General features: G+C 38.1%; 6 protein-coding genes and 1 long non-coding RNA gene across 10 annotated transcripts; 5 read left to right on the forward strand and 2 right to left on the reverse strand.

The window, feature by feature from the left end:
* The first annotated feature begins 12,799 nt into the window (after positions 1-12,799).
* Positions 12,800-36,547, forward strand: n4bp1 (nedd4 binding protein 1). The gene is made up of 12 exons (XM_028041495.1): positions 12,800-13,469; positions 20,818-21,045; positions 21,133-21,306; positions 22,062-22,567; positions 23,204-23,579; positions 24,408-24,740; positions 25,335-25,570; positions 30,887-31,017; positions 32,135-32,231; positions 32,847-32,954; positions 34,139-34,240; positions 34,323-36,547. The coding sequence occupies exons 1-12, from the start codon at positions 13,158-13,160 to the stop codon at positions 34,657-34,659; spliced, it is 2,940 nt and encodes a 979-aa protein (XP_027897296.1). The 5' UTR covers positions 12,800-13,157; the 3' UTR covers positions 34,660-36,547.
* A 4,017-nt stretch (positions 36,548-40,564) lies between these two features.
* On the forward strand, positions 40,565-62,000 carry tango6 (transport and golgi organization 6 homolog (Drosophila)). Of its 2 annotated transcripts, none has more exons than XM_028001321.1 (19): positions 40,565-40,756; positions 42,424-42,853; positions 43,534-43,738; positions 44,641-44,757; positions 46,041-46,185; positions 46,457-46,563; positions 47,078-47,240; positions 47,807-47,874; positions 49,219-49,331; positions 49,415-49,591; positions 49,674-49,800; positions 49,914-50,117; positions 50,235-50,378; positions 51,471-51,905; positions 53,009-53,066; positions 53,354-53,512; positions 56,037-56,188; positions 57,903-58,016; positions 61,779-62,000. In XM_028001321.1, the coding sequence occupies exons 1-19, from the start codon at positions 40,705-40,707 to the stop codon at positions 61,953-61,955; spliced, it is 3,147 nt and encodes a 1,048-aa protein (XP_027857122.1). In that variant the 5' UTR covers positions 40,565-40,704; the 3' UTR covers positions 61,956-62,000. The 2 variants fall into 2 exon arrangements, with proteins under 2 accessions (XP_027857122.1, XP_027857132.1); XM_028001331.1 differs by having other exon boundaries at positions 40,566-40,756; positions 42,430-42,853.
* A 3,996-nt stretch (positions 62,001-65,996) lies between these two features.
* Positions 65,997-80,277, forward strand: has3 (hyaluronan synthase 3). The gene is made up of 5 exons (XM_028030008.1): positions 65,997-66,755; positions 73,268-73,361; positions 73,922-74,472; positions 77,332-77,433; positions 78,311-80,277. The coding sequence occupies exons 2-5, from the start codon at positions 73,268-73,270 to the stop codon at positions 79,238-79,240; spliced, it is 1,677 nt and encodes a 558-aa protein (XP_027885809.1). The 5' UTR covers positions 65,997-66,755; the 3' UTR covers positions 79,241-80,277.
* A 5,703-nt stretch (positions 80,278-85,980) lies between these two features.
* Positions 85,981-88,273, reverse strand: chtf8 (CTF8, chromosome transmission fidelity factor 8 homolog (S. cerevisiae)). The gene is made up of 3 exons (XM_028030357.1): positions 88,137-88,273; positions 87,004-87,127; positions 85,981-86,381 (listed from the first exon to the last, which is right to left on the reverse strand). Exons 1-3 carry the CDS (start codon positions 88,154-88,156, stop codon positions 86,124-86,126), a joined length of 402 nt encoding a protein of 133 aa, XP_027886158.1. The 5' UTR covers positions 88,157-88,273; the 3' UTR covers positions 85,981-86,123.
* On the forward strand, positions 88,273-99,641 carry utp4 (UTP4 small subunit processome component). Of its 2 annotated transcripts, XM_028030339.1 has the most exons (18): positions 88,273-88,384; positions 89,194-89,358; positions 89,444-89,632; positions 90,336-90,420; positions 90,790-90,879; positions 90,971-91,182; positions 92,390-92,561; positions 92,724-92,815; positions 93,541-93,637; positions 94,108-94,128; positions 94,488-94,552; positions 95,314-95,436; positions 96,193-96,349; positions 97,543-97,649; positions 97,730-97,825; positions 97,898-98,083; positions 98,510-98,620; positions 99,446-99,638. In XM_028030339.1, exons 2-18 carry the CDS (start codon positions 89,200-89,202, stop codon positions 99,560-99,562), a joined length of 2,079 nt encoding a protein of 692 aa, XP_027886140.1. In that variant the 5' UTR covers positions 88,273-88,384; positions 89,194-89,199; the 3' UTR covers positions 99,563-99,638. The 2 variants fall into 2 exon arrangements, with proteins under 2 accessions (XP_027886140.1, XP_027886146.1); XM_028030345.1 differs by lacking the exons at positions 88,273-88,384; positions 94,108-94,128 and having other exon boundaries at positions 99,446-99,641.
* Positions 99,642-100,059: 418 nt separating this feature from the next.
* cmip (c-Maf inducing protein) lies at positions 100,060-140,127 on the reverse strand. 2 transcript variants are annotated; one of them, XM_028030330.1, is made up of 21 exons: positions 139,285-140,127; positions 122,761-122,886; positions 118,761-118,811; positions 117,591-117,752; positions 116,701-116,742; positions 116,437-116,499; positions 116,261-116,341; positions 115,318-115,421; positions 115,129-115,233; positions 112,107-112,547; positions 109,609-109,674; positions 107,555-107,581; positions 107,423-107,471; positions 107,237-107,344; positions 106,393-106,509; positions 105,944-106,084; positions 105,669-105,716; positions 105,435-105,581; positions 105,244-105,349; positions 105,098-105,168; positions 100,060-104,740 (listed from the first exon to the last, which is right to left on the reverse strand). In XM_028030330.1, the coding sequence occupies exons 1-21, from the start codon at positions 139,603-139,605 to the stop codon at positions 104,687-104,689; spliced, it is 2,430 nt and encodes an 809-aa protein (XP_027886131.1). In that variant the 5' UTR covers positions 139,606-140,127; the 3' UTR covers positions 100,060-104,686. The 2 variants fall into 2 exon arrangements, with proteins under 2 accessions (XP_027886131.1, XP_027886138.1); XM_028030337.1 differs by lacking the exon at positions 139,285-140,127 and adding an exon at positions 123,058-123,161.
* Positions 124,353-127,683, forward strand: LOC114152466 (uncharacterized). The gene is made up of 2 exons (XR_003597120.1): positions 124,353-126,997; positions 127,131-127,683. It is a non-coding gene; the product is annotated as an uncharacterized LOC114152466 (long non-coding RNA).
* Positions 140,128-143,185: the final 3,058 nt, after the last annotated feature.

The following is a 143,185-nucleotide window of genomic DNA, read 5'->3' on the forward strand; positions in this document are numbered from 1 at the left end:
ACACACTCCTTCTTCACGAATGGAAACAAAACCGGAGTGGCGTCAGATTTTAGTGGTTAGAGGATTTCTCTTGTCTTTGGTGAAAGACTACGAGCCAATCAGCTCAGTTTGATTATTTTACAATCAAACTGAGTCTACCAGACTACCAGGTGTAAAAATTATTTTTATAAATTTTTCTCAAAAAAATTCCTTCTGTGCATCTAGTTTCTTCCTTCTTGTTAAATATGATGCCAAAGCTTTAATTTTACAGTCTGCAGATACATTTTGCTTTTAAACTACATACAAAACACCTTATAATTCCCCCGAATCCCTCTGCTAAGCAATTTGGAGGTATGTGCGCTTCCTTACAACTTGAAACCCAGCTAAACACACGTTCTGTGAGCAAGGCTATTTGCTTTTTGTGAGAAAAGTACTACGGTAGTTTTCTGTCTGAAAAGGTTAAACAAACAGATTCTTTTTTTCTGAAGATAAGATGAAGTTTAAGGGATATTTTCACCACCCTGCCCCTCTGCTTGGTGCTATAAGCACCAAATTCATCAGCTTCTGTAGATTGCTCCTTGCAAGCCATAAAGATATCAACAATCTGCTGCAGCGGTAGCAGGTGCAGATTGCCAGAGTCTGCTGCGTAAATAAGACTATCCGAAGTGCAGCGATCTCTGTCCCTTTAAGTCATGAATAACGGCCCATAATCTCAGTGATCACACACCCGGTTTTTTCTTCTTGGTTTTCTTTTTTGTTGTTGTTTTCCATCGGCATCGTCGCTGAGCATGTGCCGTAGGTGTTTCCGTGACGTGACGCTCATAACGGTGCTAACAGGAGGAAACGCCGGCTCAGGTAAGTGAGGTGGTTCGTCTCTGTCAGCTTAGCTGCTCACCTGCTGCCGGACACGTGCGCGACACCGACGTGCACGCTCACTGGCGGACAAACGGCAAGAGCCTTCAATGCAGAGCAAAGGAGAAATGAGCAAACAGTTTTCTGAAGGACTCTGCAGCAGTTTGGACATTAAACACACAAAGTTTTAGTCTTTTCACTTATTTGTTGAAAATGAAATTTCTGTTTGTTTAGTTCTGTTCTGTTACAGATGCATCTTAAGAGTTTATTTAATAAAGACAGTCAATGTGAAGTTTCTAGTAGCAGTGTGGCGTTTAGTTCCTGACTGTTAAATATTTGTAAACATTAAAACTAAGTAAGCCAGAGGGGGGACGAGCAGCACCACATGAAATTGTGATTGACGGTGTTAAGACCCGCCTCCTGGCTCTGATTGGTTGTTTCTGTGTAGGAGAATCTAAATTTTTTCACAGATTCTCTGTTTCTTAGCAACCTGTCACGACATAATGATAATTTAAACAAATAGATAGACAAATATTTTTCATAAAAGTTAAGTACTGCAGCTTTAAGAAGCCGCTAGTCTGGAGGAGCTTTGTGGGGAAGGCAACACTTTCTGAGACCAAGCGTTTAGGCATCCCAAAATGGTTGCCATGGAGATTAAAGGATTTTTCAGACATACATGAAAGAATCAAAGCAACCCTCCAGGAATGGTTTTAATGAGGGAATAACATGATAACATGGTGTAATGTTAAAACACTCCAGTAACAAATCCGCCTGAAGACGTCTGGGTGGATTGAACCACAATAAATTCAAATTTCTGCGCACGATTTTCCAGTTGTGTTGGTTCAGTTTTACTTTTCAGTCCTCTTTGAATTTTACTTTGATGCAAACCGGCACCAAACAGCAACAAAAACGGTAACAAACCTCTCAAGACATTAGCATCTTCTGATCCTTAATCTGTTAATCTGAACGCTGCTCTAAAAATCATATCTGCTGTGTTTTTCTCCCACAACGTTTTATGTTGTTAATTAATCAAATATTCATAGAGTTTATCTCCTTTTTCTCCCACAGATGCTATTTATTTGCATGTCCTTTGGCAGCTCTGTATCTGATCCTACATGTCATAAATTGTTCATCTGAAGGAGAACCAAACACTTTGAGTTCACACTGAGGCGCCACAAAGCTTTGCTTGATGAGCCTCTTCCTCCCGCCGCGACGGCGAGGAAAACGGACCAATCAGAGAGCAGATGAGGGAAGCCATGGCAGAAATGAAAGAGGTTGGAGATAAACTGATGTTTTCAACATGTTTCTTAGTGACGGTCTTCGGTTTGTGAGAAAATAAAACCTTGATTTTCTGGATTTTAGCAGGACATAGTCACCACTTTTCCTCACTCTGCTACTTTTTTTCTCTCCACTGTCGCCACATGCATGTTGAGTATGAGGGATTGCTGTAAAGTAAACGACAAAATGCAAGCGACGGCCTGCCGTCGCTACATTCAGGAGGAGTTAACGCTGCAAGTTAATGACTCTATGCAATCTGCTGGCTTTCCTTAGAAACTTTTAGGCTAATTTGATTAATATACTGAATTTAATGAACTATTTGATCGCCATGATCAATTGTGATTGAATTGAAATTAAATTTTTTGTAAAATGATGTGAATTGGTGCTACATATATCAACTGAATTCACTGACACTAAACTATATTTCGTCTAGTGTCTAGTACAAAAATCTTTGCACACTTGAAATCCGACAAAACTAACTTATAAGTAACTTTTTAGCGAGAAATATGAGTCAATAATTCCATCATATTGATAAAAAATTATTTGTTATGAGCAAAATAATTTGCCATTGGAAAAGTAATAGTTTCAATGGCTGATTATTTCACTTATAATAAGATATTTTTCCCATGTTATTAGTGAAATGATCTGCCAGAGGAATTATTGACTTAAATCTTGCTGAAAAGTTACTTGTACATTAGTTTTGTCTTATTTCAAGTGTACTGAGATATCTGCACCAGAAACTAGACAAAATACTTGGTAAGAGTTTGTGTTGTTGCTTTGTTGAACTGAATGGACTGGATGGAAACACGTCAGAACCCATCCGTCATCCAGCATAATGTTTGCTAAGCTAACAAATCAACATAAATCAGATGATTTAGATGTTTAATTTGAAGAAAAAGTGTCTGTTTTTTTGCACTGAAATGTATTATTTTGATATCCTACAGTTTTTTTTAAAAAAAAATATTAGTAATTGTACAGCTTTTCTTGAAGGTTTTCCACTTTTCTTACATTTTAAATCTGAATTTTCAAGCAGGTTAAACACATACACACAGATCCTGGTTTATCTCAAAGAGGAATTTGACGTGTCAGTAAACGTGAATTTCAGTGGCACATTCTCCTCGTTTTAATTTCCTGATGTCCCGGTTTAACACTCGGCTCTGCTGAGCATCTTTCCCCCCTCATCTTCTGCTTTCTGTTTCCTCCTTGTCCACTAAGAAGCAGACAAATACAAAGAGACACACCCAGGACCCCCCTGGTCCCATGTGCCGGCCCCGACTACAGCTCCAATTACCAGACGGCTGCAGCAGAGGGGCCCTAAATGGGCTGCAGCACCGGACAGGCATGTCTGCAAAGGATTGTCAGTGGGAGGCAAGGAGGAAGACGAGGAGGAGGACAAGGAGGAGAAAACAAAAGGGGGGCTTCAGTAGAGGAGGGATGGATGAAAAGTGGGAGTAAAGAGTAGAAATGAGCCACAAAGGGAGAAAACAGAGAAATATTTCCATTTTTTCTGACATTTGATGAGATTTGAAAGCCCTAACCTTGGTGTAATATTGCTGCCTTACATGCAGGTTACATGGTACAACTAATTCCTCTTTTCTCCTGCTGTCGTTCTTCATCGTGTGAGGAGGAGAAGGATAAGACGAGAGGAGAGAGGAAAAGGCGAGCCAGCAGAAAGAAGTGGGCGAAAATGAAAGGAGGCTGTCATTTCTTACAGAGCTTAAGAAATGATCTCACTCAGCGTAACGACAAATACAATCCATGTGCTGTTTGGATTTGGACAACAAAAACCAGAAAACCTGCATCTAATCTGAGGTTGAGGTAAAACTAGGTCTGTCGCCATAAATCAATTAATCACGTTAATTTAAAATGATTTAAATCATTTCCATTTGCATTATTTATAGGTTTTTTCTTTTCTCTACCAAAAACTGTTAGACAAAAGTTCAGTCTGCTTTGAAGGTCGATTTTGTTTACAGAGACTTCATAGTACAGATTATTTGTTGTTTCTGTTGTTTTGTTTATTTATTTTGGATATTTAAAATGTCTTCCAGTTCCAGTGTTAAATGTCCATTAGAATTTAAAGTTTGTTGTTCTTTCAAACTGCATTATTATACCATTACCATTATATTGCTTGGAAATGGTTTCAAAACAACAATATTGTCGTTTATCGCGATAACGTACGGGACAATTTAGCATCCAGCCAACATGAACAATCTGTTCCTGCAGCTTCATAATAATGACCACATGAACAAAATAAACGTAACTTACCTCCGAAGTTCTCTGTGTGCTAAGCTAGCTGCTACGTTACAAGGACACTTCCGGTTGTGAATATCAAATAAAAGTATTTCCTGTTCCATTCATTCAGAGGTTTAGCGGTCGTTAATTTACTTGATACAGACATTACATTCTTACGGCGGAGTATTAGGGCCAAATTATGAGAATAAAGTTATAACGGTGAAGGAATATGAGAATAAAGTCGCAATTTATTCTTGTATTTGGAGAAAGTCAATATTTGGAGAACATTGTCATAATATGCTGAGAAAAAGAGTCGTAGTATGAGCTGATTCTCGTAATACTGCGACTTATTTTTGTACTTGTAATATTATGACTTCATTCTTGTAATTAAATTTTTTCTTAGTATGGCCCTAATATTCATTCTGGGCAAAGATAATCAAAACACACTTGCTAGTCTGGCACTGGAGAAATGGCTAATGGTCTTTTACCAACGATAAAAGAGAAATCCTACAATCCACTCCATTTTTTGTTTATATTTCATGAAGAAGGAAGTTGCACTCAGTGTTTTCTTCAGAAGTTTTCGTGTCGTTTCCTTCAGTGGTTCTTGGTGCAGCGCCCCCACAGGCGAGAAGGGGAACAGGTTTTTCAATTAGTTTGGATCGTTTGATTCACTGCAGTGTGAAAGAATCTCAGCAGCTAAAAATGTAACAAATGTTGCTATTTTGGTCCAAATCGAACTGAATCTACAGTAATATTAGAAATGAAAACATACTGAAAGTAGTTTGAGATGGTAGCTCTTAAGAATTAGAGAATTGTTTAAAGTTTTTGAAAGGCACCTCGTCATTATAGCAAAATCGTAAAGCTTCTTTATTCTTTATTAAACTTTAATTAAAAGTGCAGGTGTGTGTCTGTGTTGATGAAGTTTTTGTTAAAAATATGTTTTTCATTCAGTGGGTAGAAAACAGAAATTTTACTCAAGTAAGAGTAGAAATACTTCCTGATAAAACTACTCAAGTAAAAGTAAAAAAGTAAATACTCCTAAAAGTAAAGTTACTCAAGTGAATGTAACGAGCTGATACCCAATTGGATCAAAAATAAAGAAGAGATCCAGAGTGATTGTGTTTATTTCCAGCAGATCCATATTTTCAGCTTCTTTTAGCACATGTTGGTGTGTGTGTGTGTGTGTGTGTGTGTGTGTGTGTGTGCATCCAGCGCCAGTCCCACATTCTGCATCACCATTCGTCTCAATTTAACGGCGCTCGATGTGCGACTCCCCGCCCGCCCCTGAGTGCGACTGTGTCCGACCATCAGATGTATAAATCATCGGTGGAGATTACGGCTGTTTTATTATTCATGATGCAGGCCTTTTATTGCCTGCGATATTTATCTCCTCGATATCTCCCATGACCTGCAAGGGAAAGAGGGATGATGGAGGAGAAGAAAGAAGAAAGAAGGGGGGAGAAAAGTCAGCGTGATTGGAGGAGGTGGGAGGCTGGAGCTGAGCTCTACATAAATAAATTTGTTAAGTGGGCGGGTGTGTGTGTGTGTGTGTGAGTGTGTGTGTGTGAGTGTGTGTGTGTTTGCTCAAAGTGTTATCTCCGAGTCTCTCTACATAAGGCCCACGTAGCACTTTTCCCTCCATTTTCCTCAGTTATGCATCTCTTCTTCTTCATTGAAAATAACAATCTCAAATGACAAATTTTGGAAAAATTCAACCTTTAATTTGAGTGAATTAATTAGGTGCCTAAAAATTCACACATTAAGAAGAAATACGTTTGACTTGCAAAAAAAGAAAATGGCGGTACAATTAAATTAAGCTAACCAGGGTTTTTGAGGAACGTTTAATTATTTATACTCTGATAAATTTAGATAGTCTAAAAATAAAACAGGATTTTCTTTTTTTTAACTGATATATTCTATTTTTCCTCTTTTTAAACACGAGCTGCAGTATGTTTATTCTACATATCTGCTGTTTTTTTTTTTTTTACATATTTATTGCTTTTTTTTTCTTTTGAGTGGGTGGGGGTACATATTTGTCGTGACTTTAAGACAGATAATCTGTGAAAAAAACAGATCTCCACCACTTCCCAGTGCTCCCAGTTCATTCTAGAAGCAACAAATCCGAGCGAGGAGGCGGGTCTTAGTGCTGTCAATCACCCACCTTCATCTGCGGCTAGCAGAGCCTGTTTCAACTGCTAAGGCTAGTTAGCATTCGGCAGATAAACAGTTTTTCTGTAACCGTAAGTTGTTTCGCCACCATTAGCACATGTCGCAGCAGATGCATGAGGGTGATTGACAGCGCTAAGACCCTCCTCCTGGCTCTGATTGGTTGTTTTTGTTTGGGAGCGGCGCACTTCTTCAGATTAGATCAATCTTTTCACAGATTATCTCTCATAAACTCTAACAATGTGGTGACAGTTTCTTTAAATATGTTTTTAAAAATCTGATGTTTTCTCTTTTTTTAATAAAGTGACTGCAATTTTAAATGAATCAGATATTTGAATTAATTCTTTTATCGGACAAAGATAACTTGAATGAATACAAGTGGTATTTTTCAAATGTTGATTTCTCCTTCCTTCTTTCTTTCCTTGACCATTCCTTTCTTCCTTCCTTACCTTCTTTAAACCTTCCTTTCTTTCTTTGTTCTTTCCTTCCTGCTTCCCTTTCTTAATCCTTATTTCTTTACTTCATTTTCTTCCTTTTCCCCTCCTATCTTCATTCCTTCCAACTTTCCTTCATTCCTTCCTTAACCCTTTCTTCCTTCTTTCCTTAATCATTCCTTCCTCCTTTTTCTTCCTTCCTTCATCCCTTTGTTCCTTTCTTAACACTTACTTCCTTCCTTCTTTCTTTCCTGCCATCTTCCTTCTTTCCTTCCTTCCTTCATTGGGACCTACCTACCAATCTTTGTACCTAAACTATAAAAACTAAAATATGTTACGTTCTTTTTAACAGACCCATAATGGCGCCGCGTCTGGCCGCCATTTTCATTCAGCGGCGCTTTAATCTTCGTCTCTCGGGTCATATTTGCTTTTTGATTCATATTTAAGTGGAACCGCTGTTCACTAATTAAACAGCCTTTAGCCTGGATTCCTCCCGTCTGGATTTCCGCTGGAAAATTCATCCGGCCAGGGGCTTTTTCCTTCTAACGAGGGGAAACTTCACCGTGCGGCCGCTTCCGCTTCCGGTTTTCTTTTTTTGTTTGGGAGTTTATTATTTTGGTTTTTTCTTTTTTTTTTTTTTTTGTCATGCCGAGAGGAACTAAAGAGGAGCAGGTCCTCCCTTTCGCCCCGCAGGTGGCAACACAGCTGTTCAGGCTCGCACACACGCACATACACACACGCGCGCGCGCGCGCGCACGCATATACGCACACACATATTTCTGACATGTGGCGCCCCCTGCCGGAGAATTGTTTTTCTCTTCAGACGTTTTCCTATTAAATTTTAATGTTTCTATTGAAGCTGTAAAAGGTTTTTTAATCCCTTTGGACAATTTTCAATATTTTGTTTAAAACAATCCACTGGATTCTTATAGTATCTGGACAGAACTTTGGAGAAATATGAAAAAAAGAGAACAAAAGTTGGAAAATATTTGAGTTTCCAACTTCATGTTATATTCCTTTATTCACATACTGAGTCCTATCCTTGTGACCTACCTTTCTTCCTTTTGTCTCCTTCCTTCTTTCCTCCTCTTCATTTTTTTCTACCCTTCTTTTCTTTTATCCTTTCAAGTCTTGTTTATTGTGTTTTTCCTTCCTTAGTTTGTTCCTTTCTTCTTTCCTCTCTCCGTCCCTCCTTCCTTCCTTCCTAACTGTGAATTCTGGAGTTTTTAGTTTGGAAATGTGTTTAATTTATACAAAGAAACCCAGTTTTTACTATTTTAAACAGCTGGAGATACAGCAGATTATTATTATTATTATTATTATTATTATTATTATTATTATTATTATTATTATTATATGGTATTCTGCAGACTTCTGACCAACAGCATCAGATTGAGGCAGAGTTTGAACAATAGAGACAGCAGCTAGTCTGTTTCTCTGCGGCTAAAATAACACTATGAACTTTAATGAAGACAATATTCTTTTGCCGTGTGCGTTTGGACCTCAAATAATGAAAAATATTGATTTGAAGCATCCTTAAGTCGATATTACACTCTGTCAGCGGGAGAAGCGAAAATGGGAATCATAGCCATAATGAAGCTTACATCGCCATCTAGTGGTGACGTTGGGAAAATCTGTGATTTTCAGATTAATAAAACCATCCATCCATTTTTTGTTCACCCTTGTTCACTAATGCGGTCGGGAGGGTCGCCGGTGCCTCTCCAGCTACGTTCCGGGCGAGAAGCGGGATACAGGTCGCCAGTCTGTCGCAGGGCAACACAGAGACCAATTTACTTGACAGTCATGTTTTTTTGGAATCGAACCCAGGACCTTCTTGCTGCAAGGCAACAGTGCTACCAACTGCACCACTGTGCAGCCCCTGAATAAAAACAAAATCTGCTATTTTAAGTTGGTCTAAAATGTCAAAATAAAAATTAAAAATCACTGTTTATATGATGTTGATTAAACTAAACTGAAAATAATTGTTTTTAAAACAGTGCTCCTAAACATCAGCTATATCCACAATATGTAAAATCATATGTTACTAACATTTGTAAAATATATTTTTTAAATAAAAAAAGCTAAAAAAAAAGTAAAATAATAAGAAAATAAATGAATAAAATATGTTTTTTTCCCTAAATACAATAAACAAAACAAATCATCGGAACAATTAAACAATAAAGACAGTCAGAATGGCTTCCTCTGGTGGAGGGAAAGTTTAAAAAAAATTTAAATAAAATAAAATGTATTGTTGTAATCTGTTCCATGAAAACATCTACATTTTCTGTAGTTTCACTCCACCTCCATCCGTTTCCTTTCAACCGATACTACAGGCGAAACTTTAAAGGAAAGTTACGCAACATTCCTGAAATGAGAAGTTTGAACATGTTTCCTGTCTTCAGCACATGAGAAGGTCCTGCTGATAAAACTCTGAGGTCATCAGGAGCTTCAGTGGAAAAAAACATAGAAATTATCAGCAGCTTCTGAATGAGAATAGAAACCATTTTTTAAAATTTACTTTACATTAAAATCATGTTAAAATGGTGAAATATTAATGCATTAGAAACATCTTCTGCGAAATCATGAATAAAAACTCCAGGGGATCCAGGGAACAGACTTTAATATGTTGAAATACGATGTCATAAAAGTGTTTTTTTTATTATTATTACTATCCTCAAAGATTTATCCTGTTTTTAAAAATGTTTTAGATCACTGAAGTTATTTTAATATCAATATAAGTCAATCGTTTGTGACTTTAAGGTTAAGTGGATTTGAGATGAACAGCAGGACATTGTATTTGTGTCACACAAGCGCTTCTGAATACCTCACAAAACAAAATAAACGTTTTTAAATCAGCCTAGTCAAAGTCTGGGCTTAACATCCTGACTATAAATAGGCTTTTCATGCCCCAAAACATTCCAACTTTGCTGAATTGATCAAATAAAACAAGGGCTACAATTAATCTACATCAAAATAAATCAGTAATTTTTAACATTTTATGGCAGTTGTCACCAAGAATGGAACAATATTGTATATTTTCCCACAAAAGCATTGTGGGTAATATCTTGGATAATAAGATTTTAGCTGTTTTAGGGCCTCTGTCACATTAAATCCAAATAAGCTGCTGTTGGCCACGCCCCAAACTCAACGTTTACATTCACACATGAAAATGGCTTCAAACAGATGTATAATTATACAACCATACATCTTTGAAAAGCAGAAGTAGAGCCTCCTACACGACCAGGAAGAATGAAGCAAGTTGTTGTTGGATGGTAACTCAACAGCAAAACAATTATGTTTTCCAGCAGCCATTGTACAGTGCACACAGCTGTAAGACCATCTGACCAAATGTTCTGGAACTCTGCCTGGGTTGCTAGGTGATGGGCTTGGATTGGGTTGCTCATTAACAGCGCAAAACAATCGGGAAGTTTTTTCCAAACACCAAAGAAACACAAACTTATTGCCCAAAAATGGCTGGGTGTTATTTTTCTAAAGCATTCGGTCTATTTTTAGACGTTATTCAGACCCAAATGAAAGTACAAAAATGCAAAACATGAATTTTCTGCAATAGGTCCACTTTAAAGTGGATTAAGAAAGGGACGTCACATGACTGACTACTTTCTTCAAAATGATTTTTTTTACTTCATGACAGAAATCTCAATCCAACATGTTAAAACTAAACTTCAAACTGTTATTCTGAGGACATTGTATTCTTCTTTATCCCAACATTCATATAGACAGAATCATAAAAGGTTTATAATTTATGTTAGGTATAAATTAAACTCCTGTTATGTCGTCGCCAGCATTCAGCAACCATAAAACATGTTTCTGTGTTTGTGTGCAGCCCTTGTGAGGTTTGTGTTCCTCTGTTTCAATATTTCTCTCTAAACGGCTCCGTTTTAATCTCCATTCCAGCAGCGAGTTGCTGCACTGGGGTAATATCAGGTGATCAGGGGAGAACATTTGTTTCCTGAAGCTGGCTATCGACTGTGGTCAGTAAAGTACAACAATCAGGCCTCTAAAGGGACTCTTTGGGCTATTCTCAACTCACACCAAAGCACTTTTAAAAAGAGTATATTAATCTGCTCTGAGCACCCTCACAGGATTTCTAAACAACTCAGCGGTTTGGTTTAAAAGCACAACATTTATACTCTGCAGGAAGATTAGTTTAAATGAGGCAAACTGCTTCTGTACATTTTAAATTAAGATTTTATAGGAAAATATTTGCCCATCTGGAGTATGCCATTGTACAAAAATACGCACAATGCTGCAGGCAGTTATAAACAAAATTAGTAATTTAGATTAAAATTAAAAGTCGGGGCAATGACTGATTATCAGGAAGTAACAGCCAAATAGTTCTCAGTCTCTGTTGCTTAGGGAATAAAATAACAATAGATGAAGGGATAAGTCACACCCAACTAAATTAAGTGAAAATAAAAGAGTAGAAACTAATACCAAAAGTAAAACTGTAAAAACATGCAAATATAAACTGAACAATAACCAATAAAAATTATGCAGTGATGAAGATTTTTTTTTAAATCATTTTAAGAGAGTATTGTTTAATTAAATAGCTTGTTGAATTAAAAATCAATAACTGTTAAGACAATTGATTCTTAATCTATTGCTTATTCACAGCAGTAAATGATTTAATTTAGTATTTTGGGATAACAAGATGGTGGATTTAGAGCATGTCGCGCCTCACAAGATGGCGGCTTAAATGGGCATAGAAAGCTAATGTTTTGCTGTTTTAAACAACGTATATTAAGTTCGACATACACTAAAATGTATCTAAAAGCAAAGCCGCGCCACAGAGCAAATTGGGCAAAATGTGACATAGACAAACCAAACTGTACCATCGTACAGCTGCACAGCCACTGTTCATCCGAGGAGGGCAGCACTGAGATGCAAAATTAAACAAATTTACACAAAAATGCCAACATTTTCACAGAAACATAAAGATTAATCTTTTTGTACCCAAGCAGCTTGAAGAATTAAATCCTGCAAAACACAATAAAACACAGTGAAATTTAATCAAAAGTAATATTTAAATTATTTATGCTAAGATAAGTAATATCTTTCCTGGCACACCTCTAACCTTAGTCATCCTTAGGAACCAGTGAGTCTATTATGAATGAAGATGTCAAATGTAGATGTGAAAGTTGTGAGTGTCTTCAGTCAGAGACTTCTTCAAAGTCGCTGTATAACAGGCTGCTGCAGGAGATCCTTCCTGCCCACAGCCATCAGTCTACAAAAACTCTTTAAAGAACCTTACATAATAGGAGTTACGACATTTAGTTACCGTTTGGGATTAAAACTGTAGTAAGAGTCATACTTTTAAAAAGAATATGCTTTTTACATTTTGTTAAAATGTCGTAACAGTTTGTTGTGAGACAGATAATCTGTGAAAGAAATTGATCTCTACCTCCTCATCGAGTTATTTTGCTGTCTGAAGAAATCCAGCCCTAAAGAGGAGTGTCTTCGCGTTGTCAATCATTCTCACTTACTGCTAAATGTGCTACTGACTGAGAAACAGCTTACCGTTACAGAAAAACAGTTTATCCCTCACTGTCATGCTATCTAGCCTGAACATTCACCATAGGATCTTCTGACGGGGAAAAGCTTGGTAGCAGAAATCAAGGCAGAGGAGCTCAATTTTTCCCCCAGATTGTTTGTCTTATACCAATCTGGCACGACAAATATGTAAAAAAAAAAAAAAAAAACAACATTATGAACGTTACATACTGCAGCTTTATTAAAGTATTTTATCAATCGCAAGCTAGTATCACTTGCTCACCACTAGAGGGCAGAGCGGTGGTTTTACCCCGATGTGAAACCTATTTTTGTTTGTTTCATTATCACATTTTAAATAATCTGTGTTCTTATTTAATTATCAGGATGGCGTCAGAAATTTGGTTAGTTTGAGTGGAGTTTTTATTTTCTTAACTGTCGGGCAGATAATGATCTTAGGACACAACACTGTGCCGGGCTGTCGTGCTCTGATGAGGCCATCACTGGGACTTTCCGGATACGTCAGACCGAGCTTCCGACTTGTTAACGCTAGCTGCCGCCGCCGCGTTCATGTCGTTAGAGGCGGTTAACGTTACGTCGCAGCTCTGTAACAAACGCAGACAAGAGGCCATGAAAACTCCCAGAAGCCGCCAGCAGCGCCCGGAGGTCTGAATATAGAGGCGCGGTGGTCAGAAGCGACAGGGCGGGATGTCAACAACTCGGCCTCTGCTCGGAATGAGACGAATCACCGAGCTAGCGTGCCCGGAGCAGCCGGGCAACAGGCTCCCTGCGTCGGCCGGGAGGCAGCAAGCGGAGGCCCCCACAGTGGACGAGTTTACGGTCCTGGAGGACAAAGAAGAGGAGCTGAAATGTGCCAGACCCCGAATGGAGCAAGTTTTTAAAGTGACGTTTACAATTATTGGTCTGTTGGACCACACAGGACAGCCGCACGGCAGCAAAACATCCCGGCAGATATGGCTGCAGCTCCGGGGCAACAGAGACGACGTGTCCAAGGCGAAGGTGGGTTTCAACCGGCCTTTCTGTACGCAAACCAACGCTGTCACGTCGGTTTCTTTACATTAACCAACAGTTCATTGTGACATGTTGCCGTTTTTAGTCAGAAATAAGAGAACCTAAAGTGCATATCGACAGTACCACTCCCTGGTGAACAGGTGTGTGTCAATGGCATGAACCTCAACTTTTCTGACCAACAGCTTCTCTGCCTCACTTCAGTGTCTTAAAAACCTTAAATCAAACAATTCACTTTATTATCTCACTTACTATTAGGTTTAAAATCTTAATACAACCATTATTTCTTTGTATTTTCCTCTTCTGTCTTATTTTAGTGTTTAAAAATCTCAAATCAACTGTTAAACTTTCTTGTCATCTCCCAAAATCTTGTTAACAGTTTTCCAGGGTTTTAATGGTTTTTTTGGACTTTGAAGTATTGATGCACCAATCAGTACGAGAATAATCTAATCTTCCTGTTTTCAGCAGGTGAAGAAAGCTCTTAATGAAATAAAAACTGAAAACAAGTCAATATCTCAACAGTTTCCAGCTCAAGAGGATAAAAAAAGGGTATTTCCAGAGCAAACTGTCTCATTTTGATTACATAAACAATAACTAAACTTTAAAAGCCTGGTTTGGACACTTTCTCTCAACGTAAAACTGATCATTTTTTAGTTATCTGAGCAGAAATCTTCAGAACACACTGTCAAAACCAGTTGCTTCGATGCTTAATAAGACATCTAGGATAATTTGAACTGCTATGTTTTTAAAATTTTCAAAGCATTTTGATGTAAAAACGAAATGGTCAACTGTCAGAGCTTTTAAATATTACTGACTGCGTATAAATAAAGACAGAAAAACTGATAGTCCCTCAGTTTACATTGATATCTGGGAAAAGAGACAGAAAATCACAAATGTTAGCAAAACAAAACAAAAACCCACAAAAGTTCAACCCATGATCTTTGGTGAATGGAGAGTTGTCAGGATAAATGTTGGTTAGTGGATCACTAATAAGGACAAAAAAAGTTAGTTTATTACTGTAGAATGGGATTTCCTAACTAAAAACAGTGATGATGCATATTCCAAATAAAGAGCTTTTATTGTTTTTAAGCTAAAGGGTTTGATGAAAATCTGACCCTTTACATATTTTTAGAAAAGCTTGATCAGTTAGCAGTTTAGTTGTTATCAGGGCTGCTCTATATTCTGGGTATTTTGTTCTGTAACTGCAAATTCCTGAAACTACAACCTGGCCTAACAAATAACAAACCATTAATAATTCAGTGCAGCTAAAAGCTTAATCCCAAATTAAGCAATTGGAGCACAAAAAGCAGCCCGCACTGTGACTGTACCAGACTGACTACAAGGATTATTTATATTTTGGTTACAGACTTGTTGAGTTGTACAAGACTTTCATATTATATACAAAATTGTGTTTTGGGCTGAAAATCGACTGTTTTTTGGTTTAAAGCTACTCAAAATTGCTTTCTACCAAAAAGCATTTACCTACTGCTCCTTATTTCTGTCCTAATTTGGAAAGCAAGCTTTGATTGGAAAGGTTGTGTAGCTCCAAATACACGACTACTATTATTATTGTTAGCATGTATTATTTTCCCCTTGGTTTTGGAGCAGTTTTCTGAGATTCCACCGAAAGTTAGCGTAATACCAGTGGTCTGGCAGGAGGTGGTAACAATGGTGACTTTACCCACATCCAAATTAAAAGAAGTGAATCCTGATCATGGCAAAACAATTGCAGCTCGCATTTTCTTTGGCATTGTTTACTATTTCCTCTTAGCCATCAACTTCTTCCAGCTTGGATTGTTTAGTTGAAACAAAGAACAAAGTGAGACAGATGTGGAAAACCCCATTAAAGGAGATTTACTGTTAATGGCACAGAAAGCAAGAGTGGACAATGATGATGCAGAAAACTAAGTCATTCTTTTTAAAAGCTTTTGCATCTCTTGTTTTCATGTCTACTCATGAAGTAATGTGTAAATGCTTTACTTTGGTAAAACAAACTCAATAAAAACAGAAACTTAGTTTTTTATGTGAATGGATAAGTCTTAAGGAGATAATTACTCGACCTTTAGAAGATAAACATCAATGTACAAGATTGTACATATATATAGATATATAGGTATCATTTTTATTAAAACAGAATCAAAATTATGATTTTTAAATGTCTGAGATGCTGGAAATGAGATTTTGTTTTAAGTAAAAGCATTTTTCATGAGTTGAATAGTAACGTCTCCTGTGTAGTCGGCTTTATTTGACCTGTTTATGTTTTCAGTAATGAATCACAACAATAGGTGAGGAGTTTTTATATATGAGGGTAAAGTCTGTGTCATGTTAACAGTTAACATCCTTCAAATGAGTCGGCTTCAGAGTAATCTTTCACACTCATGCCCAACAATAAAAGGTTTTTTACTAAACCTTCATTTAACTCTGCAGGACACATTATGAACCGTTTCTCATAAACATCACCTGGAAAAAGGAAATAGGAAATGATTTATTCAGTAAAATGTGTCACAGTGACTGCAGAAAACAATGAATTATGTTCAAGTTAAGTTATATTTAACTTTCAACAAGTTTAATCAGCTGTCATTTTTAATGCTGAGTAAACATAAGTATAATTAACATAAAATTTATTGATCTTTAGTATTTTTACAGAAAATGTATTTTGGGTAATTAAATTTTGACACACTTGAAACTAGGATGGCACGGATAAATTGGCTGGCCAGTAAATCCTTAATTTTTGTTTTTTATTCATTGTCTGTCATCAGCCAATAATCGCATCATAAACTGGTCTTATCTGCTATTGCAAAACTCTGAAAAGCAGCAACTTGTTCTCTTTAGCTGTTGCTAATTTGTTGTTTGCAACTTTTCAGACAAAAAAAAATTGGCACCAGCCAAAATCGGAGTCAATGATCGGCCAGAAAACTAGAAAACTGCAATTGGTGCATTCCTACTTGAAAGTAGAGATTATACCCGTCACTATAATAAATTTTGCTGGATGATAAATTTTCCCAGAAGTTACTGCAATAAACAATAATAATGTTGTTTTGAGATCATTTTCAAGTAATGTAATGCTAATGGCAAAGTAATGCAAGAACACATTCTCAAAGAACAATAAACTTTACATTCTAATGACCATTTAGCACTAGAAATGGCTTTAAATATTCCAAATAAATAAACAAAACAACTGAAACAACAAATACAATGAATTAAACAATGAAGGTTGTAAACAAAATTGGTCTTTAAAAAAATGACTAGTAGAGACTAAAACACCAAACTGAAAACCTTCTCAGTTCAGTTTTTGAAAGAAGAAAAGGAGAAAAACAATAAATCATGCAAATGGGAATTATTGAGCTTGTTGTAATTTATCATGCAATTAATTGATTGATTTGTTGCGACATTCCTAGTAGAGAATGTCCAACAGTATTTTTATTTAAAATACTGCTGGAGAATTAAATGTCATTGTTTTGTTTTTTTCATTTTTTTTGCTGTAACCACAAAGAATCACAGAAGTCAGTAAAGTATCTCTTAACAAGTTGCATAAGTTAAACAATGTGATGATTAGACAAAATAACAATTTTCTCCACAAAAAAATCCATTTAGTTTGAAATGAATGTTTTACAGTGACTATAAAGCCTGATTCCAGCTCTGTATTCAGGTTGGTTGACAGTGAAATGTTGGTTGTTTTGTTGTAAAGTTATGTTGCAGATTTTTTAAAATATTTTTTTGCTTTGGAGCTGCTGATGCAGTTTAACACATTTTCCACAACATTAATGCTAACTAAACATTTCTGACCATAGCTGCAGTTTCAGAGCGTATTTTAACCAGGGGATCTCCACATAGGAAGTCTCTGTTCTGGTTTTCTTTACCTGCCGTTTACATGAACACACCTGAGGTAATAATAATAATAATAATATTGGGCTTGAAGTTGGTCTCAAATCCTCTTTTTTGTTGGTTTGTGAATGGATTCTTTTGATTCACTGCATAATTTAAGTCATGTGAGCTGCAGCTCTGTTCAGACATAATGCTGTTGGCTGACTGGAAAAAAAGCATTTAGATCAAAAGTTAGCCACACATTATGGGTGTAATTTCCCACAGAAGAGACTCTTTCACACTTCTGCATCATGTGTCACGAGTCTTGGTCGTGTTTTAGCAGCTGCTTTGAGCTCTGCCAGTCAAGCAAAACCAAAACGTTTCAGTGGAGATTTCATCAGCCTCCAATGATGAGCAGCAGTCGGTTTTAGCTTCCTACTACCAGAAAGCTTAGCATCAGTGTTTCTGTTTATCCGGACTCTCTAAAGTCAGTTTTTGTGTCCAAAAATTTTAAAACGGCTTCAGCTTCATTTAGGAAACGTCATTTATCTGATGTTAACTTAGCTGTAATGGCTGATAACTGATATTTACCGATGCTACATGTATTTTTCTTCGAAACATTGAGAAAGCGACCACAACGCCTACATTGCTTCTCTGCTTCAAACATGTTACAGTCCTGCACTGCATCACTATTCATCACTATCACATGACTAAACAAATGTCACATGACCAATCTCCTCTTGAAACACGAACGGCAACAAAATGCAAACAAACATCAGTCGTTAATATTGGCCCAGTTCTGCTTATCTTACCGATACGATATGTAAATAAGACTAAAATTGTCAGACAACGATGGTAAAGCTGATATATCAGGTATTTTTACTGCAAATTCATCAGCGATATCAAAATTATCATAAAAAATGCAACGATATGAAAATCAGGGCCGAAATCAAAATGTGATGTTATTGACAGATCTAGCTAGCTAGCTAAAATCAGTGAAGGCTAATTATTTTATTTATTCTATATTTAATGTTATCATATTTTTATTTAAATTTGAATGGGGTCTTTTTCAGCTTTTATCGAGCTATATTTTTATTTTATTAACTTGTAATACATTTTTTGTTTAGTTTTAGATTTTTAGTAAAGGCTTATTTTTTTTAATCAATTTTATATTTTCTAAAAATTTTATGAGAACTAATTTTTTATTTAGTTAACCTGTAATGCATTCTTTTATTCAGTTTTAGATTTTCGCTAAAAGGTTTTATTTGTTTTATTCTTTTCAACTTGATATATTTTTTTTAATTTTCAACTTTTATAAAAATATATTTTATTAACTTGTAATAGATTTATTTCAGGTTTAGATTTTCAGTAAACGTCATTTATTGTTTTATTTATTCTTTATAAAATTTTGATTTTTTTTTTTTTTATCAAAGTTTTGTGGAAAAAATACTATTTCCAAGCACTGTTCAGGTGAAATCACTCAATCAGGTTTATTCATATATTGTGCACAATACAGAGAGCTGGTAGGACAATCAGTAATGAAGCAGGTCTGGGTGAAAAGCTGTCAGGCACATGAGTTTTATACCAAGGATAAAGATCTAACAACAAGGGGAGAGACAGTCTGGTTCTGATGCAGCTGTAGAAAACAACTTCCAACCTTCTACATGTAACCCAAATAGTTCTTTTGGTGAGAGTTCACAACCATTTCATATACTAGCAGATGTGACCTTATTGTAATTTTTCCATCACATTTCCCCCCTTTTGATTATAAATAAATATGTTAATATTTAATATTAATCAACACACATTTCCCTCCTCAGTTATAAGACATAACACAACACTATCCTGGAGGACGTAACAAAAGAAACATATACCAAGATACAAAAAACCTACCGGCAGTCCGCTAGTCTACCCTGCAATAATATCACTGTGTTTGGTAGGAAAAGTTACCTTGCAACCCAAATAGTTTTTTTGGTGAAAGTTCACAACCATTTCATATAACATGACTAGCAGATGTGACCTTATTGTAATGTTTCCATCACACAAAGTCATGATTTTTTTTGTCATTGTTTTAAAAAACGGACAATTTAAACCCAAAAAAAAAAAAAAACTTATTGCATGTCCATAAAATACATATATATATTTTTTCCGGTTTAAATTTTTAGTACAGGCCATTTATGCTTATGCTTGTATTTTTTGTCAACTTGATGGGTTTTTTTTAATATTCAACTTTTATAAAATTGTTTATTTTATTGTAAAGTATTTAGTTGGAGTAAATGCAGTTTATTATCTTTTACGTTTATGAACTTGATGATTTTTAAAAATGATTTCCAGCTCCTATAAAAGTTTATTTTTATTTTATTAACTTTTAAACAGTCCTAGATTTTCAGTAAAAGCTGAATCAGGCAGCCTCGCCGTGTTTCTCTTGATGAACGCAGACCTGAGCTCCTCTCCTGGGGTCATTGTTGACTCATTTCCCTCGTGCCGAGTGTTTCATTAAGGCTAAACGGGCGTGTCACATTATCAGTCAGAAAGCTGCTGATTCACCCAAACGTCTCCCTCAGTCAGGAGAGTATCTGAATCTGATTCATTGCAAATTGTTCGGTTTCGCCCTCACGTGACGGGAATTAATACCAATACCCACCAACTTTACTTTCATTTTCCGTTTTTTTATTTTTCTCTCTTTGTATTTGCTTAAAATGAAGAATTTTGTGATTGTGAAATCCATTTTTTTAGGGATGAAACAATTAATTGTGACTTATTGTTTATTAAAATAATCATCAAGTAATTTAGTAATTGTTAACTGGAATATAAAGACTCAAAAAGAGGCCATTTGCTGAAAGAATGATAAAGTCAGAGCAGTAATGAAGCGAAAGCTGTAAAAAATATATATACCTTTTGTATTTAATTTTAAAAAAGCTTTGTAAATATGGTTTACCCGAAACTCATCAAGTGTCACTGTTTTAGCTTCAAATTCTGTGAAGAATATCTCTTATTAAATACCTTTTTCTCTTCAAATATTAAATGATTAATCAGATTAATCGTAATTAATTGATTATTGAAATAATCATCAACTAATTTAGTAACTGATTAATCGTCACCTGGAGTATGCACATTAATAAAAAAGGCCATTTGCTGAAAGGACACAATATAGCAACGTAAAGCTGCAAAAAAAAAATACACATGCATTTTGTATTTAAGAGAAAAGTACAACTTTGTAATAATTATGTCCCCCTTTAAGAACCTTTTGCTATTCAGCTAATAATCGGTTAATCAGAAAAAAAGGTTATTGTTATAGCTTTTCTCATGTTATTGTTAGTATTTTTTAGCTGCAGATGCATCCTTTACTACAAATCGTCAAAGGAATTATATATTGTTGCACTTTAGGCAATAAAATGTAAATTTTCTAATTTAAAAAAGGGATTGAATGAGTTATCTTTTCTAATATATTATTTTATCAGATGAGTCGCCAGAATACTTCAATGCTAAAATAGCCGTAAGCTGCAGCATTAATGTTCTTGTTTTTTCTCTGAAGGAGTATATTCGAGGGCTCTGCGACCCGGAGCTGCAGAAAGAGGAGCACTATCCCACGGACATGCACTGCATCTTCGCCGGGGCCCGGGGCCTCTTCCTGGACAGGCTCATACGGGACACCAGCGCCGAGGTTCTGGTGCCGGAGCCGGGCCGTCTGTGGCTGGTGGGCCGTGCTGAGCCTGTTGTGATGGCGCAAAGCCGAGTTCAGCAGTTTGTTGCTCTCTTCCAAGTAGGACTGGTGAAATTACGCTAATGAAAGTTGCTAAGTTGGCAGTTATTAGTGTTTTTTCTTCATTTGTTTGTGTTTTCTGTGCAGGAGAAGAAGAGTCTGCCAAGTGACAGAGAATCGGCCGTGAAGCGAGCATTCAAGTCCTTCGTGGAGGAAAGAGATGATAAATACACCATGGAGCTCCTGCTGCTGCCCAGTGCCCTGAAGGAGGAGTTACTGGGACTGGTTCACAGCCCCACCAGCACAAACACAACGGCACTAGTTGGTTCAATCCATATGATCTATGATTTTTGCTTCTAGGGAAAAAATGCATGTTTGTATTTACAGAATAAATAAGAAAATCATCAAAAGGTCCATTTATTTCTGCAGTTGAGTCAGGCCTGGACGACATGGCTAAAAAACCTATTACGATACAAACGTTTCATATCTGTTGATAATTATTAATCTTTTTTTGTTTTGTTTTATATATCTGAAATAATACCAAACTGTTGGCATAACCTCCTGTTTTATCCACAGTTTTCACAACATTTTTATTTTTAAGCAGTCATGAGAATACAAGAAACTGCTGCTGTGCAAGTTACTGTGCAGGTTGTTGCTAGGCAACCAAATTTGGAGGGAACTTGAAAGTTCTTATTACCCAGCAAGTTGTTGCTAGGTAACCAAAGAGTGAGTGAGTGAGTTGATGGGCCACCAACCCAGCTTAGTCAGCTGTGAGGTTGAGTGTCTAAAGCTCTTCCTCTCGATACATTTTCTGTTTACTCTATTCATTGATTAATGAATTACTGAATTAGTTGATGAATATTTTAATAATCAATTAATCACGATTAATCATTTCAGTTTTTGCTCCATGGCTCAAATTAGCTGCATTTGTACTCAAAAGTGAGCCCTGAGTTTGAATGTTGGTCTAGTTTCTAGTGCAAATATCTTAGTACACTTGAGATAAGACAAAACTGGACCAAAAATACTTGGTAGTATATATATTCTTTTCAGTGTATAATTTTTATTCCCACTATCAGGTCAACCAGGCGCTGCTTCCCAGCATGGCGGAGGTTGACCAGGACCGCTCACAGAGCAGCACTCCGGTGACGGAGCTCTCCAACCGCATCCTGGACACCAGCTTTGAGGAGAAAGGCGGTCCGGTGGCGGCGTCCGTCTGCGCAGGCGTGAAAGCGGGTTTGGGTCCAGAGGCGGTCCAGCTCAACGGCACCCGACCCTCACACAAGCGGCGCTCGTCCGAGAGCGAGACTCGGGACACAAAAAGACAATACTCCCTGGAACGGAAGGAGGAGTCGCCAGAGAGGACGGCGAGAGAGCGACCTCGGGACAGGGAGGTCCGGGGCGCCGGCAGCAGCTGCAGGTCCAAAACCCCGTCTGCTTCCTCCACGCTCTCCTCCTCCTGCTACACAGGGAAATCAAACACAGTGGCCGGTCCGATCACACAGGAGTCCTGCGAGGCCGTACCAGACGACGGCGAGGCCGTCAGCCCGGAAACCAACCTCCGCTGCCTGGTGAACTTTTTCAGGTAAACCTTGAAAGGGGAATTCACACCTTTCACATTTTTGTTTTTCCATTTGGGTTTCAGCTGCTTTTAAAAACAAAAACACCCAGCCATTTTTTGGCAACAAGTTAATGTTTTTTGGTGTCAAAGACCTTTTAAAAGTAGGAACGGCCCCTCGCCTGCTAAACCCAACACAGCGCAGCCCGTTACCTAGCAACCCCAGCAGAGTTCCGCCCATTACCTAGCAACCCAAGCTGAGCTCCAGCGCTTTCAGTCAACTGGAAGAGATGTTGTATTTTATATCTGTTTTTGTAACTTGCCAAGGGACTCTAGATTTAAATTAATTTATTAATTAATTTGAATTAATATGAGTTACAACATTTAATTTTCCTTTGGGATCAATAAGGTGTTTTTGAATTTGAATTAGCTTATGCTGGTATAATCTTGTACAGTGCACCAAATTTGTTCTCTGTATAAGGTGAGAGAGACATTTCAAAACATAAAGTTTTAGTTAACTTTGTCCCTGCTGTAAAATGTAGCACACTACCACAAAACATAATTAATAACAGTAACAAATTATGTAATTTAAGTGCTTGAATTTTACTGTGGGCGCCATTCAAAAGTTGTAGCTACCTTGTGAGATTTACTTTTCCTTTCCAGAACCATGGGCTACCAGCAGGAAGTGGTGGAGCGCGTCGTCAAGGCAACGGGGCAGACGGAGGACACCTTTCTAATCCTGGAGAAAATAGTTGAAGAAACCAAACGTTGTGAGCAGGACTGCAAAGTAGGGGACAGAGAGAGACAAATGAACTCCTTGCGTCCCGCTGACACCCTCTGCTCCTCTTCCTCCTCCTCGTCCTCTTCCTCCTCGTCTTCGTTGGCCTCGTCAATGACGTCCCGTTTCAGGGAAAAGGAGCGGGAGCTGGGAGACTCTGGGAGATCGAAGGAGAACATAAAGCCGAGCCAGCGAGGAGGAAGCAGCAACGGGTTGGGACACCGGCGGAAGTGCAGTGGCAGTGAGACGAGCACTCAGCAGGTAATCTCACATCAAACCACAAATAATCCCATAATCCTCGTTTCAGGCCATTACAGCACAATCCATACATTTTAAAGCTTCCATTAATCTGTCAATTTCCTGTTGATACCAATAAATTTTGTTATTAAGGGACAAATAAAGCATCACTCTAGACTAGAATAAATGTTGTCAAACCAAGGACGAATCTTGAATGGGGCTGCAACCAATGATTATTTTATTCGGGTATAACAGATCTACAGACTAGGCGTGCACCGATTGCAGTGTTTTTGGCCAATTTCCTATTACCAATTTTTAAAAAGTCTGACCTGCCAATTCCGATTTTGGCCGATACTGAATTTTTTTAATCTGAAACCTCGCAGAATATAGCAAGAAAGTTGCTGAGTTGTCAACAGTGGGGCGACTGCAAACGTGCAGACATGACCTGGTGGGCCGGTCTGTCAGTCAAACCTCTCACTGCAGAGCAGAAGAGGACAGTGGTTGATTTCTAGACCTTTGTTGAGGTAGATAAGATCGGTGGATGACATCGGCTTCACATTTAAGTATCAATGGATCACAGATCTCCCAAAATTAACAAAATCATCACCAATAAATCAGCTTGCTAATGAATTGGTGCACCCCATTAAACAAATGGGGGTTTTAGCCTTGATTTAAAGGAATTCAGTGTTTCAGCAGCTTTGCAGAGAAAAATAAAAATTTTGTGCTGCTTCCAGACTTTAATCTCCACACTTAAACTTTATAGTAACAATATTTTGTTTTGGAGATTACTTTGATTGAATCTGTTTAAATAAATAAACATGTATTAATTTCTGTGTATTACATCTTTTTTAGGCCATCACAATCAAGAGAAGCTCCAGTGCTCAGGGCGGAGCGGGGAACTACGAGGTGATTACGATCGACGATGACGACAACATCATCCCCACCAGCACCAAAACAGCAGACGGTCGAATGTCCCGGATAATGACGATGCCGCACCCTGACCCCACGCAGTCCGGATCCCGAACAGACTACCTGGCGCGAGGAGGGGGCGGAGTCACGCAGCGGGACTACCTGTCTCGATGCGGGACTCAAACTTTGGGCGGACCAGTGAAGGTGGAGAGCGTTACGGCGCTGCGCAGCACGCCGCAGTGGCTGAGCAACGCCTCTCTGGCCTCAACTCCCAGCGTGAGTTTCTGTTTGCATTTGTTGAAATATGTGTTAATTTCTCCATCCAGTTCAGGCTCAGGCACTGCAAAATCATAATATCTTACCAAGTATTTTTGGTGTAGTTTGTAGTGCAAATATCTATGTACGCTTTAATACAAAACTAACTCATAGGTAACTTTTCAGCAAGAAATAGAAGCTTGTTTTAGGTAAATAATTCCTTAATATTGATGATAAAGGTCTTATTTCCTTTTCAGAGTATTTCACTGATAACAGGGGATAAATGTCTTGTTATGTAACCAAAGATTGGGTACATAAAGACAATACATTAAAAATGACTTGTAATAAGATATTGTTTATATAATTACCTTAAGTAGAACTAAGCTGAACCTAGACTAGTTGAGTTTTTTTTTTTTTTAATTCTGTAGTTTTACACGAGTCCAGCCTTGGCAATTACTCTGTTTTTTGTGGATCTTTTATTAGTTTTTTAAAAATGTTTTGTGGTGTTACTTTCTAATATCACACCCAGATTTGACTTAACAAAGCTGAGAATGAGCTGCTGCTCCTGAGTTCCCACCCCTAATTGTGTGTTTCTGCTTCCTGCGTCCTTCCCAGTCGGCTCAGCCCATCAACCGGACCGCAGCCTCTGCCTACCAGACCATCAGCCACGTGAACTTCCAGGGCGGCGTGGCCCGGACCCCGCCTACCAACGACCCGCCAGCCCCCCCGGTCACGGGCCTGGCTCGGTTCCACCAGTCGCTGCGGACCCAGTTCACCTTGAACCTGCCGAACGAGCGGGGGAACCCGGACCTCAGGCACATCATTATAGACGGCAGTAATGTGGCGATGGCGTGAGTCTGCACACAGCTTCTCACTTCTTGGTCACTTTCAGTCCTTTAAGGGTTGAGTCGTCACAAACCTCTGGAGATGATGAACAGGAAGTGTTAGAGTAGGAGGAGAAATGTAGGCTCCATTTCCTGCCAGATAAAATCTCATATGATTCACAGTAAACAAAGAATACTGACACGTGTGTATTGAAAATAAACCATTACAGTAGGCATGAAACCTACAGTTATTTTAGTTGTCAATTAATCAATTATTCTAACGATTAATCGGGGGGAAAATCCCAGATTCTGCACATTTTTCCTTTAACCATTTCAGTCTTTTTTATACAATATTAGAAATACATTGAAAGATAAAAATAAACAAATTATTATTTTGAAATAAGAAAAAACATTTAATTGACTAATACTTTATTCTTTGGTGTATGTTTGATCATTTATAGCATCTGCAGCTATTAAATACTTCTAACATCAACATGTGAAAATCTTAGTCCTTTCTGTTCAACGTAACATCAATACAGTGTATTATTGATTCTTTTAAGAAATGATTAATCGGCTTAATCGTGATTAATCAGTTATTGAAATAATCGTCAACCAGTGTAGTGATCAATCAATCGTTAACTAGAGTATACAGACTCAAAAAAGGCCTTTAATTGAAAGAATAATACAGTCAAAGTAGTACTTAGTGCAACGTAGTACAATAAAAATTGTACTACGTTGCACTAAGCCTCAACTGTTACTAACAACAGTTGAGGCTGTTGTTAGTAACAGCCTCAACTTTACCAGCAAAACTAAGAATTTGTTGTGACAGAATCTCGATCTGATTACACTTTAAGAAAAATCATGACTAACATTTTGATAAGAATTGTTCACCTCCCTCATTTCTCACCTTTGGGGTGATAAATGTGATACCGCTGTGGTGCAGGTGTAAACAGGAGTTACTGGCACACCGTAAGCGATCAGTCATTGGCTTTTTTTTTTTGGCTGAAATTGAGATTTTCTTTAAGCGCCGCTTGAGTCAATCCTCGTTTTCTGAGATAATACAAAAACAAAGAAGGGAGTAAATGTTGGTAATAAGTGCCAGTCATAACCGGCTCATGTTGATATTTAATCAGAATCCGTTTTAGTTTGATTTTTTTTATTTTTAATTTAAGAATCTGTGTGAAGCTGCAACTCATCCGATGACAAATCGAATCTGTGTTAAGTTGGTGTCACGTCCCACACCGCGTACTACATGTTCTCCTTTTGACTCGTGAAGCCGCCACCCTTCCCATCAGCAACATCGCCGCTTCATGCACGCGCCACACAAAACCATGCGTGGTGCTACAACCCCGGCGTCGTTGGCGCGCCCACGCCTTCACATGTTGTTGTGACTCATCATGTTTGGGTATGACTGTGAGCAGGCCTCGGAGCAGCTGTAGCACCATGTCGAAGCGAGGGCGGCTCGTTACGGAGGTGTTTCTCAGAACAATATACCTTTTCTAGTAACAAAAAGAAAATCAGCGATTTCAATCTCTGATTGATCCAGAAGTTGTTTGTCACGGACTTAATGTGCAGATGAAGATAAAAGGAGTTTTTGCTTTCACTTTGATTTATGGGTTCGGTCTTCATCCTGTATGACCTTATCCTGACTCTTCACTTGTGCAACTATTTCCTTTCACGTTCTGGTTTCTTCCTTCCTGCTTTACCCGAACTGTGCCCATCATGCACCTCTGACTCAGCCGAATGTTTCACCATAACCAGCAGTTCGGTTGTGCCTGTTTTTCTTACATCACTAAAGTGTTTCATTGGGATTTTATGTGACAAATTAATAGCAGAAAGTATATCATCCATTTATTGTCAACCCCATTTACTCTTGACAACCCTCGTTACGCTGCAAAAACACCAAGTATTACCAAGTACTTTGGTGCAAATATCTTAGTACACTTGAAATAAATCAAAACTAACTTAGAAGTAGCTTTTCAGCTAGATATAAGAGCTTGTTTTAAGTTAATTATTCTTTAATATTGATGGAAAGGTACTAGTTTAACAGAGTATATCATTTTAAAATAGCAAAGTCCAGATGTGATTTATGTAAACAATTTCTTCCAGCACAAAGTCAAAAGGTCAGTCTTAATATTTACTTCCACAGTTGTTCTCTCCATGTATGAAGGTATTAAGTTATTTTATCAATTATTTTGGTGATTAATCGGATAAAAACAATTAATTACTGCTTTGAGTGTGGTGTTCAGAGAAGGTTCTTTTTTAATCTTAAATGAAAAATTTATTTTTAGTACAGTTTTTGCTTAATTACTTCTTTGAGTGTGTAGGTTTTTTTAGCAAGTGGCTTGTTTTGAATCCTTATACTCCAGTTAACGATTAGTTGACAATTATGTCAATCGATTAATCATGATTATTTTGATTAATCGTTTCACCCCTAGTTATAAATAACCTCTTCAATGATCAAATCTGTCAGAAATTGTTTTATAAAATCTGAATTATTGAGAGTTTATCACTAAATAATAATTTAAAAAGTTTTTATTTTGTTTAAAAAAACGCCCCAGTGAAGGCTTAGAGACCAGGACATGCCCTGATCCTAAAAAAAAATATATTTTCCCTTCTTGGGTTGTGTTACCGCAGAGTTTGGTGATTATTACACAACTTACCCCCACTTTCATGTCATTCATCACTTTCTCTCTCAGCAGCTCTGGGAACTTCCCTGCTCTTTGCATATGTTGACCCCTGGCTGAAAATGATCCGCCTCTGAATGTACCGTGTTTATACTCTGACATGTTTGTACAGAGTTGCAAACACCAAGAAAGTGAAACGGGTCTGTAATGTTTCCCCCTGATCACTATCACCAGTCTCAGCAGCAACTTCGTCAGATTTCAAGTTGGAATTTTTTATCTCTTTAGTTTATGATTACAGCATCTGCCATGTTTTAGTGCCTGTTTCTGCTGCAGCTTTATAACTCATTGCATCACCGTTTGAACCAAAAGTCCCAATAATCTTCCTTCATGGTTGCTGTTTTGGCCGCGTAACGTCAGCTTGGAAGGAAAGCTGCTAAATATTGTTTGTGGCATCACTAACCTGTTCAGGCTGCTTGCATGTGTCTCTGAGAAACCACAGCTCACGTGAGTCCAGATCTGTAAACCCGATAGTAACCTGAGCAGAAAGGGAAAGAACCAGCGCAGACGGGAGAGATATTCTCATGACGAGGAGGAATTTTAATTCAAAAATTTTAACTTCTGTGAGTATGTTACAGACAAAACTCCGAGTTGCATAGTTTAAGATTCACTTGAATCTAAAAAAAATCTGCTTTTGCTATCCAATTATTAATTGGTTAATGCAAAAAGAATATTCAGATTTGATCAGATTACTAAATTAGTTGATGATTAATCACAGCTAATCTCATTAATTATTTTTTAAAATAATCAACAGATCAGCTCTACACTCTATGCATAATCAGAAAAGGCCGAGATTTTTACCTTTTATTGTTAGAAACATTTTTTAGCTGCAGATTCATCTTTTGCTACAAAAGCTCAAGCGTTCATTGAATGAAAGCTGGCACCGCATTTTAAAAAAGTTTTCTTATTTAGAAAAGGAATTGAATCATTTACTTGTTTGCATCTTTTTATGTTTGTTATATGAAGAAAAAAACTCTTAATTGGTTAAATGAAAAATTCGCGGAATGTGGCCATCTATTTTATCCAATTATGAATAGTCGATTAGTAAAATAATCGTTAATTGCAATTGTTAGTTGCATCCATATCGTCCAGCAAAATTTGTTATCGTGACAGGCCTACGTCTCCCTCCACAGCTAAAAATAGCACCTGGCATACTTGCGTCAACGGTGTAGGCGTTAGCAGAAGCGACATCGATGTTGTGCAACATAAATAACCTTCCAGCCAGACCACACTGCGCTGAATAGCTTAACAGTATTTATTATTATTACAAAATAGTTAATGAATATTTGAGGCAGGTAATTTGCCTCCAGGATTTTTTTGAAATCCTTGTACCTGAAATATCCATCATGATGACAGAAACTTTGTGCTATTTTTAACAGTCAAAGATTGCTGCTCAAATAAGCAAACAAACAAGCAAAAAGAAAAATCCCTGACACGTATTGGTTTGGCGGTTTGGGCCTGATGAACAGCACCAGATATCTGCTGGCTGTGATAACATCTATGGTTGTGCGATCTGTCTGCAGCTTCCTGCTCAGGGAGTTTCTCATCTGGGCTGCCGCTGCTGGTTGTTTGCGTCGCGGTTTTTGTTGCCCTACCTACCAACATGTTGAATTGGAGCCGTCTGACGTGCGCTTGCAGTTTGTGCACGTCACCAGCAACATTGTGTGTCAGCTGATGTTTTAAATTGTGTCTCCTGGAAGTTTTGTAGAGGCTAATAAAAGCCTGTTTTATTTTAAGTTGTTGCTAATCTTTAAAATGTTTGGGTTCGTTGTTTCTGATTGCATCATAGTCACAGATGTTTGCGCATTCAGTTTCGGATGAATTTCTGAAAAGCAAAGCAAGACTCATATATTCCACCCCTGAATTAAATAGATTTACCCTTTTTGAGCTGCTGTTTTCTCTGATTCAGTTTTTTTTCTACCCACACTTGTATGAAGTTGCATCTGAAATTAAAGAAGACTTCTGCAAAATGTGTATTAAACATCATTAATGACGTTCAAAATTCTTATCATGACAGGAAATTTATCACAATAAAGGATAAGCGATACAACAAAATGCTCAACCCTAAGTCAGAGCTATAATTAAGCCTAAACTGTACAAAAAATATATACATTTTGCATTTAAGATGAAAAAAACTTATTGTTCTGTAAGTATTTTTATCCAGAATTCCTCAAGGGGCAACTTTATCTTCATCTGGTTCAAATTCTTTAAATAAAATCTACTAGTAAGCACTTTTAGTTACACAATCAATAATTGGTTAATCCAAAAATAATCAACAGATTAGGCTTACGCTGTATTAATGTAAAGTAAAGCAGAAATGACAGAGCTTTTCACATGTTGACGTTAGAATTACTTGTTTTGCTGTAGATGCATCGTTTGCTGCAAATGATCAAACATACACTAAAGTAATGCTATGTTACTGCATTAAAGGCAATAAAATTGCTCATTTTATTTTTTTAAACGGGTTTGAATTCTGTTTATTTGCATTTTGTATGGAAATTTAATATTGTACAAAACAAGCTTAAGAGAATAAATGAAAAATCTGCAGAATTTATCATATTAACAGAAAACTAAAATAACCACTAGCTTCAGACCAAAGCTATCCATTGGATCTTTTTACATTGTTTTGAAGTTTAATTTCCTTTTATTTTTTTTCTAGTCATGGCCTTCACCGGTTCTTTTCGTGCCGCGGCATTGCTCTGGCCGTGGAAATGTTCTGGCGGAGAGGCCACAGGGAGATCACCGTGTTCGTTCCGCAGTGGCGTCAGAAGAGAGACCGACTCGCTACAGGTAAACCTGACGCTCACCTAAAAGTTCAAAACTAAACACAGAAAGGCGCTATATATATAGATATATATATATCATTCCAACAATGACGGAATCTAGAATCTTAAAACTCTTAGAATTATTTTAAAATTTTTATTATCAGAAAACTAACTGATTAGGAGAGAAAACAATCTTTCTCTCTGTTGTCGCTCTTCCTACAAAGGTTTTTTTTTAAAAAAGCTTCAAATTTCAAAATACCAATTTTTTAAAATCAAAAATAATTACAAAAAAGTACAAAAGTAAGTAGGATGTACCTTTTTATTTTATAGGTAATATGGCTGGACAATAAATCAATAACAATATATATTGAGATTAATATCTGTAGATAATACGTTTAATAGAATATTCAATAATCAATATTTACAGCATGTTGGGAATTGAAGAAAAGAAAGACTTTAGCTGGTCAAACTCAAGGTTGCTAGGTAACCAAAGTGGGAAGTCATTCTTTGGTTGCCTAGCAACAGCTTGTTAAGTAACTTGTACAGCAGCAGTGTCAGGTTTTGCCTCATAACTAAAAATAATCATTAAAAAAAACGATGTGGAGTGAAAACTACAGTTAATACAGGAAAGGTCCTGTCACCAGTTGGTAGTATTTCAGATATTTAAAACAAAAACCTAATCAATAATTATTGATATCGACTGACATAAGTTTTTCAGCCGTTTCGTCCAGCCCTCAACGATAATATTGATACCAAGTTGGTATCAGTATCTGATTGATACTAGAGGTAAGATTGATGGTTAGTTTTAGATTTTCCATATTTTATAATTATTTAAATAAAAAAAGGACATAAATTATTATTATTATTTCTCTCTTATCTTATTAATGTGTTTTAAAAATATTTAGGAAACACCTTTAAGTTTGGTTTATTTCTATTTTAGGGTTAAACAAAAATAATTAAAAGAAAAGATATCAATGTTGGCCTTGTATTTGGTAAATACAAGGCCGGTATTACAAACCTCTTTTCAGAGCCCAAAGTGATGAACCCCAAATTCAGGGACATTTTTAAGTTACTCAAAGACTCCAGATCATCATTTGACTTCAAATATCTTGTTCTGATCCATAAATTTCTTTTTATTGCAGAGCAACACTTTCTAAACCAGCTGGAAGACCTGCGGCTGCTGTCCTTCACCCCCTCCAGAGAAGTCTGCGGCCAGAGAATATCTTCACATGACGACAGGTAAGAATAAAAAACGTTTTCACCTCATTTTCCACCATAGAAGTGGCTTAAAAAGCACAGCTACGTATTTAAACCTACATTTAGGTTGGCTACCCTAACCATGCTAAATTACCAAGATGAACTAAGTGATATTAAGATAAATTAAGTTAAATTGTGTAAACAAAGAACAATAATGGGCTAAACCTAGAAAAAGTAAGCTAGCAACATAAAGAAAAATTAAATAAGCTAAAATGAGGTAAAGTGTAGCTAGCATAAAAAGCTCATTTATTTCTCTGTAAATGAGAAAATCTGGTGGAAGAAAACTCAAATTAAACTTTTATTCAAGTTTTTCAGGTGGTCTACAAATGATCAAGAGAAGCCTCCTCCTTTTGTTAAATCTCTTAAATTTGAGACATTGGCATTGAACAGATATTTGAGGAAATTCTGGCAATATCTCTGAAAGTTTACCAGTTCCACTTGAAGTCAGATTGTGTCATAAATGCCTTCAGACTGAAAACAGGATCCTGACTGAGCTCTTCAGGTTTTCCTCTCCGCTCTGGAAATGTCTGACCTTTGAACGCCGGGAAAATCCTGAGTGTCTAATCCAAACAATCCGCTCTGTCTCTTTTTTATCAGGTTCCTGCTCCATCTAGCAGAGAAGACAGACGGGATAATCGTCACCAACGACAACCTGCGGGACTTTGTTGACACCTCGGACACATGGCGTCGGATCATTCAAGAGAGGTGATTGGTTGTGATTTGTAGAGTTCAGTTCATCAGACGCTGACGTGTTTCATTACTCTGAAAGGGAGCTGGAAAGTCCAGCGACGCAGCTGACTAATAAAGATTTATAGCTTGTTTAGCTTTACTGAAAAAGTTCCTCTGAGAAAGAGGAAACAGAATCATCACAGGAATTTGTTCTAATAAGTAAAATATTCTCTTGTTTAATGTATTCCATAATATCAGAGGCACATTTTCAATTTTTCTTTTCATTTAAGTCACATTTTTATTATAATTTAATGGAAAGTAAAATGATGTTTTAGTTCTTTAATTGGAGATGATCAATGTTTCTTAGATTCATGTACAGACCAGAAAATAAAATAGTTTTTCATCAAAATAAATCTTAAATGTCAATTATTCCTAGTTTTGTGGTGAAACATTTAAATAGACAAGGCAATGTAAATAGAAATACTTTTTTTTTCAATTTTGCTGAAGTATGTGAGTGTCAACAGCTGTTATTTATTCAAAGTTTAAATGCAAAACTCAACTTCAGACACTTTGAAATCTTATTTTCTGTGTGATTTTCTCATCACCTACTGGTTGGTTTGTGTATTACATCAAGATGAGCAACATATTTTACCTGAAAGCAGCGTTTTCTTCATTCCCTTTATATTACATTCTAACATTTAGTCGCAGAAACACAAACGGATGGTGATTCTAACAAACTGAGAATTGTCTGAGCTCCAAACACAGTCTCTAATGTTTTTGAGTAATTTCACATATCTGAATTTCACATATCAAATTTATGTGATGAGGTTTTCCTGAAATCTAATACCGAATGTTTTTCCATTTCAAAGCGAGTTTTCTGGGGGCATTTTATGGGAAATTCTACTGAATGTGATATTTATTTTAAAGAGTCAAACAGTCTCTGGACTTTTTTAAATACTGGTCTGTTGCTTACTTTTCACGATAAATGACGATACTGTGAATGCCCATCCCTGCCTGTGAGTGTAAACTTTGAGTTGGGGGCGTGGCTGGCAGCAGCTTATTTGGATTTAAAGTGGCAGAGACAGACCTGTCCTGTTCTAGCCAGGAAAAGGAAGCATAATAGCTCACCTTTACAAATTGCTGTTAGCTTTTCAATACTAAATTTTTAAAACAAATCCTGTTTTATTTGTGTGAACGCTGCACTTTGTGTTTCCTGACAGGCTTCTTCAGTTTACCTTCGTTGAGGATCACTTCATGATTCCCGACGACCCGCTTGGAAAAGACGGACCCCACCTGGACGACTTCCTGCGGAAAGACAACAGGTGAGTCATCCGATGTGTATCTGTGACTCTGCTTGTTTGGGATTTATCTGCAGCCTGTTTCTTCTTCTCCTTCTCTCTCCAGGAGAGTTTCCCCGCCGCTGTTCCACCCTCCGGATTTCCGGGCCTCTTCCCAGCAGCAGCCGCTTGTTAACGTCCAGACTCTGCGTAACCCCGCCTCCCTGACGGCCCACCCCACCGCACACTGGCCGCACTCCGGGCCGCCCGAGTGGCACCCGCCGCGCCGCTCTCCCTCGCCGTCGCCCGCCCCGCCGCCGCAGCGGTCGCCGGGGGAGACGTCGGAGCTGAAGAGGAAGCTGTACGATATCTTTCCTGACCAGAAGCAGCGGATCGACCGGATCCTCAGCGACAACCCATACATGAGAGACCTGAACGCGCTGTCGGGTCTGCTGCTGGGGTGAACCGCCGCTCGGCCACCGTCTTCTTCTTCTCCTCGTCGGAGGGCACAGAAACTGTTTATTAAACTAGCTGCTATCTGCAATGAATATTTTCTGGGATTTTTTTTTTTTTTTTTTTCATCGTTTTTTATTTTTTGCTTTCTGGTCCATCGAGGTGAGCAGCACCGCTGTCTGCAGAACACAACTGAAACGATTTCTGTATTTCATCGAGAAAATTCTGTTTGTCTGGGAATAAAATCTCTGCTAGCGATCGAGACTTTCAACTTTCACCTCCGAAGGTTGGGAGAGTTTTACAAGATACAGAGAATCTCATGTTGAAGAGGGTTAACTTTGTTTATAAGTGTTTACCGTTGGAAATCGTACTTTCAGTCAACTGGTCGCCCTCCTCACTTTCCCTCCATTTTACTATCGAAGCACAGAAACAGGTCTACTTTACACAGCGACTTTTTCCTGAAATGATCAAACCTGACCACTAGGTGGCGATGCATTGTCCAACAACATACAGAAAGATGGAAAGTAATTTTTTTCTCACAACAGGATGAATAATAATTGTTTTTACCACCACACTGGTTCTAGAGCTAAACCTGAATCAACCTGCTTTAGTCTGATCCTCCATTTTGAATTTTTGGGGAGATTGTGTTGCAGTGAGATCATGTTTGTATGCAAATCAGTGGTTCAGTGTGGCTCTTTATCACCAATCTAATTTCTAATCTCTGTTTTAAGCATCAGGCTACATTTATAAACACTATTTATGACATTTTCAAGCAGTCCTTGAGTCAGGAGTTACACACGCAGTTCCAAGTTGCATTTATAAACTCCAGCTTTCAATTTGAAAGCCTACAAATTTATGTTTAAACCTGGATTTATGAACAGTTTAGCTGATGTTAATCAAACTCAGCTTTTATAGCACCTTACATAAATAAACGTGGGCTTCCTGAAATGCTGCTTAAATTGTTAAGTTGCTTTGGTTCAGCACAAAGTTGGTTTGGAAGGAAATAACTTGTTTATTTTTACCATTTTTCATCCAGTAAAACGTTTTTTCTAGCTGGTTGATGAGCTCTGAGACCGTTTTGCAGAAAACGTACATGGATTATTTAAAAAATCAGTTCAGTGAATAAAAGGTGGTAACAATGTATTAAAGTTTAGAAGAATAAAGAAGCAGGACCGCATAAAGCTGTTTTCAGAGGCATGTGGTGCAGGTTGTAGTGACATCTAGTGGCACAAGCTGCAAACTGCAGCTGTAGCAACATGGTTGAATGGGGAGGGTGACCTGTTACTTTGTGAAAAACATCCATATTTTCCTTCAAAATATGTCGGAGTTGGAATGTGTAACAACCTGACCCAGGTTTGTTAACAGTTGACTGAGGATCCTCGGCTTAAAAATTCCCACAACAAACCAGAATTTACTGCTTTGATGATCTCTTTTTAAAAATAGCAAAGAAAACCCATCAGAGTTGGAGGAGCGTTCAGTTCTGAGGTATTCGGTGAGTTATGAACCTTGGTTTGGAAGCGGTGGAAACAAACACTACAATATTTATCTCCTGATTACACCTCATACTTGAGGTTTTCTTGTTGTTTTCAGTTCTGAGATACATTTGGAACTAAAGTGAAATGCACTGAAGATAAACGTTTCATGTTTAACTCCTTAAAACTCAGAATGTGGCTGCAATTTGCAGATCTAACAACCCTCTGGTTTTTGCTAAATTCAAAACTTTCATGTGTTTAAAGGATTTTATGTTGTAAGGGTTACTGAAGGATTCCCCCCTTGTATTATAATTCTTCTGTGTATATTGATTTTTTTGTCTTGTAAATATTCACATTTTTGCTTACAGTGCACATATGGTTTTATGTATGTTCAAAATCCAGAATAAATGCAGCCTTCCCCATCAAACATTAGCTGCCCATTTTGTTTTCTGGGACATTTTAAACAGCTTCTCATTTTTAATAAATGGTGCCACTGCAAAAGCATTGTAGAACATGTTCTATTTGCCATGTTTTTTTATTATAAGTCTTATTTTTTATATGTCCTTGTTTATAAAAATCAGAGAAAATTCAACCCTATTTGAAGCTCCTCCGCACTTTCCAGCAGAAACTTAACATTTTGAGTGACTCATAGGAAGTTTGACAGTCATTATTTGAATACATTTTACAGTTTTAATGCATTTACAGTTAAATGTTTGGCTTAAATTGGTTCCTTTTATTTGTAAAACACCAATTCACAATGTCATCTTGACAAAGTTCAGTTGAATCACTAATCCTTTCCAGTTGATCGTAGTTATCAGTGCATTAAATTCAGTCTATTTTTCTAATTGTTTCAAACAGTTTTAAAGAAACCCAGTAGTTGCTGCTGTTTTGACCTTAAAATGGCGCAAATTCCATGGAATTAAGCAAATAAATCAACTTAATAGAAACAGCAATTTGGAAAAAATATGTTTTTAGATTTAAAAAAAAATCAAGCTAGAATTATGTGGTTTTCCGGCTATAACAAAATTAGTGTAGCGGTGTATGCTACACTAATTTTGTAGATTACTGATAACATAAGTCACGTGATCAACAACCGGATGTTACAACTACTGGCGGAAAAGACAAAGAAGACGGAACTGTTAAGTATTACAGGACTTTCCACTTCTGTATCTTATTTTTGTTAATGTACCTTAAAAACACAACATTAATAGAGAGAGTATAATTTATTTTTGTTTTGTTTATTTTAGTTTTAAAATCTATGTAATGTATTGAGCATCCCGATACACACTTTATTCCAGTAATGCACACTTGAACCGCCATAAAAAGAAGAGGACGGTCGGGAATGGAAGGAGGATCCTGGCACAGCATGTTTAATGACTTTTCACATGAGCAAATTAATTAACGCGATTTTAATATTTAATGTTTGTGTTTTTTCCAACATTAGTGGAATATTGACAAAGTTTTGCGCACAGTTACAATGGAAACGCAGCTAATGACCTTCAGCATTCACTCCTCCTGGACTAGCATGTAGCAACAGATACACAAAAATACAGGATAACTGAACTTTTTTCTACATTAAAAGTTCCTCTAGGAAGGCATGAGTGGCTGCATTTACATCACAAATCTGCGCATAATTAATAGAATTGAAAGCGGCTGCCCGATTAGTCCTAAACTACGTGTGCAAAACAAATATTTGCCCATCTTCATAAAAAAAACCCTCAGTCAACTAGGGGGAGCCCCTTGGTCTGATTTACAATCTAGTCACAACACAGCAAATGTCTCTGCTCAACAGGAAAGACAATGTGGCAAACGGTTGTAAACATTGCTCCCCATAGCAACTGTCAAGATGGTTTGTTGTTTTGTGACGAGTTAACTGATCCTAGATATGTCAAAAACAATGCATTTGCATACTGGGTCTTCCCTCTGCAAAATGTTGGACCGCAAGTATGCAGCATACTGGTGTTAAGGTGTCACAGGTTGTGCTTTCAGTATGATTCAAATGTGGGGCTTTACTGTACCAGTCTGACGCAGACATTATGAGCAAAATGTCACTTTTGGTGAGAGTCCACCCCCTGGATAACACTTTCACAGTTTTACTGGCACAGTATTTCAAATTACAATTACATGGAAAGAAGTTCCTAAGATGAGAACTTCTGTAGATTGTTTGAAGAATCAGGGGTTGATAACTTAAACATGACCCATTATGCAAAATTCACATCATTTTCATACTTCCATCCATCCATCTCAACTGTTTCCAGCTTAAGTACTTTACACCAGGTGCTTTAGGCTCTGCTTTTCAAAGCAGTATGGTTGTATAATTGCCCATCTTGTGAAAGTGAATTTTAAGTTGGATGTAACCAGCAGCAGCTTATTTTAATTTAAAGTGGCGAGTGGCCTGGCAGAATTGATCAGTCAAATGTGCAAAAAAAAAAAAGTCTTCCATAAACCTAACCTGTTCAATGACAGGATAATGTGTCACCTTTGATGCAATTATGGTCAGCAACCACTGGTCATAATTTATGAAATCCTCCGTACATCGTCAAGCACATCCAAAACAAGTTACCAGGCATAGTAAACTAGCAGTTTGAGCAAGCTATGTCTATAGGATTCTAGTAAGAGGCCCTTGGCCCTCAAGGACTAGAACCAACATGTTAACACTAAATCTACACATTTCTGCATGCACACACCAGCTGTGAGGACGAGCCTGTCTTCGCTCCTGTAGATGAAGAGGATCAAGTCTACGCCTACAAGTCCAAGTCGAGCTACAACTGCAAACAGCTGAGGTTCAGCCAGTTCCGCTACATCCCAACAGAACCAATTGTCCTCCAGCCACCAGTGTTTCCCCATCCTCACCATCCTGGGAAACATCCTTATCATCCTGGGAAACATCCTCACCATCCTGGGAAACATCCTCACCATCCAGGCCAGAAGGGCTACTAAAGAGATTCGTTGCAATCAGGATGTTGTACTCTACTGCTGCACTGACATCCAATCTGTTCCAGGCCTGGAAGTCTGTCCAAAAGTAACTCAATAAAATTACATGTATTAAAGAATTTGTTTACAGCAAGTGTTAGCATTAAGTTCTGACTGTAGTTTTGTAGCCCTAAAATTTTGGTTATGAGGTTTCTGGTAGAGAATATTTGCATGCTAGTTCCCTGAAAATGAAAACAATCTTTGCCTTGATTCAAATATTCCAATGTGCTTTAAGATTTTATCTAAAGCAACTCCACTTCCTGCTTGGGGGGTGAAGTCATGCTTGTGGACTCTTGCCTGAGGGGCGACACACACTCAGGGAAGCTATCCTGCAATTTTTACATGTTCCTCTGCTTCAGCATGCTGGAGTTTTTCCTTTGCATCTGCTTTGGGTGTCTAAACATTCTGTTTTCATCAAGGATCAGAATTATTTTTGCTTCAACTTGCATATGACTATCCACTAAGTCACTTTACTCTATTCAATTGAGAGCAATTGCTCAAATTTGTAGACAAAGGATTGCTTAGGACAAGTTCCTTCAATCTCACCAATGATTGTATTTAAATCAATTTTATAAAGCAATAAAAATTGGTCTTCTCCTTGCCTACAAAATCTAAATACCAGTTATGCCCAGATAGTCATCCAGTTTGTCAGGAATTCAAACAGGTTAATTTGACTTTTGTACCTCTTGTGTCCTGACAATAGAACCTTATCCAGTGTCTCCTTCTAGGTAGTTTTTTTCTTTTTGCTAAGAAACTTAAGTTATGCACCACTGGGATGGAGTGTGGTTCATAACATTTCTACATTAAAAACTTTAATCAAATTCAATTAAATGTATGCGCTCTTGTATTCTACATGTCTATGCTGTGATGGGTTTTTCTTGGTCGTATTAGGCAAGTCTTTGACACACTCAGTATCAGTTCTCTAAACCAGTATACTACCTGTTCATGTGTCAAAACCTATTTGGTTAAACAAAATGACTAGTGGTGAGATCTTGTTTTTGTCTAAAAAAAAAAAAAAAAAACTACACTATGGAGCTGTTTGAAAAACTTGAAGCCCAAAATAAGTTTTTACAGTTGCTTCATGAAATCTGGGCTCAAGAATTGTAAAGTTGGGGAAAACCATCCAGACCACCTTAACTGGCTACTTTTATTGTTTTTATCCTCGTCATTTCTAATACAGAACCTGTTCACACTACAGATTCTACTGTTATGTGAGGATTGGACCATAGAGGGAACAGTAACAGCTTTTATAAAAACAATAAATACATTTTTAAAAATGCTTTAGAAAATCAAACGGAGGAAATATAACTAGTTCTGAACACAACATTTACACCAGGCTCACTTATAGACTATTAAATGGAGACTCTGATATCCGAGTTAAATTGAACCAAATACATTTTTGACGTTTTCAGCTGTCAGTAAATGCACCACAGTGTCAGCCAATCATTTCCCGTTCAGATCGGCGCTGCGTGATGACGTCAGACGCGAGCGTCCGTTCGGTATATGTTTTTAGCCGAAGCTGCGTGTAGCTTGATGTTGCGGGATTTATATCAGAAATAAATAACAGTTGCGTGTTGTTGTCAGAGCGGTGATGAAAGCCAGGAGTCCGAGATGACCTCCGAGATCCTCTCCGCCATAAATATCCTGACCCAACCTCTGGGCGGTGAGTTTCTGCCGCGGTAAATTCTCAGAAATCTGATTCTCACATGGTTTGTGTCCATTCTGCTATAGATTTGTTCCTTTGTTAGTTTGTAGTTTTTGTTTATAAAAGTCCTACGTGATAGTTTTGCCTGTTTCTTTCTCTGAATCTACTGGATAATATTTTTTAACAGTAATTTTGTTTACAGACTCCATAACCCAATTTATTTCTAGTTTTATTTATTTTGCATAATATATGGCAGTTCCAGAGTTTTTTTAGAAATCAGTTTATTGATCTCACTGTTTATTGAGATCAGTTTATCTCAATAAAATGAGATCAGTGTTCAAACTGATCTCATTTTATTGAGATAAACTGAATAAACTCAGTTTATTAACTAATAAACTGTTTATTAATTTATTAATAAAACTAATAAACAGTTTTCTTAGTTGAAAACTGTTTCAAAGTGACTTGAGTTTTCGTTCTGCTTGTGGACTACTCTGCATCCCCAGAACCAAATATGGAGAACCAGCTTTCAGTTCCTATGCTTCTCTAATCTAGAACAAACATCCAGAAAACTGCAAACCTGCCGAAAGACTGAGTTCCTTTAAATAGAAGCTGGAACCCCATCTGTTCCTGAGCTGCCTTGGATTAATAATTGGAGCATTGATCAATTTATTTATTGTATTTTTCCTGATGATGGCATTTGATAACATGTCGTTTTATCAAATGTCTACTGAACACTGCTGAAAATTCTCGTAATTTTATTTCTTCTGGTAAAATTGTGTCTTTATTCTGCTAATAAACAGACACAGGGGGAAGATTGAAATAAGTCACCTTTTGAAAATATGTTTGGTCATTTATAATTTTTTTTTGAAAGGAAAGCTTGGAGGGAGGAAATCAATTAAAATCAGATTTTATTTTTAAGCCAGCCCTAATTTGCACCCTTGCAAGTTTCCAGCGTTTGCAAATAATAGGGATGCATCAATTCACTTTTTTAACTTACAATATGGATATCTGATGTTTAGTATCGGCCAATGCCAATCCGATACAGAAAAAACAGCGCTGAATTGACTTAAAAAGTGTCTTCTTTTTTTAAAAAACAGACATAAATGTACAAACTTACAGATTTGTTTCATAATTTTCCACCGGTATAGCACATTTAATTACAGCTTTGCTAGCTTTGCTAGTTTGCTCTTTGTTTACAAATACAGAGAAAATCAAATGAACAGAACATAGAATATGAAAATGCATGCCTGGGTGTAGACTCTTACAGTAAATACATTGGTACAAAAAAGCAGAAAGCAGATATTGCAGACATGACCAATTTAAAAACATTCTGTAACCTACAACATTCATATGTATTTACAGCTTTTATGTTTGTACTTTTGGAAATAGATACATATAATTCAATTTTCTTAACCAACATGTAAAAAAGGTTGAAGATAATAAAAATGTACACTTGTGAATATGAAATGTGCCATATAATAATTAGATTAATTGATCATACATTAGGGAAAATTTTGTATCAAGATTAAGAATTTAAAGTTTTTACATTCTTTCCAAAACATCTAAGATGGAACTTGCACCTTCTATGATTTACCACCAGGTGGTGCAAAAGGGAAAATTTGACATACGGCTCAATTGAACATTAAATGTAAATACTGTTACACGCTGATCTTCTGCGTTTGCAGCTGCAGAAGCGCCTGCGCAAACGTCGCAGCAGGAGGCCCTCCATGCCGCCTTGGGGGCCAACAGGTCCGTCCTTCTGGAGCGGCTTCGGAGCGACGGCAGCCTGCAGCGGGCGGCGCGGCTGAGGGAGGAGACGAAGGGCGAAGCTGACTGGTACGGCGCCGAGACAGATGACGTCACCTGGAGCTTTGTCCAAGAGTGTCTCCTCCTCCTCCTCGCCTTAACCCGACACCTGACTGAGGAGCTGAAGCGCTTCCAGGAGGCCCCGCCCCCTTCAGGAAGCCTCCGCACGCCGGAAATGGCGCCGCCGCTTCCGCCCGACGTCCTCAGCGTCTCCCAGCAGAAGACGCTGGGCGCAGCGCTGCAGTTCGTGGTTTCTCTGGGCGTCTGTCCCTACCTGAGCGCCGGGGTCGGAGTCCCACTGGGCCGCAGGTGGGCGTTCTTCTTCTTCTTTAATTTACTGGCAGTTTTAAAATAGCTTTTAGGTGTGCACGATATAGCCTTAGAATCTTACCACGATATTTTGTGGTACTAACAATAAAAAACGTATTTTTTCAGTAATTATATGCCTGTGACTGCATTGCACAGGATTCAAACACAAATATTGTTCTGAAAAAACATTACAATTTAAAACAAGCTTCTTCAGGGAACCACTTAATTAAACAAAAGTGTGATTTATATAACAAAAAAACAGCAATTGCATTCAATTATACTTTCAAACTTACGGATATTTAGTAAATTAAATAAATATTTAATTTCTTTAATTAAATTAAGTTTTTATTTATTTAATTTTTAAAATATTATTAGAATTCGTGATTTAAATAACATTTTCCCATGTTATATGAAATAACAATGGCAAATGTAACATTTCCAAGCATCCTGACAGTTTTTTTTAACATCCAACAATAAATCGAAATTATCATGATCAGAAGTTTTTCATAATAAATGACAAATGGTGCAATAAATGGCCACACCTATTACTGTCATCTTCTGAATTGGAGTGCGAACCAGAGTTGAAACCCAAACTTTTTGTCATGTGAGACAAAATTGTCGAGTCAGAAGTACTCGAGCCCTCAGATTAATCGTTCTAAACTTCATGATTGTTTAATTAGGTCTGCATTCGGTGCTGTGGTGGAAAAGCTGATCCGGAGGGAGGCGTCGCCCCCGGCGGGTCGCCGTCTGCTCACCACAACCAGAGTCCTGCTGCAGGTGGCTGAGATGGCGACTCTTGCCACGCTGGTGTTCAGCAGACATCTAGGGGACGTGATGGCAGCTCTGTGCCAGCTGGGCTACGAGCCGCACCGAGAGGACCACAGGGTGGGTTTACCTTCTTACATGCTGCTGCGACCCAAATACGCTTTTTTTTTTTTTTTTTTTTAACTAAATGCCAGCTTCTTCTGGCTTTTTCACTAAAAAACAGAAGCCCTGATCTCTGCCACTTCCAAATGTGGAACTAAATCAGATCTGATAGTTGTCCGATCTGCAGTCTTAACAGCCATGTTGCATTTTATCCAGCTTTTAAAGGGACGGTATTATGTGTTTTCCAGGCACATCATGGCATTTTATACCAATCAAGTAACTATATTACCTTCAATTATTATAAAAAGTCTGTTTATAAGAAATTTTACGTCCTGATTTAACACCTTGAAATTGGACCTCTGTCTCTTTAAGAAGCTCCTGTTCTTCCTGAAATGCTTCCTACAGGATATCATCACATCTCTCCTCCATTAACCCTTTAACAAAGTTTTTACCATCGTTTTACTGAGTAGTAGCTTCTATTATGAGCATAGTTCCACCAGGTATTTGCTAATTGCTGCTGGCTAGTCTGAAGGAGCTGAGTTAGAAACTGCAGCTCTGAGGAGGACCTGTGTCTTGGAGGCGGAGCTAGGTCCAACCAGGCATTTTGCACAGCTGAAGGGTTGCCATGGAGATTGCAGGATTTCTCAAACATGCATGACAGAATCAGAGCAAAACTCCAGGTTTGTTTTTAATGAGGGAATGACATTATAACACGATGCAAAGCTCAAAAATTTTTATTTTACATGATGTTGCCCCTTTAAATCACTGATGTGAGACATGCATCATAATTCTCGATGTGCTAAATCCAAATATAAACAACGGCTAAAAATTCTGATTACAAACTTATGAAAGAAGTGTGAATGTAGTGCAGACCGTTTCAGTCCTGCTGCTTTAGTTTCTGTTTATCCTCCCTGATGCAGCCACTCAGCACAGAGGAGAGTCGGTCGTGCAAAGAGGCGCTCAAGAATCTGCTTGGAAAAGTTTACCAGCCGATCGTCGCCAAGGAGCTGCTGGTCCTGCAGGGTGGACCCAAACAGGTGCCGCTTCGTGTTCTGACCCAAATGTTGTTTTTGTTGTGCAGAGAACAGATTCGTCCATCACATGCTGATTACGTATTGGGGCTGCAACAATTAATCCACTAAATTTAGTAATCGATTTATCATTACCTAGCATATACAGACTCAAGAAAAAGTAATTTGCAGAAAGAACAAAGAGCAGTAATTAAGCCAAAACTGTACAAAATATACACTCATTTAGCATTCAAGAAAAAAAATTCATCAAGTGGCATTTATAGCGTTGCCTGGTTCAAATTTAGTTAAATCTCCTATTAAGTAACTTTTGCTACCTAGCAATTAATTCATTAATCAAAACATAATCACCAGTTCAGCCCTACAATTTCATGTAAAGTCATGAAATGACTGAACTTTTTGATTAATTCTTTGCTACAAATAATCAACCTTTTCCTGAAGGAAAGCTACAATATTGTATTTTAGGCAATAAAATTTTTATTTTATTAGTTTAAAAAGGAATTTTAATTATTTATTTGCATTTTTATGCAGTTCTAAAATTACATAAATTAAGCTTAAGAGTTAAAAATCCAATTTTCTTTTGTTTGATTAATTGTCAGAATAATCAATTACTAAAATAATTGTTATCCCTGTGATGTACATGTTGCATCATGTTGATACATTATTGCAGAAGAATCCATCTGGAATGAATTAATGACCAGACTGGATTCCTCTAAGAAAAGCTGCAGCCATCAACATGCAGGAAATGGACGATGAAAGAAAAGTTTTTTTGGATTTCAAAAATTTTGAATAAACTTCTGAATTATCCACCAATTTAAAAAAAATAAAATGATCATACCTGAAAACATCAGAAATTTTCTATCAGATTTTGAAGCTTTCCTTTAAATCTTTTTTTGCTGATCTGAAAAATCCTGACAGATATTGAACTTATGGCTGCAGTGATCTATTTTGTCCACATGATGGCAGCAAAAATGAGTTGAAAACCATGACTCTTCACCAACAGATTCCTCAAACTGTGGTTGTTTTTGACCTTTTTTTGTCCAAAACATTATTCTAGTGCAGGAAATTAGCTTCCATTTAAATAAAAATAAAACATAATAATAGGATCAGTAATAATAATAAAACAGAAAGCAAAACCAGCAAGAAAACATGTTTTGTTCTCCAGTTTTTCAAGGCGGTTCTTGTTTTCCTGTTCCTTGAGCTTTGATGAAACTTGTGTTGGTTCCATGGATCATTATGCTCCTACATGCTGCTTTTGGATTCACATCCCTCTCCTCTCTGCTTGCTTCCAGTCAGGTCCACCTGGGAGCTCCAGAGCCGCTCTGGGATCAGCGCCGGCCTGGCTGAGGCGTCTCTGCGGTCAGCTGCTGTCTGAGCGTCTGATGCAGCCCAACGGCGTGCAGGCGGTCGTCAGAGCCATCCTGGAGGGAGGAACAGGTGAGGAAGAGGAGAAGAGATAATGTGCAAATAATCCTTCAGGTTTCCATCAGCAGTAGCGGAGCTAGACTGTTACCATTCTCATCTGCCCAGAGGGCAGATGAGAATGACAAGAAATATATATTTAATAACTAAAGGAAAACTAAAATAACTAAAGGGACATATATATATATGATTACTAAAATTATATCTATATATTAAATGGAATTAAATGAAAATAATAAATGCTGCTTCTGTAAACCGCTCATCAACTTCCATTTTCCTCCTGCAGGGGGCGACTCGGATTGGAGGAAATGTGACGCTGTGGCGCGGATCCTGGCTGCCTGCCCTCAGCAGTCGGCCTCAGCGGACGGATACTTCAGGCTGGTCTGTCCTCAGGTCAGCATCACGGTTTCCTCTGCAGGGTGACGCAGGCAGCACGTCGTCCATCTGAGCAGACACAGACTCAGGGTTTCTGCTGATCAGATCGTTTTCCTCCAGCTGCTTGATGGTGCTGCAGGTAGACTGCTGCACCTGTACCTCGTTATAGCTAACCCCATCCCTCATTTCTGCCTGCGGTTTGGATCAGCAGGAACGCAGACTTGCATGGAAAGCAGTCTGCACTGGAAACCTTCCTTAATTCTTTGATTAGCCGCTATAGCTAGCAGCTACTCCTTCTCAGAAATATCCACCTATCTTCCTTGCTAACCGACCTGCAGCGGTTAGCAAGACACACCCCTGAAAGCTTTTCATTCCGCCGTGTCGACATACCTGCCAGTACTTGTTGATTTATTGTATTTCTGTTTATTGTGCTGCAAACCTGTGTAATCTTTATTTGTCTCAGTTTGTCCGTTGCAACCTTTTTAATACTGCTTATAAATATTTGTGGCTTAAACGAATTGATGCTCCTCAGATTCTTGATCTCCTGCATTTCCGAGACAAACTGACAGCGCAGCAGTTCCAGCGAGTCACCACCAGGGCGGCGCTCTCTATGGTCCAGGAAAGGCCCACCTTCGCTCAGCAATACCTGCTGGCCCCACTGCTAGCCCCGCTGCACCGATGCATCACCGCTGCAGGTCAGTAACATGTCCGCAGACTGGCCTGATGTTCAAATAGTTACTAAAGTAACTAATAAGTAATTGGTAGTTTAAAATATCTAAATATTCAGATGGGTCTTTTTAAGGGGGTCAATGCAGCTAAAAAGAGAAAGAAGAAACAAGTAAACAACGTAACACCTGCACTGAGAATTTGGTTGCCACGGTGATTCTCTCCTTTAGGCTCAAACAAACCGCCACTGTACAAAAACTATAAATCATATTTTAGTATCTTTAAATAGTGAGGGTCAGAATCCTCACTATTTAAATGCTTCTGTCTTTTAAAAAAAGATTTTTTACTGATTTTATATAATATTCTAATTTTAAATGTCAAGTTTTCATTAACTCTAAGTGGAAAATCACCATAATAAACGGAAATAAAGGATGTTTGTGAAACAACTGTTTGTGATTAATATACATAATGCGTTTTTTCTTAGTGGTAAGTTTTCTGAATTAAATGGGGTTTTCAGTTATATTCTAATTTATTACATTTTAGCTCTTAAATAAACCCATAGCCTTCATCACCGTCTCTTGTGTTTGTTTTGTAGTTGAAGAGCATCCGCACGTCGCTGTGGAGGAGTCGGATCTCACTCGCTGTTTGGAGGATGTCTACAAGGTGCAACAATCTGAAAAAAGTCTTCTTTCTTTTTATTTATGATTTTTCTGAGAAAAGGGAACTGAAATAAGTTGTATCTGATAAAGAGATCCATAAGATCCACTTTAACACTCATTCTTAGAAAATGTCTCCTGAATTAGAACTGGACAATAATCAATAAATATCAATATGGTGATACAGAAATCATCAATAATACATTTTTAAAAATATTCTATATATATATATATATATATACTGCTTAAAAAAATAAAGGGAACACTTAAACAACACAATATAACTCCAAGTAAATCAAGCTTCTGTGAAATCAAACTGTCCACTTAGGAAGCAACACTGATTGACACTAATTTCACCTGCTGTTGTGCAAATGGAACTTTGTACAGAACAAAGTATTCAATGAATATTTCTTTCATTCAGATCTAGGATGTGTTATTTGAGTGTTCCCTTTATTTTTTTGAGCAGTGTATATATATATATATATAATAGTGAACTCCGATCCAGAACTGCACAGCATTCAACTCCTCAGTGCGAGTTAAGCTAGGTTGGTGACTTCAACTAACTCACTCAATCTTTGGTTACCTAGCAACAACCTGCTGGGTAAGAAGCAGTTTCAAGTTCCCCCCAAACTCTGTTTTCCTTAACATGTAGATGTGCTGTGGAATTAGGTGTGCTTCAGTTCAGTTAAAAAAAAATAAGGCAACACACACCAACTCCCGGACATATCATCAGTAGAGCAGGAGTTAAAATTAGCTAATCAACTTATTAATAATTGCATGATTAATATTAAGTCTGAAGATGTAATATTGTGCAGGAAATGTTTTGTGTGTTTTTCGGTGTTGAATTCTGATACGCTAGTGGAGCTGTTGTCCGTTAGTTGTTATGGCAACGGGTCTGCATGTAGTGCAGTTGACATAGGGAGAGAAAAAAGAATACTACCAGGGGTTTTGAGTTATTCTCCAACAGTTTTTCTGCGTTCTTTTTCCATTTACTGTGGCGCACTGCACTAAATTAATAACACCTACATCTTCAGGTTTCATTTTGTTAACGCCGTTGTTCTACCGCAGCAGCATGGCTACCAATGGCAAGTAAAAGAATAGTCTATTTTTGCCCTCCAGCATTGTGCGGATGCACAAAATTTCCAAATGTAAACAATACAATACAACTTGTCTACAAAAAATGTTTTGTTTTTTTGTAGAAAGGACATAGGAGTCCTTTGTGGTAGTCGGAAATTATAATTTCCATGAGGGAAAAAATAAAGTATCTTATCTCATCTTATCTATATACAGTGTTGGATGTGATTATTGATGCTTCAGGGTGACATTGTTCACATTTTTCTTTGTGGGTCAGATCTGGGTCGTTGGAAACAGTCCGTCTCCGACTCTCCTCGCGGCACTCCAAGACGTTCTTCCCGTCATCTTCACGCTTTTCTGCTTCACCAAACAGAGCATCTCCCATCTGCGGTGAGTTTTAACTGGAAATCTTCTCCGCTGTGTCTCGGCAGCGAACGTAGAAATAAATCGTATGTCTTCTCTGTGCACCACAGCGCCCCCTGTCAGGAGATCCTGCTCTGGTTCCTGAAGCATTCGGAGACATCTGCAGCTCTGCCGTTGCTCAGGCAACTCTCTGGCCTGAGGGAGCGCGGGAACGACGTGGCGGCGGCGTTCCACTTCACGGCGGGCGGCGACGGCGGCGTCAGGCTCGTCTGCAGACAGACCTGCAGGTGACGATGCAGAGCTGAGTTGTAATCATCTGAGCGGTTTCTAGCTTTCAGCGTAACTCTAGAGTTTCTGCTGTTATCGTAGCGATGAGGATGAGGAGCTGTACGAGAAGCTGTCCGGGGAGCAGTGGAGGCTGGAGTGTCTGGTGCAGCTGCTGGCCCAACTCAGCGACTCCGACCTGGCCGGGGATTTCTTCCTGGACCTGCTGCAGGTACCAAAAGGACCGCCATCACGGAAAAACCTGCAGACCGCAGAGTTAAAACAAAGAGAAGAAACTCTCCAGCATACAGCAAAGGACTAAGGCCAATGAAATTTCTGTTGCAGGAGCTGACTGGTTGGGCAGCTGCTGTAGATGAAGAGCTGAAGGATGAAGAGGAGGTGGATGTGGCGGCCATGACGCTTCTGGAGGTGGAGCAGCAGCTGCTGGGTGGAGCTGAGAGGCGAGCAGAGAAGTTAACTCTGCTTCAGGCGCTGGCTGTGATGGTGGAGAGTCTGGAGCAGGAGCAGCTGCTGAGGAAAACCTCACAGGTCAGAGGATGAAGGGAAGGATGGCTGGAGAGAGAGGGAGGGAAAAAAGGGTGGATGATTGAAGAAAGAAGATGGATGGATAGAACTTTTACCAAGATTCATCTGTTCTGGTTGCAGGTTGTGGACTTCATGGTGTCCCTGCTCCAGAGGGCCTGCGTTGGGCTGGATGGGACCTCGGCGCCAGGTGTTGGGAACCCAGTGGAGAGCCAGACGCTGAGCATGGGGATGGGCCTGGTGGCGACGCTCCTGTCTGCACCTCAGGTACAAAATCCCTCAAACCGCTAATGGAATTAATCAACTTACGATTAATTACCAATAAATGGTTTATTAGATTAAAATTAGCTCCAATCGATGAACTAATAACATCCGCTTAGACCGTATGTCATTGTTGTAGTTTGGCCGCCAACCTGCAGAGGGCGCCGCTGGTCATCCTTAACAGAAGCAAAAACAAAGATGGCGGAGATCTCACAGCACGAGATGGAGAAACGGTCCAAACAGGGTCCGTTGTGGGGTGGAAAAAGCATTTTTTTCCGGTTCTGTTTAGAAATATAAACACTCGCCAAGCTCTTTAAGTTAAGTTTTTTCTTATTAACGCTCATTCAGCGGAGCAGCGTCAAATTTTCAACTAAAAATGAATGCTGTGCTACGAAGGTGAGAATGTGATGACAGAAAGCATATCGCCGAAAAATTGTAACATGATAGAAAACAAATTTTAGGGCTTGTTGTGAGTTATTTCGCTTGATGGATAAAAGTTTTAACATTCTTCCCAAAGCAACTACAGACGGTGCTTCTGTATGAATATCTTTCTTTTAATTAAGGATTAAGTTTTCATCTTTTATTCTTATTTTCAGGAACCTGAAGTTCCTGTTATGTTGAATTCTCTAATTATCGCTAAGTTTAGTATTTAGTTAAACACTTCTGTTTAGTCAGTCAGTATTGAATGCAGCTGATAAAATTATATTAAAATGTAATTACCGTATGTATTTCTTTTTAATATTATAAATATGTTATTTTATGTGTTTTGATGATGAAAAAATATGTAATGTTTGTTACTGGTTTCACAACTGGAGACTGTATAATGTTTTTGTGACAAACCATCTTATCGCAATAAGCAATAAATCAATTAATCGTATGGCAAATTAAAACAAACTGAAAGGTATATTAATGAAAAAGAATTGCTATTTATGGCTTTGATTGTCAACCCTCAGAAGACTCAGGTTTTTAAGAAAATAGCCACTTACAACTTAATTAAGATTGATCAACTTTAGATCAACTCATTAATCAATAACATGCATTTCTTATCAGCAGTTGATTAGTTTTCTGGTTGTTTTTTTCCTACCTTTGCCTCATCAGATCAGCGCTGAGGATTATTCCTGCATGTTGAAGTTGCTCCGGCCACTGGAGACGCTGTCCCAGCAGCATCCCGATGTCGTCATCCAGGAGCTGGCGTCCAACCTCAGAGCCGTCATCGCCACTCACGGCGCCCACCGACCTGAAAACCTCGCTGATGCTGCTCGTTGCCGTGGGAACCCCGACGAAACGACGAAGAACAGCAAAGCGAAGAGTGAAGAAAGAAACCAGCAGACGCCAGTCAGCAGGCTCCCACAGCGCCCCAGTCCGCCATCCAGATCCGGTGACCCTGATCCAAGTAACAAATCACTCTCTGATTGGCTGCTGGAGGCGTGCGACCCAGACGTGCCCACCCGAGCTGTCGCCCTGAGAGTCGTGACCCGGATGGTGCAGCGCAGACACCCAGAGGCCGTCCAGGCTCAGGAGAAAGTCCTCACGGTTCGTAGACTACTGACGAATTTTTTCATAACGTTTCTTCTTCTTGTTCAGGTAGGGATGGGCGATATGGCATAAACATAATCTAAAGTCTTTAACGCATTAATATTACATAAAGCAGATCAGTCGCATTTTGACCTATAAGCCTCTCTCCTCTGGGGGGTTACCAGGGTATCAGCAGCGCGTTACATGGCTCTGTACTGCGGTCAACAGTGTAGAGTCACAACATGTGAGTGAGGAGAGTCAAGTTGGTGAGCTCAGCTGAAAATTTCACTTTAAAAACACAGAGAAGGGGGCGTGCTGTGGTGGCGCAGGGGGTTAGCACGCCCCATGTTTGGAGGCCTTAGTCCTCGACGTGGACATCGCGGGTTCGACTCCCGGTCCCGACGACCTTTACCGCATGTCTTCCCCCTCACCCTCCTTCCTGTCTGCCTACTGTACAAAAAATACGAGCCACTAGCGCCGCAAAAACTCTTCGGAGAAAAAGATGGAAAAAAAAAAAAAAAAACACAGAGAAGAACGTTTCCATAAAAACTATCACCGAATCACAGCCAGTTAATATTTAACATTTTCAAGTTAAATATTGAATATCCTTTACGTTTGAAACAAAATTACTTTCTGAATTTGAAAACCTGGAAAACTGAGATATTTAGTTTGAGACAAAAATAAAACATTATTTTTAAAATGTAGATTTTAAAAATAATGATAACGAACCTTTGTTGAGTTTCAGATTCGAATCCAGGAATTTTCCAGGTTGTAATTCCTAGATTCAGGAGTTCTTGTTTGCTTTGTGGTCCGAACGCGAGTATCAGCAGGTTTCCCGTTTCATCCTCGTCTCCTGGGACATTCATAATGGATGAGGCAGTCTTCCTCAGCGGGACGCCGCTGCCCTCCTGGGGGCTTGTTAAGGAAGAGATGCCCCTTATTTAGGGATTCCCTTTAGCTCCAGGCCCCTGCTGATGCTGCAGAAACCCCCGGTATTGATCTTCCTCTCCGGTTTTTTTCTCCTCGGATCAATCATCTGTTTTATTCTCTCTGATGTTTGTTGACTTGATGATCCTCGGTCCGGATCTCCATAATTCCCCGTCTCTCTGTGTCCTGTCCAGCTCTTTCTGGAGAACCTGGAACATGAAGACTCATTCGTCTACCTGTCGGCCATCCAAGGTAACGCCTCCGCTCTCGTGTTTATTTTTATAACTCTCTGTATATGGAGTAATTTTAAGGTTACTTCAGCTAGCTGTTAGCTTTTTCTAGCTGCTGGCTTTCTGTTGACGCCATCTTGCTGTTAGTTTCCTTTTAACTTGCAGCTTGCTGTTAACTTCCTCTTTTCTTTAGCTAGATGTCAGCTTTATGTTACCTTTGGCTTGCTGTTAGCTTTGTTATAGCTTGAAGCCTGCTGTTAGTTTCCTTTTAGCTCACAATAACAGAGACTGAGTCCGAACTGCTTTCAGGTCTGGCCGTTCTGGCTGAGTCCTACCCGGGTCGGATCCTGGAGAGGCTCCTCCAGGATTTCCAGCGCGGCCCGTCGCTCCCTTCGTCCAAGCAGGAGCGCTCCCTGGAGACCCGGCTGAAGGTCGGGGAGGTTCTGATGCGGGCCAGCAGAGCGATGGGTGAGTATCAGACAGAGTCCGTGTGGCTCGTTTGTTTCAGTCCATTAATGAGACATTAATTGACTTTACATTAACATTAGAATTTACTAAATGGATACACAACAACTTAAATAAACCATTTTGATAAAAAGTTTTTGCGCTGAGGTGGTTTTTCAGCTGCATCCAAACAGTTTTATTTCGTAAAACCGAAATGGAAACACATTTTTCACATCACACGAACAGCCGAATGTTTCTACTGACGAAAAACAGCCAAGAAGATGGCAGGAAGTGGTCCACTTCATTCAGCCATTATACAGCAGTAAAACCAGCTGACCAAACCTGCTGGAACTCCACTAGGGTTGCTAGGTAACGGCATAGTTCCCAATGAATGTGACTCGATAATTGAGAGGTTTTTGACATATTTTTGGTGTCATTTTCCAAACACCAAAAAACATTAACTTATGGCCGGTAAAACAGCTGTTATCGTTTTTTTTAGTTTTTTAAGTTCTTGAGCTGCTTTTAGAGGCAGCAGAGACACAAATAGAAGAACAAAAACGTGCAAAATGTTACTTTGGGCCTCCTTTAAGGGATGTGAATAAACCTGTTACAATAACAAATTTTGCTGCACCATAAATTGTCCCAGAAGTTGAGACAGTTTTAAAATAATATAATGGTAATGGCATAATAATAATAAAAGAACACATTCTCAAAGATCAATTAACTTTAATTTCTAATGAAAATGTAACACTGGTGCTGGAAGATATTCTAAATATCCAAAATAAATAAACAAATCAACCGAAACAACAAATAAAATCCATTATAAAGCTTCTGTAAACAAAATTGTCCTTCAAAAAAAGAGCTTGTTGAAACCAAAGCACCAGACTGAAGACTTCTGTCATCCAGTTTTTGGTAGAAAGAGGGAAAGAAGAAATGATAAATAATGCAAGTGGAAATTATCGAGCTCATTTTAATTATCGTGATTAATTGATTTATGCATATGGCCGTCGCCAAACGTCCCATAAGAGGGACGTGGATATCTATTCAGAGGAGGCGGCCATGTTGAAATTATTCAGCTTGAAGCAGGTTTGCTCCTGCCGCTGGCTGTGGAACCAGCTGTGTTCGTGGGAGACACAAAGCACAGAGTCGCCTGCAGCTGCTTCTGCCAAGCAGCGCTGAGGCGTCCAACTGACCGACGGGAACACAAACACAGCATTGACCCTTCCTTACAGCGTGCATCGAACCCAACCACAAATTCACTTAACATTTTCAATGCAGAATTCCTACAGAGGAGTCTGCAAGTTTCTCTGCCAGAAACTAGGAACAAACCAGAAACGGAAAACTAGGCTTTGAACGTCCAGTCGATCAAGAAAACCTTCTAATTAGAAAATCACAGCTTGGCCAAAAAGACACATTTTGGCCGGTTGGGATGTTGGAGTCAAACGCAGCAGCTGTCCGAGAGGCAAACTGAAGCTCCTTCCAACCTCCATGCAGGGATATAAACACCCCGATTGTCCCAGAAAAGTGGCACGATGGGAATCTGGCACACAGAACCAGAGCTGAGTCAGAAAAATACATAAATGAACGCAGCGAAACACAGCATCTCGTCTGACTGAAGAGAAATTTAAGCTTCTGCTGATGCTTGTGAGATGATTACTGTGCAGGAAAAATGCACAAAAATGCAGGATCAAATGTCGACATGTTTGGCTGAAATGGAGATAAGCCAGAAAAAGTTATCAGAAATGTTCAAATCTGCATCTGACACTTGAACTCTCATCTTTCAAGCCTTTTATGAATCTGGAACGTAAAAGTCTACATCATGACAGAGCTTATTAATTAATTAATTTATTCAGTCTATCAAATAATTTGTAATCCATACTTCTGAATAGGGCTGGACGATAAAACAATATATATCACAATAGACATGATTAACATCAATGGTTACCTAGCAACTCACTCGTTCTTTGGTTACCTAGCAACTCACTCGTTCTTTGGTTACCTAGCAACTCACTCGTTCTTTGGTTACCTAGCAACTCACTCGTTCTTTGGTTACCTAGCAACTCACTCGTTCTTTGGTTACCTAGCAACACCTTTCACAGTAACTTGCGCAGCAGCAGTTTAAAATTCTGCTGCTATTCTTCATAACTGCTTAAATATAAAAAACAGCAGCATGAAGTGAAAACTGAATAAAACAGATAATGTCACACCACCAGTTTGGCTACATTTCAGATATTTATGACAAACTTCTAAATTTTTGATATTTATTCGCATGAAATGCTTTTGTCATGATACGTTTCTCAGCCATATTGTTCAGCCCTGCTTCAAAACACAGCAGCAATTTAAACGACTTGACTCAAAACATACAGGTAGTATTTATGTCTGTCATGCTCATCAAATTAAACTAAATTATGCCTTCATAAATCGCTACAACATATAAAAAAACACAGCAGAAAGAAAACAAAAATACCAAATCCTAGACATTTGAAGTTTTTTTATGGGATCTGGTTTGAAAGAGTCTCGCCCGATGCTGCATGTGTTTGTCCTCCAGGGGAACTGGCGCCGCACCTCGGCCGCCCTCTGCTGGGCGTCTTCCTGCAGGGAACCAGAGATCCGGACCAGAGTGTCCGGGCCAGCAGCCTGTCCAACCTGGGGGAACTCTGCCAGAGACTGGACTACTCTCTGGGACCGCTGGCACAAGAGGTGAGAACGTCGCTGAAAAATTTTATATATTTCACGTTTCAATCATGCTTTTCCAATATTCTAACAAAAATCTGCTTTATTTTATGCATTTGTTCAAGATTAGCAGATTTTATAGAATATTTGTAGCTTAGTCTGACTAAAACTCTGCTATACATGTCAAAGTATAATTCAACTAAAACATTTATTGTTCACAAGGGAGTGAAAAGTTACTAAAATACAAGAAATGTTATTTAAAAGGCAACAATGCAAAAGAACAAAATCTTACCAAGTATATTTGTTTAGTTTCTAGAAGTAACTTGCTTTGTGTCAATAATTCCTTTATTGATGGGAAAAAATGCTAGTTCCATTGACAGATTATTTCATTTACATGGGAAAATGTCTTGTCACAAGTGAATTTATCTGCCAGTGGAAGTAGCCCTTTTAACTTGATATTAAGTAATTATTTATTTAAAACAATCTCTAATATCTTGCTGAAAAGTTACTTGTAAGTTAGTTTAGTCTTATTTCAAGTGTAATAAGGTATCTGGACTAGAAACTAGACAAAAATTCTTGGTAAGATTTTTGTTTCTGCAGTGAGATGAAAGAATAATAACTTACTGGGATTTTTTAAAGATTTTTTGCAGTGCAGATTTTTCTGCTCAAGACCCCAAACGTGTTGAGTTGTGACCAAAGTGGGGTCCTCACCCCAACTTTTGGAAACACTGAGGTAAAGGTCGTGTCCCTCCGAGTAAAGATCCGCTGCAGATTAAATGTTATTGAGATATAAAAATAGTTTTCAAACACAAACTGTGAGGCTCAGCTGCCTCTGCCGAGGTCTGCGGCTCCGACGACGGCGCTCCGCGTTCGCTGAATGAGCTTCAGTGTCAGCTGGATGAACAAGACGCTTATTCATAAACCTGTGATCTTTTTCACACTGACAACGCCATGTGCATCAGGAGTTTATAGTCGGAAACTTTTCACAGCTTTTGCACAGTCATGGTTTTAGTTTGATTTTTTTTCTCTCTTTTTTTTACAGATATCAAACAGTCTAAAGTCTGTGAAATATTCAGAAACCTCTCAATTTAAATCACTTTCATGTCTAAATCTTCAATATTTTCAGTTCATACACCAAGACAAATATCAATGTCTACAAGTACATCTTAAAAAACTTAAAGTGCCATAAAGAAAGTTAAACATTCTCAGACAGTAAAGCTCTCCTGCGATCATGGCTTACGGATGATGCGAATCCAAATTTAATTGTCTTAAAAGATGTGAAGACTGTCTCAAAGTTTTAGCTAAGACTGCTGCAATAAGTAATGAATTAATTAATTACATGATGAATTAAAATCAGCTCAATAATTCCCATTTGGACAACAATCGTTAAAGAGATTCCCTTTAATATCGTTAAAATTTAGAAAAATGCTGCAGACATTTTGACACAAAGCACAAAGTGTTTTTTTTAAATCTGAAATATTAACTGGTGCTGTTGGTAGTTTTATTTTTCTTTATGAAACAATGTAATTTTTAAATAATAGTTGTTGGAGCCAAACATAGTCAGACCAGGGACCACATATCACCCTCAGCCACACTTTGGACGCCACAAAAATGATGCTGTGAATTCAGAATTTCTTTTTCTTTAGCCTTCATTTCCACTGAGTCCTGATGGTTTCCTGCCTCTTCCTGCTGTGAATATTTAATGGTAACAAGTTTTATTTTAAATTATTGTTACGTGTAGCTGAGCTCGTGTCTGACTGCGCTGATTAAAACGGATCGGGAGGCCGAGGTGAGGAGAGCCGCCGTCCACGTCATCGCTCAGCTGCTCAGAGGCCTCAGCGACAAAACCACCCAGGTGACAAAACTCTGCAACGCACCACGTCACCCTGCACTGCAAAAACACCAAATATTACCAAGTATTTTTCTCTAGTTTCCAGTGTGAGACTTGAAATAGGACAAAAGTAACAGACATGTAGCAAAATATAGGAGATTAAGTAAATAATTCCTTAATATTGATGAACTGAAACTAGATTTGTTTCAGTTATAAGACATTTTCTCATGTTCCAAGTGAAACAATCTGCCAGTGCATCTAATCATTGTTAATTAATCATTGACGAAAAACAAGTTTCAATATGTTACTGAAAAGTTGCTTTTGAGTTAGTTAGATATTAAGATATTTGCACTAAAAACTAGACAATAATACTTTAAGATTGGGAGGTTTTACAGTGAATCCAGATTATCTTTACTGTCATTCAGCAAAACATTAGAGATGCACTAGAGAACGAAATTACGAGACATATTAGGTCACAAATAGAAACCAGCTGATAAACTATAAAATAATATAAAAAGTAAAATAAATAACATGGAATAACATTTAAAAATCAAAAACTGTATAAATATAAATGCTAACTTTTGCAATTTGTGCAAGAAATATATCGGAAATATATGCAAAACAATTAAAAACATGTAGATAACATTAGATTATTAAACTTTAAGTTCACCTAAAGTTAAATAAGCTGCATTAAAAGCTGATTCTGCAGGATATCAGCAACATGCAACACTTTCTGGGTTTTTATTTGTAAAAGCCTGTCATTTTCTTTCTGCTTCATGCTTATAAGCTGCTTTGTGTTGGTTTCTCATCTAAAATTGAAACTTGCTGTCCTGATGTTGGGCTTTGTGTTCGGAGGAAACTTCCTGACCTGCAGGTGAAACTGAGACGCTCACTGTTTGTTCTGCTTGTCAGATCCTCAACATAATGGATGTTTCTTAAACTCCACGGCTTGTAATTTTCCACCTGGTGGAAACATCTCAGGTGTGTTTGTGTTTTCCTTTATTTTTGTTTCCTGCCTCGGGGTCAGAAACCTTAGCATGACCTCTTCTTGTTTCCTGCGGCTCTTCAGACAACTGAATGGTTTGATGTTATGGCATCTCTGGCGCTTTTAGGTTAGTAGGTTTCAAGAAAATCCCTTCAAACTTTGAGAAAATTTTAACTCTTTATATCAATGTGCTCAAATTAACGTCTAATCTTAGATTTAATTCCAAAACATTGTTGCTGAAATTGCTGATTGCTTTCTGTTTTTAAGCTTTTGGAATTAAAGAAAAAAGGAAAAGTGGATGTTGTTCGATAGTCCCCAGTAATTCAAACTGTATCTGAAAGTTATGAAGATATTAATTGTTACAATTCTGCCTTTTTTTCATAATTTAAAGTTTTTAAATTCTTTTCTTACCTTTGGGAAAAAAAAGAACATGCAAATAAATCAGTTCAAATGTGGCTCAATCAAGAATAAAGTGCAGCGATGTTGGCATACGGAGTGCCAAAAGTGGAAAAATTAAACAAGAAATGCATCATTAGATTATGAAATAAATGTACCATGAAATAAATATATGTTTAATTAAATGTTTGAATAATTTAAACCAGTGGAACTCAGCAGATCAGAGTTTTATAGATAAAATTATTTCATGGTATCGCTATAGGAACAGGAAACATTAAGCAATAAAATATGCATTTAATTCTTATTCTGCTTCAGTTATTCTACGTTTTGTTTCAATGATTTGCAAATGTAATATATAGTCTATTAAAAAATTATCTAAATATTTAAATTAAACATTTATTTCATGGCACATTTAATTAATAATTTAATGATGTAGCTTTTTATTTTGTCCCTTTTGGCTCTCCATATTGGTGGTGATATTTTTTACCATGTTTACAAAATAAGATGAAAATTGATGGGATTTTGGTGGAAGAAGTAAAAGAACTAAAGCTCCGTATCTTAGCCGTACTTTCCATTAAAATCCTTGTTCAAAGTTTAAACAGCTGATAGAAATTTGGTTTTTATTTGACTAAATTAAGGTTTTAATTCATTTTACACTTTTCACACAATCACAGTCTAAGTTTGATGGATTTATATCCAGATTTTTCTCACAGGATGTTCAGATTATTGATGTCACTCTAGATTCTGACCCTGTGAAATATTCAGATTTTTTATTTTATTTGAACTGATTTCATTCCCCCAGTTTTATCTCCACCTGTACAGTTAACTTATCAAAACGAAGGTACTTTTCTCTACTTTCACCCAGTGTTTCTGTCAGTGCTGTAGGACTTACAGTTTTCTGTTAAATCAACCCGGAGTGCTGAGAGCTCACACGTAATCTCTCATTCACTTCCATTATATTCAGGGTCTGAATGTTTTCCTTCTCTCATATTTGTGACAAAAAACACTGTAGACTCATAAAAATGTACGTGTTCGGTCACCAGAAGGTTCTGACATTTATGGGTCAAGAATTGTTTCAGTATAACTTAAAGTTTTTACGCAGCAGCTGAGGTTTAAGACGACTGGGATTGCGTCACCATAGCAACGAGTGGCAGCTTTTTGAATATGGGGGCTAAAATGATCTCAACTGGGGGTAAAACAGCATTTTTCACAGATATGATAGAAAACAACATTGACATGGAGGAGTTTGTAACCCCGCACTGTTGGACTCTGCAAGAGATTTTAAAACTTTAACCTTTTCGTTTCTTAGTTTCTTCAATGCCAGATCTGATGAATGTGTTTGAAAAAGGGAATGGAGACATCGAAAAGCGAGAAAAACTTCACTGAAACAGAGAAATGAAGATCTTTCAATCTAAAAGTATTATTTCCTTGGTCTGCTCTCCTTCGCCCTGACCTTTGTGTACCTGCTCAGGTGTGCTGTGGCTCCTGCTGTCTTCCAGCTGTGGGTTCTGGTCCAAGTCCTGTCATCACTGCAGAACCAGCTGGACTGTAATAACAGAGGGATGTGGGAAAAGTAAAAATAGGGCAAAGGTCAAAGTAGGGAAGGATAGAGTGATGGTTAAAAGACGGGAGCCAAAGTGAGAGCAAAGATGGATGGACAAAAATCGTTAGAGGTGAAACCTGAGATTTCCTCCACAGCACCAGCTGCGTTTCATGTTGACTGTAAAGTCGCATAAATTAGAATTATAAAAATAGATTTGCTTAATATAAACATGCCGATTTGGGGGGGAAAAATATATCGAAGTTGGTAAAACTGCAATGAAAAGGGTTTTTTGCAGCCATATGATCAACAGCCGGATGTAGCTACTGGTGCAAACAACAAAGAAGACGTCATAATATTTAAACAATAAAGTCATAATACGAGAATAAAGTGGAGATAAAGATAAGTCAGTATTATGAGAATAAAGCCGGAATAATATGAGAAGTCATAATATTTCCCAAAAATAAAGTAAATATTACAAGAATAAAGTCATTATGGCTTTATAATGACTAAACATGCCATATTATTTAAATTATTATATTATTTAAACTTTTCCTTGTGTGACTTCATTCTGGTAATATTGACTTTATTCTTCTAGCTTTATTTAAGGTTTTTTTTTTAATTGTTCTTTCTTAGTATGGCTCCAATACTCCATTTTATTTTGGAAAACCGTTTAATGTTCTGTTGAACCACAGCAGTTTGTTACATTTGTGAAAGAGATTAAAAGTTAATTTCCACCTCCTAGCTACTGATTTGCTCATTTTTTATCCAGTCACATCATAACCAAATACTTTTTGGGTTAATAAATATGGTTAAAATAAAATTCAGGAAACGGCTATAGCCCTGCTCTGTTTGCCTCCTGCAGGTCCTCAGCGACGTTCTCCTGGACCTGTACCGGGCCCTGAAGCTGGTGGTCCGCTCGGACCCGGACCAGGCGGCCGTTCTCCACGCGCAGCTGGCTCTGGAGGAGCTGGACGACGTGATGAGGAGGTTCGTCTTCCCAGAGCAGAAGCTGGAGAAGAAGATCGTCGTCCTGCCGTAGAAGCTGAAATGAGTCGGGACAATAAAGGATAATTCTGTTCTGTCCAATTTGTTTTTCATCTAGTGTCTTTCTCTACTTAGTATTTTACTTTTTTAAGTTTACTTCAGGTTGGCAGGCAGATACTGGCAGTTATCAGACTTGAAAATTAAACCATAACTTGGTTAATCCCAGTTAATATATTTTCACATAGAGCCAAGTTAGTTTTAAAATTTTTTTCTAAATAAATAAAATCGGTATTGTTTTTACCAAGGTGATTTTTGACTTTACAGTGTTTGATTTGGAAAATGAGATTTTATTTTTTACCATAATTCTGGTTTCTAGCACAAAGATCTTAGTTCACTTGAATTAAGATTAAACTAACATAAGTAGCTTTTCAGCAGGACATATGAGAGTTTGTTTTCATCCATCCATCCATCCATTTTCCGTTCACCCTTGTCCCTAATGAGGTCGGGAGGGTTGCTGGTGCCCATCTCCAGCTACGTTCCGGGCGAGAGGCGGGGTACACCCCGGACAGGTCGCCAGCCTGTCGCAGGGCAACACAGAGACAGACAGAACAAACAACCATGCACACACACACTCACACCTAGGGAGAATTTAGAGAAACCAATTGACCTGACAGTCATGTTTTTGGACTGTGGGAGGAAGCCGGAGTACCCGGAGAGAACCCACGCATGCACAGGGAGAACACGCAAACTCCATGCAGAAAGACCCCGGCCGGGAATCGAACCCAGGACCTTCTTGCTGCAAGGCAACAGTGCTACCAACTGCGCCACTGTGCAGCCCTAGAGTTTGTTTTAAGTCATTAATTCCTTAATATTGATTTTAAAAAGTACTAGTTTCACTGTCACATTATTTCACTTATAACATGGGAAAATGTGATAAGTAAAAAAAAATCTGCCAGTGCAACAAGTACTTTTTAAAATCAATGTTAAGGAATTATTGACCTGAAACAAGCTCTTGTATCTTGCAGAATGGTTACTTCTAAGTTAGTTTTGTCTGAATTCAAATGTACCAAGACCCAGGCGCTAGAAAATGGGACAAAACTGCCAACTTTTTCTGGGTCAACTTTTCAAAATAAAATGCTGCAAACAGATTTTTAAGTGTAACAAGTTAGTGGTTTGTTTACTAAGGGGCGTTTAAGCAAACATTAGAGGTCTGTGGGTAAGTTTCAGCCTTTCTGTATAACTTTGACTCGTTTTGATCATTGAAAAATATTCAGTTTTGAAATTTCAGTCTTACGTTGAGCAACTATTCCAAGCTTTTATAAATTTTAACAAGAAAAATAACGACTGCAGAGCCGTCTGAATCTCAAGAAAGAAAATTTAAAGAAACAAAGACTAGGTCAGGAGTTGTTTACCATGAATCAGGAGGAGCCTGAATGAGACTCGCACTCAAAGGTGTCTTTATTTTTCTCCTACTAGATGTTTAGAAGCCCAATGAAGTCTGGACTTCATGGCGAGAAGATCTGGGCAGAAATATCCAACAAAGGCGGCGCTGCTTTGTGTCAACCAGCCTATGTGTGGTCTGGAGTCTGACGGAGAGGAATTCCTTCTTTTGTTGTCGTTTGTTTAGCAAAAGGCTAACAGGGTTTAAGGGTTGACCCCCTGGTCTGTCTCTATATGAATATGCAACGGTCTGAGTTGTTTGCAGTCTGAGATCTCCCCCACGGCGAGACTCTGATGTTTTACCAGAAAAACGTCATGCAGAGCCGCTTCAAATGTTTAAAATCCTTCCGTCTGCCTCATGCAGAGCTGGGTAGCATCTAGTTGCATTTACTTGAGTAACTTTTTTTGAAAAAATATACATTTTATTTAACTTGAATAATTTTATCATGAAGTATTTCTACTCTTGAGTAAAATATCTGGATTTTCTGCCTATTGGATGAAAAACAAACATGTTTTAACCAAAAACCCACCAGACAGACAAACTCCTGCAGTTCCTGTTAAAGTTTCATATTGACAGAAACTGATTTGGAAAAATTTTCTTTTGCATAATTTTGTTGTTTTTTGTTACTTATATGAATTATTGTCATTTTCATTCTTAAAAAATTCCACTTTATATTTTGGTCTGTCTTATGATGTCATATTTAAATATAAAATGATTGATTAGTTGATCACTTACTCAGAACTTGAGTAGACTTTTTGCCAAATACTTTTTTTACTTGAGTAATTTCTTGGACGGCTACTTTTTACCTCTAGTTAAAAATACCTTGAAGTAGAGCTACTCCGACTTGAGAACAATCTTTACTTACAACATCTCACCAAGTATCCCGGGTTTGTTTTCTAGTGCAAATAAGTAACTTTTCTTGCTGAAAAGTTATTTACTAGTTACAAGTAACTAGATATATTATAATTCCTTAGTATTGATGAAGACATACTAGTTTCATTGGCAGATTTGATTTGTTAAATTGTTAATTTTCCTGTGTTAATCTGCCAAGGGAACCAGTACTTTTTCATCAATATTAAGAAATTAGTTGAAACAAACTCATATCTTGCTGAAAAGTTGCCTGTAAGTTAGTTTTGTCTTATTTCAAGTGTACTAAGAAATACACCAAAAACTAGACCAAAAATAGCTCTGTGAAGAAACTTATCTAAAGTCTGCAGATGTTTTCAGAATGAGGCAACATGCAGATATTTTGGCTCTGGAGTTTTTAAGAGTCTATAAAAGGAGAAATGGTTGAGAGTTTTACACTGAAAGAGTCTCCAGAATCTCCTAAGTTACAGCTTGTTGGTGTGAATAATAAGCTGAAACACTGATGGTGTTTGCAGGGTTTTGATGATGCATTAAGACGCCAACATGCTTCCCATGATGCAAGAGGATTGATAAACCACCAACTTATGGCACTAGACTTATTAGTACATGAATGCTGCAGAAACACAGAAGTATTTTTGGTCTAGTTCCCTTCGCACACATCTTGGTATGCTTAAAGAACACCAAAACTAACTTACGAGTAAGTTTTCAGCAAGATATAACAGTTTGTTTTATGTCAGTAATTCCTTAATACTGGTGAAAATAATTACTAGTTCCAGATTATTTCACTCATAACATGGCATTTTCCCATGTTATATGTGAAATAATCTGCCAGTTAATATTTTAACTATTAATCGGTTAGTCGCCCTGCGACAGGCTGGCGACCTGTCCAGGGTGTACCCCGCCTCTCGCCCGGAACGTAGCTGGAGATGGGCACCGGCAACCCTCCCGACCCCATTAGGGACAAGGGTGAACAGAAAATGGATGGATGGAATCGGTTAGTCAGATAAAAAATGTAATTAATTAAATGCAAAATGTATTTTTTTTTTTTACAGTTTTGGTGTAGTTACTGCTCTGTTTTGTTCTTCCAGCAAATGGCCTTTTTTGAGTCTATGCCAGTTAACAATTAATTGATTAACAAATTAGTTGACAACTATTTCAATAATCGATCAGTATGATTAATCATGATTAATATAGTATTAGTGATTAAGTTGAATTATATTGAAACAATTTATTATGATTTATTGTGATTAATCAATTGTTAATTAAGTTTGATTTTATTGAAATAACTGATCACAATTAATGGTGATTATTTGAATTGATTATTCAAATAATCAACTAATTTTGTATTTTAATCAGTTATGATTTATCTACTAACAGATTAAGTTTAATTATATGAAAATAATCAGTCACGAGTTAACCACTTAATTGTGATTAATTGTAAATTAATCATGATTAATCGGTAGTTAATTGATCAAATTCAAATATATTGAAATAATAGATTAATCACAATAATCCAATTAATCATGATTAATTGTTAATCAAATTTATATTGAAAAAATGAGTTAATCGATTAAGATTAAATAAATTTATATCATTGATTAATCACAGTCCGATTTATTGTTTCAACGCTAATATTAAGAAATTATTTATCTAAAACAAGCTGCCATGTTTTACTGAAAGTCACTTGTAAGTTAGTTTTGTCGTATTTGAAGTGTAATAAAATACTTGGTAAAGCTTTGTGTTTTTGCAGTGTTTAATGTGGTTAAATCCTCATGTGAGGAACCTCAGTACTAAAATGACCTTATCTGTTTATCTGCAGTCCTGCTACTTGACCTGGATGAAATGTAATTGAGTAGCGTGGATAGTATTGATTCCCAGAGCCGCAGCGGTTTGTCCGACCTGCAGGACGTCAGCAGGGAGGAACGGAGGAGAAGGTGGAGGGAAGACAAATAATGCCATAAAGGGATGCTTTGAGTCAGCCAGAGAGGGGTGGAAGCTGGAGGCTGCATTGCAGAGAGAGAGTGAGCAGGTTGGGGTGCTGGAGGAACGAAGTGACAAAGATTCAGACTGCAGAGAGAAGCTGATTCTGCAGAGAGGAGAGAGGAAACCTGAATCTTTGACCCCCAGACTTCATCCTTCAGGGCCTACTGCTGGGATCAGGAGTCGGGATGGAGAGTAACTGCAACCCAAAAGCTGCAGCGGCATCATCTGCAAGCTGAAAGCCTCGGATCAATCCCAGCTTGGGGGGTTGGAGGGTCTCCATGCTCCGGGACGGGACCAGGAGCTAGAGGGAGGAGGATAGGCGGAGGAGGCCGGCCCCCAGGCAGGGAGGAGGGTGGCGGTCTGAGCTGTCAGCTGTATTTTTGGATGTGGGATCTCCTGAATTAAGCGAGCAAGCTGGAATAAAGATTTAGTGTGAGCTGGAGAAGGGAGGGGGCCAGAACAAGGAGAGCGCTGTGCTGAGGAGAGGCGACGGCTGGACGTCCCGGCTGGACGGACGGAGATCTGGGGGGGAGGCAAACACACAGGGTCCACTGGATCAGGAAGGTAAGCACTTTAATGACCCCAAGACAGAGAAACAGGGTTAATTAAACTGAATAAAAATGAGATTAGACATTTGTGATGAAGCAGGATGAGGTTTGACGTCTGGCAGGTTGATGCAAACGCTGAATGAATGGATGCATTCAGAGACACAAACTGGATGGAAAGTTTGGGATAAGTAGCGGCTCAGCCACAGTGCAGGACAGTGTTCAGGTCTGGGCGCTCATGTTTGCAGAGAGATGCAGAAAGAGAATATTTCCAGTTTTATTCTGTGGGACTTTTTGAATATAAAGTTGATGGACCACATCGATCGACTAACATTTAGTCGATGGAGGGTCAACTGTCTTTCCATAATATAAACATTTTTCATAACATGCTATATATAAAAAGAAAAAAACATTTAATTTCAACATTACTTTGTATGTATTGGATTTTTCTGTTATTACTAAACTTAGACATAAAATATAACAAAACAGGAACCTCTTAGGTTGCTGAATAGAAAAATAAAAGATGAAAACATGTTTAACATGTAATTCCTCGTGAACAAATTTACAGATAGGGATACGGAATGGTCCTTTATTTGGCATTTTCGTGTAGCGTTATGTGTTGAACCTGACGTGATTTGTTCTGTATTTTTATAAATATAAATAAATATATATAAATAGTCAGGAATGTTAAAACTTCACTCCGTGACATTCATTAACTCACAACAGCCTCAAAATGAAGCATGTTTACTTGCACATGTTTCCATTTTTCTCTGTTGTGCCTCTTCTGTCATCACATGCTAGCCTTGGCAGCACATCAGTCATTTTTAAAAGAGAAGTTGGTGAATGGCCATAATTAAGTTGAAAATTAGGGAGTTTGTCGAGTGTTTATATCCCAAAACAACTTAAGGGGCTTTTTGAGTGTTTATATTTTAAAACAACCGCATAAAGTGCATTTTGCATCCCACGTCGGACTCCGTTTGGTCCATTTCTCTTTCCCGCTCTAGCCTGGTCGCCATCTTTGTTGCTGTATTAACGGCTCCGCTTAAGAACGACCAGCTGCGCCCTCTGCTGGATGGCGGCCGCACTATAACAGAAAATTCAATTCTATTCAATTTCATTGCAGAAATACTTCATTAATCCCAAAAGGAAGTTAAATGTTGTTGTAACTCATTAATTTAGATTATTCAAAGAGTGAATAATAATAAAATATAATAATATATTATATTTTATTTTGGATATTTGGATTTTGTTGGCCTCAACACATTTGTTCACTGATTTAGAATATGTACCCATGACTCTCTGTAGCTAAAGGCCAGCTTGTAGTAGTTCTTTGTTATTGCTGGAGAGATGCCTTATTTTTCTTGCCATGTCCTAGTTCAGAAATCCCTTAATGTGTCTCCCTCCTGAATAAAAGTGGCAATATGTGCTTTAATAAGCTGTTCTTAGTCCTACTTCCAGTAAATCAGCCAAATAGCTTCTGTCTGAACATGAAATACTGGCAAGAAAAAAGTACAACCCATTTTATACTCTAAGCTTTTATGTATCGGGACATAAAAAACTTTAAAAAGTCACTCCAATGTCTCTGAAAATGATTGAAATATAACCTGAGAGATTTCCTCTCATTATCCAAGGCTGGGCAATATGGCTTAAAAATTAAGTCTGATTTTATACCAGATCCAATATCCGATTTTAATCAATTTGTTGTCACTTATGTTTCTAAAAAAATTAATTTCCATATTTTATGATTAATTGTAAATGACAATAAACATATTTCCACAGAGTGGCTTTGATTTCAGTCATCCCTCCTGTGAGGTGTACGAATATTAGCTACAGACTCTGAGAATTGTTAATTATAAAAATATAGTCATAATATTAGAAGAACATCTTAAATTTATGAGAAAAAGCTTCTAGACTTAGCAAGATCTGACATGATTTTATTTGTGTGTTTGCTGTATGAGAGGACTTTCTTGTTCAGGCTTATTTGATAAGACGCCACCTAGTGGCAGCCTTTACCTGCTGTACTTTACTGTGGTTTATCATATTTACTCACATAAGCAGTTTAGTGTTTGCAGGCTCGCTCAGTTCTGAATTTTACTTATCTTACACAAAATTCGCTTGCAAAGGAATCAGGAAGGTGGGGGTTGATGGGAGATGGAGTTAATCATCACACATTCAGGTTTGTTCTTGCAGAAGGAATAAACACGCAGTGTCTGACATTTCCGCAAAGTTTAAAAGTGAACTATTATAATTTCTTGATCACAATAGGATAGATCTATGGGCTATACAATTTTTTAAAACAAAATCATTCTTAGATGATGAGATTTTAGTCTGCCTATTGGAGCTCCTGTCAGAATGAGCAGTTTTAGGCTGTTTCAGCTGCTGCGGCCAACGTTGAAACGTTGAGTCCCCCCAACTCAACGTTTACGCTCGAATGTGAAAATGGCTGAAAACAGAGGCACAATTATAGAGTCATACATCTCTGAACAGCAAAATTGGAGCCTCCTGCGCAACCAATGAGAATGCAACAAGTTGTTTCTGAATGACAAGCCAACTAAACTAAGTACTTGACTTTTCCAGCAGCCATTGTACAATGCATACAACAGTAAAACCAGCTGACCAAACATGTTGGAGCTCAGTTTGCTAGGTAACGGGCAGTGTCTCTTAATTTGGCTCATTGTTCATCAAAAAACATTAACCTATTGCCAAAAGAACAGCTGGATGTTGTTGTTTAAACTACTTGGGCTGTTTTAGAAGCTGTGGAAACCCAAATTGAGTTACAAAATGTGCAAAATATGAATTTTGCATAATTCACCCTCTTTAATGTCTTTCAGCAGACCAAAAGTGATGCTTTGTTTGCTTCCACTAAACTTTCACAATGCTGATAATGTGCTATTATATTGGGTTTGGTTTCTGGTTTCATGGTGGTTTTTCACTTTAGAAAGAAAATCGAGCCCTTAATTAATTTTGGGATTTTGGGGATTTTTGAGTTGCAAACGTGCCAATTCCACTAATACAGTAACTTCATGGACAAATCTACTTGGGCCTCTTCATTCGTCTTGTTTGACTCCCGGTTTCTAGCTCACCTCTTGACCTTCAACCGGCTCTATAATCAAACTCTCCATGTTCAGTCTCCATATGATGTGACCTTTGACCTCCAGGTGGCTCAGACCTCTGCTGCTGCTTTGGCCTGTTAAATCATCCAACTTCTTCTCCCTTTAATTCGTCTTCATTACCAAAGACAGACTTGATCCAGACAGAAATCCCAGTAGATCATCAGGGATTCCCAGTTAAAACTGTATTATTTTGCTGTTTCAAAGGGAATATGGAGGGGGGAAATCCAGTCTGACTAATTTATATTCTCTCCATTATATCACACACGAAGCTGTAAACATGATTGCATTGTCTAAGCTGTTAACATTAAATGTGGGTGGATTAGTCAAAAATATTGATAATATCAATACTAAGTCAGTATCAGTATCAATACTAACGTGATAAGATTGATACTATAGTTTCAGATACCTTTATGAAATGTTATTTTATTTTTGTAAACAAAAAGATTTTACTGTGATCTGCTCTCCAACAATAATTTTTTGCCATTAATTAGAAAACAATGCACACAAAATTGTTACGTTTTTATATTGTTTCTGTTTATTGTATAAATATGCCATTAAAGTGTTTTGTATAAAGTTTACATTTGTAAACTTTATTTAAATTCTGTCCAAGGTTTTAACAAAATAATTCAAAAGAAAAAACACAACAATGCCTAGATATTAGAAGTTTGTTGCTATATCATAAATAACAGCTATAGCTAATGCACATCAAAAACACAAATCTTACCAATTAGTTTTGTCTATTTTCTAGTACATAATATCTTAGTACACTTGAAATAAGACAAAACTAACTTACAATAAACTTCTCAGCAAGATAAAGGTTTTTACAAGCATATAATTTCTTAATATTAATGAAAAAGGTAATATTTTACGTGGTAGACCATTTTACTAATCAAATTTAAATTCACATTTAAAACACTTTTGTACTTCCATTTAAGCATAAAACAGCTCAAGCGATTAAAAATCAACTGTTTTTTGGAAATAAATTAATAGTTTTGGGTGTCTGAAAAATACGTCGTGTCAAAAACTTCTGGAATGTAACACCACAAATCAGCAGGCACTGCCCGTTATCTGGCAACCCCAGCAGAGTTCCGCCGTTACCTAGCAACCCCAGCAGAGTTCTGCCGTTGTTTAGCAAACCCCAGCAGAGTTCTGCCATTACCTAGCAACCCAAGCAAAACTTCAACACATTTGGTCAGCTTGTTTTACCACAGTATGCGCTGTAAAATGGCTGCTGGAAAAAACAAGAGTTTTGTTTTTGATTTGCAATCCAGAAACCACTTGCTGCATTCTTGTTGTCTGCGCAGGAGGCTCCACTTGTGCTTTTCAAGGATGTACGGTTGTATAATTGCATCTATTTTCACGTGTGAGTGTTAGCCTTGAGTTGGAAGATGTGGCCAGCAGCAGCTTATTTGGGTTTAAAATGTCAAAAGGCTCTAAAACAGATAAAATCTCATTATCTAAGAATTATTTTGTGCAAAAAGTGTTTTGTATAGATCATAAACCTACCATAAGCTGCTCAAGGAAGCATTGTAGGTCACCTTTGATGACATCAAGTTTTCTTTATCTGGGAAAGGCAGAACCTTTTTCTATAAATTGTTCAGCAGTGTTAGCCCATGCTAAAATGAGTTGCAGGTTTAGAGAAACCAGGATTCGTCCAAAGCTCTGATTTCTGATTAAACTCCCTCTAAATGGCTTTGATGACACATGAGCATAAGTATGGAGAAATGTCTGGTTCACTCTGTGAAATTCTGCCAGGTTCTTTTTTTCTGTCATGAATGTCATTTATCCCGGATCATCCACGGTGAAAATCGGTCAGATTGGGCGATAAACGTCTCCGTCCCTCAGAGCTGAATGTGATGTCTGGAAAGTCTGTGTGTCTGTGCTGTGAGAGCGGCCAGGTGGGGGCTGGAGGTAATTTTATGAATGAAAGGGCAGAATTGTTCTTGTTTCAACTGGTGCTGAGCTCCGGGTAAACCCCGCCTGGCCTTTAATTAGAGCTATTAACCCAGAGCGGGGCAGACTGGGAGGAGGGGACTGGTCGGACTGGTAGCGGGAGGTCGTCTGTGACGATGATGATGGAGTGTTTTCAGATGACTTTCATGGAAGCTCAGGAAAAGATGCATCACTCGGCTGGATGAATGAATGAACTGTCCAGAGACGAGTTTCTCTGAACCTGTACTGGAAAAAAAAACATCAATTTTTTCCTTATGTGTTGACCAGGCCTGTCACAATAAGCAATAAATCAATTAATCGCATGATAAATTAAAACAAACTCAATCATTTTCATTTGCATTATTCATTGTTTTTCTCTGTTCTCTGTTTTATTAAAACCTGGATGGGAAAAGTCTTCAGTCTGGCGTTTTGGTCTCACCTTGCCTTTTCTTGAAGGACAATTTGGTTCATAATTCATTTTATTTGTTGCTTCTGTTGTTTTGTTCACTTATTTTTGGATATTTGTCCATAATGTTAAACATTCAATAAGGTTTATTGAACTTTGGCCTCTCACAATAACAAATTTTGCTGGATGATAAATTGTCCCAGAAGTTACTGCGATAAACAATAACATTGTTGTTTTTCAAGTGTTACAGTGTTTATTATAGTGTTAAAATAATACTTGTTTTTCAAGTATTATTATTGGAATAATAAGGCAAGAACACATTCTCAAAGATAAAGGCCAGGCCTTTCCGCTTGATTTAACATCAACATAGTGTTTGGTTGATCTGTTGATTATTTTTGGATTAACTGATTAATAATTGGATAGAGAAATGTGCCTGATATGAGATTTATTTTATAGAATTAGAACCATGTCAAGGTAAAACTCCCACTTGAGGATTTGTGGGTAAAACAAACATAGAGAGAAAATATTTTCTTTATTTTAATGCAAAATGTTTATATTTTTGTACAGTTTTGGCTTAATTACTGCCCTGAGTAAGTTGTTCTGTCCTCTTTTATGTGTATGATGATTAATCAATTATTAAATTAGTTGAAAATTACTTAAATAATCGATTAATCACAATTAATAATTTCAGCCCTACTGTGGTTGGCAGAATTGATCTTTCTCATGTTGACAGGTGGGCAGCAACAGCTACTTCTCCTAGGGGTTTACTCACAATGATCACTTAATCAGTGGACATCATTGCTGTTAATCGATTTATTGTGATTAATCCGATTAATCGTTTCAGCCCTCATTCAAATATTCCATAAAAACTGCACCATTACAAAGTTGATAACCTACAATTTGCTTTAAATGTTTTCAGAATAAATGGAAATGTTTGCTCACACTCACATTGATCAGTTATTCAAATAGTTTTTATCATTTAGCCAGTTTAGTTTTCTCCAAAGTCCTTTGCACTGTATAAACGAACTGATTTTTTTTGTTGCTTTTCCTCTTATTCCTGGTCTTGACTTCCTCCACCAGATGCCCTCTCGCTGCAGGAATGCGCTGAACATCGTGGCCACCACCCTGTTTGCTGCGGTGGTTCTGTTCACCATCCTTCTGGCCTACGTCACAGGTTGTCTTCTCTCACCTGCTGCGTTTACATTAAACATATAACCACGTTAATTGGAATTACAAAAATAAATTAGCTTAATGGAAACATGGAAATGAAAAAAAAACAAAAAACAAACATGTCTTGGTGCTAGGATGAAGTGCTTTTTCGTCCATATCGGAATTAGTATATTCTGCAAAACTGCATTAGAAACACCAACCGGATGTTACTACTGGCGGAAATGACAAAGAAGACCACAGAAAGTGGTAGGAAGATGATGGCGCACCGTTTTTTAAAACGTCTTATTGTGTGAAAAAAATGTATCCAAAAGCATTTCTTTTTTAATGGAAATAGCAAAACTGTGTTGTTGTTGTTGTTTTTCTAACTTTAGCGGCATATCGACAAAGTTTTGCACACATTTGTCATGGAAACTCAGCTACACTTAGAGTAGGAATGAGGAACCTGTTGGTATGGGTGGCCCCAAATGAAAATCTGCCTTGAGCCCCAAAAAGTCTTTGGTCGGCCCTGCTCAGTGTAAAGTCTCCATGAGGAGAAACTGTGACGCTCATGTTTGGTTTCTGAAGGTTACCAGTTCATCCACACCGAGCAGCACCACCTCTCCTTCGGCCTCTACGGCGCCTTCCTCTCCCTCCACCTCTTCCTCCAGAGCCTCTTCGCCTTCCTGGAGCACCGGCGGATGCGGAGCCCGGCCCGGCCTCAGCACCTGCGCCGTTCCGTCGCCCTCTGCATCGCTGCCTACCAGGAAGACGCGGACTATCTGAGGAAATGCCTGCGCAGCGTCCGGCGGATCTCCTTCCCGGGCCTGAAGGTGGTGCTGGTGGTGGACGGGAACCGGCCCGAGGACCGATACATGATGGACATTTTCCAGGAGGTGATGGGCGGAGCGGAGCAGGCCGGCAGCATGGTGTGGAAGGGGAACTTTCACAGCGATGGCGGGGAAGGAGGAGGTGTTGGAGAAGGGAGGAGGAGCGCGGTGCACATGGAGGAAGCGTCCCGGGTGGCCCGGCTGGTTAAAGGCCGCCGCTACTCCTGCGTCATGCAGGAGTGGGGCGGGAAACGGGAGGTGATGTACACCGCCTTCAAAGCTCTGGGCGACAGCGTGGATTATGTTCAGGTAAGAAAAACTCCTTCAAAATCTCACCAGGTGGTTAAATTTTCGCTTTTCCTATGAAAAATGTCACAATAACATATTTTGCTGGACAATAAAATTGTTCCAGAAGTTATTACGATTAACAATATCGTTGTTTTGAGAACATTTTCAAGTAATATTATACTAATGGCAAAATAAGGCAAGAACACTTTCATACAGATTAATAAACTTTAAATTCTAATGAACATTTAACACTGAAACTGGCTGACATTTTGAATAAACAAAATAAATCAACAAAACAACAAATACAATTAATTATGAAGATTATTTAAGCAAAATTGTCCCTCAAAAAATGGATAGTTGCCAAACTGAAGACAAATTTTGGTAGGAGAAAGAGAAATAAAGTTACATCATAAAAATGGAAATTATTGAACTTGTTTTAAATTATCATGCGATTAAATTTCTTATTGTGACAGGAATATCTCCAACCACAAAATTAAAGGAACTACCAGAGGTGGGAACTCGAGTCACATGACTTGGACTCGAGTCAGACTCGAGTCGTTAAAATCACGACTTGAGACTTGACTTGAAAAAATGCTCAAAGACTCGGACTTGACTTTGACTTTCATGCCATTGACTTGGGACTTGACTCGACTTGAAGCTGTTTACTTGAAAAGACTTGATATTTTTTACTCAAAGTCTTAAAATTTAAAACACATTATTTATAAAGTGGCGTCATTAATTAATGTCACTCATTCCGTATCAATATGCGCAGACCGTCACTATGGTTTTCCTCTCTCCTTATGTATGTATGTGTACGTAGCTGCAGCACAACCAATCAAATTAACAGGATTTGGACGTTTAAAAAAACGCGGCAAAGCTACAGAGCTCAGGGAACGAAATACGAAATAACCGCTCGAATATGCTTCCGCGAGTAATTTCTTTTGGCTACGTAGGTTATGAACTTTCGACTAAAAACCGAACTGCAACTTGTAAAACATGCAAGAAGAGAATATCGGATGGAGATGCCACGACGTCCAACTTTGTCCGGCATTTGAAGCTTCACAAAGATCGGTAGGTGGCGCTTTTCTTTTGCTGTAAGATAGCTGACTTTAGCTAACTTCGTGTTAGCATGTGTACTCCGGGTTAAATTGGTGATTATTTACCATAAATCCGGTCCTTCAAATGCCTCCACAAATAATGTGCACCGTGTTAGCTCAGGAAGCCGGTGGATAGTGAGCGGGGCTCCGGAACAGAAAGCAGATTCTGGACCTGAACACAGGGAACAGAGTCTCTCTGTCCCATCATGATGATGAGCCGGGTCTAGTATCATCTAAGGATGGTTGGTGTATTTGAAGACATCTACGTTGGGAAATTATATTGACAATATATTGTTTTGACAGGTCAGAGAAAAGAGGAAAAAACTGCTGTTATGGTTCTTTGTATTGTGCTGTGGAAATGTCAGCATTTTCGTCTTTTTTTATTGAATATCAAGTTTAACAGAACTGGGCAATAAAGTGGTCCAATTTAAAAATGTTTTTTATACTTTGTGTTCAGCTACACATGTTCTATCATTTGAGATAAATACATATTTTAAAAAGAACAAATTGTCTATTATTTGAATTTTATGTATAATTGCAAATTATAAAAAATAAAAAAAATAAAAACGACTCAAAATGACTTGAAATTAAAGGTTCCTGACTTGAGACTTGACTCGACTTTTGCCTGTCTTTACTTGAGACTTGACTCGGACTTGAGGACAAAGACTTGAGACTTACTTGAGACTTGCAACACAGTGACTTGGTCACACCTCTGGGAACTACTTATTTATTGGAACTACATGTTAGGTCCAATGTAGACATAAAATAAAAAATAAACTCCTTCCAAAAAACTCAAATCAAAAAACTAAATTTTTCGGTTAATTTCAGAAATTTTCTAGAAAAAAATAAGAACATTTCTGAGCTACAAAAGTCAAAACGTTGCGAGAAAAAACTGAAATTTTGAGATTGATCTCAGAAATTTTCTAGAAAAACTTTGATGTTTTCTAGTTTCAAAAGTCAAACATTTGCCAGTAAAAAAAGATTGAAATTTTTAGGTTAATCTCAGAAATTTTGTAGAAAAATATGTGGAAATTTCCAAGCTTGAATAGTAAAAAAAAATAGCAAGAAATTATGAGATTAAATAATCTCAAAATGTATTACTTAACTAATATAATGACCAATATGTGAGATTTACTAATTAATCTCACATATTTTCTAGAAAAGTCTTCAAAATGTATGTCTTTCAAAAGTTGGAAATGTTCTAGAACAAAATGTTGAGATTAATCTCAAAATTTTCCAAGTTTGTTCTAGAAAACTTTTGAGATTAATCTAAAAATGTGAGGTTTTTGGTTAAACGTTACCCCTTTTTTCTACCTATTATCTACCTACCTACAATGGCCTTAATCTTTACTTTCATCAATTAGCAAATCATTATTTAATTTGTTAATTTCCATCAATTTCCATATTTTTCAGATTTTAGAAAGTTTGAGTAAAGGGTTTCACATGTTTTCACTGTGAAACATGAAAACATGTTTCAAACTCTTAAATTCTCCAATATTCGGCTTTTAAGACACGTTAGTATTGGAGGTGGGTGATTTTAGACATTTTTGTACTTCTGCTCCCAAAACAGCCTAAACACTTAAAACCCCTCATCTGCTGCGTCGCGCTCCGGGTCAGAGGTCGACCTGCTGATGTGAAACCTGAATGATCCAGCTCACGTCTCTGTCAGCAGTCCTTCATTTCTCTGCAGATTTTTTACGCATAATCAGCAATCCGCGTTCTGCAGCAGCTGCAGCCTGAATTTGACCTTCTGAATTATTCAACCCTTTGTCTTGCTGTGCAGGTGTGCGACTCGGACACGGTTCTGGACCCGGCTTGTACTATAGAGATGCTGAAGGTTCTTGAGGAAGACCCGATGGTGGGGGGAGTCGGCGGGGACGTGCAGGTAGGGAAGCTGATCGTTGATCTGAAGGATCTTTGTGATTAGTTTTCTGCAGTGAGCAGAGCTGAGAAAGCTCTCAGTCTGGAGGAAACCATCTGAAACATTGACAGACTTAAAAACATCTGATCCATGTTATAAAGAATTAAAATTAGGGCCGAAACTAACGATTAATTTAGAAAGTGATTATTCTGACGATTAATGGGATAAAAAATGTTACAGTTTTTTTTTTAATTATAATTTATTTCTGCTTTTTAACAGAACAATGAACAACATATATACTATATGCCCCCATTTTATATGCTTTCTGTTTAATTTATATTTTATTAATTTTCTGTAACCTCTGTTTGTTGTTTATTTTTTTAGTTATCTACTTTTTATCCACCTTCTTGTTTAAATAATTGCTGGGTTTTTTGTGTGCTTTGTTTTATTTTTGGTTTATCTTTGGAGAACAAATTACTTGAGACAGTCATTTATATATACATTTTATATTTTTATACAATATTCAAGCCCTAATTTAAATTAGAAAATAAACATTTTGCATTGATTTAATGTTCACCTGATCACTTCATGCATCTATAAAAATACTTCTAACATCAAGATGTGAAAACATCAATACAGTGTAGGTCTGATGTGTTGATTATTTTTTGGATAAATTGATTAATAATTTGATAAAATAGGATTTTTTTAAAAACAGAATTTAGACCAGGTGAAGCTAAAAGGAATAGCGGAGTTGTAGGAGAAGGTTCTTTAATCTTAAATGCTCAGTGTTTGTATTTTTGCAGAGTTTTGGCTTAATTTCTGCTCTAACTGTGTTGTTCTTTGCTGAAAGAAAATTCTTTGTTTTCTACAAGACATTTCTCTGCACCATGTCGCCCTGCAGATCCTCAACAAGTACGACTCGTGGATCTCGTTCCTGAGCAGCGTGCGCTACTGGATGGCCTTCAACATCGAGCGAGCTTGCCAGTCCTACTTCGGCTGCGTCCAGTGCATCAGCGGCCCATTGGGGATGTACAGGAACTCCTTGCTGCAGCGCTTCCTGGAGCCCTGGTACCACCAAACCTTCCTGGGCTCCAAGTGCAGCTTTGGCGACGACCGCCACCTCACCAACAGGGTGCTCAGCTTTGGCTACAAGACTAAATACACGGCGCGGTCGCAGTGCCAGACGGAGACACCCACGCAGTATCTGCGTTGGCTCAACCAACAAACACGATGGAGCAAGTCTTACTTCCGTGAATGGCTCTACAACGCCCTCTGGTTCCACAAGCACAGTCTGTGGATGACCTACGAGTCGGTGGTCACCGGTTTCTTCCCCTTCTTTCTGGTCGCAACAGTGATCCACCTGTTCTACCGCGGGCGGCTCTGGAACATCCTGCTCTTCTTGCTGACGGTGCAGCTGGTTGGGATGGTGAAGGCCACCTACGCCTGCTTTCTGCGAGGAAGTTTGGTCATGATCTTCATGTCGCTCTACTCTCTGCTCTACATGTCCAGCTTGCTTCCTGCCAAAATGTTTGCCCTGCTCACCATCAACAAGGCTGGATGGGGAACGTCTGGCCGCAGGAAGATAGTGGTCAACCTCATTGGCGCTGTGCCGGTCACAGTTTGGGCGTTGGTGCTGCTGGGAGGCGTGGCATATACCGTCTACTGTGAAACCCAGGAGCCGTTCAGCGAAACGGAGAAGGCCTTGTTGATAGCGGGGACAGTGTTGTACGCCTGCTACTGGCTCATCCTGCTGGTGCTGTACTTAGCCATCGTAGCTAAACGATGCAACAAGAGGGAGGAGCAGTATCACCTGCCGTACGTGGAGTCCTGAACCGCGGCGGCCGGATGGTTTCCAGGTTTCACTGCAGTTTGACTCTACAAGGTGGAGCAAAGAGTTGGGATCTTCAACACTGGTGCTACAAAGACGAGAATCTGAAATCTGAGAGATGGATGGTGCTTTGTATTGTTTGGACTCAGGTCTTAAAGCTGCAGTGTGACTTTTATAAAAAATATATGTTTTAAAACTGTCACTATGTCATGAGACATTTAATCTGTGAAAAGATCGATATGATTTATTTCCTCCCTGAAGCCAAAAACAACCAGAGCCAGGAGGCGGGTTTCAGCACCGTTAATCAAGCTCATATACTGGCTGCTAAATGTGCTAATGGCGGAAACAACTCAGATGACAGAAAAATCTTTTATCCACCGTCATCGGTGGCAATGCTAACTAGCTTTAGCCTCCACAACAAGGTCTGCTGATGTTGAAAAGTTGTAGTAGGGATCAAGCAGGGAATGGAAGGGATGAGAAGCTCTACACAAGATTGTGATTGACAACGCTTAGACCCCCCTCCTGACTCTGATTGGTTGTTTTCTTCAGACAGAAGAAAAGTAGTAGCTCAGAGAGAAAGTGGAAGAGATCGATCTTTTTACAGATTATCTGTCTCATAACAAACTGTCATGCCATGCAACAGTTCTAACAAATATGTAAAAAACATATTTTTATAAACATTACGTCTGCAGCTGTTCAGACGGACATGTAGGTATTGAGGAGAAGTTAGCGGCAGACCTGTGATTTTTTATTTTTTTATTTTTTTACAAAGCAGAAGTGAGAAAATTAGAGGAGGAAACATCAAAGTCCCTGATGTGCCTGAGGCAAAATTTAAAAATTTTTAAAATCCAGTCCCAGTCCGGTCCTGTACAGAGGTGGATAATAACTAGTTACATTTACTTGAGTAACTTTTTGGAAAACAAATTACTTTTAGGACTATATTTACTATGTTGTACTTTTAACTTTTACTTGAGTAACTATAATTAAGTGTCTCTACTCTGGAGTAAAATTTCTGGATACTGTGAATAATTTCACTGAATGAAGAACAAACTTATTTTAATATGAAACTGTCAAAAGTTTTATATTGAAAGAAATTGATTTGGATTTTTTTTACCCTTTTGCCTTATTTTATTATTTTGTAATTATGTTATTTCAGAAAACTTGCTAAGCCTGGTGGTTGGGGCGATGCAGTCATCTGTCGTGTTTTTGAATTAAAAAATGTTTATAGATGACAGGAAGTTTGAAAATATCAGTTTGTAATTTTGTATTAATAGCAATATCTAAACACCAACTACAAAGTCTTAAAAAGACAGACATAAAAAAATACAATTAAAATAATTATAATTTTTTGCACTTTAGTTGTTTAATCCGAAATAAAGTGTCCGAAATTTTTATCCGTTACTTATTGTTGTTAGCGTGTAGATCGGTGGAGACAGGAAGTGATTAGAGAGTAAAAAAAGACGCCTGATGTCAGTTTCTTATGTGTTGACATACTGACCACATCATGCTGCCTTTATGCTTCCAACCATCTTATCAGAGACTCTTTAACTCGTCTTTGCTATCACTGTCAATGGTTCCTTAAAAAATCTATAATTAATAAACAATGTTTAGCCAAATTAAGCCTGGTGGCCCGCCAGGCTTATAATACACTGAATTTATATGAATTATTTTCACTTTGAGTTTTAAAATAACTACATTTCCTCTTAATAGACTTTTCATCAAATACTTTTTAACTCTTAATTGGATGGCAACTTTCTTTCTACTCTTACTTGAATACATTTTTAGCTACTCTGCCCGCCTCTGCAAATCTACTATCTCTAAACTGTTAAATGCATTTCTGATTCTGCACACCTGTCTCAAATTAATTACTCATTATCAGGCCTCTGCAGAGCAAAGAGGTCCTAATGAAGAATTTGATTCAGGTGTCGAACAAGAGAGCCATCTAAAAGTTGAGTAGCAGCTCTCCAGGACTGGTCTTTGGGACCCATCATGTACAACCAGCCAATAAGAAAACATGCAAGCTGCAGAGTAAAAACATGCACTGATCTGAGGGTAGTGCAAGTCTAATTTTAGAATGATGATTAAATTAAAATAGCGGGAAGAAGGGGAGCTCTCAGTTGGTCAAAAATAAAGAAAACACTGCAATGACAAAGCTAATACCTGAATGTTTGGTGAAAGAGTGAAAAGTTGGACTGAAAGGTCAGTAGTTTCTCTCAACCTCTGTCAAAACAACACAAACTGGTCAAGAGTTGCTGTATTTCTGTCACAAATCTTGATATGAAGCAACAAGAATCTTAGAAAAAGTGTATAGTAATGCGATATATGTTGAAAATGTCAACACCCAGCTGGTGGAATCGAAGCATCAGTTAGCCAGAAACAATCTGAAGGTGATCGCTGCGAAGCAGAACCTGAAGAAATCAGTTATTTCTGGTATTTGCTGTTTTGTTTCAAGGTAATCTGAAAGCAAACAGTGTGGAGAGTCCAGAACCCAAATATTTAGAAGAAACAGGGAACATTTGCACTCAGGGGACATTTTTTTAAAGTCCTGATCTATTATTCATAGTGTATTTTTATGTTTCTTTCTTCGGCAAAAGATTCATTTTTAAAATGGTCTTGATCAGTAGTTCTCCAAGATTTATGAAGTTTTCTTTAAACTTTGGCTGATTTTCACTCGTTTTCTGTTTAGTCTTTGCACCTGACCATTTTCAGATTTTTCATTTTGTTTGTAAAGCCAATTAATTTTAACTAATACTCATAACCTCAATGGATGAACAGTGTTGAGTCAATAGATAACTTAAACCTTTGTTAAATTTGTTCTTTAGACATCTTTCATTACCAGAAGCCAGTCACCAAAACACATTTAGTTTGCATTTCTTTTGCTGGAATAAGAAAAAAAAAAACAACTAAAATATTGCAGTTTTACAGACATCAAATAGTAAATTAGCTTCAACAAAGAGATTTCCAAATAGCAATTACCTAAAATAGCATCATTTGAGGAATTATACTTTTTCTCTGTTATTGCAATAATCTGAAAACCTTAGAGAACTGTAGAAATTTTTACATTATTCTCTGCCTCATAAAAATCACTACATTAGCTCAGCTGAGCCTGTCTTAGTTCTGTCAACATAAACGTAGCTCCACTGAATTTAGCCTACCCTAGCATATCTTAGCTTTTTTCTACTTACTCCTGTCTTGTGTTCGATTATCTTAGTTTGTGTTATATTACTTTTTTGTATTTGACTTTACTCCCCATTAGCTTGCTTAAGCTACAATGCCTCAGATTAGCTTGTATTAGTTTAGACTATGTTGTCTATCTGATCATATATTCGCTTACCTGATTATATCTTAAATACCATAAACACTTAATCTATGAGATTATGAAGATGGCATAATCTACACAAGCAGATTTTTATCACCTTTTTGTAATTTTAATATTCATAAATATTTAAACGTCTTTTTATGTTGAGTGAGCTCACCAGCTGCTAATAACGTGCCTTGACGAATATGACATCTGTGCCAATATTAACTTCTTATTTTTATAATTATTATTATGTAGTTTGGCCGCCATCCAGCAGAGGGCGCCGCTGGTCTTTTTTTTTTTAGCGGAATCAGTTGATATAAACAAAGATGTCGGCGGTATCGCAGAACGGAAAAGAGAAACGGTTTGTAGCGGTCCTGTTTAGAAATGTAAATACTGGAGAGGTTTACCTCAGCAGCGTCAGAATATTATTAAAATTTATCCTTTATGTTATGGAAAGACGGTCGGTGTTCTGTCAGATCGTCGTACGCTATATCTATCAGACAAGTATACACTGTCATTACCATATGATTTTATTTAATCAGCAACATAGAATCATGACGTAGATCGTCATACATTTTGCTATTAAAAGCTGTACGACATCCTGACGTAGCGGTTTAGTAGGTTAAAGAGTTTTACATGGGCGTGTTGTGTATATAGACTCTGCTTATATACACTTTGAAACCACGACGATGCATGTGTTATCATGCTAGTTATCATTTAAAACTATTTAATTACTCATTTTCGTCCCAACTTGTCGCGTATTCTGAAGTGACAGCTCCTCTGACTGTCGGACTTCTTAATGAGCATGCGCAGGAATGCGTACTCACTGCATGTAGCTATTCTGACAGCGTATGATAATCCGATAGAACACCGGCCCTCTTCATAAGCGAAAACGGAGGGTTTTAAGAAAATGGCCGCTTGGGCGTGCCGTGGTGGTGGAGGGGTTAGCGCGACCCACATTCAGAGGGAACGTGGCCTGACGCGGCTTCCCCCCTCTCCTGTCAGCCTACTTTGAAAAAGGGACACTAGAGCCCACAAAAAGACTCCTTGCGGAAAAGAAAATGGCCGCTTATTGATCATAAGATTAGCTCATTCATGATAACCTGCGTCCCACTCTGTATTTATCAACGTCAAGCGCAACGATTTGAGTGAAAATTAGCTTATGGCAGCTAAAGTCCAAATAATTTTTTTTTTTAACTTTAGAAAGCTACTGATCAAGACTATATTAAAGATGATAACATTTGGAATATTCAGCAACTTAAAACTCAACAGTTTTGTAACGACTGTATGCAGACAGAAATGAAGGAGGGGAAATCTGGTTTTTCAGAGTCTGAACCCAGCAGCTTTGACTCCGTCCCACTGGTCACCAACAGCACAATCACCTGTCCGAGCAGAAAATCTGAATCCTCAAGCAGCTGGATTTCTGGTGCTGTCCAGGACTAATTTATTGTTCATGAGGGTCCAAGCCTCCGTTTACAGCCTCTACTACAGTTTCATTCATCAATTCAGAGATTGCTTTAAACATGTTCCTAGGATGCCAGCTTTCATTTGTGAAGCAGTGATGTTTTTCTATCGAACATTGTTCTTTTAACTGTTGATATTTGGGTCATTTTACGTCAAATGGACTTTGTTCAAAACCGTGTAAAGACTGAACACCAAAGAGATTTAAGTTATAAAATCCGGGAGCGTGTCTCCAGTGGGACTTTCTCTTTTAATTTATGTTTTTCTGTTGTTGTTTTGTTCAATTTTAAATGTATAGATTCAAAAAGGACTTGTACATTAAAAGAAAAAAATGTATTTTTAAGATATATGAGTTCTTGGTCCGCCATCTTGGAGCGACAGCGGAAGCTAAATCCTGAACAACGTATTTTTTTCTGAGACAATTTAACAGCTTACAGATTTCTTGTTTCAGGTTTTTTTGGTCACAAACAAATCTTTCAAACAAATTAGAATTTATTTTTAAATCACAAATTAATATAAATAATGTTATTGATCTAACATTATTTACTTATAACACATTCTATAAGACATTTCCCCCCACATTACAACATGTTAACAAGCACTTTTTAAATCAACATTAAGGAATTGTTTTTTCTTGAACCAAGCACCAATATTTTGCTGAAAAGTTAGTTTTGTCTTATTTGAAGTGTACTGAGAGATTTGCACTAGAAACTAGACCACCTGGTTGTTTCTTACTTTTGGATCTCACTTCAAAATAACAATCCTTGACAGTTTTTCACACTTTTCTACATAATCATTTTGAAATTTAGTTGAACTCCAGGGGATAATTTCATACTCTGGACATTCTGTTTGCCATTCCAGGACCCAAACATGGCACCCATCCTCACCATTGGGAACTGTTCCACTAAATTCATGTTTTTTGACTTTGGAAAACAAGTTTAGAGGTTTGCGAAGTGTTTATCGGTGAGCTGCTCAATGAATTGGTCCATTCAGTCATGGGGGCCTCTGACAGGCGGCCATTTCTTTTAAACGTGTGGAAACGCCTTCATCAAACACACACTATAAGCCATTAGCATTCTGGTACCATGTTGCTGCTGCAGCAGAGAGGAAGAGCCTGAATGTTTGTCAGCAAATTTATGTTTTCTGACGATTTTTGGATGAAACCTGAACTTTTTATTCGGTTTGTCACTGCTGCCCCCTGCTGGTCAGATAGTGGTTTTGCTCTGAAGGCGGGAGGTCCAAACTGTGACTTGAACAGATTGTCAAATTAGGGAGATTAACTCAAATTTTGTAGGAAATAGGTAAAAATGTGTAAAATACCTTAAAATAAATGAATGTTTTACAGCTGAAAAATACTCTAACATGTAATCTAAGTACAATTTTGATCTCATTAAGAACAAAAATCCCCATTGAGAGATGTTTGTTTCTAACTGCTGCACTTATTTGTACCTACTGCTTTATCATCCTTTTCTTAAAACCTAGAGTTATCAGTTTATTTTAGATTATAACGGATTATTCTGACGATTAACCAATTAAACGGATAAAACCAGATTTTTTAATTTAACCATTTATGCCTTTTTATACAATATTAGAAATACATTAAAATATGCAAAAAACCAACAACTAATTCCCTTTTTTAAATAAGAACGTAAACATTAACTAAAATGCAATAACACAGCATTCCTTTAGTAAATGTGATTGGGGTAAAACTAAAACATATTTACAGACAAATGTGTTTTTCCAGCAAGTGGCTTTTTTTCAGTCTGAATATTCCAGTTAATGATTAATTGATTACTAAATTGGTTGACAATTATTTCAATAATCAATTCATGATGATTAATCCAATTAATCGTTTCAGCCTCGGTGTATTTTTGACACATCTTTATCAGAGCTGTGAATAAATGTGGCTGATTTAAATAAACTGAACAGATGAAGCAAAAAATAACTGAACAGATTATAAGGCAACAATCAAAATCACTCATGCAGTTTAGATATCATTTAATTACGTTAGGAATAGGAGAGAAAAACATTTCAATCCAAACAGAGGAGAAAAACGTCACAAAGCAGCACTTTAAAACACGGAACCAGCCTCTGACCCGTTTGGACCGGCCAGTAATCGTCCTTCTATACTTTCTTGGGAACATTTGTGATGATGGGTTTGGGGCGAGTCTTAAAGATCAGTTTCCGTTTGATGAGAGCCGACACCGAGTAGGACGTGGAGGAAGAGGAAGGTTCTTGCTGGTCCGTTTCCATGGTAACGTCACCGGCAGCATCAGTGTCCTGTGAGTGTCCGGAGTGTTTGGTGAGGACAGCGAAGGGTTTCTCCAGTTTGACCTGCTTCCCGTAGAGAATGTGATGTCCTACAACCAGCACCGGCACCCCCTGGTGGACAAAAGACGAACAGCACAGGAAGTTGAGAGACAAACGTAGAACTGTGGATGTTTTTCTTCTTTTCTGTCGAGTGAAAATGTTTGTAGGTTCTGTACACATTTCACAAGAGTAAAATTCAAGAACTTTTCAAGGTAAGTTTTCAAACTTTTCCAGCACCACCCCTTGGAAATAAAAACAATACATGTGAACTGAAAAGATAGTTTCAATTCACAATTGAAAAGTCCAAAAAACCCAAAAACATTTGTGGAAGGGAAGCAAAATATGTTTGAAAGACAATTAACTGATACTAAATTTAAAGAAAGTTACAAAAAAACACCTTTTTAACTGCTAAGATTTATGTCATTTAGTAAATAGGAATAATTTGATGTAAAACAAGATAAGTTTGCTCTTTATAAAGACAATTAAATGAAAATGGCATATATTTTTTTGTCCAGCTTTGGTTTAATTTTTGATCTGATGTTTTCCTCAAAGCAAATTTACTTTTTTTTTTAGTCTTTAGTCTCCCGTTAATAATCAATAAATTAGTAAATTTATCACTATTAATTGTTTCAGCCCAGTTAAAATGTGCATCTGATCTTGATTGTGAGTTTCAATGGGTGTGAAGGATCTCCACCTCCTTGGTGTAGAGCAGGTCTCCCATCACGTTACCCGCCAGCCCAGAGTTGCGTCTGGACATCATCTCTCCCTGCAGCTCCACCAGCAGCCACTCTGGAGGGCTGCTGCCGTCCACGCTGCCCCTGCAGGAGCACAAACACACGGCACGCTCTGGTTAAACAGGAAGTTCTGTCATTACTTCTGCAACTAAAACAGACCAAATTCTTCATAGAGAAAAACAGGAGAGAGGGGGAATGTTTACATGTTTATTTCTCATGAAAACCTCATAACATGATTTTATGATCCCAGTTTAACATTAAAAAGATTCATAAGAACAGAACAATATTTATATAGTGTCATACAAAAGTATTTGCACCATTCTTGTCATGTTACCACCACAATATCATTGTAATTTTCTGGGACTCTAAGCGATAGAACAATACAAAGTAGATTAGGTCTGTCACATAAAAATGAAATCTGGAGCAATTCAAGGGGTTTAAATACTTTCGCAAGGCGCTGCACGCACCCCAGTGCTAATCAGTTGTTGGAAAACATATAGAAAATAACAGCAAAATTACCAATGAACTAAAGAAAATGACGGTGTAAGCAGAAAATTAAAAATAAAATATTTAAAAAAAAAATATATATATATATATATGTGTGTGGGATATATATAAAGCATCCCACAATCGGGACTATTTTTAGTTCATAAAATAAAAAAAAATATAAACTTGTCTAATTCTATTTTTATTTGCTTCCTAATGAGATAGTTACAGAAGTTCTATTATTTATTAATATTAGTTATATTAATTTATAGATGAAAATAATGATATTTTGTGAATTTCATCTAACTTAGGAGATAAATAAGGTTTATAACATCACCTAATTAAAATTAAAATGCTTTCGCCTGCAGCTTATACATCGGAACGATATTTGAGGAGCACCAGTTAAAAAATATTTCGACAACTTTAGAGGGAAGTAAATAAACTTTCATGATTATTTTTATGACTCACAAATAAGCCCCGCTATCCATCTTTTAATACTTTTTTCAAATCTAAACCTGCTGCTGTTATTCTGGATCTTTTGGAAAATTATCCGCTAGAAATACGAAAACCTTCTGTGAAATAAAATGATAAATATCGCAGTTCTTACCGTATGAATATCTGAACCATCCTGCTGACAACCAACCAGCCGCAGCGTCTTTAAATCCGCATGAAAAGGTTCATTAGGATAAACCCGAAACGACTGAATCCGAACTGCTCTGTTTACATTCAGCTTCCCGCCAACCGGAAAGTGACGCGTGAAGGTTACGTCATGACGCACTTCCCCCTGGACTTCCTGCTCCGGGTCGTCGTCAACGTGGTTCCTGATGTTTTGAAACGTGCAGCGTTAAATCTAAGGTGAGTTTTTCTGACAATAAAGTAAAGTGAGAGTTTTAGAAAGTTTGTAACTGTTGTACTTGAGTTATGAGGCGTTTTCGTGCTTTTAAACGACACATCGCTTCAGGTGTCGTTAGCATTTGGAGCTAACTGTTATTTTTTTCTTCACGTTCTTTAGATTTAAACAGGATTTTACAGGAAACTGAGCGGCTTCATGATACATTTGTCCCATTAAAAGTTCTGATATCTAATAAGAGCAATAATATTAATAAAAAATTATAAATTCAGCTGACTTTTCATCGAATCCGTAAATAATAATACAATTTTAATTGCGGATTATTAATGGTATTATGACGGAATAACTAGTGTTTCTTAATGAGACGATCAAAGGTTTTATATGAAAATATATCATGTTCCTTCAAATGTTATTAAGATTTAAGGAATTATTGTTAGGCAGTTTAGGATTTAAACTTTTAAGAAAGTAATTGTCTATATTAGGAACTAAAAAGATGTCATTTAATTTTTGGTGGTTTAAATCGTTTTTTAATGATTAGATTTGATGTTTATTTTTAACTGATATCAGTTTAAAACTCTACACAAATGGGTTCAACTATCGGCAAATGGTTTTTTGGCCTTTATTTTTAGGAACTCTGCTTTAAAGTATATTCTCTGAGATACAGAGAAAATACTTAACAGCTTTAAGTATTAAAGCTATTAACTAATACCCAGTTAATAACCAGTTCTAAAGGGATTTAGAACTGGTTCTAAACCAGTTCTAAAGGAATTGGTTATTTAGTTTCTTCATATTTTTGTGTTTTTTTCTGTCCCAGATCCAAATGGGGGAATTTAAGGTGCACCGGGTCCGCTTCTTTGACTACATGCCCAGCGCCATCCGGTCCATGGCCTTCAACAGCCACACGGAGCGGCTGGCCGTGGCCCGAGCAGATGGCGCCGTGGAGATCTTTAACTTTGCCGACAACTACTTCCAGGAGAAGGTAAAGGATCAAACCTGTGGTTAGTTGGAACGTTTCCACCGTCTCCTCTTCAGCTGAACAGATTCCCGGATCTGTTGATGTTCAGGTCATCGCCGGGCGGGACGGGCGGTCCATCGAGGCGCTTTGCTGGGTCGGCTGTCGTTTGTTCAGCGCCGGTTTGGACGGGGAGATCACAGAGTATGACCTGGAGAACCTGAGGCCCCGCTACAGCATCGAGGCCTACGGAGGACCAATCTGGACAATCAGCGGCAACAGCGAGGGGACGCTGCTGGCGGTGCGTAAATCAATTCATCGCATGATAAATTAAAACAAACTGAATAATTTCCATTTGCATTATTTATTGTTTTTCTCTTTCTACCAAAAACTGGATGACAAAAGTCTTCAATCTGGTGTTTTGTTGTAAACTGGCCCCTCTTTTTGAAGGACAATTTTGCTTACAGAGACTTCATAATTTATTTTATTTGTTGTTTCTGTTGTTAATTTTGGATATTTCCTATTCTCTGAAATAAGTTACCTTTCCAGATTAGACCGGCCTGCAGTCTGGGTCATTTTAAAAACACTTTTTAAAACTTATTTTTATATGTTGACATTTAATTGAGGCCTGATACTGAAACTTTTCTGTTGTGATGTTTTAGTTTCATTCTGTGTTCATTCTACTGAGTTAATGTCTTTGTACAGCAGTTTTAAGATGTTTTTAAAAGTGCTATTTAAATAAATTTGATACTGACATTTTAAAATGTTGACTGTTCATTAGAATTTAAAGTTTATTGATCTGTGAGAATGTGGCCTTGCATTATTATGCCATTACGGTTATATTTCTTGAAAAATGGTCTCTAAACAACAATATAATTCTTTATCATAAAAACTTCTGGGACAGTTTATCGTCCAGAAAAATGTGTTATTGTGACAGACCTGGTCCCAGTTAGATTTAAGTTGTGTTTTGGGTCTGACTGATCCAGCTCTGTTTTCTCTGACAGGCTGGCTGTGAAGACGGGACTGTGAAGATGTTTGAGGTCCTGGAGGACAGGATTCAGTTTCAGAGGAACCTGAGCAGACAGAAAGGTGAGTCTCCCACCACTCACACTTTAATCTGCACAGTAACAAATTACACACTTTCTTTCTTTGTAAAGACTTAGAAAGAAAAACAGTGATGCAAAACACTGCAGAAAGAAAGTCCATCTCTGAATGGCTAGAAAAATACAATTTGTAGTGGTTTAGTCAAAGTTAAATTTATTGAATTGCTTGATTAGTTTAAATATTTCCTGCTATGTAGAACACTATAACAAGACAGTAATAAATTATGTTATGTAATAGTGAATAGTCCTGTCGTAGTGAGTCATAAATTAATTAATTGCATGATAAATTAAAACTAACTCACTAGAGTCACAGTTTGATCGATCAGAAAAATCAGATACATTTTTAATCTTTCAGGTCGGATCATATCGCTGTCCTGGCATCCGTCTGGAGCTCAGATAGCAGCAGGAATGATGGACATGATTCGGATCTTTGACTCGGAAACAGGTGACTTCATCCTGAAACGATCCATACAGAAAGTCTGCTCAGTTTTTTTGTTCTCGGTCCGTTATTTCCTCCTGTTTGGTTCTGACTGCAGGCCACGCCACTCACAGGCTGCTGGTGGACCGAGGCGTTGGAGCCTCAAAGAGCCGGGAGGTGGTGGTCTGGAGCGTCGCCTGTCTGAACGACCACACCATCATCAGCGGCGATTCTGCAGGAAAGGTCCAGATCTGGGACGGGTTGACTGGAACTCTGATCAGAACCCATCTGGTCACCAAATGGGATGTCCTGGTTCTGGCCGTTTCACAGGTAGCAAACCCAAGACAAGTAAAGCATGTTGGATTTGGATGTTAGCAAATATTTAGAACGGCGTTTTAGGACCATAGAAAATAGAAAAAAAAGTTAATTTCCAACAAAAAAACTCACAAATTTAGAGATCATTCTTAAGACAATTTCTGAGTTTGAAAAGTCAAACATTTTCTAGAAGAAATCTAAAAAATTTCTGAATTTTAAAAGTTCAAAATTTGCCAGAAAAACTCAGAAATTTTTAGATTAATGTTAGAAATTTTCTAGAAAAAACTGAGTTTGAAAATCCTAAAATATGCTTGAAAAAAATCACATTTTGGGATTAATCTCAGTATTTTTCTAGAAAAAGCAAAAACATTTTTGAGTTTGAAAAGCCCAAATTTTTCTAGAAAAACACTAAAATTTTGAGGCTAATGTCAGTCAATTTGCTGGAAAAAAACTAAAAGATTTTTTTAGATCAATCTCAGAAATTTTCTAAAAAAAAAATAAATAAAAAAATAACGTAGAAGTTTCTGTGTTTGAAAAGTCTAAAATCTGCCGGAAAAGAACTCAGAACATTTTTAGATTAATCTCAGTTATTTTCTAGAAAACAACACACAGCATTTTGGGAGATGTAGTCAGAGGAAAGTCTTAACCTCTTAACCTCTGTTTGTGGAATCAAGTAACTCTCACTCTTTGGTTACCTAGCAACGACTCACTTACCCACTCTTTGGTTACCTAGCAACGAACTGTTGAGTAACTTTCCCAGCAGCAGCTTCAGGTTCTGCCACTGTGCTTAATAACTGCTTAAAAAAAAACCGGTATGAAGTTAAAACTGTGGATAAAAGAGGAAAGGTCACGCCACCAGTTTGGCAATAATTCAAATATTTAAAACAAAAAACTAATTAATAATTATCAGATTATTATAATTATTGACTAGTATCATAATTAGTATTGTGATATGTTTTTCAACCATATTGTCCAGACATAAGATTCACTGACTCAGCATAGAGTAATGTTAATCAATAGTTGTTTTTATATTCTTCATTTCTGTTTTTACAAGCCAAAACCGGATAGAAACAGAAGAAGAAGAGCAAATGTTGAATGTGAACTGATTATTTATTTATTAACTGAAGTCATATCTACAGTTCTGTATTTATTTAATTTGTCAGAAGGAATGTAAGTATCAATATCCGAAGAAAAAAAAATAAAGAAATGGTGTGTTTGGCAGGATGAGAGCAGTGTGATCGCTGGGACGTCTGAAGGAACCATTGTCCAGTTCCAGTTCATCTCCTCCACTGTGGGACAGCAGGACAAGCTCTGGGTCCGGACCAGAACCTTTAAGAACCACTCGCACGATGTTAGGGCGCTGGTTCACACCGACTCGGCCGTGATTTCTGGAGGTCAGAGTTGATTGGCTGCTACATCGGAGTGTCATATTTACTTTGCATTGAGGTTTTTGTCTCACTTGTTCAACTATGTCTTCAGATGAAGCCTTCATCTTTTGGAAAATAAAATAAAAAATATTTTTAAAGCTTTAAGATGAACTGATTGGTTCGTTTCAGGTATGGACACCCAGTTGGTGGTGAGACCCCTGCTGGACAAAGTGGAGAAGAACACCCAGGAGTCTGCGCTTCGTAAAATTGCTTTCCCACACGTGAGTCCAGGAAGAGAAAATCTTACTGTGTATGAGAGGAAGTAATACACAGAAATAAAAAAAAACAATCCCTCAGAGGCAGCGACATCATCTGTCAGCAAAGAGAGACACAGATGATGTTGAATGACAAATAAGAGGATGTTTTCAGAAACATGTTGAACAATTGGATACCTGCAGGAACATTTATGAGCATAAATCTATCCTCATGAAAGAAATTGGACTCTCTTTTTTTTATTTTTATGATATTTTGTGGTTTTAGAAGACTTCATGTAGCGTCTTGCGGTCAGCTTCCTGGATGAACTCACTCGGACAGCTCGACTTGGCCTTGATTTCAGTTTAGGTTTATTTAAATCCCTTAGCACAGCTTCTTTCTGAGTGGATTTCGCCACTTTTTTTTTCCTCAAGCGTCAGGAGCGCAACAAGCTGAATATTTAATGCTTAAACATGAAAAAAAACTGGTTTAAACTCCTAAGTAATGATATTTAATCACGTGATGCTGAGATATTCTAATTTAATACTTCATCAGAAACTGCATTTTTATGGTATTTAAAAAAAACAGCTTAAAATTTATTATTATTTTTTTCATTTGTGCTGATGTTAAATATCCATATGTACAAATATGTAAACAGAAAACTGACATTTTTACATCATGTCTTCATGTTTTCACATGACTGCGTAGTATAAATGCTGTCAGTTGGAAATAACCTGCATCCTCTCTGTTCTAGAGAAACCTTGTTAGTTGTGCAAAGAAAGCTGGACTTCTGCTCTTCCAGTTCCCGGATCATTTGGAGCTGTGGAGGCTTGGAGAGAGCGACAGAAATGGTGAGGAAAACGCATTAAACCAAATCATAAAGTAATAAAACACTGCAATGCAACACTGTTCACTCAGTGGACATTAAATGCCAAACTTAAACCCATATTTCTTTAGTTTTTAAATATTTCTTTGATGGCATTTTATTTTGAAGAGTTTTTATGTCTTCAGAAACAGGTTCACAGTGGATAAATTTAGCTCAAAAGGTGCAGATATTTAGTTTCATTAATGTCAAACAAACGACTTAAGTGTAACTAAACATGATATAAAAACATAAATTACACCAAAGTGGGCGGAGCCAAGATACATTGATGGGCGTGGCCAAGACTGGGGATGACAATAGGGAGTTAATTAGGGGTGTGGTCAGGACGAGGACGGCCCATTTAATTACTTTATTGATACACTTAATGACTTTTCTTTTCTCTAGAGACTTTATTTTTTAAAAAGTGACAAATCTAGCAACTTTCTTCTGTGTTATTAGAGACGTTTCCAGTGAAAACACGTGAAGCACCAGTCGCTCTGCACTGACCTTCCTGACTGAGTGACCGGCGAGTTCTGCCTCTCAGAAAATAACTGAAACTGAAACCGAAGGATTTTGCTCTTCATCTGCCTCCAAACAAACTCTGTTGTTGTTTGTCTGAAACATCAGACTTGAACCTTAAACTTGAACATATTAACTGACATCTAGTGGCCAAGTTGGAGATAACTATTACAGCTACTGTAAATAATGTTGTAATTAGGAAAAGTTACCTAATTTTAAGTATTTTAATGCCTAAAAATCTGAATTTTTAGTTATTAGTATCATATTTTTATATTTGTTTATCCTTAAAATGATTACAGCTCTTTACCGTGTGTTGATAGGAACACCTGGAGAGAGTCTACCTGTGAAGAGGAAACCAGAGAAACTGATCCAGCTGAAGACAAAGGTAGGCAAAGGACAGTTGTGTTTCCACGGTAACCATCTGGGCTCCACATGTTGAAATGGTTTGACTGGTTCCAGTAAACCATTGAGTAAAATCTCAATGATTTTATTCTGAAGGAAAACATTCAGGGTGTTTTATTTGGTTGATCATTTTAAAAGCAGGAAAAGCATGACATCATCATGTTAGCCAAATATTTTAGGATGAATAAATTTATTTAATCAGTTTCAATTTCACAGTAGGGCTGGGGGATAAATCAATCTTTTTGATTAATCGGATTAGTGATTTTTGAATATTTAATTTTTTAAAAATCTGGATTTTTACACCATTGGACCATTTGGGTTTCCTTAGTTCAGAGTGATGTCACCACGCCCAGAGCCGCCATCTTGTTTGACTAGTGTGTCTTATTGACTTCAGGTCAACTTTACCACAAAATATAACTACAATTTTTGTTTTATAATCTGTACTAATTTCCTTAAAAATTTCTTTTGTTTTTTACTTTTTGCCTTTTTTACAAAACAGGAAAACATGAGTAGAGACTGGTTCAGTAAATTGGAATATTGGATTTAAGTGTTTTTTTCTTTCTGCTCCAAAAGTAATTAAATGATTTCAGACAGAAACAGAAACTGACCGTTCTAACTGCTGAAAAAACAACAACTGGGCCCTGGTTTGTGGTGACTGGTTTTGGTTCTGTTGGAGTTTTCTCTGTGTGAAACGTCACAAGTTACCAAACTTGAACTGATTGTTGTGTTTGCTGCCCCCTGCAGGGCGAGGACCATATCTGCTGCAGCGCGTTGTCTCCGTGTGGAAGCTGGTTATCTTACGCCACCGTCGCCGCCGTTCGTCTCTACAGGCTGCAGATCAGCAGCAACAACATCAGCATCCAGAAGGTGAGGAAACACATTTTCATCATCAAAAAGCCAAACAGAGAGCAGGATTTCTTTATTTAAGCTTTCAGATTTGGACATTTATAATGGAGTACAGATTTTAACCATGAAATTTAACTGAACAGAAAGACTGAAAATATTTTATATGGAGAAAACTGTTAAACCTACAGTAATACTTCTTATAATTCCTCAAAGCAGACACCTGTGGCTACGTCTTGATGCATAAATGATTTCTGTAGAGGGAAATTTCTAAAAACAGAGGTTTGTTTGTGAAAAACCAGTAAAAGTTGAATAACGTCAGCCACCAGAGGGCGCACTCTGTAGCAGCTGAAGAATGATTACATTGTAAAATATTGCACGAAACTTAAATCTCAATTTTAGCAGAACTGGCAACAAGCTGCTTCACTTGAAGTTCGGTAAAAGCCTTATGACCTGTTTAACCACTGAATGGAGTTTATAGCTTACAGTATATAGCTTTCAAAGAGAGTAAAGGTTTTGTCAAATTTTGAAAAATTCTTGAGATTTTCAATGTATTTCAATAAAGCAAAAACTGTCAGAAAAATACATCTTTTAATTAAAAAGCATACAGAGTATTAATAGCAAAAGTCACAGCTGTAATGAGCGGAGTATTTTGATTTCTTATTTCTCTGAACTAGAAATTATTTCAGCTGTTTTATGGTCTTAACTGGAATCATCCTGCAGCATGTAGAAACATTTCAGAGACTCGTCTCTCGTTTTATGGTCTCGTCCTCCATGCAGGTGTCCAAGCTGCCCAGGGAGCTGAAGTCGGTGCATCAGCTCTGCTTCTCCTCGGACTCCTGCAGGCTGTTCGCCTCTTCCAGCTTCTCCTCCGTCGTCGTCGTCGCTCTCGACCAGACGGACTGTAAATACCTTCACACCCTCAAACACAAGTCTGGTGAGTTTCGCTGGAGGTTTGTTTGGATTGCTGCTCAGAGGCAGACGATGATGTCACGGCGTCGGAAACTTCTGATTGGTTAACTACTGAGGCAATGCTGCAAATCAACAAAGAAGAAAATAAACATTTTATTGCCTACAATGCAGTAACATAACATTCATTTAATTATTTTATACAAGGTGAATCTAAAACTGGCATTTAAGGAGTTTGGGGTAAAATGTAATTACAAATAAAAGCATTTTCATCTTAAATACAAAATCTATACAGTTTGGGTTTAATAACTTCTCTGAATACGTTGTTTTTTCAGCAATTTACCTTTTTTGAGTCTACAGTTAACAATTAACAATCGATTAGTTGACGCTTATTTGAGTAATGTTTTAGTCATGATTAATCGTTTCAGGTCCAATACAGTATTGAACAAATACTAATATTTGGATTAACTAATTACTAATTGGATAGGAAACGTTGCTCAATAGGGGATTTTGCTTTATTTTTTACAGAATTTGAACTAAGGGAAGCTAAAACTGTCACTTGAGGAGTTCTGGGTAAAACATATTTACAGACAAAGTTGTTTTGTTATCATAAATGCAAAATGTATTTATGTTTTATACAGTTTCAACTTAATTACTGCTCTAAAGGTGTTCTTTCAGAAACTGACCCGTTTTTGAGTCTCTATGTTCCAGTTAACGATTAATTAATTACCAAATTAGCTGATGATTATTTCAATAATTGATTAATCGGGATTAATCGTTTCCGCCTTAATACAATATAGAACTAATCTGTTGACAAATTTTTGTGTTAACCAATTGAATCACAGCCAGGCGAAGCTAAAACTGCCACTAGAGGAGTTCTGGGTGAAACATTTTTACGGACAACAAACGTTTTTTTTTTTTATTTTAAATGCAAAATGTATATATTTACTGTACAGTTTTATACAGTTTGGGCTTAATTACTAAACACTAAACCTAGTGTTTAGTTCTCTTTTTTTAAAAATCCAGTTAATGGTCAGTTGATTACTAAATTAGTTGACGATTATTTGAATAATCAATTAATCACAATTATTCCGATTAATTGTTTCAGCCCTAATAAGCTGTCGTTTGGAGGTGAAACCTTGCAGAAAGGTTTAATTTAGTCACTTTTTGAACTATTTCTATTAAATGTTCCCTGATTCTTAATCTGTTTTGTGTTTCCAGGCTCCAGACAGCCTATCCACATCCTGTCTCCCAGTGAAGACGGTCAGTGGCTCGCCACGGCGAACACAGACTGCGAGATCCACGTCTTCAACCTTCGAAAGATGAAGGTGAGCTCAGATGTTTGCTTTTGTTTGGACATCATGGAGCAGAACAGCGACAGGAAACAGAATCTGTTTGTGGTTTTCAGCTGCACTGCTCGGTCCCGGCCTACAGCTCCTGCCCCACTGCCGTCTCCATCCACCCAACCACCGGCAACCTCGTCTCCGTTCACGCCGACCAGCAGGTGGGCGCCTTGGCGACGTTTCTGTTTCACCTAGAGGATCGAACCTGCTAAGTTTGTGTCGTTGTTTTGCAGATCTTTGAGTTCTCCCTGAAGCAGAAGGAGTACAGCGAGTGGAGCCGTCAGCTGCAGAGGCAAGGCCTGCATCCGCTGTGGCTGCAGCGCGACACGCCGGTCACCAGCATCGCCTTCAACCCCAACAACCCGGCGCACATCATGCTGCACGACGTGTTCATGTTCTGCATCATCGACCAGAGTCTGGTACGCAAAGCCACCTGGTCACAATTCTTCAGCATTTGGTCAGCTGGTTTTACCACTCTATGTGGTGTACAATGGCTGCTGGAAATCACAAGTATTTTCTTGTTGACTTAGCCTCCAGAAACCACTTACTGGATTCTTGTTGATTGTCCAGGAGGCACAACTACTGCTTTTCAAAGACGCATGGTTGTATAATTGCTCATCTGTTAACAGCTATTTTCATGTCTGAGTGTAAACGTTGAGTTGGGGCGTGGCCAGCTGCAGCTTATTTGTATTTAAAATAGCAAGATGAACTAAAACAGCTAAAATCTCATTATCTAGGAATTTTTGTGCACAAAAAAAAGGTAATGAAAATGTTTTGTGTAACTAGACCTTTTCCAGCCTGTTCAGGGTACCATCATTGGTCACCTTACTGTTTTATCTGCACAGCCTCTTCCTGAAGCGAAGACGAAGTTCTATAATCAAATGATCCTCCGGAGTCTTCCTGAGCCACAAAGGCTCAGAGAAAGCCACGCCTTCAAGACCTGCAAGAACTTCCAGGTAAAACCTCCACGCTCTGAATGTGCAGGTTTGGAATTGACCATGTGTGAAGCTCAGCAGTTTGGGCTGAAAATGTTCAAATTAAAAACTTTTTGCTGCAAAATAATCAGAAAACTGCAACTGCATATTAGGGCCATTGTAGATAGAAAAAGGTGAACATTTCTGGGTTTGGAAAGTCTACGATTTGACAGAAAAAGATCAGAAATTTCGAAATTAATCTAAGAAATTTCTAGATAAAACGTGGAAATTTAAAGTTTGAAAAGTAAAAACATTTTTGAGGTTAATTTCAGAAATTAATAGATTTTATTTATAATGCCCTTTATATCTATAGGGCAAAACCCAAAAAAATTTCAATTTCAATTTTCTGGATTATATAAAAATCCTGAAAATTTCAGAATTTATCAATTTTGTCAATGTGATTAGATTAGACAAAATTTTCTAGAAGAAACTTCAATTTTGAGTTTAATCTGAGACATTTTCAAGAAAAAACTTAACAGTTGAAATTGTTAAAAAAAAGTCTAACATTTTTTAGTTTTTAAAGTTTTTCAAGTAAATGATTAACTTGAATTTTAAAAAGTTTTTTGTAGAAACTTTTACTGATGAGCCTCAAAATTTGAGTTTTTTCCAGAAAATTTTCTACTTTTCAAACTCTAATTTTATAGTTTTTCCAGAAAATTTCTGAGATTTCTGGCAGAAAATTACTTTTTTTCTGTCTGCGATGCCCCTAACACGATGTGGTAGAAGACAAGTCATAAATATTGTAAAACATTTGCATCAGTTCACAAACCTTTTCCACAGATTGAACGTTATTGCTTTGTCCCACAGCACCTGCTGTCTGTGAACCTGCTGGAGGATCTGTCTCTGGTTGTGGTGGAGCGCCCCCTGGTGGACATCGTGGCTCAGCTCCCCGCTCCTGTCCGGCAGAAAAAGTTTGCCACCTAAACAGCGATCAAGTCCTCATGATCACAGTAATCTCTCCAGTTTGTTGGAGATGTTTTGATAAAGTGAAAACTGAGAACCAGCCGTCTGTGTGTGCATTAATGTATCTGCGTACGGTGGCTTAGAAGGGTCAAAACATGCAAAAACCTCCATTCTAAAACTAAAGAATGGAGTGGATAACTTATAAAAATCTCAATAATTGCTGTAGATTGAATTTCTTTTGATACATAACTGGTTGCTGTCACTTAAGCTCAACTGTTAATTTAATTCATTTTTAAAAGAAGAGGGAAAGAGTTAGAAGAAGTAGATTAAAAATATTTTTAATATGCAAAAACCACAACAGTATTTTACTTTTGAGATTTTTCTTTGGACAAAAAGTATTTCAGTTTCTGGTTTTCGCTCTTCTAAAAATAAGCAATGTTGAATTTTTGCATTGTTTTCCTAAGACATTTAATTTATTCTTAAAATCCTAATAAGAAAACCCACATGACTCAGTCAGCTGAAACATATTCACAGACATTTTATTTTTGATTGAAATTATTTCACATCATAGTTATTTTTCCTGTCAAAGAGCCTTTGTATTTTTATTACAACAGCCACAGAGCAGCAGCAGCAATAATAATAATAATAATAATTGATAATAGTAATAATAATAACCCAGCAGGAAAAGCAGATCAGTGCAACTGAAAAAGAGAGAAACGTGATGGGCGCCACTTTTCCAGCTGCAAACAAAAAACGTTCAGTCTGATTTTTCAGGTTGTGCCACATCTGGCTGCTTTTCTTACAATCTGATAAGATTTGACACAGACGTGTGTAGAAACTCTTGACAGATTGCCTACAATAATAATTAAAAATAAAAAAACAGATGGCAGAAGAAATGAGGACAAAGCTCCACAGGATACAGAGACGAAACAGGAGAGGAGTCTCTATTCAACCATTAAACACTGAAACCTCGACACGCTGCGGTCCAGAAGGGCCCATTTGTTTACAGGAGCGGTTCTGGGAGATCCGGCTCATGCCTGCATGTTGGGAACCAAAACCAGGAGCCAGTTAGGTGAGAGAGTGCAACATTCAAATGTCTATTATGCTGGGAAATCACCTTAAATTAATATTCAATTAATTAAAATATGACCTTATCAGATTTCTAAAATAACCTTCAACCATAGTTTATATTAACTGCATATTTTTGTTTTAAAATTGTTTGTTTTTGTATTCGTTTGATGCAATGTGTTTTCATTAGTTGTAAGTCAAAAAATAATCATAAGTAACAAATAAAGGCTTGAAAATGTTAATCTGTGTACAAATAGTCTATATAATGTGTTTCACTTAATTATGGAGTTGCTGGAGTGAATAAATATTCTAATTTATTGATTATGATTCCTTATTTCCACCGATTCCCCTCTGCGTTTTAAGCGCTCGTTACTGGGGAATCAGCACCCCCTGCTGGTCATAACGTGGTAGTGCCGGGATAACAGAATTTGTTTTTAAACAAAATGTTTCTAAAAATCTGTTTAAACTTGTCTCTAGATTAAGGCAGAAAATTACAAACTCATTTCCACTTTGTGTTAAACCTTCATATTACATGAAATGTTGCGTTTAAAGCTACATAAAAGGATAATTTTGTTGCGTTTTTTTAATCTTTCAACCTAACTGGCTCCTGGCTGCATAAGCAAAGTTAAAGAATTAAATAAACAGTATTTTCTTCATCTCCCTCTTACCTGCCCACATAAACTGCTCCAATAAAACTTAAAAAGTATTAAAGGATGAACTGAAGCAGTAAAATTCGAGCTGCTAATGTGGAACCACTGGGTCTCACCTCTGATATGATTATCTGAACAACATTCTTTAAGAAAAACGAGAAATATGTGCATTATTATTATTATTGTTTTATATAAAAAAATGGCCACATTTAAACGAATAAAGCTCAGCTACGGTCAGATCGGCTTTCATCAACCCCCTTTGAACTGGCCTTTTGGGGGATTAAATCCCTCCGTTTCAGTCGTTCGTTTTCAGGAGACAAGTGATCAAACCCCCCCTTTTATCAGATTTTACAAACCTTATCTATATATATATATAGAAATTATAAAAACAAATATAAGATGATGCAGCAACGCATACGTGCAAAAAAAAAAATTAAACTAGAGCAACAACAACACAGGAAACAAGACTGATTAAAGTGATTAAATCATCAGAGGAGAGCTGGAAACCGTTAAAATAATATGCATTAAAAACATTTCCTTTTTTATGATTACAGTGCACTTTGTGTGAAAAAATAAAACAAAAAACAAGGAAAACAACCACAAACAAACGTTAAGATGAAGGCAACACAAGCCTGCAGCTGAAATCAGGCTTAGAGAAGAAAAAAGGGGATGAAGAGGAGGTAAAGGACTTCAAAAAGACGATTATGTACACCGGTATGTACAGGACAACCGGGCCCGAACCTTTCGGACCGTTACGGGTCGATACAGACAGCCTCGATGGCACCAAATAAATAGGAAACAAAACGTCCTGTCCTGTGGGAGCGGTCGGCAGGTTGACGCCAATAAATTAACCAGACAGAGGACGTCTGACGTGTGTTTGATACCGGGGGGGAACAAAAAGTTCAAAACGTTGGTTCCGAGGGAATGTAGCAAACAACTGCTCCGATCCAATATGTACACGAATGAATCCGTCCGGATCGTTTTCTCTCTTCAAAGTCGGAACAGCGTCGACAGAAGTTGGTTGGATATAGAAGTTTGTTTCTTTATTTGGCAAAATTGTCCTACAACAGTTTGTTTCCAGAGCCAAAAAAATGTCCCGAGAGGACTCGGCATGACGTCACTCGGAGCTTAGTGGTTTTCCTCTTCCGTCCGGATACAAACGAAAAAAAGAAAAGAAAAAGAAACAGCAGCCGCCATGTTTTCCCTCCCGAAAACAAGCGGAACACGAACGCATCCACTTCCAAATCTGGAAAAATATGTGCAAGATCATAAAAAACTCAGTTTTCTTTTTTTCCCCATGTGACGAACATTAGGAGTAGTTTTTTTTTTGTTTGTTTTTTTTTTAGGAAAAACTGAAAGGTCCTGACTCCGATAGGGTTCGGTCGGTCCGTTCAGGGAGCTACATCATGGAGCGGTTCGGAGACTAACGGCTATTGTGCAGAGCAAAGTTTCCGCTGCAAAATGAGTTCCTCCACCAGTAAAAGCAAATTCAACACCAGTAAATCTACACCAGAGACGGTTCTAGATAAAATGTAATCAATTAATAGATTTTTTGTTTTTCAAAGATTACATTTTTGGAAAAATCTGGACTTTGATGTTGGTACGCTCAGGGCCGCCATCTTGTTTTGACAAGTGTTTTACAGCTTCAATTTATTTAGATTTTGAACTTAGGGCCAAGCTAAGATTGTTTTTTTTTTATTTATTTACGAGAATAAAGCCATAATATTACAAAGTAATATGAGAATAAACTCATACTATAGCCATAATAAAGTCCTAATGTTAGAAAAAAGTAGTAATTTTATAACTTCTGTACGAAAACTTAAAATGAGGAATGGTGAGTGTCTTGTGAAGTTATATTTTGCTATCAGCATGAAATTATTATCAGTAGCAGAACTTTGAAATGATTGTGCAAAGAACTGTCTGTTTCGAGGAAATACTTGGTTACATTAGATTTTGATAACCAAAAGATTTTTTCTCATTAAAACAACTTTTTTTGTGTAATTTTATAACTTATTGTGGTACAATTGTGTCTTTATTCTGCTGATATTATGACTGTATTCTCAAAATTAAACAATAAATTGTTATAGCCTGACTCCAATACTCAGTTGCACAAGTCATAGAAGAGATGATAGAAAATATTTTCTGTAATTATTTTTATTTTTAAAAAAAAGTGAGACAAAGATCTATTAATATTAAAAACTGGAACTGATGTAAAAAAAATCAGATTTTATTTTTGGCCATATTGCTCAGCCCTACTGTGATTTTATCTCAATACGACTGAAGCTAAAAGTGCAACAGTTTCACATTTATTATTATATTCATAGATTTAAAAAATACTTTAATTTCTGTGAAATGAATTTAGTTTTATTTCTTTAGAATCTGTTTTAGGAGTGACTTGAATGTCCCATGATGGTGTAACAATCTAGAGAAAAGCTGTCTTTTTTTCACGGCTTGGCCCATAACCTTGATCCAGAATTACATGACATGTTTCTAAATTATGTATTTTTGTGACCTGTCCCCTGAAGCAGAATTATTCAGGGGCTGAAGACCATCTGGGCCATGGGTGGTCCTAGATGGGGGCTAACAAGGGACAGGGTCCCTCCAGATCTGGTCAGATATCAACAGATACATAATTTTATTAGATAAATGTAATAAAATTAAATTCAACATGATAATCCAAACTTCTGGATACAAAACATAAAACTCAAGCCTGACCCTTTCCAATATAATCATATTGGATAAATTTGAGTCATGGCTTTAAGATTTAAAGTACCTTTTGAAAATAACGTTTAAAATACTTTTTTTAAATTGGTAATGTAATGAGGGTTTTTTCTTTGTAGCTAAATTAAAAATATATATATTTCTGTCTCCATCTTTTCTGAATTATTACTAAAACAAATACATGATAAATATGTAGAAAGTGCTGATTAAGTCTGGTGGTATTTCATGATATTAAAGTTTGATTATCTGATTCTAGATTCATTTTAATCTCGATTATCTAGAATACGAGGTGTATTTGAATGCAACGTGAGGTTATTGACGCTACATCAGGTCAGAACTGGTAGGAGGAACTCACCTTAGAGGGAAAACGGTTTCGGACACAACACCTGAACGTCTCCAGCGTTCATTACAGGGAGCCTCAAAACTTAGAGACCATTTAGGGCCAAGGACGGATGAAATGGGTGTGGTCCCTGTGCAGTCTGACTAAAACAGATCCTTAAAAAAGGGTAGAAGGGAGGAGGGATGAAACGTCCACGGAGAAATGTTGACCTTTCCTTCACGGCTGCACCCTGAAGTGGTTGAAGCTGAAGAAATCTCCTCCATACCTGGCTGGCGGAGAGGCGCTGAGGTTCTGGTCGATGCAGTTGATGGTGGGGTGTGTGTTTGTGTGTGTGTGACCATGGATGGGGCAGGAGGCCGTGGCGGATCACCAGGCCTCTGTGTATCGGACATCAACGTCCTTCAGGTTGGGCAGTTTGGCCTGAAGAGAGAAAACAAGACTTAAAATCTGCTGATTGTTACATTATTAAGTCAAGTTTATTAGTAAAGCAACATTTCAGCAACAAGGCAGTTCAAAGTTAGAGAGCATGTAGATATTAAACAAGAGGGGTACCAAGGATTGAACCTTGGGGTACTCCACATGTGACTAAGGTATGCACATTGAAGGTGGAAAAAGTAAAAAAATAATTTATCAGGGTCTTGTTTTTCTACGTAAACACAGGCATTTTGTGCTTCAGAACTTTCCAACAAAAACAAGGATCAGATAAAGAGAAGGGGTCCAAGGGTTGAACCTTGGAGTCCTCCACATGCAACTTCTGCTCCAGCTGCCGGGAGTTACCTTGAGGTCTTCGTACGTGTCGGCTGTGAGCTTGGTGCTGTTCATGTTCAGGCTGCACAGGCTCTTCATGGCTGAAACACAAAAAGCAGCTCCATCAGCTACGGCTGCCAACGCATCAGTAGATTTATCAGCGAGCGATCTCTTACAGCTCAGAGCCAGCAGACCGGCGTCGGTGACCGGCGTCTCACACAGGTTCAGGACCTGAAGGCAGGCCAGATGCTCGGATAACAACCTCAGTCCTGCATCCCCGAACTGCGGAACACAAAACAAACCACAGGCGAGTAATTTCACAGCTTCGTCCGCCTCCGGTTTGTTTCGCGTCGTAGCAACTGCAGACCTGAGTGGACCAGAGGTTGAGCTGTTTGAGTGACGGAAGCTTGATGAGCTGCTCCGCACAGGCACTGGTGACGTTGGTGAAGGCCAGGCTCAAGTTCTCCAAGTTCCCGAAGGAGCCTGAACTCAGCAGGCGGGCCAGATCTGCATCCTGCAGTGAGGAAGAGACGAAGCAAATGTTTTTATTGTCTGCCAGCCAGGAAGGAGAGTTTATATAACAGACTGAGGGTGAACTAACCGTGGACTTGGAGGGCAGAGTCAGCCGGGTGGGACCTCCTTTTCTTTGCTGAAGAGAACAAAAAGGAAAAGTTGGAGTTGTAAAAAAATACACAGGATAAGTTTCTTTTTTAAAGCACAGAAAACCAGTAGTAGGCACATTAAACTGCTAATGGCAAAGCTAATCTTTTGTTTAGCGCTTTACCTAACTTTGAAGATATTTAGCACACTTAGCTTCCCCTAAATAAATTATTAAGAACATGCAGCTTTCAGAGGAGAGTCGGAGGAGAAACTCACCAGCTCCTTCAGCTCCCGCTGACGGTCGCAGAGCTGCTCGTACATGCGGAAGCCCACCTGCGTGCTCTGCAGAGTGGAGATGATCTGCAGCTGCGTGTCTTTGTTCTCGATGATGTTGTACTCCAGCATCAGACACAAAATCTGAGAACACAAAGACAAAATCTGTAAAACTAATGGCTTTTGTCTCAGTAGGTTTCAGTGCTTTTGGTTGATGCAGATACACACTTAGAAAAAAAAAGATTCTGGTCGATTTTGAAAGGAATAGACGAATGCAAATCTTAAAATGGAAAATGTAAGCTGGAACACAAAATATTAATGTCTCATAAACCTGGTAAAAAAAAAGTGCAATTCTGATTAAAAAGAAAAAAAAAGGTCAAAGATTGAGTAGGGAGTTTCAGCATTCATCTGGACTTTAAGTGTCTAAAAAGGTGTAAAAATTGTATTCTGACCTCGACCATGGTCTGGTTCCCTCGCAGGGCCAGCAGCATGCAGGGACCCAACTTGTTCTCAGCCAGAGAGAGGAGGAACTTCTTTGTTTTGTAGCAGGAACCCATCAAGATGTGGACCTGCAGAAGAGAGGGAGATTGACTCATTTCAATGGGAAAACATCAACAATAACATGGAAAACGGGCAACAAAGTTGAAAATCAATGCATGTTAGACATAAAACTACTGTCAACAGTTCCTCAGCATGAGGGAAGCATCCAACTTCTGAATGAGAGTAGCTGTGCTTTAAGGTACAAAATGGAGCCCTTGCAGAAAATTACTCCACTTGGAGATAAAATTAATTCAGAGAAATAAAGAAGAAAATGTGCTTTATTTTTTTGCCACGTTTGTGCACACAAACAATGAATTCAGATTTGATTCTACTTTGATATTAATGAAAAATGTTTTAAATATAAATGTATTTGAAAAAGGCAAGGAAAAAACAAGGAATTTGGTCTTCGTTCCACTTTGCTTTTATTGAAAACACTTTAATATGAACTTTAGACAAAATCAATAAATATGTAAATGTATTTGAATTGTCTTTACAAAAGAGGAGGACAAGAAAAAAGAATTGTCTCTGTGGCAGCAGGTTTTAGTAACCTCGCGTTCTGTAGTGCTGACCTGAAGATAAAAGTCTAAACAGTTTGTGTCCAGGATGTGCGGTGTGCAAAGATGTTATCCAATTTAATTCAAGCTTTATTAAAGACACAGAATCCTGGTCTGTAGTAGCAATAAAAATATAAAACAAAACAGCATTTACAACGCTAATATTAGCATTCGTTTTTAGCCTTTGGAGTAATGGCCTCACCATGCTAGCAAACAGCTCGCCGTCGTCATCGCAGGCCACGCCCCCTGGGCTGTAGAGCTGGAACCAGCCATCTTTGCCCGAGCGCACACTGAGCAGGCAAGAGTGAACCTGAAGGCCACAGAAAAACAGATGTTGCTATTGTTTCCTCCTCCGTTCTCTCTGTCACACAGAGGAGCAGCGCCTCACCTCCTGCCTGGGATCCTCTGCAAACCTCTGGATGACGTATTTCAGCTCCCTGTGCAGACAGAGGAACAAGCGTCAGGCCGAGATGAAGCCACCGAGTCAGCTTTGCATACTTTGCTACTTTCAGATACTTACTTTGTGAATTTGGCATGAGCCAGAGCTCTGCAGGGAGGAGAACAAAGACAGATGTGAGAAACAGGAGCATTTTTTGTTTCAGCTGCAGTGACGAGACGCTGATGACACAAGTTCACAGGTTCCAGGAGGGCAATAAGCTCGTTATATTTTCCGACTGCTGAAAGTTAATTGTCCTCTAGAGGAAATTAGTGAAAGGTTCTGTATCACTTTGTTATTGCAGTCTGAGCTGCTGTCAACTTGGAGCACTTCAAACAGGCCGATTTCTGGGCTTTAACTAGGCCATTGTAACCTCTTGATTTTTTTTATTTTTTAGTCATTCTATTGTAGGGCTGCAGCTACTGATTATATTAGCAACCGATTAATCACACGATTAATTAATTAATTGGCATATTCTGCAGATTTTTTATTCAATCATAAACTTATGTTAGAAAATATTTAAAATACATAAAACAATGTAAATAAATAATGAAATAATTTTTTAAAATTAGAATATTTATAAAATGCAAAACAAAGCACTGCACTTAATATTATTTCAATAATTGAATAATCACAATTAATCTGATTAATTAGATTTCTAGCATAAAACCAGATTTTCTTGTTTGAAATTCAAACTGTTAACACTCAACCAAAGCCTTCAAGAGACTTTGAAAGAGAAAAAAGACTCACAGAAAACTCCAGTTAACAATTAATCGTCAACTACTAAATTAGTTGACGATTAATGAAGTCTGAAATGATTAATCTTGATTAATCATTTGAGACTTATTCTATTGTAGATTTGCTGCTGCGTTTGAAATTATTGCTCTGTGTCAGTGGCTGCCAGGAGCCTTCCTTCACCCTGCACAACAGCTTGCTTCTGTGCATCATTGCCAAACATCTCCATTTTTTCCCGAATTACATTTTCCCAGAAGTCTTTTGAGACCAGCTGCCATGTTCCGTTTGGGGAGAACATCTGCTCCAAAAAACCCAGTTGTTTTCCTATCATGGACCTTTACGTTTAACGTGCTAACTATTGGGTTTGTGTTGTTTCAGCCACTCAGTCGGATAAATCAACCCTCTACTCGTGCGTGGCGAAGATGACTCATTTTATTGTCAGCTTGTTGCCCTTCCCAACGACGCCTGAAGCGCCAACGGGGCAGCAGTGGTGCAGGTGAGAAGCAGGTGCATCCCAGCGTTGGAGAAACAACAACATGTTCACCAGTCAACCCTAATGAAGCTCTGGGTGGGCCAGCAAACAACAGCTCTGGGCTGCTTCTGTCCAATAACAGCAGGCTCTCTGGGGGCAGGAAGGCTGGGACCGCTGCTTCACACACCTACGTCAGGAAGCCGGCCCCCGCAGGAGCCTCTTAGAAACACGGCTACATCCACAGCGACTGGGGCCAGAAGGAGGTTAGGTCATGGTTGCGCTACTGGTGTTGGAGGGAAACTAATGTGGCAGGATTTGACGCCAAATCAGAAATATAAAAGATTTGGAGGTTCAACAATTCCTTCAGATTTGTCATATTCAGACAATGACACTAAACTAGAATAACTGCATCCAGGCTCTAAAACATATTTTATAAATATGCTGCCATCAGCGGTGGGGACTGCCAACTTAAAAACTAGTTGCACTAACCCTAAAGCACTAATCATAAACATTAGTACTGCTAACTACAATGCCAGTTGCACTAACACTAAATCACTAAACCTAAACATTAGTTCCACTAACTAAAAAGGTAGTTCTGCCAACCCTACAGCACAACATTAACACCTAGCATGAGTTACTAGCATGGTAGAGGAGGGTTGATGGTATGACTTCATTTTAAAGCAGAATATCTATTGCAAAATGGCTGAAAACAAGAGGCAAGGTGTTTTAATGGCCTAATCAAAGTCCAGACCTCAACTGGAGAGTTATTTCTTCTAAAAGGTGTTTCTACAAGTTGCTTGTTTAATTTGTTTCTAATAGTGAAGTGAAAACAAACAGAATCATCTCCTTGCTTATTTTATTCAGACATTTTTGACTCCTGAGCTGTGAATCTTTTTGGGTGAGAGCAGGAAGTCAGGATACGAGAACTCACTCTTTCGGGAACGGGATGGGCTGCAGCAGACTGGCCAGAGCCGGTCTCCAGTCATCGTAGTCCGACCTGAAAAATCACAAAAGAAAAGCAAGAAATCCATGAGGACAATGCAAAGATGCCTGTAACATTTAAAAAAAAGACAGCAGAAAGTGAAACCCGAGCAGCGCTGCGATGACGCAGATTAACAGTTGTGCTGATGTAACAGAAGCTCTTGAAGCCTCAGATTACACAGATTAAGTAACTCCAGCTTTGTCATAAATGCTACAACCCTACAGACACTGTTGCTTTTTAAGCCTGCCAGCTTAGTCGCTGGGTCTACGCCCCGCTGCCGCTCCACTTTCACCCTGTAATCAGCAGCGATCAGCCAGTCAGGGGGGCTCACACACTCGCCTTTCTCTAACTGGGACACTGACTGGTTTGTTGAAAGCATTTATCACTAAAAGGGAGCGCTTAGTTAGTGTGTGTGTTTCCAGTTAGTGTGTGTGGATGACAGAAATTTTAACATAATGGAAATTTAACAGCTCAGTGTTCAGTTCACCTTAAAATGTTTACAAAATAAAGCAGGACTTTAAATGAGCTTTTTACTCCAAAGACAGAAACTGCTCTGATTGGTCAGCTTCCTCAGGCTCCGCCTACTAGAATGAACCTCTATGCTGTTTCTTATGGCAGACTATTAGGGCCAAGAAAATTATAAAAATAAAATAAAATTACGATAAAACCTTGTTTTTGTACAAGGTATAGGGATAGGATTACCCTAACCCTATATGAAATAATAATGAGAATAAAGTCGTAGTATAACGAGAATAAAGTCATGTTATGACTATTTTTGTAATATTCTAACGTTATTTTCAAAAATATTAATGGCTCAGTTTATTAATAGCTTCTTCCCAATTATATTTATTTGGCATTCATTTTTTTGTTATTTTACTATCCATTATAGATGTGAAAATAATCCCATTACCAAGTAAAACTGGAATATTTATTGAAATTGTGGGAAAGATCTTCAACTGTCAAAAAAAACCTTCAACTCTCCTTGCCACTCAAGAATGTACTTTTGTATTTTGGTACTAAAAAAGGCCAATTCCTGCGTCAAACACTCATAAATTAGAAAAGGTCAAAATAAAGAAAACCAAACATCTTAGCTGAGCAACATTACCAACTACGTTCTGTTCCAATAGCAGAACTACTGTACCGCGTACTTCTGTTCACAGCGAGAATGAACTTTCAACTGTACATGTCGAGTACGTACTTACCAAGCACACAAGAACGTATGAGCATTGAGAAAGGTGTTTTGTTGCATATGTAAACTCAAAAGGGCCAAAGTACAAAATAAAAATAAATAAATTTAAAAAAAATCCTACTTCAGATATAATTTTCTGAGCACTTTTGAGTGTAGAGTTCCAGGAAGTCTAATAACATATTAAAGAAGAAATTACTCTGTGAGGCCACAATCGCCATGGAAACCAGAGATTCAATTCCAAATCTTTTGTTTCCATGGCGATTGGCATTTCTGCCTGCCTTTCACGGGAGGCAGGTAGAAATGAGTTGAAGCCCTAAACAAACTGTTATTTTGTAACAAAATATGGGCCACAATGAAAATAATTCTGATCCCAGAGGGTCAGAACTTTCTGATGGGCTCACATGTAAAATTATAAGTGTGAATAATGTTTTATGTAGAAGGTAAGACGGGCTAAACAAAGTCCTCAGTTCTAGTCCAGATAGACAAAAACCAGAACTGAACTCTAATGGGAGTGAATGAGAGTTTGGGTGTGTACTCTGCAGTTTGGGGCGATTTGACAGAAAACTGTAAGTCCTACAGCAGTGGGAGTCACACTGGGTGAAAGGAGAGAAAAATACCTACGTTTTGATGTATAAACTGCTAATGTGGAGATGAAACTGTGAGCATGAAAGCAGTTAAAATTAAAATCATAGGGTCAGAATCTAGAAGTAACGTCTTAATCTAAGCTGTACATTCTGTGGGAAAATCTGCAAAAAGTCCATTGAACTTAAACTGTGATTGAGTAAAAACTGTCAATCAGTTCAGCAGAGTAAAGTCCTAGTTTGTGTGAGCTGAACTTTGAATGCTGTTTCTGCTGCTATGCAAGGCTGAACAGTGCAGCTCCAACCAACGCCAGGTTTCCTCATTTCACCAAAATATCATTCAGGTCTAAGCTTTTAATATTTGCACATTTTGAAAACTGCAAATTACATCTTGTTCCAGTGGCGCCCCAAGGGGGGTCAGGTTTATTTATTCAGTTAAAAATTTAATTAGCCATATTAAAAAATATATACATATATAATATATTTTTTATAGCTTTCCTAAAGTTTTCACTGGCTACCCTTATGAGAATCTTCTGTTCTTTATTCAACTGCATGTTTTGTTCTGCTGATAAACATACAGCAGACAAATCGAGAATATGCTGCTAGCTCTTTTTCTCCTAGAAACAGTCTGCTAATACGATGTTTTGTTGGAGTATTAGCTAGTTGTGTGAACTCACAGCATCTTGAGGATGAGGGCGAAGCAGCCCAGCACTCGGTCGGCCTGCGCCGGCAGCTGGATGGACAGCGTGTTCACAGCCGGGCTGACCAGCAGACAGTCGATGAGGTTCGGCTCGCTGTCGCCCCCTGCTGGCCCGCCCTTCCGCTTGGCGTTGGTCGTGTTGTTGTTCCGCTCCAGCTCCACCAGGATCTCGCTGGAGTTGACGATGGAGGGCGGAGGGGAGAGCGGCAGGCAGGGCGTCGGGGAGGAGATGGGGATGGACGGAGTCGCCGGGTTAGCGGGTGGAGACGGCTGGGGGGCGCTGGAGAGAGGCAGGATGGTGGAGGGAGGCGGCGTCGGCGGTTCTGGTCGCAGCAGCCGTAGCGGCATCGGCGGCTTGCGGTCGTTTTGCTGCTGGCAGCCGTTCCTGATCTCCTTCAGGCTGGGAGAGTTGTCTCTGCTGCAGGTGGGAGAAACATCACAAACCATCATGGCTGCGTCTAAACAGCAGGCTGATGCTCAATATTTACAGATACAATTTCTTTCACTGCAAAAACACAAAATCCTACCAAGTATTTATGGTCTAGTTACTGCAAATATCTCAGTACACTTGAAATAAGATAGTAACTTATAAGTAACTTTTCAGCAAGATATAGCAGCTCAATAATTCCTTAATACTGATAAAAAACCTTATTCCATTGGCAGATGTTTGCTCCAAATACATGGGAGAATTGTCTTGTTATAAGTGAAATAACCTGCTAGTGAAACTAGTACTTGTTGATCAATATTGGAGAATTATTGATCAAAAATAAGCTCCTATATCTTGCTAGAATCAGTACTGCATTTAGATTTTTTTTTCGGTGAAAGGATTGGAACTGAGCCATGATAAAGTAGTAAATAGTTCACATACGGACAAAAAACAAACAATCAGACAAACAAAAGAAATGAAGCCGAGTCAAACTTTCCAGCACATGGTAAACATGCAAATGAGATAAGAGGGCAAGAGAGATGTAAACGGAGTCTGGAGAAATGGCTGCCACTGGTGACGGTTCCCATGGCAACGGTAGCTCTGGGAGAAGAGAAGCTTTGGGGTTGAAGGTAATAAAGACCCAAAAGAAAACAAGCGGAACCATCCAGACAAAAATTCCTGGAAAGAGGTCAAACGGCGGGTAAACAAGCCAGTGTTTCCATTCGGTGATGTAATTCTTGTTTTCATTTTATTTCGGTACGCTAATACGGTAAATCTTTATTGTCATTGTCACAAGAACAACGAAATTTAAAAAGTGCCATCAGTCAGTGCATATGCTTAAAAACAAAAAATTCTGTAATTTATTTCACTTTGCAAAAATATTCAAACAGCAACGGGTCGTATGTCCTAACAGTTTGGCTAATTGTTTATTTTTGTTTTTTTATTTTTTGCAAATTAACTCCAGCTCAGTCAGATTGGGTTTAGAGTAAAGGTGTTCATACATTAAATAAATTATCACAAAACTACAATTTTTAAATTCAAATTCAAATCTACTTTTGATAAACATTAGATGCAACATCATCTTTTCCAAGCTTTCCGCTCTCCTTCAGTTGTCATGGTAACTAGGGCCACATCCGTTCGTTGACCTATACTCTAAAGCAGACTTTGGTGCGCCCAAAATCTGCTTTTAATGTTGTGTTTTAAGACAAGTATAAATACAGAAAGTGTTTTAAAATTAAGGCTAACCTGGATTTTGTTTTTATTACTAAGAAAAACAAAATGAAGGAAAACGGTTTTCCTTCATTTAACAAGAAAAAACATTTTAGGTTTTGGATATACGATCCTGTTCCTAAAGAAAAAAAAAGACATTATTTTTGCTCAATTAAAATAGTTCATTCTTAGTTAATTGTTGAGTAGGAAAAAAAAAAAAAACATATTTTCTGTGATTTTAGTTTATAAAAATTATATATTTTTTGGCCCACATAAAAAATCTTTTTGGATCCCACTGGTTGAGAACATCCAAGAAAACCAATTTTAAATTATTGTCACAAATTTTCAATTGGATTTAAGTCTTGACTTTGACTAGGCCATTCTACAACATGCCTATTCTTTGATGTAAATCTTCCTACTTTAGATTTGGATGTTTTTTTAGGTCCAGCATTTAGCTCTATCAACTCTGATCAGGTGCCCCTGCTGAATACAACCCCCACAGCATGATGCTGCCGCCACCATATTCTACAACATGTATCGAATAGACCTAAAATCATCCTTTTCTGTCTTCACTTACATGAATTATGGCAAACTGCCATTTTCCCAAAAAATCCCCACCTCTCTCTTTACAAAAGATGTAAAAAATAACTTTGTAAGATGATGAAATGTGACTGAAATTGTGAAATTAAAATCTGAGAGAAGGAAATTTACTTGAAAATACTAAAAACAGAACGCTCCAACAGCTTTTTTCTCTTTTTTTACAGGATATAAAACATTTGTTTCATATGTAGAACAAATTAAATTTAATAAAGCTCAATAAAGAGTTTGTTGACAAGAAAAACTCACTAGCAGCAGCTCTCATAAAAAGCCTCAGGGTTTTCTCCACAGTCCAATGATCAAGCAATATATTTAATTATTTTCCATTTATTTCTTTCTCCTATAATTGCTTGTGTGTTTCTGTGGCGCTGTGGGATGCTGCAAATTAGTTTAGGGCTATAAATGGCATAATGTGCGTTTGACGACCGATCCGATTATGGGCTGCCTTCCTGGTAACAACTGGAAATGACTGTTTGTCCCGTTTCCTTCATATTAGAGCTGCAATATGTGGGAAATTACCAGCCTGGGGTTTGTCTAATCAATGGAAACATGGAAGCAAACAACGCCACGGCTCCTCTGGATCAACAGCTCTAGTTAAACACTCGGATCATAAATGGTGAGATTACAAACGGGGTTACCCCCAAACATTCCGGAGAGCCATTCAGTGTGAAGCTGCAGGTTATAAAAGGCGGTAATTAGCTTTAAAAGTGAAGCAGATTTAGCGTTTCTAGTGGAAAAGCAGCATGATTTTCAGGAAATGACTGACCTGTTGAGGAACTCTTCATAGCAGGAGTAAATAGCCGCCAGGCAGACGGCCACCAGGTTGGGCAGCACACGGGGGTGAGGGCACTGCCCCGTCGGACCGTGCATGCTGCAACACAAACATGTTTAATCCAGAGATTCTGCAGGCGGAATCACGTCTAAACGCTCTGAACGCTCAGAGAGGCTCGCTCACCTGTGGATAAACTTCTTAACCACCTCCATCCCGCCGTTCAGCTCGTTCAGAGCCAGAATGTACTCCTGAGTGAAGAGACGAAGCCGAGGGCACTTCCCAAAATCCTGCCAGGAGAAAAGAAAAACACAAAGTTTGAGGATTGCCAAGAAAAAACTAAAAATAAAGTAATTAAATTATGAGGATAAAGTCAAACAGGAATAATGTTGAAATAATATAACAAAGTCATAATATTGCGAGAATAAATGTGTACAACCATATAGTCAAAATATTTAAAAAATACAGTCATACAATTAAGAAAATAAAGTCAAAACTGTGAGAATAAACTTGTATGAAAATAGTCAAAATAACATAAAATAAAGTCATAATATCACAAGAATAAAAATCACAAAAGTACAAGAATAAAGACATAACATTATGAGAATAAAACCGTAAAAAATTAAGTTGAAATGACACGACAATAAAGTCAGAAAATTATGAGAATAAAGTCATAATTTTTCCAGAGTATATTCATAAAATTCTATGAATAAAGTTGTAATATTATAACTTTCATAACTTATATTTTGTTTAAAAATGATTTAAAACCATAAAACAAAAATAGTAATGAAAAATTTAAGATTAAATTATGGGATTAATCTTTTTTACTTTTGCTTTTTTTTCTCTCATCTTTGCTCCAACTAACTGAGGTCCCCACACAGCGCCCTCGCGTCCCCTGAGGGGGCCGCGGGCCCTACATTGTAAAACACTGGGATAAAGCGTCAGAGAGACTTTAATGGAAACAAGCCAACTACCAGTCTGCCATCCCATGAAGGAACTGAGCAGGGTGGAACCACGTCAGGACAGGAAGTGGTTTTCACTGCTGAGACTCTGCAGCTGTTAAAGGTTTCCAGGTTCACTGATTTAAAACAAAACCCCCTGAATTTTAGAGAATTTCATGGTTTCTCACCATGTTGTGTTTGAGGATTCTCTGGACTACAGGCGTGAAAACTTCGATCACAACCATGGAGCGCGGCCGCTCCCGACAGTGCTGCAACAAGCAGAACAAGGAAGACTTCTTTAAAAAATCCTGAATCTGCAGAGTTCAACAGCTGAGCGAAGCGCTGCTGCTGCTCCTCTTCTCACCTTACAGAAGAACTCGCACAGGTCGGGCGGCGGGTGGTTGTTTTCCAAAAGCGGAGCGATCGCCTGCAAAAGAGCACACGCAGACAAATATTTCCATATGCTATCTGCTATTTACCTGGGCAGAGCGCCAGGCCGCAGGATCAGGTGAGCTGCACAAACAACACGGCCGCTCCGCATGCAGCCAGAAACACTGCAGGGGTCCATATCCAGGGGGTCAAAGGGCAAAACGGCGGGAAGCTGGAGAGGCTTCACCTGGAAACTCACCACGATGATGTTCTCGTGATCCTGAGCGCTCAGGTTCGAGTTCTGCAGACAGGAAGAAATGACAACTGTCAACACAGGAAACTACTGGAGCTAAGTTAGCAAAATTGAAAAATGCAAAATGTATTAAAATAAAAATGCAAAATTAGTTTATTGTTGATTTTTTTTGTTTACCTGCTCAATAATAAACTATTTTTTTAAATCAGTGCATCAGTAAAGAACAAAACCATAAAAACACTTTAGACAATTTCCAAATTGTTTGTGTCATCAATCGTTTTCTGTTTTATTTCCCAAACTTTTTACCGTTCTTAACTTGTCGTTAGGAACCAAACAAAATCATGGACACCTTGAAATAAGACAAAACTAACTTCCAAATAACTTTTCAGCAACATATAGCAGCTCATTTTAAGTCAATAATGTCTTAATATTAATGGACAAATATTTCACTTATAACATGAAAAAATATCTTGTTATAACTGAAATAATCTTACAATGTATCTAGTACTTTTTCATCAATACTAAGGAATTTTTCAGTTACTTGTAAATTAGTTTAGTCTTATTTCAAGTGTAGTAATTACAAAAAACTACAGTAGTTATTTGTAATTTATTTAAAGTTTGTAAATGATTTAAAGTTATTAGTAGTAGTTTCTTTGCACAAGAAACTAGACAAAAATACTTTGCAAGATTTTGTGTTTTTGCAGTGCAGGTGTCCAGATGAATCAGCTATTGTGGAAAAAAGACGAATGGATGAAGAAACAAAGGTTGTAAACAGAAAATGATCTGCATCCAAACTGCAGCTTCTGTTCTAAAATCTATGCACAAATATTTAAGCCCATGCCAAAAGAAGCGATACAGGAGCCAACTGCCTGAGTGTGCAGGAGGGAGAGACGTACCTCTGCCAGCAGGGTGGAGATGATGTGCAGCGGGGCCTGGTGGATGGATTCGTCCTGCAGCGGGGAGGTCAGAGCCATGTCCACCAGCGCTCGGATCTCCTTCAGCACCACGTCCCAGCGGCTCGGGTTGTTCAGGACTTTGCGGTATTTGTAAATCTTTTTCTGCAGGAGAAATATACAATCAGAGGAAAGTAACATCTGCTGTATGGTGACAAAAAACCCCCTATTTCCATCCATGCAGATAGACCTGCCCGGAGGTTTTCACGCTGTGCAGGTCGTATAAAGTTTTTATTTGTAATTCTTCGGTTTTAGTCCAGCTTTAAATGGAATTTCTTTTTTATTTTCTTGTTGGTTAAATATGGAAGAGGATTGGGGCCATAAAAAAGACAAAGAATTATTTATTAGAATTCTGGCTTTTTTTCCTCGGAATTCAGAGAAAAAATTCTGAATTCCAAGACAAATAGTCAAAATTCTGAGGGAAAAAAAACAGGATTCTGAGAAAAAAGCTTGAAAATTCTGAGGAAAAATTTAGAATTCTGAGAAAAGACAGAATTCTGAAAATAAAGGCAGAACTTGGGGGCGAAATAAGTCAAATTTCATTTTTTTTTTCTCAGAATTCCGAGAAAGAACTTAAGAAATCAGAGGAAAAATTTAGAATTTGAAAAAAGACAGAATTCGTGGAAAATAAGTCAAAATTCTGAGAGAAAGAAGTAAGAATTCTGACTGTTGATCACAAAAGATTAAAGTCATAATTGTGAGATTAAAGTAATGTTTTTTCAGTGGCCACTAATCCTCTTCCATAAAACAAACTAATTTTCTTACTGTTAAACTGTTATTTTTATAGATTTAACTTGAAACGCCATCAGAAAGGTTGGAGAACTATCGATCAAAACCACTTTAAATGCATAAATCTGAAAAAGCAGGATTGTATCAAATATGATCCAATATTTAATTTATTTCCCTCGTGTTTAGACCTCTGGACACACATGGATTATAAATCCGCAGCACAGGAAGCGACGGTGTCGGCTTCAGCTGTCGGCAGGTTTTACAGGTCAGATCGGTGACAAACTGAGCAACAACAGCAGAAACCTTTTCCTGAATGAGTCTGGGAGTGAGGAGCGCTGTAACCAAACTGATGAATTAATAGTTAAAGACAAACAGAAAGCTCACCTTCCACTGCAGGGAGTGAAACCACTGGTCCCTCAGGTAGCTGTTGGCAGCCTGCAGCGACACGGAGACAAAGAGCGCGTTAGGTCCAAATAAACAAAAACTTTTAGATCCACATGAAAATGATGAGAAACTTCTTCATCAAACCTCATTTGTTCTTTTTCTACACTTTTGTTCATTGTTTTGGTTTGAGGCGTTGCTGTTTGACGTTTGGTCTTCCGCTTTTTATTACTTTTTGCATATTTGATATGATGCGTAACCATGGCAGCAAGTTATTTATCCTTTCTTGTCAATTTGGAGCAGCTGATCAGGGTGTCCAAAGCTCATATAATACCTAAACTTTGACCCCAAATTCCAGAGAAGCTGAAAAGGAGCAGAGAAGAGGAGGAAGTCCAAACCTACTCCAACATCTCCCTGACCGGGTTTTAAAGGATTTTTTTCAGCTCTAACTTAAATGTAAAACTTTTTAAGACCATTATAAATTTAAGACCTATATAAAGACAGAAATGGACAATGCACTGCAAAAAGAAAACCTTACCAAGTATTTTTGGTCCAATTTCTAGTGCAAATATTTTAGTACACTTTAAATAAAAGAAAACTATTTTACATGAAACTTTTCAGTTAGAATAGGAGATTGTTTTATAAGAATTCCCCAGTATTGATGAAAAATTATCAGATTATTTCACTTATAACATGGGAAAATAATCTGTAATAATCTGTAATAATCTTAAGTGAAATAATCTGCCAGTGGAAATAATATTTTTTCATCAATATTGATGAATTATTATAAAACAAGCTCCTAAATCTCTCTGAAATGTCACTTGTAAGTTAGACCTCTTGAAATAAGACAAAACTAACATTCAATAAAAACTAGACGAAAAATACCTGGTAAGTTTTTGTGTTTTTACAGTGTGGATTTATATACTATACAACTAAGCCTGTTGAAAAAAGCTATTAATCAATTAATTGCATGATCAATTAACCTAGGTTTGATCATTTCCATTTTGATGATTGATACTTTTTGACATAATAACTTTGTAATTATTTTATTTGTGGTTTTGGTTGTGTGTGGTTTTCATTTTCTCTTTAGATTGTCGTGTTTTATGTTGGATATTTAAAATGTCTTCCAGTGTATGTTGCGGGTGAACTTGCATTAGTATGACATTTTTAATATATTACTTGAAAATTGTCTCAAAATAACATGTGATTGTTTATCGCAATAACTACTGAGACAATTTGTCATCAAGCAAAATTAGTTTTTGTGACAAGCCTAGATAAATAAAGTACTGTTGAATTGAAAGCATACAAATGGCCTAGTCAAACTCCATAACTAAAAGCAGTTGAGAATCTGTGGGAAGAACTGAAAGCTGCTGCTCACTGCTCTCCATCAGATCAGATCAGATCATCTTCAGCTATTTTGCATAACTTTCAATCTGCTTATCTTGAAGCTGTAACAGCGATGAACTTTGTTCTGCAAAGTATTCAGTCAAAAGGGGTTGAATACATTATGCACCCAAAAAAGGAACAAAAGCTCTACTACAGATAAAATCCAAACAAAATACATCATCAGTCTGTAGCATCATGTGAACAAATAAGGGGCATGAATGCAAGACGAAGACACAAGGTTTCCTGTGAGCTTCCTGTGTGAAACAAAGCTGCTGCAGCGCATCCATAACAGACCTGGATCAACCTGCAGCGAGACATAAATCTGCCCGTTTAACGACGATCCTCCGAGCTTCACCTCTGACCGAGACATGCCTGCTTCGACGAGCCAGTGTTTACAAAGCCGACGGGGCCGTAAATAACTCATTAGCGTCTCTAAATCACAATCGTCTTTGACGCCGCAGAAAGCGGAACTGTTGCTGCGACGCAATGGAGGAATCATTTCACCTGTTTCCTGCCTGCGTCCAGAGCGTTTTGCACTCCTCAACACAAACACAGTCATGTTTGGTGACTTTAAGCCGACTGACTGCTGTCAAAGAAAAATGGGGAAAAAAAGACAGGAGCAGCAAGGGCGCGGTGTGTGTTTACAGAAAGAAATGGTCCGTGTTATGGACGGCCGAGCGGGAACAGTGTGTCCAGCGCCGCGTGAGAGCTGCTGCTGAGGTCAGGGGAAGAAAACCGTGTCAGGGCGATAAAATGTTTCTAGGAATGATGATTCAAAATACCACAAACAGCTAAAGATAATCTCAAAAACAACAAACAGGGACAGAAAACGACTCGGCAGAAAGACCACAAAGTAGGGCTGAATGATACGGCTGAAAAAATGTATCAGGATGCTACTGAATACTTATCAAATTCAATATTTATTGACTAGGTTTTTGTTTCAAATATCTGAAATATTGCCAAACTGGTTTACCCACAGTTTCCACTTCATGTCGTTGTTTTTTATTTTTTTTATTTTTATGCCATGGCAGAACCTTAAACTGCTGCTGCGCAAGTTACTCCAGTTGTTGCTAGGCAACCAAAGAGTGAGAGAGTTGAAGCCATCAACCTAGCTTAGCTCGCTGTGAGAGGTTGAATAGCTGAAGTGTTTCCTCTGCCTACATCTCCCATAATGCTGTGGGGTTCTGGAGTTCAGTGAATATTCCTTCAGACCTACATCTACTGATATTGATCTCATGCTTGTAGCAATATATATTACTATTGATTTATTGTCCGGCCCTACAAGAAAGACAATTACCATGAAGAGAAACAGGAAATACAAAAACAAAGAAGTTACAGTCATTCCAGTCATCTGGTGTCACTTTAAGGTTTGGTTAAAGTGCTAACATATCTCTGTGGTCAATCAACCCCTGTCGTCTTTAAGGCTGCCATGAATCTCTCTGTGGTCGTCCAACACCTTGTCGAAGTCACCAAGTGTCTCCCTCAGTGTTTTATTTTTGTTTTTGAGGTCATCCTGCGTCTCTGTGAGACTTTCCCACATTTCTCTGAGTTCATAACCTCGCTACAGTTGACTCGTACCTCTTTGAGGTCGTCTTGCGTCTCCATCAGGTTGCCTTTTCAGATATTGTCAAAGTTATTTTGTGTCCTTGTGCTGATTTTATGTATTTTAGGTCATCCTGTGTCTTTTTGATTAGATCACTGAAATACACGCAACAAGTAAAATTATCAACATATCAAAACAAAGAGGAAAAATGCTAATGTCAGCTTAGCAGTTCTTCTGGACACTGGTAAACATAAAAATTAGTGGTGGAATTAAATGTTTTATTGAGGTAATTCCAGGGTTTATAATAAATTAATTGCATTTTAATTGAAAACCATATGATCGACAAAATAAGCAACTCTCAGTTCAAAACCCTTTTTACTGCCAAGTTATGAAATAAATTTAAATCAAATTGAATGTGTTTATTCCTGTCTGTGATAAAAATGTCTCCAGACGGAGCAAAATGAGTTTAATGTTATTAAATTACAGATTTTAGGTAGCTTGCTAGCTCATTGTCTTTGACCAACGACAAGAGAAATCTGACAAAACTCCATTTTTGTTTACATTCAGTAAAGAAGGAAGTTGCGCTCAGTGTCGTCTTCAGAGGTTTTCAAGACGGTTTAAAAATCTAGCTAGCTAGCAACATAACTAGCTTGCTAGATCTTTGAAAATGTCATTATTCTGTATAGTTTTTATGATTTATTATCCATTTTCCATTTCTGTCTACATTTATTCAATCATTATTATTATTAATAATAATAATTATTTCTTTTTTATATTATTTTAATTTGATTTTTTCCATAGATCTTTTACAAAGGCATATTAGGGCCACTGTAGATAGAAAAAAAAGGAGTAAAAAAACTTTCTGAATTTGCAAATTTGATATAGATAAATAATACTTTATCTAGATCTTTGTGCTTATAACTTTTCACATTTTTGTACTTATTTATCTTTTATGTGATTAATCAGGAGTTTTTAAACATGTTTTTGATGTTATTTTTTGCTACAGAGGTAGCCGACGTTGGGTCCTGCAGGTTCAAACACTCGATTTCCATCCCCCTGGTGTGTGTGAATCACCTGCAGCAGGATGGTGCCTCCAGGGATGCTGAGCTGGATGCAGTACTTGGGAGCATTGTCCCAGGAGAGGAGCTGCAGGTCCTCTATGGAGCTGTAGGACAAAGTCGTCTCCATGTAACCGGTGGGCTGCAGGCAGGGTAGAAAGAAGACAACAGCGTCAGCCTGCATGTTGTTTACAGTACAAGATGTCTGCTGGAGCAGAGCCAGAGCAGAAACAAGGCTTTTATTTTTCCTGCCAGTCAGCTGGAAAGACAAAAAGAAACATCTCCTAACCCGAGCCGCCCTGAGCAAACTAACCTGCAGGTACTTTAGTCGGTGTAATCAGCCGGTGATGCTGTGTTCACACGCAGAAACCAGGTGGAAAAACTAACTGAACTGAGGAGGAGCGGGAAGCAGCGATCCCAGACCGTCCCAAACACTGACAAATTACCACAAGTTTCCGGCGCAAGAGAAATATGTGTGTGTGCGTTCATGACCCAAGCAGATAAAAATATCAAGAGCAAGTCAAAACCACAAGGAAACCAAGCTCTCCCTCCTAAAACCATGGGAGGAGTTTCACAGAAATGTCTAAGGCAGCTCTATAATAAGAGCCACAAATGATTCACCGCTGATTCTGCAGACATTAGCGTCATTGCATGATTTAGCTTGCAATTATTGTTGGTGGGAGATTAACACAAAAAGCCAGAGCAGACGTCATCTGCAGAAGCTTTGACTGCTGCTCTGCTCTTTAACGATTACCTGTTTATTATTCTTTTACTTTTCTTTTTTCTTTTGCTGCCCAAGAGTTCACAGAGTGGGCTAGTATTTATGACCCCAGAGGAGGAGCGGCACAAAGACGCGCTGAAAACGACAGCAGATGAAGCAGAGCGACACGCGATCAAGTTTTTAAGGAGTGCTGATGTGAGAGAGCTGCTTAACTGTAAATTACATCTGACCAAGTTCCCATAAAACAGTTATAAAAGGAAGCAGAAGATAGTTTAGTGGCGAGATGAGCAGAGAGGAGAATATTCTCTGTAGCGGATCTAATGTCAAGACTCGGAGTGAAACTGGGAGAAACGTTCAGGTCTGATTATGGTAATTCCTGCCTTTTCTGGGAGCAGAAACAAGAACTTAAAGCCTCAAATAAATAGTGAGGCTTAAAAATATTAAAAATATTCTTGAGCAGTGAGTGACTGAAACGCAGTCAGATTTCTATAGACAAGGGACGTGTAAATCATTCCAGATTTAAAACAAAAGGTCTGTCAAACTGCCTAAATCCTTTATGCTCAAAGAAACACAGTGTAAAAAATGGATTTGGGTCACAGTGTGAATGTAGCCTCAGCTGCCTGCGTTTTTCTTAAATCAAAAAAATATAAAAGAATTATTAGAAATGTATACAGCTCCCGCATTTTCAGTATTTTGAATTGATTCAGACTTCCCAGGACTAAGAATTATGATTCTTTATAGAATAGACTTTTTTTTCTGCACCTCTAAACCGTACACGTTTAAAAGGCAGAAGTGGAACCTCCTGCACAAAAAACAAGAATGCAGCAAATGGTTTCTGAACAAGTCAACAAAATACTTGTTTTTTTCAGCAGCCATTGTACATCACATACAGCAGTGAAAGAAAACAAGTAATACTTGTAACCATATAGCTTGAAATTAGCTATTTTTAATAGCGACTAGCATTATTAGCACAATTACCATCTCCATCTAGTTCACTCCAGGCTGCAATGTGAACGTAGCCTTCTTGAGGGCCAAAATTGGCCCCCGGGCCACACTTTGGACACCCCTGACCTAAGCCGTACAGCTGGATTGGGTTCTCTCTCCTTCTTTCATGTTTTTCTCACAGAAACTCGCCTGAGCCGCTACATGGAAGCGACTCGGCGACTCCAACGGACAGGTGCTCCTCTTCTTTAATTACGTCCATCTCTCGCTCTGTAGAGCAAACAGCTCCCTCCTCCTCCCTCCGCTGAAGAACAAACACGTTCTTCCTTCATGTGCACATCCTTCTGCAGCTCACAGATCGCCGGCTGTCTCCACGTGCAGGATTTTCATTACAGACCACGTCCACGGCAAATATTGGTTCAGGGGAGATGTTTCATTTTCTGTGGAAGAGTAAACATCGGCTGCAGTCTTTCCGTCTGCAGGCCGCCGAACCGGGTTTTGTTTTTGTTTTTGTTTTGTTTCTGCGGCGCACGACTCGGTAATGAGCTGAAGAGCAGAATATGAAGCGGGAGATAAATGGCACCGCATCTCTGAAAAGGCAGAGCAGAACGAACAGAAGGGACTTCAATTTTCTGATAACCAGCCAAGGTTGCCATAGATACAACATCCTGTACAAGAGCGAGCGCCGGCCCCTCTCCTCTTCCTCTTCCTCATAACCGTTTTTCTGCTCCCAGCCCTCGTTTTTCCCCTCACTCTGTCTCTTTTCACTTTGCTTTTCATCATAAACGAGGGATGAAGGAGCCTCCTGCAACTCTCGGCTCCTTTGCTCTCTGCTGCGTTGCCATAGAAACAGGAGGATGGAGATGTACGTTATGCTTTTCCCCCACCGTGAGAAGCAGACGGAGCAATGATGAAGACAAAAAAAAAACGATAAAAGGAAGAGAGGACATAAAACAGATTCAAAACCTGAGAGATGTTCTGGGTTTTACTAGGAAATGTTTAGTCACATGAAACATCATTTTAACAATTCATCCGACATAAAACAAAAATGGTCCTAAAACGCCACATCCCCAAAATAAACTGGAGTTTTAGTTTCCAGAAAACTCGATGTTTTCTGGGAACAGAAGCCTGTAAATTGGAACAAAAAAGCCCAAGCAGACCACAACCCGGCCATCAGCCAACTGTGTGCTTTGCTTCTGCCAACTTCATGACTCTTTTTGGTTGTTTTTGAAACCAGTTTTTGCCAGTCTGGTGATTTTGGCCAACTTGGCACCTGATTCGGAAACTGTGTCTAATTAGGTCGAGTTTTACTCTCCACCTCCCTTTAAGGGATGCTTTGTGATTTATTTCAATTCTGGGTCTAATTTCATTAAGTTCTGCACCAATTTGGGTCAAATTTTGTGCCTCATTTTGGACGTTCCAGTGTGAATGTTGATGAATTACGCATCTCGAGGGGAAATTTTGTGGATAAAATTCTCAGCTCCACCTGTTTAGCCTCATATCGAACATTTTTGAGTCTGATTTTGCCCAGTTTGGCATTTCAATTTGGTTGGCTGAACATCTCCTTCTTTTGTTGGACTGAGCTTAATTTCATGCAACCTTAACTCTTACCAGTTAAATCTAGTTTGGTGTTTTGCTTCCAATTTTCCCCAAATGTCAGTTTAATTTATGCTAAATTCCAGAATATTTTCCATCTAAAGTGGACAAATTTGACTTATGCTAACATTTGGACCAGATTTATGCCTCATTTCTGTCAACTTTGGGAATCAAGTTTGGTGAATTTTACATCCAATTTCAGCCACGTTTGTGTCTCAATTTGACTTCATTCTTGCCCATTTCAGACAACTTTTTGAATTATTTCAGACGATCTGGGTTTTCCCCTCTGCGACTTTGTGTTGTACTCCATACAGATTAGCATTAAATTTTGGTACATTTTAATTTAATTTAATCCGGTCCATTTGGCATCTCATTTAGGCCCATCATGATAACAAATTTTGCTGGACAATAAATTGTCCCAGAAGTTATTCAAGATAGAATTATAGTGTAGTTTTGAGACCATTTTCAAGTAGCGTTATAGTAACGGCATAACAATGCCAGAAAAGATTCTCACAGATCAATAAACTTCAAATTCTAATAAATATTTATCACTAGACATGGGAGACATTTTAAATATCCACAATAAATAAGCAACAGAAACAACAAATAAAATTAATTATGAGGTCTGTAAACCAAATTATCCTTCAAAAATATATCCAGTTGAGACCAAACTTTAACTCTCATTTTGGCACATTTTATGGTTCCGTTTTTGGGCAAAAATAAGAACTGAAAACTAAAAACTCCTGCACAATTCAGCACTCTTTCTGCGATCATCATCTTCCTGATTATATGAGAAATATTTGCTGAGTTGCAGGAAAACTTGGATTTTTTTCCCCACCCTCTTCTCTGGGTGACTCATGAGGAAACACTCGAGCACCAGAGAAGAAAGAGAAACCAAAGCGGAGGAAGATGAGGAGGAGACCAGCAGCTGACCGAGGAGAAACTCAACAGGTGTTCAGCTCGCCACTGGAAAGGTCAAGCAGCCATTTTGCAGGTCAGCTGACCAAACCAAACACACCTGGAACAACAAAGCCACCAGGGTTATTAATGATAAAGTACCCGCCAGGTCTTTTCATTTCAAAGTCACTTTAGTGGCAGTTTCACTAATAATTCTTGTTCCTGAACAGAAGGTGATTGCTGCCGGACTTCATCAGACCTCTTGCAAAGCTGCGGCTCTCGAAGCGACGGAGTCACTTCCTTCCAGCCATCGGCGGCTCTTAACTTCTCCATCTGCTACAGAGGGGCGCAGATCGCCGTTTGGCATGACGACGCAGCTGTGAGGTTTGACGTCTGCAGCTGCGTGGGCGGGCACAGCTGCAGGTTTCTGTGAAGAAACGACTCCGAGAAAGTTTCTGCGTCACCCGAGACAGGAAGTAGGAACGTAATCAAGAACTGAAGCTGCTGCAGGACGATGCATACAGGAACGCCACTTCGCACTTCCTGCAGGAGAGCAGCAACAGTTTCTGCTCAATGTTTTCCTCCTGTGATCAGTATAAACACTTTGGTGTGCAACATCCAGGAAATATTCAGGGTCTTCTCAGAAACATAAGAATTTCAACCCGTGCCCACACTCCCACGTGCTTTTTTTCGATGATGTATCAAGTTTCTACTGCTGCAAATGAAGCTACTAACTTCACGCTGAATAAATAAAGAATAAAGAAACACAGATGCAAACAAGAAGATGACCCTGGTATCCACTGGTGGGCACACTTCCCCCACTCCATTAATCACAGAGCTGAAGTTTCATATAACACTTCAGCTAACTTTTAAAACGTCTAGCGCACTTAGTTTCCCCTAAATAATTTTTCCCAGATAAATTCTAAAGCACCAACTTGTAATAAACTTTATTCTGTTATAAACATCATTTATTTAAACGTATATATTGATGCTCTTATTTCAAAGTGGATTAAAACTGGCTGCACAGTGGCGCAGTTGGTAGCACTGTTGCCTTGCAGCAAGAAGGTCCTGGGTTCGATTCCCGGCCGGGGTCTTTCTGCATGGAGTTTGCGTGTTCTCCCTGTGCATGCGTGGGTTCTCTCCGGGTACTCCGGCTTCCTCCCACAGTCCAAAAACATGACTGTCAGGTCAATTGGTTTCTCTAAATTCTCCCTAGGTGTGAGTGTGTGTGTGAATGGTTGTTTGTCCTGTATGTCTCTGTGTTGCCCTGCGACAGACTGGCGACCTGTCCGGGGTGTACCCCGCCTCCCGCCTGGAACGTAGCTGGAGATAGGCACCAGCAACCCTCCCGACCCCATTAGGGACAAGGGTGAACAGAAAATGGATGGATGGATGGATTAAAACTGTTTACTCTGCAGCTCTATTTCCTCTCCATTTTCGTTTTTCAACTTTACTTAAAGCATGAAACATTCTGGAACAAAATAAAACAGGAAAAAAATTTCAAAAAATATAAACAAAGGGCATCAAAAAAGATGTAAATTAGGTCAAAATCAAACTGGTGTTGATGGTTGTAGCCTTTCAAAGACAGATATAATTTAATTTGAAGTTAGCGCTTTGGCATTAGCTTCCTCTAAATATCATGTTTAGCTCTGCTAACGCTTTAGCGGAACTAATGTTCGTGATTACAGCTTTAGGATTAGCCTAGCTAACTTTAGTTAGCAGTGCTACTACTGCTGGTTGCTATGGCAATTCCCTCCTTTTCTGAAAAATGAAGAAGACCACAATACTCAGAAAAAGAGACAAGCATTTACCTCTTAAACAGTTACTGTGATAAAAACTACAAGCCAAATTGAAGAAGTAAAGTTACTGAACTGTGTCAGAGCCACCTGCCAGACATGCATATCTATTTTTACGTGTCTACAGTGTTTTATATAGAAAATATGTCAAGTTAAAGAGAATAAAAGTTTCTGTAGCTGTAAATGGTTGGTTATTTCCTCTCTGCACTTTACTGAAAACTCTCAAGTCCTAAAACAGCAGGAGAACTTTTTCAGAATATATTTTTTTTATTTTTACGAAATAATAAAATGTAAGAATAAAACATGTTCAACACGACAGTAACTGTTTTCTTTTGTTTGTGTTGAACCTCAAACATGCCCCATGTTTGCACTTACTCAAACGTAACAAGATGTTATTAGAAGTCAAAAAAAGCACAAACACTTTGTTTACTATGAATTAAAATCATGTAAACATAAGAAAACATTAACTGAACGCATCTTTTGTGACCAACATGATCAGTTACCTCTAATTTGCCTCTTAGCCAAATTTTAAGTCAATAACTACATTGAAAAAATTCAGTTAATATGAAAACAAAGAATGCCAATATGTATTTCCTTTAAAACAAAAGTGATGGGAAACACTTTGAAAAATGAGAACGTAGTAGGTCCACACACAAAAAAGTAAAAATAAAATTACGGGAATAAAGTCAGAAAATTAACAGAATAACATTCCCATAATATTATGAGAATATAGTCATAACATTACAAGAACAAAGTCATAATATTACCACGATAAAGTTGTAATATTTTGACTTTATTCTCATTATAGAGATATTTAGCAGCACCAGGAGAGAATAAATCTAATTTTCTTTTACACTCAGACCCTAAAAGTACACAAAAAACATATTTAAAGGCTAAAAAAGTGGAAATGTTCCCTTTAAAGGATTAGTACATTAAAAGTGACCTACTACTCCCGTGGATAAGAGGCAAATTGCAGTCGAGTAAATTTTTTTTTTGCGTTTTGCTGCTCTAAATCTTTCTGTCCCCTAAATAACTTCAGATGAAAATTAACAGTCAGTTCCCAGAAAGACTCTTTTGTTCTTTTTGTTTACATATGACAAACGGAGGTGGACATATCTCTGCCTGGTCACACACATGATGTCAGCTGAATCAGTTTCCCAAAGTCTTCGTCATGTTTACAAACACGGGTCGTGATGAGAGCGAAGCACGTGCTGAAAACCTTCGACTATTACAGCGTTAATCAGTCATTACTGAGAGTTCAGCAGCTCACTAATAACTGAATGTGCTGATTTTAGCGCCTGCGATGAAGAGCAAACAAACAAAAAACATGAGCAACCGACGGAGGAGCTCCCAACGGTCCTGACTTTCCCGGACGGAGAACTGGAAAGAACTCCCAGCAGCTCCAAACTCTGATCCAAATATAACGTTATCCAAACAAAACCATAAATCAGACCCAAGGAGCGCGCAGACACCGAGCACATGCAAGGCCGCCGCAAGCCAGGAGGGTTACTGTGGAAAAGCAGCAGAGCTGTGAGGGGTCAGAGGTCGATGCAAGACTTCACAGGCTGTCTTTGGACAAATGGGACCCTGAGAGAGCCGATCTTTCTACACAATCGCAAGCGTAAGCTCCTGATGAAACCTGAAGCAGTTTAAAGTGACCAATTATGACGGTTAGGATTTAAGTCTTTGGTCTATACAAAACATGTCCATTAAATGTTTTGCACAAAATCATTCTTAGATAATGAAATTTTAGTCTGCTCCATTTAACTTGACGTTTACACTCGCATGTGAAAATGGCTACAAACAGATGTGCAATTATACTACCGTACATCTTTGAAAAGCATAAGTGAAGCTTCCTGCAGAGCCAACAAGAATGCAGCAAGTGGTTTCTGAATGGAAGGTCATTAACAAAACACTTGTTTTGTCCAGCAGCCATTGTACAGTGGTGATGCTTGTAACCCTGCATCTTGAAATTTGCTATCTTTATTAGCGCTTAGCATCATCAGCACAATTAGCATCTCCACCTAGTTTCTAGATTGTGATTATTCTTGGCTTATCAAAGTCGTCCAACAGGCTGATAAAACTGTCTAAATCTTTTATGCTCAATGAAACAGAGGGAATTTTTTAATTAGTTAGAGCAACTTTCTGTACTCCAGCTAGCCTTCCTGTTACCTGCTAACTCCACAAATATTGTACTGAACACTTAACAGTTGTGATGCTATGGCTGAACATTGCAGATGAAACAGATTATGAATCTCACATCGACAAAGTGTTGGCATTGGCAAGGAAAGTCAAACCAACTGGACAAATACTCTGTGTTGTTATCGTCAAGCAGAATTTGCATGTTTGGTCATTGATATATGATATCCAACCAAATATTGCAGTTGCTTGATGCCGATTGTGGTTTGTTTGTGGTTAGCAGGTCTACACATAAACAAGTAGTTTGTTTTCTCCCTTGTAAACACCAAATCGTCTCACATGGAGGAGATTTTTAGCAGAGAGATCACAGATTGTGGCTTCGCCCCATGTTTACATTTTAAGGAAATACATCGATTGTGTTTATTTAAGTCTGCAACATTTTTTAGGTAAAATGCTAATTATATTGGATGAGTCCTCAGCTTAACTTCTGATCCAGAACGATATAAACAGGACTGGATCTAAGAGCATCATTTGACTTTACTTTGTAGTTATAGATTGCATGTTTTACACATTGCTCAAAATAAAAAAAATAAAAAATATTAAACTTGCTCTCTTCTTTTCTGTAGGTTTAGTGTTTGTCTGCAGATGTTACTTTCAGTAGTTAAACTGATGCACAACAAGTAAATACCACTCTGCATTTCAAAATATAAATTAGTTAGTGCATCTTTTTTTGTTTGCTTCTCCTTTAAGGTTAAAATCAGACAAAAGTCTTCAGTCTGCTGCTTTGGTTTCAACTAGTCTCATTGTTTGGAAGAACAATTTTGTTTAAAGACTTCATAACTGACTTTATTTATCATTTCAGTTGTTTTGTTTGTTTACTTTGGATATTTTAAATGTTAAATGTTTGTTAGAAATTAAAGTGTACAAATCTCTGATAATGTTTTCTTGCATTTTTATGCCATTACTATTGTATTACTTGAAAATGATCTCAAGACAGAAATATTATCATTTATTGCAATAACTTCTGGGACAATTTATTGTCCAGCAAAAGTTGTTATAATAATAGCAGGTATGTTATTATTACTATTATTATTATTATAACTCTGGGAAAGATGAAGTGTTGGCATGTTGGTATTGGGGGCCCTGAATTAAAACCTGCTTAGGGCCTCAAAAAGGTTTTGACCGGCCCTGCTGAGTTTGAAACCCTTTTCCCAACATTTCACCCTCTCATTTCCAGCCCCTTTCCTCCCTCCCTTCTCTGAATGAGCTACTCAGAACCGCTTGACCTCTGACCCCTTTCTCAGATGTTAGATTCTGATACTATAATCCGTTCAGTTCTTCACATTGTTTCACCAGAACGACGAAGCAACAACTTCTGCTTTCAGATCATTTCTCATCTTCCACTTTTAACGCTCGGCAGACTTGGCGAGCCGAGGACAACAGCAGCTCTTCCCGCGTACGTCATCCAGTCGCAGCGGCGTGAAACAAAGGCATGCAAACGATCAGGAAAAACGGGCGGCGGTGCGGCATCATGGAGACGCGGAATGCAAAGAGGATTACATGGAACGCAGATTTTAGATGTAGCAGGACAGAAAGTTAAACGGCTTCAGAGGTGTGGGCCGTTTCATGATGTTTTCCATCATTCCAGCGTAGCGGAACAATGGGAACATCTCCCATCGCTCTGCATCACAGCAGCATTTCTCAAACAGTGAAGCAAGGATGAGGAAATAATTAGAGACATTAAAAAGAAGAAACTTTCTACCAAAAAACTCAGGAGTTTTCTAGAACAAACTTTGAAGTTTCTGAGTGTGAAAAATCAAAGACATGATAGATAAAATTCAGACATTCTTAGATTAATATAGGAAATTTTCAAGAAAAAAAACTGGGGAGTTTGAGTTTGAAAAGTCAAAGATTTGATAGAAAAAAAAAATCATAATTTTTTTAATGAACCTAAGAAATTTTCTAGAAGAAAATGGGACGTTTTTGAGTTTCAAAGGTCAAAAATGTGGCAAAAACCCTCAAACTCAGACAAAAATTATCTGCTTTAAGAAGTCAGAAAATTTCCAAAAGTGAATTTTTTTCAACTTTTGAAACTCCAAGTTTTTTTCTGGAAAATTTCTGAGATCAGTCTCAAAATCTTTTGCAGAAATTGACTCCCTTTTTCTGTATTTGCAACGGCTGTAGCACACCGTAGTAGGAAAGTGTGTCTGGAGACGTTTATGGGACGTTTCTCTTCATTTTTTAAAACACGACCCGATCGTCTGAGCTGAACTTTCATCTCTCATTCCTCCTAGAAATCCATCATTAACAGAAGCAAACAGAAATGTGAAGGTTTATCAGTGCGGGTCAAGGCTCAGGGTGTGAACTCGTTATTGTCATTAAAGTCATTACAGCTGTATTTGAGCAGGAAAAAAAAACAAACACAACTTTTATCTTTTTTTTCCAGAAGTCTGATAAGATTATGAGGTATGATTCTGAGCAGAGCTTCCTGCCTTTGTGCAGCCTGGAACCAATCAGACTGATGTTTAGGTCTCGTTCAGAGATTGCTGAGATTAGGATTAAGGCCAAACTTCAAGTTGAGGCTGAATGACGCATTAAACAACCACATGAGGAAGCCTGGCTGAATACTCTTTATGTGCAGACAGCTGAGCTGTAACTCAGAAGTGGCAGGTCAAGTTTTTTTCGGACCCATTTCTTTGAACACGAAAACCTCAAAATATGAAGACAAAAAGTGACCTTTAAAATGAATTTACATCTGAAATCTTTGCAGGGTACAAATGCAGCTTTTTTTTTTTTTTTTTAATTGTTTTTATTGTTTTATACTTGTGCATATGTATTAATTGTTTTTATCTTGTAACCAGGTTGTTATGTATTGCAAATCTTTTGCTCAGGTCCCTCTTGAAAATGAGATCTAGATCTCAACAGGGTTTACCTGATTAAATAAAGGAATATATATATATATATATATATATATATATATATATATATATATATATATAACAACACTGAATCCAGACTGCACTTAGTGAAATAAAACTAAGAGAAACAAAGACTGCTCCTTTGAAGAGCATCTGTTGGCTTTATTTTGAAATTTTAATAACACATTCTGTTTGCCTTTAAGGTGTGTTTTACATCTCGATTCTGGATAGTTTCACTTAATTATTTAAGAGTTCAAGCAATTAACAAATTGCTATAAGAAGAAAGTAATGAAAAAAAATATCTAAACTATAATAATGCTGAGTCATTCGTTGCTATGGGGATTTGGGAGCCCAGAGCAACAACCGTTTCACAAGCCAGGCAAATAAGAAATTAAGTCTTAAACAAGCAGCCATGGAGCGAACCGTAAGTCGTATCAAATAAATATTTCTACCATAAGTGGCAGAATCTTCTGGTGGCAATAATTGTAAATTTATAGGCTTCTACGTGGTTTCATGTAGGAGATATGACAGGCTAAAGAGAGCCTTTAGTTCCAGCTCGGAAAAAACAATTTAAATCTGAAATACAGTGAGAGTGAATGAGAGCTTGGGTGTGAGATCTCTGCACTCTGGGTTGATTTGACACAAAACTTTTAAGTTCTACCAGAGTTAGAAACACGCTGGGTGAAAGTAGACAGAAATACCTACGTTTTGATGTATAAACTGTACATGTGGAGATGAAACTGTGAGCAGTTTAAGTCAAATGAATCCTGAATATTTTACAGGGTCGGAATCTAGAGTGCGTGACATCATCACTCTGAAAATCTTAAAGAAATGAAACTTAAACTGATTGTGTAAAACCTGAAATGTATCAAAATGTCAGTTCAGACTGAATAGATGTGATGCTTGTGCTTAAAAAAAAGAGTTAAAAAAGTCCCACCATACCATTGCAAGACAATGCAATTATTGCAAATTCCTACAAGTATAAATTCCAACAAGCAAGAACTAATTAAAAGTTGACCTATTCTACAATCCTGACAATTTTTTTGCCGACATAACAGGAAATAAAACCATAAAATAGAACTTTTTGTACTACAGAGAAGACGGTCAGTGTGTGTTATGTTCCCAGCAGATGTAAGGTCCCGTTTGAATCTCCTGCTAAATTTCCAAATCAGATAAAAACGTTCTGTTTGCCCTCATATTGACTATTGGTTAAAATAATTGAGGCTAAATCAACACAGAAGATCAATCGTAACTAGTGGAGGCGTCGTCAATAGGAATTGATTTCTGATGCTTCTTTGTGTGTAATCTCTTTAGTAAGACGGCGTATCAGGCCCATTGGAGAGAGAAAAGTAAAAAAGGAAGAGTACATTTCCACCAAAAAAACCACAGAAATTGTGTGTTTAATCAGAAATCTTCATGAATAAAACTTGAAAATATCTGTGCTCTGAAAAGTTTAAAATTTGGCAGAAAAAATAAATAAATTCTGAAATTAATCTCAGAAATGTTTCAGTAAAAACTTGGAAATTTCCCAAGATGCAACTGTTCCACGCTGCAGCTGACACAAATATGTCATTCGATTCATTAAAACACACGGAGACGAAGCTGATGTGGCGCGGTTAGATCTGAAGGGAGTGGAACTGGTTTAACTGATCCCATGTGAACCCTGCTGGCTCCGACTCTCTTTTCTCCTCCTAATCATCTCAGTTATTTGCAGAGCGTGGGGATGTGATCGGCCTCTCCTCGCTGGGAGTCGACTCTCTGAACGGGTCGGCATTGTTCTGCAGCCCACACAGGACGCCGAGCAGCACAACGGCTCCACTCAGGAAAGGCACGTTTCGCTCCCTCATCCCTCCCTGAACACGAGCCCTCTTCCTCATGTTTCAGCCTCTGAGCGGGGCTGGGAATATGTGACGACTCGCAGACACATGATACAGGAATTTCTGGATAAATCACCCGCATGACTCGATTCAAAACAAAAAGAAGGAGCAGCGTCGTCACAGTCTGCGTTTCCTGCCATAAAAACAAAGCAGACTGCGGCTCAGTAAAGGACTCTGGCTGATGGATGACGCCGCATAGAAGAGCGCTTGTGTTTTTCTGTTTTGTTAACAAAACATGCAACAGCAAGGAGCATCGCTACCTTACAGAGTACAATTCGCTTTAGTCACTCATCTCTGCATCAGATAATACAGGGTGTTTACATTAAATTGAGCAAGTGGCAGTTTAGGAAAAAATTGTGTTAGTGGTATCATGCCAATTTAAAAAAAACAAAACGTGGTTTTGGATTAAAAAAAGTTTGGATGGAAACAATGAAAACTCTTTTTTCGCATCACACAAGTCACACCATCAACAACCAGATGTTACTACTGGCACAAACCATGAAGAAGACGACAAGAGGAAGTAGTTGGAGGATGATGGCGAAGCATCGTTTTAATGGCTTATTTAAAAAATAACTTATAGGAAACCTAAACAGAAAACAGGGAACTTACTGTATATGCAACTTATAAAGTACTAACTTGAAACTTTCCAGGTACTTTTTAGTTATCTATGACAAAATATTATTAATGGTTATGCTACTTAGTTAACAGTACCATTTAATTAGCAGTAACAGTTAGCAGGTTGTTGTGAATGTTTCTTTTATTTAAAAAAAAATGCTAAAAAATTACATTGTGTTGAAATTGATGTCAAAACTTAAGGAAGGAAGGAAATATTACCCATATTACTGAACAAAAAGCCTTATTTTATATATGAATAGTAATAAAGCAGGAATAAAAAAATCTAGTTCAGGAAAACGTAGAGAAGAAGTCCTGTTAGAATTTTATCATTGTATCTGATTATGACAAATAAAATAACCGCATTACAACTTCTCATTGACTGACTGAAAATTTTCAACATCCTCATTAAAAAAAAACAAAAAACATCTATGAAGTTATAAATGATTTAGTTCCCCGTTTGTCCGGTAACATGACGAGGCCTTTCCGGGTTTCTTAGAGTAATTCGGTCTTTAATTAAAACCCCAACAAGAGGAAGCAACAAACAACGTTAACGACTTATGAGTGCACTGCTAAAAATATGCTTCCACTAAAGACAGGCCTCGAAACATGAAGCATAAGTACAGAAAATAAAAGCACCTCTGAAGAAGAAACGTAGACGGGTTTCCCCCCCGCCCCCCATCAGCTGCATGCATTTCCTGCAGCAACAAAAATATTCTCCATGATGCAGCGGAGCTCTGTGGTGTGACGGGCACACGTCTAAAAAGTGCTTAACGAGGTATATTGATACAACAACGAGTGGAAAATGTCAAGGGTGTTGATGATAACGGGGGATGGAAATAAAAAGGTTTTATTATTCAGTCGAATTACCAACAATTACAAGTGATGACTACACAGAGATGCCCTGAGGTTCATTATTACCCAGAATCAGGTCTTACAGGTGTGGGACTAAAGCAGAACAACAGGCAACGGAGCAAACATCCAGGCAGGTTCATCTCTCACATCTGAGGGGCTTCTCAGACCACCCAGCTGGCGAATTACGTTCCCCAAAAGGTCTGTGTTAATAATTCAGGTAATTATGCAGCTAATTGAGAGCGTTTCCACACCTGATAGTCTAGTAGACTCGATTCGATTGGGGACCAAGGTTGCAACATTTGCTACATTTTAAGCTGCTGCGGTTCGCTTTCACACTCAGTCAAATTAATCCAAACTAATTGAAAAACCTGTTTCCCTCCTCACCTGTAGGGGTGCTGCACCAAGAAACACTGAAGGAAACTACACCAAAACCTCTAAAGAAGATATGAACACAACTTTCTTCTTCACTAAATGTAAACAAAAAGATGTTATCGGATACAGGATCTTTTTTAGAGACCACGAGCAATTTCTCCAGCTAGCTGTTTGTTTTTGGTTGTATTTACCCAGAATGCCCTGCGGTGTAGTCCAGTTCCTGCTTTTAGAGCGGTCTGCTTTATGTTCACATATGCATTCAGAATTCACCAGAGCTCATTTTCGCTTATTTTCTTTCAGTTGAGATTGTCAGTAAATGCTGCGTTTATGTCGTTATTTTGGAGCGTTAAGCAGAAAACAGTCTGTTTAAATTGACTTTAGGAGACTGGTTTTTATTTAATGAGGTCATTCATATTGTACTGTGTTTTTGTAACTAATTGTTTAACTGTATTGTTGTCAGGACACTCTTATAAAAGAGTTTTATCCTGGTTAAAGTTGCAGTATGTAACTTTTATTAAGATTTTTTATTTTTTTTTACATATTTGTTAAAAATATCACCATGTCCTGACACTGGAATATAAGACAGATAATCCTTAAAAAGATTGATCTCCTTCATAAACTACCAGAAGAAATGCACCGATACAAAACAAAAACAACCAATCAGAGCCAAGGGGCGGGTCTTTGAGCTGTCAATCAATCTCATATACTCGATAAATCTGCTAATGGTGGAGAAACAACTCACCTTTACTGGACAGCTGTTTATCAGCCATCATCAGTGGCTAAGCTAACTAGCATTAGCATTCACAACAGGCTTTGCTGGTGGCTACTAGCCACCAGCCTCTGCCTCTGATTGGTTGTTTCTAGCAATGGGAGAACTGGGAGAAGGCAGAGAGGCTTCATTTTTTTGTTCTCAGATTATCTGTCTCACATACTGCCAAGACATAGTGACAGTTTTAACATAATGTTGCATACTTCAGATTTAAATAAAGGTTTAATGAGAAAATATTGTTATTGTTTATATTCTCCAGTGGAGTGGAGGGGGGGCGGGGGACCGACACCGATGCTGTTGGTGCCGTTTCTAAATCGTTCTGCTGCTTGTGGGCTCAATGTTGATGCTCAAGACGTAACCCACAGAATCCGGTTAAAGGATTCTGACACAATACATAAAACGGAAGTATTTAATTATTTCTTGCGCGGCCCGGTACCAATTGGTCCACGGACCGGTACCGGGCCACGGGTTGGGGACTGACCTATATGTATTATTGACATTTTTGTCATTGAAATACCACTTTTTCCACATAACTTTATATTTTGTCCATCTGATTATTTAATTTAAATATTAAATGATTGATCAGTTACTCAGTACTTGAGTTGACTTTTTACCAAATACTTTTTGTAATTTCTTGGATGTCTACTTTTTACTTTTACTTGAGTAAAAATATGTTGAAGTAGTGCTACTCTTATTTCAGTTTTTTTGTTGTTGTTTTTGTAGTACTCTGCTCACCTCTCAAAAAATTTAACCTGAACTTATTTTTTGGTGCCTTTAGTAATCTTGGCCCTCCAAGGTAAGAGATACATTAGCTACGCCCCTGGTCTGGAAGCTCCTCTCCTCACCTGGAGGACCAGAAGTGTCCTCGGGATGCTGTGTGTCTTTGTCTACGACCCGCTTCCCTTTTTACCCCGAAATGCGTCAAAACCCAGAATGCGCGTCCAAACAAGACCAGCTCCGGTGCAGGAATGCAGAAGCATCACGCACACCGACACATTCAGAACCGCAGCCACGCACATGCGTGTCTTACAGTTTTCAACACTCACCGTCGCCGAGCTGAGGCCGCTGTCCGTCAGTGTCAGGTGGTGCGGCTCCCACCTCCGCAGGTACTTGGAGGTGAGCAGCTTGCTGAGGAAGGTGCGTGGGTGTTTGACCACGCACACCTGGATGTCCCCTTCGTGCAGCAGCTTGTAGCGCATCCCGCTGCTGCTGCAGTGGTGCAGGGACCTTCTGCACGGCCCTGCGCCCAGCTTCGTGTTGTTGTTGCCCTCGGACATCTCCCCCAGTAAGGGCTTGCTCTCCTCGCACTGGTAGAACTGGTTGTTGTGCAGCTCGTTGGGTCCCCCGCCGCCGCTGTTGTAATCCATTTTCTCCCCCAGTAATCCCAGATTTATTGTTCCCAGTGGAGTTTTGACGGAGGGTCGTGCAGGATTTTTTTCTTTTGTTTTAAAATAAATCAGAAGGTCGTTGGGATGAGGCGGAGGGAAGGGGTGAGGGAGCTTACCTACCAACACACGAACAAGACGTCAGCAGATCCAGATGTTTCAACCGTTTAATCACTCACTGACAATAATCCACCATTTTCCTCTCCGTGAACAGTCTTCACGGTGCGCGTACTCCCCCCACTCCACGGACACAGCGCCGTTCTCAGAGTGTGAGGGCCATGGCCTGATCCAGTGGGTACACCTCGGAGCCGGACTCGGTAAATCCTCGGGTCAAATCGGCAGAAAAACACTTCGTTCCGGCGTCTCCGGGGTCCTCAGAGGGTGTTGTAGGCCATTTCTGCCTCTCCGATCGCTTTTATTCTCCGCTTTTCCTGCTGACCGTCTCAGTGTGAAGAGGAGACAGCACCCTGCGCTCATTGGACCCTGCCCCGTCACGTGACGCCGGACTGACGTCAATTGGGAGGCGAGCGGATGAGCCGTGCGTGCGTCTTTTGTACCAGAGTGTGTCTGCTGGGGGCGCGCGCGCGCGTTCGGCTCTCCCCTCCCTGGGTGCGCGCGCATAAAAAATGGCGTACAAGCGAAACCCTCCTCCTCTTCCTCCCCCTCCTCTTCCTCCTCCACTTTTCTTCTTCCCTGGAAATGATGCATGATTCCAGGATTAAAATTTTCCAGTTAATCGGAATAAAGTTAAAAAATTAATCGCTACTTTATGACATTATAAAAATGTTCAAATTTCAGTTTTTTTAATTTAATAATTAACTTAGCTCTATATTCTCAATATATATACAATTATATTATATAAAAACATGTACTTAGTGTAGAGGAACTAATTATTAAATTAAAATAATTTAAATTAGAAAATTATTATAATATACTGTATTATGTTATATATTTCTACCAATTAAAACCACAAAATTCAATATATTTAACATTTTCTTAACTTTATATATCAAGCAAAACATTGAGAAAAGAATGTCATATTTGCTTCACATTTTAATATTATAATTTAATTTTATTCTGTAAATTCTTTTTCTTTTTTTCATATTTCCATTTGATAAATTTGGACTTTTATTAAACCATTTCGAGAATATACTACCATTTCTTGCCATTTCTGTACATATTAGACTTTAATCTTCAATATAGTTTTTATTTTCATTATATGATATTATCTTACATTACTTAAATTATTTATCATTTAAATTTAATTTAATAATCAATGTAGCTTTATATTCACAAATATATTTACTTTACTGGTTACCAGCACTTGTCGTTTTTTTTTTTTTACTTTTTAAAAAAATAAATTTTAAAATTTCTTGATTTTTAACCATTTTTGTATCTTAATAAATACAAACTAAAATGCCCTAGAAAGGAAACTTATTAAGTGTTAATTTATTGATTGATTGAACACATGCATATGTGAACACATGGTCCACATAGACATAAAAACAAGGACATGATAATTAATAATTCTGTTTAAACACAAAGTAGTTTTAACTTTGACAAATTTTAATCTTTGAAATTTATTTTTGAATTTAATATTCTTTATATATTTTCGTGTTGTATTTCTACTAATAAAAAGCCGTAAAATAATTTTTTAATTTTTTTTATCAGTTTATTTGTTGATCCAGTAACATTTTTGACCAATTTGAAATGACATAAAGTTTCACATCAACATGACTCTCGCAGACTGTACTTGTGCAGAAAACCAGGTTTCATTTTCAACCAAATTCGGGTCGATAAAATTGATGAAGAGGCCTCTTTCCCAATTTTCCAAGACAACACTCTGGGGAAAAGCCTGCAGAAACCAGCCCAGGTGAGTGACTCAGACGGGGAATAAACGCTTCACACCGGCCCATCTCAGGGGTCCCAGGCCACAACAACAAATGTCTTACCTGAGATTCCCAATAGGAACCATCTTTTTTCCGTTCTGTCATTGTTTGCATCTTTTACGGAAGCTCTGACTATCCTTCCTGCTGTCTGGTGCTGCAGGTTCAAACAGGCCAGAATATCTGCAGGTTGTGTCAGCGCTCAGTGCGTCAGCGAATACAAGAAAGATGGCCGGAAAGAGTGAGGAATGCCAGGCATCACAAGATGTTCATTAGGAAATCATGGAAATTATAAAACACTTCATGAAAAGTTTTCATGACGGGATATGTCTGCAGGGCTGCTTTGATGTAATTTATCTGTAAACTGTGTCATTATTATTATTTTCCCAACTTTTTATAGAAATGTATCATCTGCTAACTGTCCCTGATATCATCAACAGCACAGGACTGTTCAGTCTGTGTTTTATTCGAAATAAATTATTGTTTGTCTTTCATAAATACATACACATATATGCAATTATGATGTTCATTTAATTTAGAGGACATTTTTAAGGAATTGTGTCCTGCAGTGCGGTTTATCTTTAAGGATTTAAGCGATATTTACAATGTACTCCTAAAATGATCCACATATTTGATCATAAATGCGTTTAAACAAAATATTAACTTATATTTAATTTGTTCTTGTCGAGGCTTGTTAAACCAGGACGGTTTTAGGGGTTGTGGTAAGGTTTTATTTTTATACAAAATACTTTAAAGTGAAGCTTTTAATGCAACTTATTTCCCAAAATCCATTCAGAGACTCAGGAAATGCAGAGTCACTGGTTGCTATGGCGATTTCCCAAAAGGCCGAAATTAAAAAGCCATTTCTTATACTTTATAGTATAAAAACTATAAGTGGTATCAAGATCATTTATGAGTCATGATTTTCAGAACCTTCTGGTGGATAAAGACATTTTTGTACGTCTACATGATTTTTGAAAAAAGATATAAAACATTAAAAAAATAGCAAAAATATGATGGGAGCAAATGAGAGGTTGTATGTGTGTTTTCTGCACTCTGAGTGGATTTGACAGAAAACAGTAATTCCTACCACTGTGAGAGACATAAAAAGTTAACAGCGAACTTTTATTCCAGATAAAAGTTACCTGGAATTTTCAGGCACATTTGCATGAAATTTGTATAGAATTTCAATATCTTAACAAAAATCAGTAAATGAGACTGGTAATAAATTTTGTTTACAAGGCAGAACAACGCTCTTCTAAAGTAATAATCCAGATGTTTACAATGTCCTTTAACTGGAAAGGAAATCTTGCTTTTTGTCTTTTAACAACTTGCAGCAGAGGAAAAAAAAAACTTGATTAAAAAAAAGCAACAGACATGATCCAGTTTCTGAGATGGAACAATGTCCCAGTTTAAATGAGTGCCTCGTGGTTCTTTCCACACGTTCCAGCATTTACAGTAAAAACTGCTCTGCATTACTGTTGTCTAAACAGCGGCTCACTTGTTGGCACCTTGTGATTGTCTGTCTGCGAGGAAACTGTAAAAACCTGAAAGAGGCCATGGGATTGCTTCAATTTGTTCTAAGGAGGAAGTTTTGTCACAAGTGGCTTCTGCTGAGTGTTTCATTGACGTCAGAGGATTAAATTCACAATCTGCTGAAAAGCATATGAAGTGTT

Source organism: Xiphophorus couchianus, chromosome 2, assembly GCF_001444195.1.
Source record: "Xiphophorus couchianus chromosome 2, X_couchianus-1.0, whole genome shotgun sequence".
Lineage (NCBI taxonomy): Eukaryota > Metazoa > Chordata > Actinopteri > Cyprinodontiformes > Poeciliidae > Xiphophorus > Xiphophorus couchianus.

What these genes read in the sequence shown, in the direction of transcription:
- tango6 (XM_028001321.1), top strand. Translation starts at nt 40,705, where the DNA reads ATGACCTCCGAGATCCTCTCCGCCATAAATATCCTGACCCAACCTCTG. An exon ending in CCGATGCATCACCGCTGCAG is followed by an intron (nt 47,241 to 47,806) that starts GTCAGTAACATG and finishes TTTGTTTTGTAG; the next exon opens with TTGAAGAGCATCCGCACGTC. An exon ending in TGCTGAGGAAAACCTCACAG is followed by an intron (nt 50,118 to 50,234) that starts GTCAGAGGATGA and finishes TTCTGGTTGCAG; the next exon opens with GTTGTGGACTTCATGGTGTC.
- has3 (XM_028030008.1), top strand. Translation starts at nt 73,268, where the DNA reads ATGCCCTCTCGCTGCAGGAATGCGCTGAACATCGTGGCCACCACCCTG. An exon ending in CCTTCTGGCCTACGTCACAG is followed by an intron (nt 73,362 to 73,921) that starts GTTGTCTTCTCT and finishes TGGTTTCTGAAG; the next exon opens with GTTACCAGTTCATCCACACC. An exon ending in ACAGCGTGGATTATGTTCAG is followed by an intron (nt 74,473 to 77,331) that starts GTAAGAAAAACT and finishes CTTGCTGTGCAG; the next exon opens with GTGTGCGACTCGGACACGGT.
- utp4 (XM_028030339.1), top strand. Translation starts at nt 89,200, where the DNA reads ATGGGGGAATTTAAGGTGCACCGGGTCCGCTTCTTTGACTACATGCCC. An exon ending in TGGTTCTGGCCGTTTCACAG is followed by an intron (nt 91,183 to 92,389) that starts GTAGCAAACCCA and finishes TGTGTTTGGCAG; the next exon opens with GATGAGAGCAGTGTGATCGC. An exon ending in CACCCTCAAACACAAGTCTG is followed by an intron (nt 96,350 to 97,542) that starts GTGAGTTTCGCT and finishes TTGTGTTTCCAG; the next exon opens with GCTCCAGACAGCCTATCCAC.
- cmip (XM_028030330.1), bottom strand. Translation starts at nt 139,605, where the DNA reads ATGGATTACAACAGCGGCGGCGGGGGACCCAACGAGCTGCACAACAAC. An exon ending in GCTCATGCCAAATTCACAAA is followed by an intron (nt 107,472 to 107,554) that starts GTAAGTATCTGA and finishes CTGTCTGCACAG; the next exon opens with GGAGCTGAAATACGTCATCC. An exon ending in CAGAGGATCCCAGGCAGGAG is followed by an intron (nt 107,345 to 107,422) that starts GTGAGGCGCTGC and finishes TGTGGCCTTCAG; the next exon opens with GTTCACTCTTGCCTGCTCAG.
- n4bp1 (XM_028041495.1), top strand. Translation starts at nt 13,158, where the DNA reads ATGTCAACAACTCGGCCTCTGCTCGGAATGAGACGAATCACCGAGCTA. An exon ending in GGCAGTAATGTGGCGATGGC is followed by an intron (nt 25,571 to 30,886) that starts GTGAGTCTGCAC and finishes TTTTTTTTCTAG; the next exon opens with TCATGGCCTTCACCGGTTCT. An exon ending in GAGAGACCGACTCGCTACAG is followed by an intron (nt 31,018 to 32,134) that starts GTAAACCTGACG and finishes TTTTTATTGCAG; the next exon opens with AGCAACACTTTCTAAACCAG.
- chtf8 (XM_028030357.1), bottom strand. Translation starts at nt 88,156, where the DNA reads ATGGTTCAGATATTCATACG. An exon ending in ATGGTTCAGATATTCATACG is followed by an intron (nt 87,128 to 88,136) that starts GTAAGAACTGCG and finishes GTGCTCCTGCAG; the next exon opens with GGGCAGCGTGGACGGCAGCA. An exon ending in ACCTGCTCTACACCAAGGAG is followed by an intron (nt 86,382 to 87,003) that starts GTGGAGATCCTT and finishes TTTGTCCACCAG; the next exon opens with GGGGTGCCGGTGCTGGTTGT.